This window comes from Petromyzon marinus, chromosome 4 (genome assembly GCF_048934315.1).
Source record: "Petromyzon marinus isolate PM22_M1 ecotype Great Lakes invasive population chromosome 4, UKy_Petmar_22M1.pri1.0, whole genome shotgun sequence".
Classification (NCBI taxonomy): Eukaryota; Metazoa; Chordata; class Hyperoartia; order Petromyzontiformes; family Petromyzontidae; genus Petromyzon; species Petromyzon marinus.
Genome location: NC_133670.1, coordinates 21,124,712 through 21,246,607, shown reverse-complemented (window position 1 = coordinate 21,246,607; position 121,896 = coordinate 21,124,712). Strand labels below are relative to the sequence as shown.

At 42.4% G+C, this 121,896-nt stretch overlaps 1 protein-coding gene across 2 annotated transcripts; it reads left to right on the top strand.

Annotated features, from left to right (window-relative positions):
* The first annotated feature begins 254 nt into the window (after nucleotides 1–254).
* Nucleotides 255–65,743, top strand: LOC116938471 (DNA-binding protein SATB2-like). 2 transcript variants are annotated; one of them, XM_032945589.2, is made up of 12 exons: nucleotides 255–1,958; nucleotides 3,934–4,129; nucleotides 15,695–15,871; nucleotides 17,753–17,879; nucleotides 25,713–25,836; nucleotides 30,273–30,375; nucleotides 32,732–33,327; nucleotides 33,838–34,050; nucleotides 36,311–36,469; nucleotides 50,899–51,174; nucleotides 55,350–55,388; nucleotides 58,708–65,743. In XM_032945589.2, the coding sequence occupies exons 2-12, from the start codon at nucleotides 3,937–3,939 to the stop codon at nucleotides 59,362–59,364; spliced, it is 2,664 nt and encodes an 887-aa protein (XP_032801480.2). In that variant the 5' UTR covers nucleotides 255–1,958; nucleotides 3,934–3,936; the 3' UTR covers nucleotides 59,365–65,743. The 2 variants fall into 2 exon arrangements, with proteins under 2 accessions (XP_032801480.2, XP_032801494.2); XM_032945603.2 differs by having other exon boundaries at nucleotides 256–1,958; nucleotides 3,934–4,117.
* Nucleotides 65,744–121,896: the final 56,153 nt, after the last annotated feature.

Genomic DNA, 121,896 nt, shown 5'->3' with positions numbered 1-121,896 from the left:
GGACTCCTGGGGGGGGGCCCGCGAGTTCGTTCGGCACTCACAAATTACGCATAAAGCGTCCCCCCCCCCGTTCACGCACGCGTCCGTCTCTAAATAAATACTGTAGCCCCCCCCCCCCCCCCTGTTCTACTCGGCGCATCCACTATTCGCATTTAGGGTGGCATTTCTTATTCAAAACGCCGTGTTTCATACCTCTGGAGGTTTCGCTAATGTTGCAGACAGCTGTAAAATGAAACGGGTGCTGCCTATGAAATATTCAGCACAGCTCACAGACAATTTTACCTAGGCTCATCAATAATTTAGAAGTCGCAACATGCGTCCATTAGGTGTGTTGTTTATTATTAACTAATTTTATGCAAATCACATGCAAGAAAAAGTGCGGCACCGTCATCCGAACGTGGCACGGCGAACGGGTGGTGTTGCCCGAGCCACCGCAGCCCTCTCGCAGCCGAAAGCCAGTTACGCAAAACACTTTTCCGCGTCAGTGAAATTAAACATTGTTCTCGCCCGCTAATCCTTATTAACCATAACCGGTCCGAAGCTTCACGCACAACAGCCGGGAGCGGCTTGCGAAGCGCTCACTCGCAGCGCTCGCTTCCATCCCCTGCCCCTCCTCCCGGAGGCTCACCCAGCCATATAATTATTTGATCATGTGGTATTATTATCTGTAATAAATGCGAGCCGCTTCACAGTAATCAAGCTGATTAAAAATTCGTGCGCGGTCGGGCCCCCCCCCCCTTCCTCTCCTCCTTCCTCCTCCTCCTCGATAAGCGCTGTTGCCGTCGCTCTGCGAGCTACGGCACCACCTCCTCCTCCTCCCTTCTCCGTCTTCCTTCCCCATCACGCGCAGCCCGAGGTTAGAGTAGAGAGAGAGAGACCTGGCGGACCGAGGCTCGAACCGGGACGCTAAACAAGAGGGCGACCGAGGGGATTGAAGGGTGTTCGTGTGGTGTGTGTGGGTGGGTGGTGTCCGGAGCGAGAGGAGCCAACGCACCCAAGGATCTCGTCAAACTACCTAGGCTGAGTGAAAGCGAGAAAAAAAAACAAAAATGTCGTGACGGCTCCGTGACTCGTGCGTGATGAGTCTCCGTAACTAATCATTTTGCGGCTTGGCCGTGTCGGTGTTAGCGTTCTCGTTCGTGTTGTTGTTGGTGTTGCTGGGTGGGTGGGGGAGAGAAGGAGCGAAGGTAACCGCCACAGTACCTGGGAGGAGGCGAGCACTCTTTTGACGTTTCCTAGTTTTGTTTTGCTCCCACCCCCCACCACCACCACCTCCACCATTTACGCTGCGTGCTTCTGTCACGGTCGCTGTTGCGAGCGGGTGGCCTCCGATCTTCGGTGACAGGCGGCGACTCGCAAAGTGACTGCCGTATTAACAACAACAACAGCAACAGCAGCAGCAACAACAGCAGCAGCAGCAGCAGCAACAGCACTACTTCTACTAGCAGCGCACTACTACTAGCAGCGCGGCCGCGACGGGGACACGCGCAGTCCCAGAGCCACCACTTTTATCGTGACCCCCACTCGGCAGGGGGCCTCGGTGCTGTGCCCACCACCGCGGGACTCTCTGCGCTGTCCCGCAGCCGGACCATCCGCAAGCAGCAAGCGCCAGCGGCGGCAGCAGCAGCAGCACCGGCTCCCCGCCGCCTCCTCCTCCTCCTCTTCCTCGCATCCCTGCTCATCCCTGCAGAGCGGCTCCTCTCCGGCCTTCAGCGTGGGAGAGAGGGAGCTGGTGGGGGGGGGGACAGGCCCAGAGGCGGCCCCGCGGAGTCGCGCGGTTCGCCGGGCGCCCGTGCCGGGGTGGGTGGAGACGAAGAGGAGAGGGGTGGTGGTGGTGCAGGAGTTCAGGACCGCGGCGCATGGCTCGGGAAGGCGCGCAGTGACCGAGTGGGGGAAGCCGCGCGCGTGTCCTCGGAGGGGAGAGATTAAAAGTGCGGGGAAGAGGAGCACACGAGGCGGTGAGTACGGGCAAGAGAGAGAGAGAGGGGTGGTGGTGGTGGGGGGGGGGGCGCTGCTCCCCCTTGTAGCGCGCCGCGCGTTCTCTGCTGCGCTCTTTGTTCGGGCGACGACGGGGATCGGGCAGCGGTGCACCTGGGACCCCCTGGGGCTCGGTTCCCCGTCTGGTCTCCGCGTCTCCCGAGTGTCCGTGGCTCCCACATGTCTGTACGTCTGTGTCTTGCGCGTGTGTGTGTGTGGTTGTCGTGTTGGCTGCTATTGTGTGGCCCGGAGTAACGTCGCACCATGTTTTGCGTTTGTGCGACGTTGTCTCTTAACTCGTAGTATTATTTCCCGTCATACCCCCATGACGCTTCTTTTGTCCCTACACCAATCACTCTGTGTGTTTGTCTCGTCTCAAGAACTCCTTTGTGTTGTTTTCCTGCCGCTTACCACCCTCTCTTGCCTGTTGCCTTTTTGCTCATGTCATGTCGCTTGTTTCGGAGTTTTTATTGTCTACGTGTCGCTCGCGCGTCTGTCACGAACTTGTCTGTGTGGTAGCAAGTGTCGGCAGCACAAGGCGTCGATCTTGTGTATGTGTGTTTCGCCAATGATGACGTCTTTTATGTCTCCTGCCCCAGTGTTTACGCTGTCTCTGCTACCCGCATGCCTCTCTGTTGTCTGTCTCCCTGTATATCTTGTCTCCCGGTACGCTGTCTACGTGTTCTGTGCTCAAGCCGTGTCTGTGCAGGGAACGCGTTATAGAGAGCAGAGTCGCATATTTGCAACTCACCGCTCCGCCTGGTTTACACTTGCGTGAGACCTGTCTCTATGTCGTGCCCGTGCCTGGTGTCCACGTGTTGTCTCTGTGTATGTGGTATGTTTTTCAGTACCGCTTAAAGTAACTTGACCATTACTTCCAACCACAAAACATAGCATTTGTTTGAGGACACTTGGTGAATTTGTTTCGTAGATTAAATATTTCTTTTGTTGGAATGCTGGAGCGTTACTTATTCACAGTTAAGGCAACTTTCAGCAATTCAAAGTTGTAATGTTTCAGGTTGTTAATTATCCCAAGCCGTTATTGATTTCAGGTAGACTCCGTAAACTGCAATCTCCTTAAGTTTCTCCGTGGGGTAGTGTGGCTTTCAATTCACGTGTCAGGTACTGCAACCAGTGCCTAGCCACCTGCACAGTGTTTCCCCGTCAGCACCTTGAGTTTCAATATTTCCTGCGTAACTTTGAAGACGTTTTCACAATACCGTAGTAACGGTAATAATACTCGTTGTGTCTTGGTCAATGCAGCGATATAGTGAGGTGTATAATTTTAATGACTTAAAGTTCAAATTGCAGTGTAAAGGTAAGCACGAGATAAATAGGGCCGGTAGTCTCGATAATAAGTTTCATGCTGGTTTTATTTTTTTTACTTGAAATGGGCTTCAAAGCGAAGGGGTCGCACACTTAGAGGGACACACTGTGGCTTCGACGAAGATATCCATCAAGCAAAGATGGTAAAAAAGAACTGTCACTTAAATTCAGTTCTCAAAATTAAGGTATTTTTTTTAAAAAATGTGTTACATTGAAAATGCCGTTTAAATAAAATGTGCATCGTAAATGGCATTCTACATTTTTTGTTGTTTAATCTGCAACGCGTGTTTTTTTATCACGATAAAAAAGTGACTAACGTAATGGTTCGTTTTTAACACGTTCAAATATTTTGACAATATCGCGTACGGGTGATGTGATGCCTTACAGTCCTGTTGTATAATATTAAGGCAGTGTGTACTGATATTTTGATATGCATGTAGACATTTAAAACAGCTGAAATCTTGTAAGCCGCAATTCTGATTTCCATCATTCCACATTATGTCTGCAAACCACCATTATAATCTCGCTGCGTTAATATTTGAGTGCTCCCACTTCCTGCCGAGCATCATTGTGCACTGGGCTAACCCAGCCCGCGGGTTTCGCGAGTGATCGCCGCGTGTGATCCAGCAGGGGATGAATAAAGGAGAGGAGTCGTGGGCCACTCAGGGGCTCCGTGAGTTCTGCGCCAGTCCCGGCGACGTGGCGAGGGACCACCCTCCCAGCAAGCTGGCCCGGCCGGAGCAGAACGGCGGCGCGGGCAACCAACTCGCCGAGTCCAGAGCCAGGCTGTCCACCTGGGCCATGGCCAAATGCAGTAAGCCCGTCTGTACGTGCACGCGCACGCACGTACGCACGCATCGCTCGCAGGCACACATACTACCGCAGACGCTAATTTGGTTCTGTCACAAGCTTGTGGCTTCACCAACAACGGACTAACGTTTTTTCTCTCTCTCGCGTATGGCTGGATGAATGGCAACTTATGAGACTGTGTGTCCAGACGAACGACGCCGGGTGTCGACGGCACAATAAAGTAAATTTCAAGTGGGCAATGCGTGTGCGCGTTGAGCGCGCGTTTAAGCGTGCGTTCGCCCTGCGCGTTGCGGACGGACAGAGTGGTCAGCGCGCTGCACTTCAATTCCTGCGACGTTGATTTAATTTTCTGGCCGCTCTCTCACATCGTCGACAATCGGGTGTCCACACGTGGCGAGGACATATTTCAGGTTGACTCAGCCAAAAAAAGGAGGATCGGCTGCAGAATTTTCACACGTGTCGCTAGCGCCGCATTCACTTACGGGAGTGTTTATTCTCTTTCTCTTCACTTAGTGTCATCCGTGCACAGGACGGCGATAAAATGTCTCCGGTGCCCACGTTGGGATTGGGTTAAATGTATTCGATCAGCTTCATGGGATTTAAAACAATTATAGTGGCCCAATAACAATACAATGCATGCATGTTGAACTTCTTTCGCACCATACGTAGCCAACCATGCTAATCATGCGTGCAATGTGAGCATTTATTTCCGCGGGCTATAAAGGAGAACCGTGAAACCCCTACTAAAAAAAAACTGAGAGACGTGCAATGGGACAATTGCGATCCGATCGAGTTTGCGAGGGTCACGAGCGGCAAATGTGGACCTCGGGGTTACTCGACGTCTACCGGCCGCCTTGCAGCAGCGTACTCACCGCTGCGCCACGAAAGGTGCTGGGTTTTATTTACGTTTCATGTAAACTGTCGTTAAATCGGCACCGGCCGTGAGGCCGGTGCCGACACCGATACGGCCGTGCATCTGTTGTGGATGCTACAATTAGAGCACGTTTCTCGTGAAGTGTGTTCGAGGAGTGAGAATCGCCCTCGCGGGCCAGTGCGTGACCGTCGCACATATTTAGAGAGAAAACTATCGTGATACAGCTAGTGCTCCAAAACGTGCCGATTGGGTGGCTAGTTTGTAAATATTTGAATGATGAATCGTCGCCGGATAACCTAGAGTGATATGTGCACAGTATGCAGAGCCAGTGCATCGCCAGGGCTCAGCGGTTTGATCGCACCTCCGCCCTTGGAAATTCTGGAAGGCACTGTGAAAGCACACACTTTACTGCAAAGTAACTGTCAAACTCTATGGCTTGGTTTGTACCAGTAGCCCATTGTGTGCCAATGACATGGATACAATTTGACATGTTTGTATGACCCATGACAGTTACATTATATTTGTAAGTGTACTAATGGTCCCTTGTGAGCTTGCCGGATTAAGTCGTTCGTGTCATGATGTACGGAAGTTTCACTCTAGTTTTCCCAACAGTCCGTGCAATTTTCCACATATGTCTGCTTTGCTTATAGCGTATATACACTGTGCCTGTACGTTATGCGTACGTATGTCGACACCTTTGCAAGTAAATGCATACGCATTTAATTACATGGCTCACCAGCATGGTGCCACCATGACTAACCACGTGATAATTTTTCACTAATTGTAACACTGTCAGGAGGGTAACTTAAATGTTTATGTACAGCCCTTATGGCAATCGACTGCTGAATGAGGGCCTAAACATTATGTGCAGTTAATGGGGGCTATTTGACGGTGCTTCTTTATACTGCTACATGAGCCTGAAGTAGCCCATACTATTAGGACTATATGTGTTATTATTATGGTCATCTGAAGGCCTTTCCTCATTAATAGTTAAAATCTCAATATTAAAACATTAGTACACTTTTAACTAACTGTAACACTGTCCTATGTATACCAACTGAAGTTTGGAGTATCACTTTCCTTTGTGACACAGAGTTTCAAACCTTTACTTAGTGCGATCCATGTATCGCCAGTGACGATACACATTCGCAGAAGCGGCCTCTGTGAAGGGACAATGACCTTAGAACTAACGCTGAAAACGTTTCGCTCGAAACGGATATTTTCTCACGGTTTTGTAGTATACGACCCAAGGCGCTGACAGTGGCAATGTCTTTCGGGTTGCTGTAGACGAGAGGCTCTATTATTATTTTTTTTATCGTAAGTGACCCGACTCAGAAAAATTCACGCGGCTACGAGAGGAACGTACAAACTACAGCCGTGACGGTCGATATGAAAGCCTCAATCTGCTGTATACCAGGCGAGGTAGTTAACATCTCGTCACCCCGGCACCCCTATTCATTAGGCATGCCCATTGTCAGCAATTGCCGATTAATTACCTGCATCACCTCCGTGCCCTGTACTGCAGTCCACCCGGCTCCCCACGTTATCCTAAAGCTTGGCATTCGATCTTCGTGTGGGTCATCCTCTACGACACGCTCTCCCGTCACTGCCATTTCTTCATATACTTGGAGGTCTCTTCAGCAGCTGAAATGTTTTCATGAAGTAAACCCAATATTATAGCTGAAAACCACCTGTCAGCCAATATATAGAGTTATATTCCTAGTTGAGCATTTATTTGTTACTTAATTCATACTTACATTTCCTGCATTTGCTAGAAGAAGAATGGTACTGTATTTCTGAATGCAAAGAACATGAACAGGCACATCTTTAAATCACAGTATTGGCTTTTTTAAGTTTAGTGGAAGTCTTTCTACTCGTTTTTGTTTAAACGTTACTTATTCTTGGTTGTGTACGACAACATTACTTTTGTAATTAAGACATTACATTGAAATCATGTTTTAAAACGGTGATGTAAGAATAATATGTTTTATATATATAAAAATAACAAAAATAAGTATGCAATATTGTTGTTCCAAACAATTGAGTTTTTAACAAGGAATAATAGCTATACATATTGAAGTGGCGAATTAGATACCGTATACTATATTTTCACCAAATTACATCAATTTGAGACTCAAAATACCTCTTCTATGGGAGGTTAGGGGAATTGTATCACTCAAGTATATAATTATGTATTCATAATGTACTTTCCACATACCAAATAGCCTTTGATGGGGTTTTCATACAATGTTGTTTTAAAAAAAAATGGTAACAGTGCTTATTTTAGTTTTGATATTTATGAAGATGTATTAAATTAATTGGTCCCATAAAAGATATCATTGTACACGTTTTCAATATCTACTTATGAATGATTTATGTTCAAAGTAGTGGAATAAATATGTTCGTTAATTGCTTATATTTTCTTTTAAAATTATCTCGGAAGTATTTGACGCAATTAAGAAAATGTAACGACCAGAGACAATAACACATTATACTGGGGTAACTTAGAGTGCGAATAGTTACACTTTCAATCATCTGTCCAAGCATGTGCATTAAATAAATGGTCATTTAAACTAATGGCTCATTTGTATTAATGTCTTGGTGGGAAGATTTTGTTTCATTTGTAAAAGCTAGCGTGAGCATATGGCCCTTAATATGAGTTTTCATTCAAGATCTAGGGGTTTTTTAGTTAATCGTTGGGGTAGGAAAGACTCAGAGGACACATTATGAATGCAGAAAATCTGGAAATAAGATGAGTCTATCCATGACCATACGCAATCGGTATAATCCTCTGGCAATGCTGATTGGTCCCTTGTGTGGGGAATTGAAGTAGCGATGGTTGAAATATTTCCGACTTGCTTATTAGTGCTCTCAATTGGCTGTGTTGGGAGCGAGGAAAGGGCACCAATTCGCTGACAGGTTATAATTTGAAGAGAGGCGAGAGATTAAAAATAATAATCTGAACAATGATCCAATTGCAAGTATGTACATATTTGTGCGCGCGGGAAGCAAGTTTATACACGAAGGCTTCCGCTGTGGACCAGACAAAGTGTGCCACCCCATAGCCTTCTGCACTAATTGGGGTGCGGGTGGGTGGAGACTATTATACCATTTGACAATCCCCACTGCTAATATTAATCCTACATCCATTGGGCAGCATTCACATTCTGTACACTATCAAAGAGGCAATATTCTTAACTTATGACAACTAATTAAAAACACACACTGTATATTTAAATTTGAAATTTACACAGTTTTGTAAATGCGGTTCAAAAATTGAGATGATTTTGAGAAATCATTGTGCAGTTGAAAAAAAGCGAGGCGTGAAATGTATAAATCTAAAATTAGTATAATGAATATATATTTATAAAGTCAAACGTAGTTGTTCTTTGGTTTGTGAGAGGATTACTTACAATACTGTGTTATTTTCAATTTGTTTCATAATTGGCAACACAATTCAATATTAGGGAATTATATTCCTTTTTCTATAATTTTTTTAACATTACAATTATACGTTCGAGTAATGGTAAATATTTTTGTTTGAAAGTATGTACAAATATTTTGAATATAGTAATGCATGGTGTACTAATTTCATTCGGACACAGAGATCAGATGTGCCCAATATTTTAGATTTTTTTGTATACAACTTTTTATGTTATCTTTGAAAAAGAATTTGGTTGTCCCCTGTAATGAACAGACGCACAAAAGCTCACTAAAATTGCCTTAGAATTGAGTCTGGGAATCTGGCAATGCACATTGATTCTTTTTAAAAACAAACTGATCATTTAATCAAATAGCATATTTAAACAACATTAGTTTACAATTTTCTAATGCATGAAAGCAATGTGATTTTGCTTTTTTTGCCTGTAAATCTTGTGTATTATTTGCACGCTCTCATAGTTGCAAAGCTCCAACAAAAAGTAATGTTTCTATTAGTACGGGCGAGTTGGCATCGTGTCCAATTTTAAGTGAAGAAAAAAACGTTAAACAATGTGACTAAGACATATTGGAATTCACACTTATTTCAGCTGGAACAAATTAATTTTGAGTCAAGTAAAATGCCCAATGCAGATAAGCTCTGTCAATTACAATTTTGTCGTTTAAAAATGTTTTATTTTGCACCGAGAATGTTGAAACGTCTGCTAATTGGTCGTGCAAAATGAGCATTTGGTGCAGATTGCATGCCCATGCATTAATGCCAGCTCGATGCAGTAAAATCCAGCAACGCCTCCTGGAGATGTAAACAGGCTTAGGCGCAGCACAACACTGCATCTCAACGCCGTGCGCGCGTACACACACAGAGACACCGAGAGAACACTCCGCATTGTAAGTGCATATTTGAAATGCGCTGCAGTGTCAAAACGCACCTGTGACATTTGCTTGGTAGTTTAAATTTTTTTCAAACGTTACGACCGTGCAAGCTCTCCGGTATTTGAAAACTTTGAAAACATCACAGACAATGTGGAATTTAAATTAATTTTAATGAAATCCTGCTATTATTTGTTTGCTTTAATTTTATCTTGGAGGTTTTTTTTTTTTAAACAGGATTTAAAAGGAAATCAGCTTCAAGGTTCATTTTAAAAGATCCATTGACAACATTTGTACTTAATTATTCTCATGATATCATACATACACATGCACTTACGCACGCTCTAATTTAAAAGATACTTTGTAATTTAACACAAAGTACAGATGATATTAAATGTGCACACTTTAAAACAGTGAAAAATAAAACCAGTAATTGTGAATTAAATTCACGTGGTTCATACTGGTATTCGGCTTGCAAAAAAAAAATAGAATGATTCCTCAGCAGTACAAGACATTGTTCACTTTTAAAAATGTTCACTTTTTTAAACTTCCAACCTGCTGACTAGAAACCATTGATATCAAATGGAAGATGAATGCAACACTGAGATATCACAAATGTATATGCTACCTTATAATAAATATGTATGATGAACTTCTTTCGCACCACACGTAGCCAACCGTGCTAATCGTGGGTGCTTTATATGTACTGTAGATGGGTATAATGTTTTTGGGTTATTTTATGAGGTATGTTAAATGTTTTAGAAAAAAGCAAACACAACGCAACCAATTTATGTCACGTGTGGCTAATATGCAGCATGAGCTATGACAACATAGCACTGTGGTGTTTATTTTAATCCCAAAGTAGAAGGTTTACGCTACGCTGCCTGGCCATCACTTCCCTAACAATGTATTTTCACGAGTGCGCACCATTCAAAGGACATTACGAATGGGGTATATTTTCTTCAATTTTAAACGTGTTTCAATATTTGTACTTTTTTAATAGTTATTTTTTTTATTGCACTTGCATTTCGCATCGTGGTGCTTTCTACTGCCCGGAAAGCATCACAAGCAAAGTGCTAAATATATAAATACGTTAAAGATGAATTGTATAATAATAATAATAATTTTTACATCCAGCCATTTGAGTATTGGGGAAGGTGTTTCAAACTTGAATTATTCAGACAATAACCATTACCTTCAGTGAAGACTATTATAATAAGCCTCCTTGTAAATCCACTGCTCGATAAAGTCCACCCCTATGCCGGGTCAGTCATGGGGGTTGTTTAAGTGTAATTTCACCACGCTGGTGAGTAAAGGCGGTGGGCCAGTTCAGATATCACTCGCCACTGGCCTTAGCTGTTTCTGGCAATCAAACTCAGAAAGTTTTGTTCATAGTCCAATGAGCCACATGCAACTTCATTTCCTCCGCGTTGCACCCTGTATGAAACAGAGCAGCACGGGACAAAAAAAAATTGTTGCACCATTTAATCTTGAATTCAAAGACGATTACTGCATCGCTCGCTTTTCAGATGCGCTTCTGTGGCCGTCTGGAATGCTGCTGGGTGAAGGTCTCCCTAAGCTATCGCCATCTCTCACGGTCCTGCCATTTCACAATCCACCGAGCACCTGTGTGGTGGACATCATCTCAGGCGCATTTCCTCCTTCGGCTGCCACTCCATCATTAATCTCGACCACCGGCTATCATCCCTTCTCAATCACGAATGCTGCAAAAGCCATTTAACTTCTCTTCACAGTCAAAATTAAGTCTCCAACCTCTGTAATTCTCTAATCCAAAGTCTTTTTTTTCTCTCATTGTAATTCCAAAATTGAATATGTCCACGCTTCTCTGTGCACTTTTGAGTTTTGGTAAAAAAAAATGTAATCAACCAGACTATGCGTCAATTGTGTTTTGACCGACCGTCTGCGTTGCTTTATATGGTTTCCAAATTTTGCTAAACCCTGTTTGTTTGGTATGCTTCTCTCTCTGTGTCCCCTGTTGTATCTGTGTTAGTTCCCCCCTACTTGGGTGTCTGTATATACATCTGGGGTTATGTGTTTCCTCTCTCTCGTAAATTTAGCTCTTCTGTACCTGATGATGGCTGCTTGTGTTGCAACGTCGTACGCTATTATGTTATTTTATGATTTCTTATTTATATGTGACTTTAGCGAAAAAAACAAAGAGTAAAGAGTAAAAAAATGTTGTCAATGTCAACGTTTCTGATCTATATGTCCTGGTAGATAGTACACACTGATTAAAGACATTAGATACATCAAAATTGTACTGCATTGTAACAGGAGCAATGCAGAACACATCAAGCACAGCTACTGCACTGTAGCTCGGCTCTGAGGCTCCACCTGTCTTGAAATTTATAATTTGGTTTGAAACAGCACCAGCTGGATATGTCTTTGTAAAGCATCCCAAGACGTGTGATCTCCACTGTTTAGTGTGGGCCTAAAAATCTTGACATCCAGAAAACAGATTGCGTCGGTAACTGATGTTACATTTAAGTTTCATGGTTCTATGTGGAGTTACTCTGCAGGTTAATGGAGCTGGTGTCTACACCACTGATGGGGGTCACCAACCTAATTTAGAATACCGTGTACACTGTGGATACTGTTCATGCTATATATTAAATGTTTAACCTCTATGACAATCCATTGATGGAAGCTGTGTTGGTTATTGGGGGTTCTTTGATCATATTGCTGGTCAGTATTGGTCTGGGAAGTGGAGGGGTGCCGGACTGGTACAGATAATATCCATGCACAGCTGCGATTAGCCACGAGTAGGAATCAAGAGAGAACCACCAGGTTCATAGCCTAGTGCGCTAATGACTGCACCACTACTCCATATAAACTCATTATACACTTTGTGTGCTTTTGAAAAATTACATTACATAATGAAAAGCAGCATATCAATTTGCCTAAAGAAGATATGTGTCAATGAGTGCATATTGATTGGCAATATGGACCTGACAATCTAAAAAGTTCTCAAAGACGTATGGAAAGGTGCATGCTGGGAATTGCACAGAGATAGAAATGGGAATAGTCGGATCAAGAACGAGTATTAGAGACACCGTATTGGCTGCTAAGTAAACAGGCGTTGGCAGGCCACACACATCACTCGCAGGGATTATGACCAATAGACAAGACTCTCTACAGAATGGCAGCTCAAGGAGGGAATTAGCTTGAGAGGATGCCCACCATGGAGATAGAGCGATAAGTTCAGCTCATGCGCACGAGAGAGAAACGGATTGTGGCATCACAGGACCACGAGAGATGCCAATGACGTGGGAAGACTTCAAGTCAGCAGTGGATAAATGACTAAAGATGCAGAATATAGTCGGTTTTCACGCAACGTGCGTTCCTCATCGAAACCAACTCCCATCATTATTGAAGTATTTATATACGTCAGGTCGACGTGATCACAGCTAGATAATTGAAGACCGAGCAGCTAATTACATTATTCAAATATTATATAACTACTGAATATCATGTTTTGGGCTAATTGTAGACCAGTAAACTCGTAAAAATGTTGCGTTTACATTTTGCTAGCAGCAGCAGCATCAGCATCATCATCAGTCCCTTAACCATGGCAGTCGTGGGCGCATGAGCGATTACTTTTTTTGGCAGCCAAGCTCTCTCTCTCTCTCCCACATCTCACGGCCTCTTGACACGCGCACGAAGCGTGTCCTCGATATTCCCTTGACACGACGCTCGTCATCCGGCGTGGTCCATTGCCAGCCTCCTCTCTTCCTCGTCGTTCTTTCCAACCGTGGTGGGGTAGTGGTGGTGGTGGGGGCTGCCGGATTAGAATTGTGAGCGATGCGCCGTCGGAAATGAGGAGGTTCCGTTTCTCTCGCTCCTCGTGGCTCCGAGATTCGCGTGGCCTCCGTGAGCTCAGTCAGTCCCCAATCTCCCCCCCCCCCCCCGCTTTACATTTGCCCAACCCATTCTCTCCCGTGGCAGGGGGGGTCGTTTATTTAATTGTACTTTGTGTTGTTGTTACAATGTTTACCATAAGGACCAGGTTATGTTACACTAAGTACTAAACACCATACCTGTCAACGCATACGGCCTACCCGTATTCTTGTGCAGGGAAATTTGAGTTTTCAGGTCCATACGGCGTACAGCCGTTTCAACACGGGCAAAACATCTTTTTGTCCAATTGCGTTTCTCCCTTGTGATGATGGGACTTTGTAGGATGAACTTTGAGATTTATAAGGGCACGGGGTGACCAATAAAGCCTGAATTAGTCTGTAATAAGGTCGGGCACTGATAAGGGGTTGACAGGTATGGAACAGTGATGATGATGATGGAGTTGACCGAAGCTGGGCACACCCGATGTTGGACCGCTCACGCCATTTCTGGTGTCTTGGGAGTCCATTCGCGGTGGTTTTGGGGGACACGGTTTGGATTCACGGCTTTCCTGGTGAGGCGTATCGGTGAAGATGTAAACATTTCCAGCCAAGGAAATGTCTCTTGCATAGGACAACCGCTCTCGCTCGTTAGTAACTCGGTTTACCGACCCTGGTGAGACGATAAAAGAGCCGAGGAGTCGACCACAGTGAACTCGCGAAGCGCTGTGTGCTTGTGAGGCAAGTGCTTTAACCACGGTGCCAAACGGCTGGGGTGTATTTGTGCTGTTGAGTTAATCGTATTCAATTTATAACTGTACCAAATTATGACACGAACCATTGTGTTCAAGTAATTTCAAGCATTTTCTTCAACATTTTAAACCGCATTATCCATTCTGCCATTATCTGCATATTGTGCCAACAGATGCATGGATTATGGCGCAATATTAAACAAGTACAGTGTCGCCCGAGATGTCGGCCACGTGAATTCCGTGATGCCGTTCACTTCTTTCAGACCGGTCCATTATGCATGACTTGAGAAACGTCTTTTACGCTTTAGAAATCAAGCATCGATGGCGCCAATTGCTCCGATTATTGTTGATAACTCTGTCTCACTTTTTGTTTAGTCCGTGATCTTTGGCCATGTTGTAGTGTTTGTGGCTGCTCGTGTTTACACAATTCGCTCGGCAGGGTGGCTGTGCTGCCGATACTGTGGGGGAGGAATACAATTGTACGTGACGTAATTGGCAAAAACTCAATCTCTGTTAAATCAGTACCAGTTGATCAAGTCTCCGAGAATAAATAAAATTTGTCAGCCTCCTGCATGCTGCCATTGCGTATGTGAATGCGGTATTTCCCCATGCCTTATTGTTTTAACAGTCTATTCCTCCTGGAACATACTGTCATCAATGCTAATTCATAATTAAAAGTTTTACTTTTCTGAGTGGGTTTTTATAGATACAGTCTCACTCTTTATTCCCTGCGAATAAAGAGTGTTCGACTTCATGATGTAAGAAAAATCGCCAAACGTAAGAAACTGCTATGATTATTGTCCTCAAAGTGTACATGTATTGAAGCAAGATTGTTGTGGAATATAATTGGGGTTGATGGATCGAATAAATATGGAACCTACATGAAACATCCATCTGACATAGCTATAAGAGGCAGTAGAGCAAATTGATGTCTGACCTATTCATACAGCGCATTGTGCCAGTAGTATTTTTTTTTACTTTTAATGAGTATTTTTCAGGAATACTTTTGATTATTACATTTGTTTGGTACTATATAGATGCCATTAGGTAACTATTCATATGCCCTTTTCAAAAGTTGTCATCAGAAAACGTTTTTAAAAATGTAATTCTCATGAGGTGCTACGGTGTTACGTGCTGTCCACAACACGTATTCATGCGATCTCTCTGTGACCTGTTTACATGCCCTGAAGAAGGGCCATTGGGAAAAAAAAACGCAGCCAATTAAATACCCTGATGCCACAGTGTTGTCGAGGAGTGTGCGTTTTCCGTCCATACACATGTCGATTATTGGTGACCCCATTCGTTCGCGTGGCTTTTCTCAGGCTGCCTGGGTTCCCTTTCGCATGCAAAGCAAATAAATAACCTAGCCAGGGGACTCGGAGGACATTTACGGAGCAGGACCCGTCCCAAAAAAAAAGAACCTCGATGCTCCATACTTTCCCGAGCGAAAAAGAAAACCACCACGAGGGCAACTGGGGGTGGTTTGACCTCACTTCACCGCTCTGGCCAGTTGCAGGATGCTGAACGGAATGCAAACCGAATTGTTGCACCGGCTGCGTCGGACGGTGGCGGTGGGTTCACGGCACATTTGCAGTCACGTGATCTTACCCAAAATAACCTTCATTGCGAAATCTACTTTGATGTTCGCTGGACGCGAGCGCGAAGATTAAAATTCACTTGCCATGGGCGCGCACCGCACCGTCCATCCTCGCCGACATCCCACACATTCCCTCGCTCTGCCTCCCCATCCCCCGTCTCTCTCTGTGTGTGCGTGCTCACGGCCCCTCGCCTAGGCCGCTCCATCCCCGTGTTCTGCGTCGTGGAGCAGGGCGAGAGTCCCATGGACCTGGACGGCAAGGAGGAGCACGCTGACTTCGTGCTTCTGCGACGCGACGTGCTCTTCAACCAGCTGGTGGAGACGGCGCTGCTCTCGCTGGGATACTCGCACAGCTCGGCCGCTCAGGCGAGAGGTAACTACGAGAGAGAGAGAGCTCTTCAGTTGCAACAACAGAGAGAGTTATTCAGCTGCCCTTGCGGAGTGAGAGGTAACCCAGTTGCCCTGACAGAGAGAGAGAGAGAGCTGTTCAGCTACCCTCGCAGAATGAGAGGTAACTCAGCTGCTCCAACAGAGAGAGAGAGCTGTTCAGCTACCCTCGCAGAGTGAGAGGTAACTCAGCTGCTCCGACAGAGAGAACCACTCAGCTACCCTCGCAGAGCCAGAGGTAACCCATGAACCTTCACAAGAGAGACGTAACCCAGCTACCCACGCAGAAGAGAAGTACCCAACTACCTACCACTGAATCCACTCCCTAGCCTGCTTGTCTGTGTGAAGCACAGACACTGATGAGCTTTTTCCCGAGGAAGGTCAGTTGGTTGAAACTTTATTTGTTATTTCAGCTCAGTGATGGTTAAAACAATCCCCCTGTTGTTTTATTCACACGGATCTATTGATGTGTTCACGAGGAGTTTAGTTCACGATAGTTAACACATTGTTCTCTACGGACGCCTCATTAAGAGTCATTGCTAATGACGCCGATTGACTTATTTTAGAACAGTTTTTTTCCTCCTTGTAGGTAAAAAAAAAATGTAAATTGTAATTTAGCAGCTGAAAGCTTCACTGTTCCACCACTCAGCCATCAGCACCGCACATTGTGGTGATGTTCCAGAGTTAAGCCTGCATGCCAAGCCTTCACAACAATTCAGCTGAAAGTTAAAGCTAATTTCTCCTGGTGTTCATGACTGCCAAAATTAAGCCTCAGCTCTTTGCAACGCTTATTGGAAGGTGATGTAGCCTTTGCCTTAAAATGTTTTTAGACGTCTGTCTTATGAGTTTGGAGTCACATAGCTTGACGCTATGTCTGACGGAGGCATTGGTAATTATACGTATTGAACTATTAGCTGTGATTAATCATTGCAGGCATACTCATTATGCGGAGTACTTGCCAAAGACTCAACACATATGCCAGAACTATGACAAAGGTCAGAATGTTTAGTTGCTTTAGTAATGTTACGGAGTGAGTTAAGTGTGCCATCCATAACAATTTCTGTTACCAGTTTTGCATGGTCATCGTTGAGTATATGTTTATTCACAGCCCTGCTGAATTCACTCGCACTGGGTATTGAAAAGCTGGACCGTGCATGTGACAAACCCCCCAGGATAATGCAGTTCTTTGGTCTGAGAATCAGGTTGTATGGCCACACCTGTCAACATATGGCATTGGTGATAAATAATGCATCGAGTTAAATTCTGCGGCAGCCTAATTGGTGCATAAGAAATTATAGGGAAAGCAGTGCGTGGATAAACATTATAAATTTTGTTTAGTCGCCTTTGCTCTGTTTTGCTGTATTGCTAAGCGTTTTCTCACCAAGTCAGTTGTGTCCGAAAAAATGTACGGTTGGGTCTGTGAGCATTTAATAATGCAACGTTAAGTTTGGTTGTGGATTTAAGTGCATTACAGTAGTTTGTATTCCAGCATTAAACAATTATATTTCCACACATCATTTACTGTGAATCAGCTTATATGTTATGAGGTATGATGATAATACAATCATTGTCACAGCAATGCTCTCACAAACCAAGGCCTAAATAAAATCAACATTTTAGAAACAATGAAAACCATTTACAAAGGAGCTGCGCTGCAATTAAATAAAGAAAGTACAAACTATATATTAAAATGGGAGTCAGAAAAGGGTAAGTGCTTTCCACAAAGTATACAAAGTATAATTACGTGTATATAGCGGAGCATATAAATATATCATGATTAAAAAAAGGCAAATAGCTACAGAAACGCCAAAAAAACAACTGACGCGATACGTCTCCTCACACGCCGTGGCCGCTATGCCGCCCGTAGGTCTCTTGAAGCTGGGAAACTGGAACCCGGTGCCACTGAAGAGTATCACCAACTCCCCCGAGGCCACCATCGGCGAGATGCTGCAGGACGTGTTCCACACAGCGACGCTCCGCATCTTCCTGCACAGGTTGGCACGCGACCACCCACTTTACACGTCAATGGGTACAAAAGTGGGCTGTGCCAGTCAGTACTCCTGTAAGCACTTTGTTACTCTGATAAATCAATGTGTTGAAAGTTATAGAAATCCAGGTCTGATATGTGAATGAATGGAAATGACTCTTTTATCTGAGGCAGGTGCCGATTCTTTACACTGATAGCACCGGAACATTAGCAGTTGGTGAAATCCACTTGATTTCTGGAGGCACTACCTCCTGACGTTCATAGCAGTTTTAGCAAAATGTCATCATACGTTGGTGTTAAAATTCAGTCAAGGAAATTCTAACGCCACCGGTGAGGAACTTTGTCTGTCGTAATTTAATCAACATATTGGAACGTTTAAATAATATCAGTGTAAATGTGACAATCTTGTCGGGTGGTGTAGGATTAACGGCAAGGATTTTTACATAAAGCTACCACGTGACCTTATACAAAAGCAAATATGTATCGTACATAGTTCTGCCTACGAAAACCTACCTTTTAAGTTAACACTTACTTTTTAGGTCATGCTGGCTCATAAGTCAGGACCTTTCTGCAATGTCAGAGTGGCCAATAATTGACCTGTTTAACCATGAAGCAGATATGGAGGGACAAAGTGTTGGGAATCCTGTGCACATGTTACTTATTACTATTCAAATTTCACTTCTTTCCACCCACCATAAAGATAATAGCGTAATCTCTACAAGAGGCTTGTTTACATGAGATATGGAAATTATTAAGTGCGAGGTCGCAGCTTGTCAAATCTACAGAACTGGAGCCGGCTTAATTTGGGTAGAGAGTTAAATTCGTTCTATAATCGTCATGAAAATGCCACTCAACAATAGCTCTGAACATCATTTCAAAAGTCAAACAGAAAATTTAAATGTAGGCAGCGATAATAAGTATACCACTGGATATATTTATTTGGCGAGGGAGAGACTGGATGTATTTTACTAAATGTGTGCTTTATGATGGCCAGTGGTGCTTACATGAAGATGGCAGACCTCAAGCTGCTGGGATGTGCTAACAGGTAATGAGGAGGATGGGTGCCAGGGCGGAGACCAATCTGTTGTCATCGGATTGCCTTCTCCATTAACTCCTTCATATGCACATTCTTTTTACTTCGCAAACTGCGTCGTGCATTTGAACATTCGTTTTTTTTCATATCAACCTAGTTACGGCACAATTGCCAGAGTAGATCAGCAGGTTGTGTGTGGTCGGGTAAATAAAATCCGCTGTTTACAGAAAAGATTTGTTCAACAGGGCCCGGCATTATTGTAGAATATGTACGTTGAAGAACGATTATGGTGTGGCGGCGTGGTGATTAGCGCACAATGCTGTGAACCCGGTGGCCCAAGTTCGATTCCTGGCCAGAGTAAAGGTGGTGAATGACATCTGAACTGGTGCTGAGGCCTCCCTTCACAACCCACACCGACCGACCGGCGTGGTGATATTTTGGCGTGATATGTGAGAAGGCCTGTTTTTCCAATTTTCAAGTTTATTTTGTTTAACCAGATGAGGATAACTCAAGAGGCCAGAATGAAGTTCTCAATTGCAAGAGCGACACGGGTCACCAAAATTACAAAATAAAAACATGAATTAAAATACAGCAATGATGCAAATAGAAATGAGGGCAAAAACAACGGTGTCACCTTGGTACATTTGAAAATAGTGCACAAACGAAAAAATACGTCAAATAATTGATCCCCTAAAGTGCAAAACCGGCTTGGCAGATTACTTGAAAACTCATCGTTGTACAATTGTGTTACAGAAACATGAAATGGATCTAGGCAAACTATTGTCTTAATATCTAAACAGACAAGGATATATGTCAAATGCAAAAAGAAAGTAGAGCAATTAATTATTATTTCTTTGAACACATGCTATTACATTGAAGAATGACCGCACAAATAAAACATGCGCAGGTTCATGGCCACAATTTAAAACCTTGCAAGGGCATCTGTCAGATTTGGAGCCACTATGACCATATCGGCAAATGTGGCTGATAGAAAGCGGTTGGGTTGATCCCTTTTGAAACTAGAAAATCATACAATACAACTCCTTCCTATATCTGTCCACGTAAAACAATAAAAGTATATTTTTTTACGCAACCATTGGCTCCTACAGCTGTCTGGGAGTGCATCATTTCATCAGCATTGTACGTATGTATGTTGAGCTTCTTTCACACCATACGTAGCCAACCATGTTAATCGGAGGTGCGGGGGAAGGACAACAAACTAAACACGAAAAGTAGTTCCAAAGAAATTCGTTTTCACTCTAGATGATTTAAAAGTGCATAGCTCCAGTGGCTTCCTAATATCGGAAAGAAGAGCGTTCCAGGTGACCGTAAAAGCGCATCTGAAAGAGTGTGGTGTAGTGACCGACTTTGTTCGATGGCTACCCAAAAGTTTCTGCGAGGATGACCGGAATTGGCTTGATGGTTTATGTTCCTTGGCGAGATCAGCAAGATATTGTGGTTCATTTGTGGCAAGAACTCTCTGTGTAAAGAGTGCGACTTTACAAGGCATTGGTTAATTACAGTATAGTACAAGCAAACTCTGTACCGGTATTTTACGTACAGGTTCTCATCAGCAAAGTCGTGCTTGCTTGCATCAATGCTGGGAAACTGCCAGATGTTATAGGCAGGGTGGCTCTGTCTAAAATATGTGTTCTAGTTCTACGAGAAATTAGAGTTTTCAGTTTCATTTATTAGGTATAACCCTGTGAGCCATGCGGCTCTTGACTCGGGTGCAACTGCAACAAAACAAAAACATGAACAAGAAACATCTTAAAGTGACTACACGCAACAGAAAAATCCTGTAAAAACAGCAAAGTCTTCCAGAAAAAACACCGTATTTCAACGCTGTGTGCAAAAAATCCCAGTGGGATGCAAGTCAAACAATAACAACCATAAGACAATGTAGATTAAAGTTATCAGGCTAACTATGTACTACAAAAAACAAACATGGCTAAACCAAAAAGTTTTCAAAATCACCAAAATAAAGCTATAAAACAATGTAACAGAGATCATAGGAACTGTGATTCAAATTTTACAATAAACGATACACATACAGTAACATGTACGACCAAACTTTTCAGCCATAGTTGGCTGCATGAGTCACTCCATAACAGCTGGAGTATCAGTAGCAGAATCTAAATTTTTCAATACACCTTTAATGATCAGCACACTGTAATCAAAACTCAAGACCATACTTTGCAGCGGTCATCCGGAATGATACATTTGATTTCAGGCCATTCTGAATAGCAGTGGCAGCTAGGGGTGTACAACTCCTCGAGAGCAGTTTTGAGTGAAGATCTCACAGGTAGTGATCCAAGTTGCAGTTTAGTGGTGATAGCATTCCAGACCCTGGGGGCATCATTAGAAAGGCCCTTCCTCCAGTATTTGTACGGCAAAAAGGAATGTGAAGCTGGTAAATGAGGGACGACCTTAGGTCACATTTGTTCTTTGAAACAGTGAGAAGACCCAGCAGGTAGTCTGCTGATTTTTTTTGTAAGTACATCGTGAATAAATAAGATCTGATGCACAAGCCGTCGATCATTAAGAGAAGTTAAGTTTGACCCAATGTAGAGATCGCAGTGGTGGGTCCTATATGGGCAGTTCAATGCAAATCTTAAGGCCGAGTGATAAATTGAGTCAAGCTTCTTCAGTAAAGTACTGGGGGCTGATTTATATACGATGTCACAGTAATCAAGTAGAGGCAGTACGGTAGCTTTTATCAATTCCAAGCGGAGCATAGGGGGGAAGCAGTGCTTGTCTCGATACAGAAAACCAATTTTTACTTTTGTCTTTTTACCAATATAATCAATGTGATCTTGAAAATTCAGTTTTGAATCTAAGATGACCCCAAGATACTTATGGATATTGACTTGCTCTATTTGATGATTATTTAAGGAATATAAGTTTAACACGTAGTTGACTTCCACGACCAATGTTATTCATAACTAGCTTCTTTGCCCATCATAGGAAGGAAGCTGTAATATTTACGAAAAAATTGAGCAGAGTATAATCATCTTGTGTAAATTTAATGGCAGTGAATCTTGCACGAAAGTATGTCATCAAACACTTCACTGCATTTCACTGTAGCACTGTATATAACTGACCTTCAATTTGTTCAAATTCACTGCTCTGATACTTTATTCTCTTCTGCTTTCGGTCGCTGGGGTTGAAATAAATTGGAAATCGATGCAATATCTGGAAAATCACGAGAAATGTCTATTTCACCATAATGTAGAAGCATAAATTAGACTTGCCTTTTGTCTCAAGCGCTGAAGAAATAAATAAAGACATCAAATCCACTTTGTTGCTGCATAGAATTATTTATTAGATTAACTTTCAATATAGAAACGTGAAACTTAAAGCGAATTGTGAAAAAAAATATTTCCGCTTGACCTTCTGCGCGAGTGTAAAAATCCTCCCACTCATGAATATTCATGACGGGGGGTGCGGCATGTGGAGTGACGTCACGCGCGTGACACACAAACAGACATTCTTGGCTCATTATAGTAGTAATAAAGGTGTTTGGGTTAGATCACGTAAATATAAATACGTCGTTAACCCACCACCACCGACAGAGCCAATTAGTAAGGTTTGTCATGTAAACAACACATTGTAAATGTTGTGGGTTTACTCTTCAACACACCAGTGTGCTGATGTAGTAACAAATTGGCACGTTTGTTTACGTGACAAACCTTACTAATTGACTGTGCCGGGTGGTGGTGGGCTCACGACACATTTATATCTACGTGATCTAACCCAAAAACCCTTATTGTGAGCAATTTTTGAGAATTACGCAAAATAATAATCCGTGTCATTGTGGCGAATATAAGTAACTAGCTGTACTGCCCGGCTTTGCCCGGGACTTGGATTCACCACGCCCGGCCGCCTTTGTCTCCCCAGTGGCGATGCTCACACACCACACCAGTTACTCGTTTGAGGCTGAGTCGACCTAGGGGACGCCCAGGCCGTGAGCGGGAATCGAACTCGGGTAGCCGGGTTCGTAGCGCAGCGCGCTAACCACTACACTACAATGCGTTACGCTTCCACGTGCGCGGGCCACGTGACAGATTTGACGTCACAGCTCACTTGCCGTGCAAACAATATATGTATTATTGAGCTACCCCCCCCCCCTAAAAAAAAAAGTATATTTTTAGAAATTTTCGCATGGTGTTCAGTCTGGAAAGTACCCACATGGCAAATTTCAAGTGTGTTGCATGTCGGGAAGTACGCTAAACATTTTGAACAGACACACACATTCACAACTTTCCCTTTTATATATATGGAGATAAAATAGATACACGTAGATTTTTATATTTAGTTGCTTTATATCTATAGACCGACGCTCACGATTACAACCTTTTGAAATTGTGCTAACATTGTGGTACGTCACACACTGCAGTGCTTTTTATGTGCTCTTGTTAAGATTAAGCATGCCGGGGAAAGCCTTGATCCAGGTCAGCACCTAAGCCAAGTGTTGAACCAATAACTGTTGAAGCAGAAAACCGCAACTTAATTGGAGCTGGGATGTAGTGATAATCATAGGCTACACCTTGGGGTGCTGTATTTGATTCCTTATTTCACCTGAAAACAGTTCTGATTGGTTTCTGACGCTGATACAAAGTAACTGTAATGTCTGCACAAGCACATAGCATAAATCATTCAAAGCAGACTAAATTATTCCTCTGCGTTCTTTTACGCGTCATTCATTGAGTATTTTACAGATCGGTGTTACAATGCTATGCGAATCAGCCTTTTTAAACGCATGCTGTTCGATGATCAGATGTTATTGGCGAGTGCATTTCGTGTAAGCTATGGAAAAAAAAGCATCTGGCAGCTGAGCAGCATGTGTTTAACAAGCCTGACTCTGCTGATGAAATGCAGAAGGTCAAAACGGGTCCGGTCTGCTTGCTATAACAAGTGCTGCTTGATAATATGGGATTCGTGTGCAAAGCCAATAGGCGGATGGACATTTTTTACGTGGAGATGCACAATAGAGTTGTGCTGACATATGCGATCGCCCGCGATGTCCCACGGCAATGCGAACTTGAGTTAATTCAACAGTGTGGAGGACCATTACGGACACCTCGCTTAAAGCACCGGCTCCCGTTGCTTTCCGTCTTTGGTGACACTGCATTGGCAACAAGGACTGTGGCCTTCAAAGGAGAAATCACATAACAGGCGACGTTTTGTGCAAGGGTGCTTCTTCATGGCACAAACAGTACACGTGTGTTACAATTAAGCGCCATCACCCAATAAACGTTGTCCAGTATATATCTGTTTCCACTTAAGGCAGCGCTATTGCCGAATACGTCAAGTGGACGCTGGTCATTGTTGTATGAGTGTGTATGTAGTATGAAATGTGCATCCAACGACGAATGTTATACATTACGTATGGCGAAAGTATTCTCAGAATATGGTGAGCCGTTCGTTTTGAAAAGCGGATGGAACAGAACCGTTTTTTCATTCATTATAGGGCATCACAGTGGTGAGATGTTAACATATCACTTGGTATGCAGGAGGTCATGAGTTCGATCCCAACCCTGACGCCTGTATAGTTGGAATTTGCGTGTCTCTCTTCCCGTGGTCGCGTGGATTTTTCTCTGGGTCCTCCAGTTTTCCCCTCCACATTTACAATCAACGCGCCTTTAGAGTATTTGCCTGCTATACATTTCCACACGATGATAAGCCACTTCGTTGAGCTGTCATTTTGTGACCAAGTCGCTTCTGAAAAACAGCTCAGTGTGCCTTACCTGGTAATATATAATTGAAATAGTTAGTTACAGTCACCTAGTTCGCCACTATAAAAGGGTAACAAGCCCCAACAGACTCATCGTCCATTTAAAGGACGTCAATTAATAATGACAGTACCGGGCCTGTTTATTTATATACCATGGGACGTACAAATTAAACATTCTGATCGTGTTTTCCGATGAAAAAAAGTACACCATTTCATTTTAAAGTCTTATTGCAAGGCACACCGTAGTTTTAATATGAGGGCACTTACCAAGGAAAATTATTCAAGTGAGAACATTGGTATACATTTAAAACGCATACATCCTCATTGTCTATACTTGGAAGATAAGTGCATAGATGGATACTTGCGTATCGCCTGCCAGGTTGAAATTAATTGTATAAAATAGTCTGATATTTCTGGTAACGTGCATATAATTGGCATGTGAGCTTCAAATAGTCATGCATTTAATTATTTTTGTAACTTTCAGAGCTTCATTACTAATCTGTTGGTGACTTTTTAGCGACATTATTGCGTGCGTCCATGTGTGTGCGTGTACGTGTCTGTGTGTATGTCTTTGTATTTGTATGTTAGGTCGACTCAGCCTCAAAATGAGTACATAGTGCGGTGTGTAAACATCGACATTAGGGAGCCAAAAGCGGCCGGGCGTTGTGCTGGCCACTCACCTCCCTCGTATAACATGCCGGCCTTTGTAGGTGCTCGCTAACAGCACTTGTTCCTGCAGTCTGTTAAGGCTATATGAGGGATCTTTGTCTTGTGTTTGTGTGGGGAGCGGTACTATTGTAGTTGGCACACTGCGCTACGCACCCCCCGGCAACTTGAGTCAAGTCCCTGGCCATGGCTAGCATCAGTGGTGAATATATGAACTAATCCCAGGCCTCCACTAGGTCTACTCATACTTAAAGAGTACCTGATGCGGTGGGGGATGGTGACAAAGGCAGCTGGGCTTGGTATTAAGTGACATAGCTGCTTGCTAGCAGCATTTGCCCCAACAATCCGTTACGGCTACATGGGGGGGGGTCTTTGTCTTTGCGTCGTGCTGGTTGCGCGTGCAGTTGCTCTCGACTGGAGGATCTTCCTTCGGAGCAGTGGACCCACACGACCGTCCGGAACGCACTTCGAGAACTCCTCCGGGAGATGAACCAGAGCGCCCTTGCCAAGGAGTGTCCCCTCTCCCAGGTACGTTGGATTGGTGCGCATTGAGACATTAGTGGAAGGCGCCTTACAAATCAATGTAAATTATTATTTAGTTTGTTGTCCTTCCCCCGCACCTCCGTACCTTGCGAAAGACGTTAAACATACGCACGTACATACGGTACTGTAAAAGTCTTCATCACAGGGGGGCTTGCAGGCAAGCATGTCACTAAAAGCCCTGTGCGTGTCTGGTACCTGTGTTATATTCCTAGCTTATTGTCCCATACCACAAGGTGCACTCGGGGGAAAATAAACAAAATAATATATTCTACATCACTACTCCGTAAGTTTTCACAGTTGTACCGTATAGCTCTCTCATCTGTTTCTGAGGTTACATCGCGTAGTTTTCAGCACGACGTCCGACGTTTTGCTCCGCATTCTGATTATTTCAGGAACTCCCAGCACGTTGAGAGATACGCCGCAAAGCACGCCGAACAACACTCGGCACAACCAGAAAACATATCGGAGAGCTATTTCTCTTTTTTGTACACGGGTTTTATAGCACCCCATTGCACACCGGAGCCAGGTTTCAGCTATCTCGCTTGTGGGACCCGCGCGTCCATTTGTGGGAGATACCTCGCACCCATTGGTGCAATAGCCGCCAATCAAATGTGGTCTAACTCGACAGCAAAACGAAACAATGTGGCAATCAGCGTGGTTGTTGAGCCAGGAAACCTTGCGGAGCTGGCACTGTTGTGTGCCCACATGTTCTGCAATCAGCTGACCTGGACAATGGGATTTAGCTCAGGGCACATTACTGGTTTAGTGCAGGATTTTCAAAAAGGTGAGTGAATTTTTTTCCGACTGACCAGCAAATGAGTTTTGTGTACCACGTGGAGACAAGGAGTTCTCTGGGAGGAATTAAGCTTTGTTCGCAGTTAATCCAGTATCAACCAAAAGATGACATTTGTGACTTCAGATTTAGTAAATCATTAAGATACAAAATAATGATATGTAAATATTAATAACTGTTCAACAAGGTAAATATTACAATATGCTTCCAAAAACATTCGTTGCATATACCTTTATTAAAATATTTTCTTGTTTTTTTTTTTACGGAGGTTTTAAATGTTGTTAAACTCAACTCCCAGAGATGGCACAGTATGTAGCATCTTAGTGTGGATTAACATGCAGATAGCACATTATCCATCTAGCCTCCTCACATTTAGTTTAAACAAATGGAGGTATATTTCTTGCTCAAGCAGATTGTTTCACACTCATTAGGTCTTAGGCAGGAAATTTTCCTGCCATTCTATCTAAACGTCCTTTCTGTGACATTTCACAACATTTGGTGGAAGTGGGGATATTGTGTGAAGATCATGTTGATGTGATGCATCCTGCCAGAAGGTTTTATGGCCAATTTAAACATTAGCCATGTGCCCCACTAATACTCACATTAGGTGATTAGTGGAGCTGCTAAACAGATGTGAAAAAATGCTCGGCAAACATTTGCTGGGAAGCTCACACCATTTTTAATCAGGCTTATTGTTATATGCCTCATACTGCCAGCTCCCACAACTCATTTCTTTCACGAACTGATTGCTGGCAAAGCCGGCAGAAATTTGGCATTTACCATAATTTCCATGATGGTGCTTTCAAATAAAAGAACAGTTTTACATTTCTTCACGTTGCATTTGAAATGTTATGTGAAATAATGCCTAAAATGTATTTATCCCTTGTTTTCTAATGCATTAAGAGTCATGTAAATGATGGCTACAATTCTGTTTATTATCAGCTACGTTTATTATTTGATCAATCTGGCTATATATTTAAACAAAAGAAATCAACGCAGTTTCTTGATTGACATTTCGCAGTATATGTATGTTATCGCGTTATTTAAAACAGAAACACATCCAATAAAGTCCATTAAAAAATAAATTGAATTTGATTTGAGTGCTCATGATCACATTTCACAATTATCCTTAATATTATTCATTTATGAATAAAATATTGGACCGTAATTTCTTCAGGCTTTTAAAAAGCAAGCGCTGAAACCTATTCCCAAGAAAGAAAATTGGTTTTTAATAATTCCATAAACAAGTTGACTTTAATTTGGACCTCCGTAAAATGTACAACACGTAAAAGCATTAACATTTAACGTATAAGTACATTTGCCGGTGCGAGTTTAGAATGATTTTGTGCGCACTGTCTCATTGTGCAGCCTGCGCATGGCCGTGTGCCATGGGGGCGCATAGCCGTCTCGCTGTCTCGAGTCAGGGCGACCTCAGATCATCGCGTGCTACAAAACCGCCGATAATTATTAGTCAATAGCACGTGATAAAGATTCACGTGCACTCTGCACACGACAGAGAAAACGATTTTGCTTAGTGCCAGGTAAACGTGGAATGTCGTTTTTGAGTGCATTTCACTGCCTTGTGTTACTTGTGCCTGCGTTTCTGTACGGTAATCGGTTACCTGCAGCTGTGAATCAGAGGGTCATGTGCCTGTGCATCACGTGAACGCACCTGTGGCTCATGTGAAAGTTATAATACTCAATCCGGCCTTTTCTTTCGTGGAAATGTGCAAGGTGTTTTATTTTGTTGTGTGATACAAATAATGGCATTGGGTGAAGGATTACAAAAGATTCAAGCTGTCAATACGCATCTAAAGTGTGATTAATCACTCAGTGTGTTATGAGCATCCATTCACATTTCCAAATATCATTGTCATCAGCAGTAAATGCGTGAGACTATTCTGAATTGCTTCTATACAATGCTTATTACTATAATCGTTAAGTCAAATATAATATTATATTCTTGGTTCTTTCGGTAAAGTCACGTAGAAGGGAAACAATAAAATAATAAAAAATATAAAACAATAAAATTCTCACGACGTTTCGACTGCAACACAAGCAATCATCAACACAAGCAATCATCACACCTGATGATGATTGCTTGTGTTGCAGTCGAAACGTCGTGAGAATTTTATTGTTTTATATTTTTTTATTATTTTATTGTTTCTCTTTCGTGACTTTACCGAAAGAACCAAGAATATGAATCCCTGCAAGTCACGAAAGCTTTAAATAAAATATATAATATTTTCTTTTCTATCTTCGCCAACTAAGCCAGAGTGTTTTTTTGCTCTGTGTTCTAATATGTTTAATATTGGTCTGGGAGTGCTGCCTGGTTAAACACACTTTTGTGTTGGGAGAGAAGAACTAAACACTTACGTTCCTGGATGACGACCATGGAGTGTGGAGCCGTTGAGCATGCATGTGTTGCGACCGCACTGCAGCTTGGAGGCCAGGATATGAAGTGGGGAGAAATTCCTTGCACCAAGGACCCATGCCATCGCACGTTACGCCACTGGCTAGTGTCAGATTATGGTGCACTGGGTACATTATAGTGTTTAGCGCTAGAAAGTGGGACAATTGGTCCCCAATTGTTTAAATGCCAGGGTGTGACAGGGAAGTTGGGAACAAACCGGCGTTGTGTCACACCCAAAGCGGACTATCAAAAATAATTGCTGTTCACCGCTTTATTAAACCGCATGCAATGAGTGCTTACGGATGTTTTCCTTACATTTCAAACTTTTAATGACATATAAAAAACGTGATATTGTATATTTGTATGTTTAGTTTTTTAGACATATTTTAAAATTATGTTTAATCATATCGATGTATATAATGGCACAAATGATTTAAATTGCCTTATAATTAAAGCAAAACGTTTACGTGTACAATACAGCACATGGACATATTTACTTTAATAATAATTTTCATAAGCAAGGGTGGAGTGGTAATTCATTGGTTCACGTACCCCACTTAGAAGCCTGCTGCCTGAGTTCAATTCCATGCCACAGCTAACAACAGCAGAGAGTGTATATCTGAGCCAGTCCTGGGCACCCTTCACCAACCCACAATGGCCAATGTGGTGAAGTATGGTCAAACAATTCATATGACCAACGTAGCATGGGGAGGCCTTCATCCAGAAGTGGATTTACAAAACGTTCATATTTTTTGTTTTGTTGCGGTTGCACCCGAGTCAAGAGCCGCATGGCTCACAGGGTTATACCGAATAAATGATATGAAACTGAAACATAACTTGTGATTTTTTTTAATTTGCCAAAAATTACAAGGCAATATTTCAGGTTTTCTGGAAAAAATACACACACTAATGAGGATGACATTTCAGTATGGGAATTTGACGCATCGCAGATAGATATGACCATTGTTAAAATGTTTTATATGCTGCTCTGAGACACATGCTCTGCAGAGGAGTTGCAACTGCTTAAGTTGCAGCCTTTCGTAATTGTGTACTAATGCAATAAAGTCCTGCGTGCTTGGATGATAAACTAATTGAGAAACAGCCCCAGTTGTGCCGGTGTTGACAAACTGGTGCTTATGGAATTGGCAGTCAGCAGGTGGGGAGATCAATTTATGTTTGTGCTTGTGTAAAATTACCACCATAATCTTCCCACAGAGTATGATCTCCTCCATCGTGAACAGCACTTACTACGCCAACGTCTCTATGGCAAAGTGCCACGAGTTTGGACGATGGTACAAGCACTACAAGAAGTACAGAGGTATGTTCTATTAGACCTTGGTGCTTGTGAGAATGTGTATAATGCACTTGGGGTAGTGTTGCGGTTTAGCGTGCTGTGCTACGAAACCAACGACACGAGTTCGATTCCTGCTCACAGCCAGCACCAGTGACGATTATCCCTGGGCCTGCCCTGGTCGACTCGGCCTCAAATGAGTACCTTGTGCGATGTGCAAACATTGCCACTGAGGCGGGGTGCTGGCCACCCAGTCCCTCGTGTGCCTTGTCGGCCTTCATAGGTGCTCGCTAACAGCACTGGCCCCTACAGCCTGTTAAGGCTACATGGGGGATCTTTGTATGCACTTGGAGTGGAACAAGGGTTGCCATCCATGATGTTCAAAAATAATAGGGTTTATCATGGCAAGAAGGCTATGCGTATTGTCTTGAGGGGTGTATCATTATGTAACTGACAAAAAGTGAGCTGTAATGTTCTGGTAAACAATGCAGACTTCCTAGGATAGCCACCTCAAAAAGAGAAAAACCCTGGCTTAAGTAAGGAGAGGTGGCAACCCGAGGTAGGAAGATTCTATATCCCCCCCCCCCACCCACCCACATTTTCCCACCACACCGCTGATTCAGCAAAGTGTTGTGCTCCTGGATCAGGATTTCATAAAATAATAACTTCTAATATATAATTTTTACATGCCGGTGAAGTTGCTTTAGGGATGAAGGGAACCCATGACATACAACATGAACATATATTTTTTATTCTGCATACAGATTTCCCTCGCTTTATGTGGTAGATGCATTCTGAAAAAGGGTGCACAAAGCGAACGAGCATGAGACAGCTGTCTGACGAGTAGTGCCTAAAGTACACGCACAATGTTGTCCCACGTCCGACTGCATAGCCGCATATGAGTGACTTGGAACCGCATAGAGAGAATTTTGGGCAAAAGTAAGTTAAACCACATGTACGCGAAATCACACAAACTGAACCTGTACATCGCCAGGATTTTGCTAACAGTCATGTTTATTTGTGATTGACACTAGTCAACGATTTTAATGTTTCGTCAGTATCCCATGATAATCTTTTGGCTTTCCTGACAATGCTTAATGTCAAAGTAAAAAAAAATGAAAAGGTCGTTATGAACATTATGCAACAAACATTTGAATCAGTTGGTTCACTTATAATCGTGAGATTCGTGGTTTGAGATTGATGTGTTATAGTCTTTGAACTTGATAAACTAACTGCTTTCTTATCAAACACATTGTATCCTCAGCCAATCAATGTTTCTGTCATATCATCTCCTATCGGGGGTTATTCTGGCTCCAACAATATCACATTAATCAGTTTACGTTTTGGGGGAGTGGAAAATAGTTTGTAGACGCACACTGTACGAACTTCTCGACGCACAGAATTACCACAAAGCTATGAGTGCATATCCAGGTGGTTGAGTGGCCTAGGCGTATCAATCTGCCCATTAAAGGCACTGGATACATTCCTTCTTTGACTTTCTTGTAAAAGTTTGCCTCAAAAAAAACATTGCCAGTTAAAATTTCAGGCACACATCTCCCAGTCTGAACCATTTTAAATGAAGCCTCGTCCCCATATCATTCAACTCAGAAAAAACATCTGACTTGCCTCTTTGAAATGTAAGGTCTTTTGCATTCCAGTGTCATTGGGAAAAAAAACGATCGAAATTACTGGCAATGTTCACATTGCCCACTAGGAGGGGAAATGGTGTCTGTTGTACTAATGCGACGTGCAATTCTGGATCATCCGGGGATCTGTAAAGCATCGGAACGAGACCGCAGAATGTGACTTAGGCTCCACGTACAAATTACTCTACATGTTAAAGCAAAATTGTAAATATATTTCCAGGTTCAAGTTACGTTTATGAGTGTCATACCATGAAAATGAGAAAAAACGCGGTATCACTTCAATCTCAATGTGCTTGCGATACAAAACACATTGTAATGATTACGGATAATCGATCATGGTAAACCAAATTCATGTTATTCACATAACACTGCCAATTGGGACATATAATACAAATACTGTGCTAATGCTTCGAACCATCAAATTACCACATTTAAGAGAGCTATCAGTTTAAATGTATGTCAGTCGGGGAAAGTTATGGTAAAAATCACAAAATGTTGTAGTGCATGCCCAGGTGTGGTCAATCTTTCAACACCTGCTTTTCACTTACAAGCTAACATATTTTTTGCGGTATTTCATATCACTTTCGACCAATGTAATATTCGCGAATTATAACTCGATCCACGGATTTGCGATCGAGCGAAGTTCGAATGTTTAATTAAAAACTTTGCGACCGTGCGTCAACTCAGTGCGAACTGCACGTGTCGGTAACAACACATGTTTGTTGCGACGCTTTTAGCCAGAGCAGATGGACAAGACACGATGTCATTGGCAAGGCTGTCGGGAAGGACAAATGCCAGCCCCAGCCCCAATCATCATCATCACTTGTCGGGCGGCAAGGACCCGGCCTCACCGCGGCAGCTCTCGCCCACGCAGCTCTCGCCGGGCCAGACACCGCACCTCGCGCAGACCTCCCCGGGTCCTCCCCAAGGCCTCCTCCCTCCGCCGTCTTCCCAGCTGCGCAGCCCGCTGTCTCCGCTGCAGCCGCTGGTTGGACCTGGCATGATGCCCCCGCAATTGGTGAGCCAGCAGATAGCCATGGCTCAGTTCCTAAACCAGCAGCTGGCGGTCAGCAGGCTCCTCGCCCACCAGCAGCAGCATCACCACCAGCAGTTCCTCAACCACCCGCCGCCACCGCCGGGCTCGCAGGGAGTGCCTCCGCCCGGCGCGTCCATGGGCTCCGCCGTGAGGGCCTTCAGCAAGGGCTGCTCCAGCGAGATGCCCAACTCGTCGTCGGACGTCGGCCTTGACATCTACCAGCGGGTGCGCGAGGAGCTCAAGCGTGCCAGCGTCTCGCAGGCCGTGTTTGCCCGTGTCGCGTTCAACCGCACGCAGGTGAGTGGCGTTGTGGTGAACGGGGTCCCCCACATGGCGTTTGCAGACAAAGAAAAAAAAACACAGCCAGTGAGTCGCAGTGAGATCAGTTTGCCTGAAGCTGCGGCGCAACCATTGCCAACCAACGGTTTGCGTAGCCTGTTGAGTGTGCAGGCGGTGCAACTTCACCAGGGCCCATGGGCCGGAGTGACTCAGATGCCGAGATAGAAAGAGGGGGACAAATTGGACAAGACACCCCCACCCCGTATATAATTCCTTGCACCAGGGCCCATGCCAACCACGCTACACCTGCTTGACCACCAGGCAGTGCAAAAAGGGGTAACATTGGATTTGCTTTAGACGTCACTTTGTTCATTCCTGGGCTAGCTTCTGGAAGTGTGTATCAAAAGAAGTAGATCATAAGTCGAAATATCAAACCGGAAGACTCTTAAATGATGGAAAAAAAAAACACATTTGGATCGCTTCATCTCTTCAGAAATCTCAACATCCGTATGCCTGCATCTGTCTCAGGGTCTGCTCTCTGAGATACTCCGGAAGGAGGAGGATCCAAAGCTGGCGTCCCAGTCTCTGCTGGTGAACCTTCGTGCCATGCAGAACTTCCTCAACCTGCCCGAGGTGGAGAGGGACCGCCTGTACCAGGAGGAGCGCGAGAGGAACATGAACCCAGCCGGGGTGATGGCGGCCAGCAGCATAATGCAACCTGGCAGGAACTTCTCACCACAGGTAGCGCTTCTGCTCCCACTCCTGTGAGCCCCGTAACCCACAGTTCATTGCTGTGCTAAAATTTCCATAGGGCATGGGGTCCCCTGAGGCTTACTTTCACTCAAGTCAAAGTATGTCCCCTTATCCAAACAAGCATGTGGCTGTGCTCACCTCCCAAGCAGGTGATGGAAATTCCACATTCCCATATTAGAGATCAGTCTCTTCATACAACAACCACCGTTGACTTTCTGCAAAGTGGCACAATTTTTGTTATGCTGGGCAGTGTGGACCCCTGACCAGGATTTAAACTTATGACCTTGCAAGTGGGAGTGTTCTGCCACAGTGGCACCTTTTCCAACCCGTATGATGCCGACCATTTATCTTCAACTGTGCTTTCCTCTCAAGAAGAAACTCCTTTATGCCTAGATGAAGCCCAAAGTACACAATGCTGCAAAGTATAAGGTCATTTTATTGCAAGGGTTTAGTGATCAGATGAATTCGTTGACATTTATTTTGGCAACCGCCGAAAGAGGCTTCTGCTGAAACTGAAATTCAACAGAGACAACTCGGTCCAGGACCCAGGAAAGGATGAGCTCAGGCCTGAAAAAGTCACCAGATGCCAGATAAACATTTGTCATGAAGAAATGAAGCAATTTCTGCACGTCGGCAATCTACACCGTAAAGTTTCACGTCACCCGTTTGCAATGGGCCTGCCAAAGATCCTTGTCGACAAAGGGTCATAATCCATTCCAAATTTGGTCAGGTATTGGGGATAAAAGATAATCACAGGCTGAGGAAGAGTCCTCGGTTCTTCTGGTGCAGGTGCGGTGGATGCTTCATTGGTATGCTGTGCAGGGCCGACTTGTCAGCGACAAACATACTGCAAGCAACAGCTGTCGCCTGCAAAGAAGCCTTAAAGAACAAATGTCCAAAGCTGCACGAATGTCTGTCCGCCTTAGCCGGAACAGTTCTGCACGAGGGGTACGTGCACGCACACACTCCTTGGGTACCCTGTCCGTTTTCTGAACGCAGACGATCGTTCGAGATGGTGTGGAACAGAGGTTGTTAAACCTTCGTTAGGTTGAAGACCCCTTAGGCGTTGGAATCTTCCCTTGAATTTGCAGAAAATCCCTGAAGTCCTCGTCATAGCAAATGGCGTTCACTTATCGTTTACGGGGACATTGCAGCCTGCGTCTACGACTATGCTACTGTTTGAGCCAGACGAGCAGGGGATAGGAAGGGCTTGCTAAACGTGCAGATCTGTATTTGCGCATCCATGACTCTCCAGCACCTTGCAGACCACCTGCAGACCCCTTTGGATGTTTTCAGAGCCTTGCCTGTGGGGGTTGGAGTGGTGGCACAGTGGTGAGGGCACTCCACTAGGAGCGTGAACGGCGAGTGATAGCTGAACTTGTCCTGGAGCCCCCCACCCCCCCCCCCCTTTTTTACCAACTCGTACTGACAAACGTGGTAAAGTATGATTACAAACCCCAATGATGTGATGATGGTGTGCGAAGGCCTTCATCCAGCAGTGGACTGACAAACGGCTGTAAATTACTATCATTATAATAACTTTTTGAGAATCCCTTCTGGAGAGCATCTTATTGATTGATGTAGGTTCTCACATATATTTAGCAATGTATTGCATGCTGTTTCCTCTCCACAGTATGTTTTTTTTTTCCACTGAACATTTATTGGAAAGCTAACACAGGTGTTGATAATCCATCTTGTTACAGTTACAGACCATTAAGAAAACAAATGGAGTATTACAGGAGAAGAATGGGGGCTGACACAAGAAAATTCCAGCCAACCAATTCCAATGTTTAAAATAGCCATAATTTCACTGACTGTTTTTGTTCATTAAATGTATAGATAATTATACATATATTGATACATTCTATTCAACCTGCATTGCCCCAAATACAGGCGAGGCAGTCGAATGGCATTGTCTCATTGGAATTCCTTTATTCGGTGTTGTAATGATAATAACCCTAAAACTTCATGTCTGATGAAAATAATAAACATTCTAAGATTTATGTTTCTTCATCAAGGAAAAGAACCAGTCGAAAAATGATGGTAAAAGAATGAATGGCAACACTATAACTGACAATATTGCCATCTTGAAGCACTGAGAAATCCTACACAAATCTCTCCCTCACTTGTTTTAAAAGTTGTGTGTGCTTTTGAATGGATCCCAATTGTGATGTGTGCGTGTCACGGTTCTTGCAAAGGTTAATGTAAACTCTACGTGTACCGTCATGATGTGTGTGTGTGTGCGCAGACGAAGCCGTTTGCCATGCCCTTAGAGCACTGCGTAAAGGTCGAAGATGGTGTGGGCCAGGGCATCACGGCCATCATCTACGATGAAATCCAGCAGGAGATGAAGCGCGCCAAGGTATCGCAGGCCCTCTTTGCAAAGGTGGCAGCAATGAAGAGCCAGGTGAGGGGCTTTTGAGAATTCCATAATGGAGACACAAAGTTGATTATCACGAGTAATGGGGAACCGGTGCAAATTTTTGTACGAAATAAAAATAAGCTACGGAATTGTTGTGTATGTATGCATGCTTACATGTCAACTATAATACAACGTTTTGTTGTTTCGCAATATGAAATAGGATATTAAAATATATATTAAATATAAGAAAAGCACTCTGTAGGTTTTGTACCGCGTGTTGTTTGGCGCGAGGAACTTGAATTAGTTTCCCATGAAGCTGCAGCACACTCAGAGAATCTTTTGATATCAGGCGACTGGTGCAGGTAGCTAAGCAGGAATGGTCATCTATGCAGAAATTCACCCACAGTAAATCCATTCTAACCTCCATTATCCTGCTATGTGCTATTAACCTGAAATTTTAAATTGACTAAGACAAGGGAGATGAATTAATTAAATTACCTGACTGTTCCTACATATGAAAGAGTTGACCTGGATTGGCAATTGCAGTCAACACGACAGGTTTTATTCCTTTAAATCACAGACGTGAAATGTGACTCATGTAGCAGCAGCAGCAGCAAAATTACATGGGTGATCCTGGGAATGTAGGTTGCTTGGTTAGTGTCGTCATTAGTTTAGCAGTTCATTCACTAATTTCAGCGTTTTTAATGCGCATGTAGAGATATGTGGGTGAATATTTCCCAGGAGCACAGTAGCAAATGATTTGATGTCTATGTTTTATGCCTGTTAACATATCCACGAGAAATAGATTAATCAATTAACATATGCTCAATTATTACCAAATGCGTAAAGTAATAAAGTTGGTTGAATGATGAAATAAATGTATCTTGAAATATAAAAAGCCAATATTATTTTAAGTCGTGGGCCAAACTTTACTCTTCCAAAATAAGGGATGAGTTGGTAAAACATCATTTTTCATAGGTTGAAGCTATTAATCCAAAATCTTAACCAAAGTCCTTCCTTTTAAAATTGTGTATTTTGAATGTATTTCTATTTTGTTTCTTCCTGTTTCATAATTGTAAGGCCATTGCGAGGTTAACATCTCTGGACATTATGTAAAAAATATAGAATAACTTCTGGTGCTGTGATTTTATATATATTGTTTATCTCACTCTCATAGAATTCACTCAATTGTTAATACAAGTACTGAGGTGTATCTGCTTTGCAGTCATCTAACATAAAAATGTCAGGCTTTCAAGCTGAAGTGGATATATTATTTGTAGATACAAGCTTCTGCAACATAAAAAAAAAATTACTGGGCTCTTGACCCATACTTAGTCTGCTTCTGGGCATGTACAATCTCTGGCGAGCTTCTTTATATTCACACACGATTTGCAGTGGAGTCAAATGTTGGTGCCGTCACTTGTTCTCAGCTTGCTACTAGCATAGCGTGCCTGGCATGGGCTCTGATGCTAGGAATGTAATGCCCCCCCCCTTCGCTCTGCGATATCCCCTTCTCTTTGTAACCTGGCACCTTGGCCCATTCGGCACGTAGTGCCGTAGTGCAGCTACACTGCCTGCATATTTGACAGCTGCACCACTGTGCCATTGTCGAGATGAGCATGCGGTACTGTGGGCGTTTTGTGAAACACGCTTGTCGCGGGGGAGATTCACAGTGGCGACAGCAAGACTTCTTCACACCACGTCGGGACAATATTGTATGTCAATGCCTTGAAATAGGCATTGTACAACTGTCGGTTTGAGACTATATTTCCAACATATTTACGTCAGTGATGTGGCCCCTAGCATAAAGATTTTTTTCATGGTTTGTTCCTTCTGATGCACTTGATAATTGCATGTTCGTAATTATAAAGCTTGTCTAATAGTCTTTCAAAGGTATTATTAACTTTCGAGACCCACTTTTTATCAGCCTATCTCATTCCTGGGCATTAACGTTTCACCATACCCGTCTTTATGTTGGCACGTATGCTCGCTGGTTTTTCTTTATATCACAGGAGATAAACTCTTATTGAACACGACACATACATGTTGTATCGCTAAACCATAAAAAAAAACATCAGCAGTGATGCGTGTAGCGTCACTGTATTGTAACTTGAATGCGACTTTAAAAAGCGGTGTTTATCCAATTTTGTGCTTTAATGCACCTGAATAAGCGGCGTCGTTTTAAAATTAATTGTAGAAACAAATTTAATAGTAATACCACAATCATAGGAAACATGCTAATTATGGTATATTACATTTATCTAAAAGGTGAGCTGTAATACGCATTTTCAGGTTACATTGGACAACTTTCATGTTGCAATTTTGCACTATTTTACTGTTTTTCTGTCAGACAGATGAGATAACACGTAGGTGTTTATTTTTTTGCGCCTATCATTATTAATTTGAGCTCTATAATTTTGGACAATAAATGCGTGCCATGTAAAGTGATCAATGTGACATTTTGCATTACTTTTTTTTAAGGTGAAAAAGGTGCGAATAAGCATGGGGAGGTTAAGGAGACACGTACTTGGAAGTGCACTGAGAGGCAGGAAGAGCAACTCATGGAACAGGGAACAAACGCAAATCCGATACGTCACATTGACGATTGGGGAACGTGAGCGGGCTGGGGCAGGACGCGTTTCGCTCGGAGAGACGTTGGCCGATGAACATGGCTGGTGACAGAATGGCAGCCAAAGGAGAGAAACGTGCCGCTAGGGTGACCGGCGTCGAGATGGAGCAATGAGATCAGCTCATGCTCAGGAGCGAGATGGACCGTGGCGTCGCACGACGCCGAGGGATGCCAACGGCATCGGCAGTGGATAGGAAATGGCCGATGGCGACGATCGATTTTGTTTTGCTGTAACTGAAGTAGCATGCTTATGAAGTATCCCCTCAATACAACAGTTGCTAAAACGCCACCATGTATCGCTCTGTGTTGGCGAGTTGTGGTGGCAGAGGTGAAACTTGGCACACCTTCAGTGTGTTGGCTTAGTTAAGCACGGTGTCTGTTGGAGTGGTTCATGCTTGTGTGTGTGTTTATATATATCGCATTCGCATGAACCATGTGGACATCGCAGTTTCAATTGTCATTTGACAATTAACATAGCACTATGGTATGTGCAGGAATGGCGTAGCCTCACGTAATGATGCATCGGGAAGGTGGTTATTATGACAGACTGATATACAATGAATTGTAATGTGAAAAATAGCAACAACAACAACAACAACCTCAGCATTGATATTCACACGCTTCTCAACTTGTTCGCATTTCTGAACATTTCTTCCACCACACGCAGCCGCGGTAGAATGCCTGCAAACCAGACGGGACTTATTTCTGTATTTGAAGTTATTGCGTTTTGGCTTTCCATGAAGCAGTTGTCGAGGGCTTCTCGCACGTACGGTTCGTATTTAACCAACACCGAAATCAAGAAGCAATACGCGTGCACTTGTAGACGTATACGTTGCGTCGATGGTAATGCCACTGCTTTGCATCGTTCGTGTGTGGCGCGGCACCGATTGTAGGCTGCGATTTCGCTGAAGGCTCACGTGCATTTGCCTCTAATTTCTAGAGGCGCACTTAGAACAGAACGGCATTCCATGCATGGCAGGAAGAGCGGCGTTTAAGTGCAGCGAGTTTCTGCACCTACTCCCCTCCCCCCGTCCGCGGCAGCTCGACGCCTTAGTGAGGTGGGCCGTACAAAGGAGCATTACTACTAATCGTCTCAGTCATCCCAATCTCCCGGCAATCCTGGGATTAATGAGGCAGCAATTAGCACGAGTCAATATCACCTTCGTTATTAGATGGGAGAAATAAATATTCTATTAAAGGCGTCCCCAGGGGAGCCCAGTTCACTGTGTCACTGCGACGCTGTAATTAACTTTAATTTACACGCACGGGCAACGAAGGTCAGTGCTCTCGCCACAAATTACTCGCCGATTCTGTTAGAGCGCGGGACAGGCACGGAAAATGACAACATTCAATATCCCATTATCATGCACGGTCTGCAGGACCGTGCAGCTCAGTTTGCAGTATGGCAGATTTCTTGCCCGGTAATTGAATTTTTATTTTCATGTTCATGTGCTGATGCTTTCTGTGTTTTATTTTATGCGATCGGACTTGCGCATAGTTTTTTTTTCTTTCCCCACCGTACTTATTCTTATCCGTAACTATGTGAGTTTGTATAGCTCCTAAACATTAGTTGACTGATTGCATGTAAGCATGATCTTGTAGAGCGTGGTTTTCAATGGAAGAAGCTAAACCTATTTAAGGAGTTTGTAAATAGATGAACTTTGCAAACATAAGAATGCTTATTATGGATGGTGTTTGAAACAAGCGACACATACAACACGGTTATGATCTACAAAAGCGTTTGTGTAACAGCATTTAACACACAGGTAAAAATCGCTGCAACGTCATTTTGTGTTGTGTGCCGATAAATATGGATAATTGGAATATTGTGGTAATTAATTTACACTTTAATTGGCACATATGAAGGACTTTGGTGTTGTCCTTTCTGGAGAAATGGCATGAAAAAGTTGCAGTTTCTTAATTCCTTGTGCAGGCAAGAGTCATGCTTTTTATTATTGTGGAATCATTCTGCGAGAGTCGGTAATGGGGAATTAACATATTCCAATTAAAACTGCAGTTCAGAAGCTAAGAAAGGAAGAACAAGTACATACATTTATACTTTAATGGCAGAGGTACACAGTGAGGAAGTATAACATGTGTGGTGGGGTCAAAGACGAGCGTTAATTCTGGAAGTTATATAGTAAGTGGGCTCATTTGCTCCTGAAACATTGCTTTGCACTTTTTTCAAATCTCCAACTTACTCAGCTGGTGAGTTACTTATTTACGTAAACATGTCTACTTGAGGAAAATAAAGTTCAATATATCCATGTAGTGGGGAGCGGCAGCGTAGCCAGTGACTTTTATCTGTACCGGTTCTGGGCCTCCCCTTGGTCGACTCAGCCCCAAATGAGTAGCTGGTTGCGGTGTGTACAATCTCTCCCGACTGGAGAGACAAAGGTGGCCGGGCGTGATGCTGACCACCCACACCCTCGTGTGCTCGCGAACAGCACTTGCCCCAATAGTCTGTGACAGGGTATACGGGGGATCGTTGCCTTTGTCTGCACATATAGCGGTACACTAATTCGTTCACTTGCATCATTTGCGATTGGGTAATTCCATCTTCCAGTTAAAAATAGTAATGTAATATCCTCTTTAAGGTGTATTGTATCATCTGTAATGACATATAAATGGCACGGTTGGTAATATTAAGGCCCTCGTGGAGTATTGTAACCGATACAGGCAGTGAGCCATCCCGTTTGTGCAGAAAGCAGTGCCACACAGCTGCGTATGGCGTAGCTCAGGAAAATTAGGCTGGCGTCCTTTCGCAAATTATCCATACAGTGCGCATTACACCACAGAGTGTCACTGATAGATTCCGGTCCCTGCAGCACGAATAACACACAGCACGTGAGTCACATCAAAACAAAAAATGCCAATATATTTGTGGATGCTCGGAGCGAGTGGCCTCGCACACGTTGTTCTCCTGCAGCTCAACGACAACAGTTGACTGGAGGAGCCGAGGAAGTGAGGCTTTGCTGCAGGATGTGGCCAGCTATAATGAAGCCCAAGCAGCTGTCCAAACCTGTGCCGGGAGAGGTGGGGTGATGCAGGAATGAGGGCTGATGAGGGGAATCCGGATGACGTTGTCGCTGCGGTGTTGGATGGGAGGGGGAGGAGAGGTTGGTAAGGGGGGGGGGGGGAATAGCGCGGATAAAAAATTGCAGTGAGGTGAGAAAGGTGTGGCGACGGTTCTGGGCGAGAGGTGCAGGAAGGGGTGGGTGGGGTCGCGTTGGGGAAGACACACGTGGGGTCACTCGTGAGGTCACTCGTGATGCAACTGACAGCGGTGACAGGCAAAACGCAGGTCGTGTGCCTGGCGACCACAAGCAGAGTTCTCCCTCCCGAGCTTGCGAACGCTTCTTCTCGGCTGCCTCTTCATTTCTGGGAGGGATCCGGGGACATCTCTGCCTTAGTCCAAGTATGGTCTTGTATAGGAATCTTAACAGCGGGTGACTAACATGGACATCGGTTTGTTTGTTTATTCTATCAAACTTTATTCAAGATATTTACATTTTCCTTCATATACACTTTTTTTTCCTTGAAAAAAAGTGTGTAATTCATATCGTCAGCCATGATCAATCCACTGCTGGATGAAGGCCTCTCCAAGCCGTCGCAACTTTTTATAACATCAGAAACACATTCTTTGACCTTACGACATTTCATTGCTTTAATCAAACTACTTGTCTTTAAAATAAAATGTCGAAATTGCCATTGTGTGCGCGCAAGCAGGCATTTCATCCGTCAGTGTGCCATACGCGTTAGTGCCTGTACAGCCGTGTGCGTGAAATTCTGTTTCCTCACACACGCAGAGTTGTTCATTTAATTATCCAGGAAAGCCTCAACTATTTTTTCGGGAGGGTCCTTGGGCGCTACGGTAGCGAGATGTGAACTGCCTCGCCTGGTATACAGGAGGCTGTGGGTTCGATCCCGACCCTGATGCCTGTATATTTGGAGTTTGCACGTTCTCCCCATGGTCGGATTAATTTTTCCCCGGGTCCTCCGGTTTTTTCATACAGACGTAAAATCAACATGCGTTTGGAGCATTCGGCTGCTATAAATTTCCACGTGATGAGCCATTTCGTTGAGAGATCATTTGTGGCCAGGTCACTTCTGAAAAAGAGCTATAAGATAACAAGAAATATTGTGTTTGGCTCAAGTGGGCGAGTTGTCACACAGCCATCGCATGGCCAGGCTCCACTCTGTTTTTCTGGATGGGTGACGACCTGATGAACCCTGGTGGTCACTCAACCAAACACCAATTAGCACCTACTAGCCTCCCACTCTTGTGAGCTTCTGAGATACGACAAGATTGGATACATATTCTTGGTTCTTTCGGTAAAGTCACGTAGAAGGGAAACAATAAAATAATAAAAATATAAGAAATATGTTTTTTATTATTAAAACATATTTTTATTATTTTATTGTTTCCCTTCTACGTGACTTTACCAAAAGAACCAAGAATATGAATCCCTGCAGTCACGAAAGCTTTAAATCAAAATTTAAGATTGGATACATTTCAGGTGAACTGGAAATGAACAAGTTCATTACTTTATAAATAGATTACTCCCTGCCTGCTTGTACTGACGATATACATCAACACGTGGGTAGCTGTGGAGAGTATAATAGTGTAAATGTGAATTGTAACTTGAATGAGTGTTGAAAAGAAGGTAATGCTTTGTGATTACACGTGGTAATATTGCATTTACTACTATTTTTGTTGAACCATTCGTAATCAAAATCAATTAAATGTAGAAAAAGTATCGGTAGAGTGCTGTTTTTTTTTACAACTGCCTTAAAACTGATTACTCGGACTATAAATTGCGTATTAGAGCGGTGTGTGCACGCGCGGGTGAGTGCGTATGTTTTAAATATCAAGTGATCGCCCTGTAAAGCTACACATCGTCCTCACTCCCCTTGTTGGTGTTTGACCAAAGCATATGGCGCCCACCACCATCAGCAGTCGCCTTTTCTTTTCATCACAATCCTTCGGAGGACGGTTTTTATGGTTTTGCCATTTTAATTTCAGTGCATTACCTAATACCGCAATAAAAATACATGAATGCTTTTCACAATAAAATACGACTGCAAAAAGCAATGTGCTAATTTAATTAAATAATAAAAAAGAGTTATGCTGAGCTAGTGAAGTAGACTTTTACCATAATTGAGCGAATATTTTTACTTAATCAATATAATCAAAAGTGATTGCACACTTTGCTCTGCACAGCTCTAAAATAAATGCATACGTATATACATTATTTATACAGTAATTTGGGATGCTGTTTGTGTTGTGTACACACACTGGGTCACCAAGTGTGTGATATATAATGGTTTATCAAAGGACAGGTCTGTTACTGATCAGTCAGTCTCCAGTCAGGCTCCCCGAATCTGTCTTGTGATTGTAAATGAGCGGTAATTGGTGTAGATTGCACAAAACCTGAGTCTTCCTATTCAAGACAGTAACATCGTAGCGCTTTGCAACAAAACGGATTTCATTAACTTTTTGGTAGGCCATATCCAGGCACTCAACACAAGGGGCGTGGTGGCACGGTAGTTCGCTCAGTGCCCTATGACCCCGGCGACCTGGTTAGATTCCCGGCCACGGCTAACATCAGTCACGAGTTTATATCTGAACAGGTCCTGGGCTCCCCCTTCACCAGCTCACACCAATCAGCGCGGTTGCAGTATGGTCAAATCGACCTCCCACAACTGACACTGGATTGAGGAAGGATTGTGAAGTATTCCAATGTGTATTTATTTACACGAGAAAAAAAACATTAATTAATAGACAAGTTTTCAACACAACGTTTACATGTAAATGTTCGAGATGTAAGCTGCAACGATTATATGAATTGGGTCAGAGCGTGGACGAGAGGCATCGTTTGTATATTTATGTTCAATGCCAGTAACATGCTCCTTGCGGTATAGTGGTTATTCGAAACGGCAAGTAATATTGCATATGTTCTCCGATTGTATTTCAAATGAAAGTTGGTACATATTCCGACTGATAAAAACGGCAAATAAGATTTTTATCATGTTAGCAATGGAGAAAAAATAGCCGCTGGCTTTAATAAACCATTTAGCGCAGTTGACATTACTGTAATTTGCGTTTTGTAGCCATGTGGTTGATGTGGGTGGAACGTAATAATACATTTTTACCCTGTAATATAATTGTTGTAGCCATTAGCTTGATTTGGCAATCTCTCTAAGACCCAGTAAGTAGAGGTATAGAAGCATTAAATCACAGAATGAAGCAAAGGACACGGTAGGAGTGAATTTAGTTGAAAGGACGTGAAGATTCGAAAGAAAAGTATTTTATAAAATGTGCAATGTGTGTGAAATTATGCACAATAAAACAAGAAACTGGAAATTAGTGAGACAGAATTTAAACTTAACAAGTTAGTCTGTGTCTACTCAGGTCCTTGGCAAACTGCTGAGGTTTTTATAACATATGCAGACTCCACTTTTGCAACACACATAGTACCATTATGACAGTCATCATTATTAGTGCTTCGACAATACATCCATTATATGTAAGCATTATAATAAAATATATACAACTGGCTATTCATGCTTTTGAAAGTGACTTCATTTAAATTTGTGTGTAAAACTAAGAAAATCACCATCCGCTTGTTATATTAACTTTGCGGCGGATGTTGCCTTCTTTCGAATAAACGTAGGAATCATTGGACGGTGTCTTTAGGAAACACTCGGCCTTGTGGGAGAAGTAGTTTACCGTGGAACATTCGACGGGGTTAATTGACTGGCAGACAGTGTTCTCATTTAGGGCACGGAGCCCAGGGCAGGCTCACGCCGTGACCGGCAAGGCCGATGGACGATTAAAACTCCAACGTTTAATAACCGTATTTATTGCACGCCATCAATTTTCACAACCGCCAGCGATGATCGCGTACATCTCAGAGCTATGCAGTCAGCAATGTCCCACACGCTTCTTTTTGCGGCGGTGTCTGTTACAGAGCGATATTTGGTTACGAGTATCTGTAGGAAGAGCACGTACTGTGCCTATGTCGCATGGCAAATTTCCGTCAAAACTTACAAATGACGAGATAACGTTACGTTGATTCATCATCGTTAAGACGGCTCAACAAAACTCCATTGTTACTTTACTGCTCTTGGTGAGAAGCAAACGATCAGAGTTTAGGCACCTTAAATAAATATACTTCAATAATTGTTTTTTGGTTTGCACCATCGTGATGCCAAATTGATGACAGTTCATCATACATAACACGAAATAATCATTAGCGTAATTGTGGAGAATATAAGTTAACAAAATAGATGAGCAGATAATTTCTCCTCCCTACGTCTGTCTCTCCACATGAACTAATAAAATAGCTTTGTCATAGCAATGTAGAAAATAAAACGAACACTCTACTCCTTAGACAATTGAAGATTGATTCGAATTTTATTTTCCTGTATAGTTTCAGCTCAACTGCCCTTTATTTAAACATTTTTTGATATTTAGATGAAGGTTGGCTATCATTTCAGTGTTTGGTGTGGTTTCCATAAATTATACTGCAAAGCCGAAATGTATATATAACAACGCCCATGTTTACAGCATGTGAACCTATTGATACAATATTACAGTGATAATGTTTTCTGTGTTATAACCGTGCTATGAGAACCACAAGTTTACACGTGTTCTTATTCTATTAGATGGTAAATTTAGGCTTAGACAGACAAAAATAAACCTTTTACTTACTCACCCAGCATAGCTCACTCAACATTGAGGCTGACAGACCACCCAGAAAGGTGTTATGAAGTCCACTGTGTGGTAGACAGACAGTGGCATAGCTATCGAGTGTGCAAACTGTGCAACTGCACCATAGCCCACAGGACCAGAAGTTAGAAGGGTCAAGGTTTCAAGGACGCCACGGTCGCGAGATGTTAATTACCTCGCCTGGTTTATAGGAGGTTGTGGGTTCAATCCCGGCCCTGACACCTCTATATTTAGAGCTTGCATCTTTTCTCCAGGCCCTCCGATTTGTCCATACACATTTCTAAACATGCGTTGAAAGTATTTGGCTGCGATGAATGTAGACATCAAAAGCAACTTTGTTCAGCTATCATTTGTGGCCAGGTCACGTGTGAAAAAGGGCTACATAGCTCAGTGGGCCTTACCTATTAAAATTTTAAAAAGTAAAATTTTTGTATATATATTTTTCGTGGCTACAAAGAGGGTGGAAATTGGACATGGGTGGCGGGGGGGGGCATTTCCGAAGACCAGGGCCCATGGTGACTACACCATGCCACTAGTGGAAGGAACACATGTGATAGATAAAAGTATTTTAGCATTCCCAGGGTTTGATAAAACCAGGTGATATCACCCTTGCTGAAAGAGCATCAACGTCGGGCCAGGTCAGAGCTTATTCTGAGTCATCCGATTTTGACAAAACAGGCCTCACTTTGTCAGTTCCACCCACTAACTCTGCTCATCAAAGCTTAATAATAATTCCAATCACTTAAAAAAGAATATAAAATTCTCTGTACCATCATTATCGTCGTTTTGAATGTGAAGATTGTTCCATGCATCTCCATAAAGCTATTTTCAAGAGAGGTCTCATGCCCTTTGTACTGGGATGTTTATAGTAATTACTAATTATAGTAATTTTGCCATATAAATTTGGCTACAACACTGGCAGACAATGGCCTACTGATATGAATATCATCAAAAACCCTTTTATGTCTGAGAGTTATTAGATTGAATGTCCTCCCCAGAGGACTAGTATGATTTTTTTGATAACAGTCTTTGCACATATTATTTTGGGGCTGACACCAGTGGCTCAGTTGGTGAACCTCAGATGCAGAAGTTTTAAAATTATATTTCTCATAAGCATGTCGTGATTCGTCCACCCATATTTGTTTCAATTATTAGTTTGTATTCAGGGTAACGGTTCCATTCGACAATTATACTCTTCTATAAAGTGGTGAATATAGTGGCCTCTAGTGGTAGTAGGGGTAAAGTGAACTTATTACATACAACATACACTGTGCAAATCGAAAAACCCAGATTCTTGCACTCATGATATGACGCACGTATCATGAGCTCGAGCCGGTATTGACCAATCGATGCATCATTACATCCATAATGTATAGGACACATGGAGTAGTCACTCCAGGAACTGTAGCGTTCATCATGAGAACGATGATTTTTTTTTACAATCTCCCATTATCTACTGTTAAGTAATTTTAAATAAAGTCTCCTAACAAATTACATTTTACAGCTCTTTGTTGATCAATCTTCTGAATGAAGACTTTAAATTGGTGAAGAGGACAGAGAGGGGCAGAACCGGTTCAGAGTACACTCGCCACTTATGCTCGCTATGGCCGGAAATCAAACTCAGGTCAGCGGGTTGATCGTGCTTTGCACAGATCACTGCTCCCACCCACACCGTTATATTAATTATGCATGAACAAGATTAATAAAGTCCTACAAACCACATTTTAGGCACTTGGAATAGGCGAGTCCACTTTAGATATTTTAACTACCTCTTACAACACAACAAAGTATCCTTCAAAATGACTAAATGGGCACAGATGTGCACTTTTTTACATGAATTTATGACAGATTATAGTGCAGCTAGCTCGGTTTACAATACTTGTTTTATAGTTACTCAGATCTTCTAATAAAAAAAAACACTTAAGTTATGGGGGACTATAGGTCACCTCGTTATAAAAATTATGGCTGTCAACAGGGTTGTAGCAAGAGCACATCACAGCCCTTTATAATCAAGTGAACTGTATGACAGGATTTCATTAGGGTTCTTTATTCTGTATTTAAGCAGGCATAGTCCAATATAGGTATTTTTTGTTTGTTTGTAAGACTTATCCGTGTAAACATATATATATATATTTAGTCGGTGTTTTTTCTGTAAGTTGTGGATATTGGCTACAGCACCAACGCAGTTTGGCTTACCTCTACAAATGTCATCGTTACCATCATCACATCTTGTGTATCTGGTGCTCTGGCTGTGTGAAAGGAGCATGTAAAAGCATTCGCTAAATAAAATCAATCATATCATCTTCCATTTATCCACAGCTGGATGAGGCCCTCCCTGTACGAAAGCCATTCCTCATGGTCCTGTGATCCTAAAATCCATCTCCCATGCATGAGCTAATCTCCGGTTACTAGCCTTGTCCATTGGTCATTATCTCTTTGAACAGATGTCTTGTACAAGCTCACTTGTATTACTCGTCAACAGTGCCTATGCATTGTGTTAGTTTCCGAATAAACACAAATGTAACAAAAACGCCTAAGTAATGTTTTTGTACTTAGCAAAACCTGTTTTTGCACCTGCATATTTGAATACAGTTATTGCACTGCGTGTTAAAAGAATCAAATGAAACGTCGTCAGCAGCAGTGACCATTTTTGATTCTATTTGTACCTTCATGGCTTTACAATGCGGTAATTTGAGGTGCGCGTATTTGTACCGCGGAACCCGATATGTCATCTGACCGGTTGGGAAGACACTAAATCAAGCATCTCGGTGGGAGGTGGTGGAGTGGTCTGACGCATATTTGTCATGAGATAAATAATAATCTGATTAAAGCCCGTGTATTGTATTTGTGGCACCATATTGCAAGACATAAGTAATGCGCCATTTGCAGGTGCATGTTCAGCAACTATGTTAAAGAGTTGTATATTACAAAAAAGTATAATACTCGATCATATTCACATCTTTGAACAAAATTACTGTTATTATAAAAATAAACTTTAGATGAGTAATTATACTGTACAGTATATAGATATTATGCAGAGACCAAGTAAGATATTAGTTATGGACCAGTTAATATTCAGTGTCCTACATGTCTGGTTTATTTGCATTGTGAGGTCAACCATGGGAGATAATTGTTCAAGTACCCCACATGTATTTATCGATAATTTATAGGGTAAGGATTTGAGGTTAGTTTGGTGCTATTCTGGTGAGTTTTTGGTGATAGATTGGTTAATTTGTAAACCATTCAACTGTCACCTTTCGCACTGGCTGAAGTGCATTTTTCCAACACGGCATACAGTATTTGCCACAAACAGGTTTTGTAAAGGAACTCTTCTTCTGTTTGTGATCTATTTACCGATTGCAAATCCACACAGACAGCCTTTGGCTTCACCCGTGCGCTGCGTGTCAATTTGGCAGCAGTCGATGTTATGTCGCCCGGCTGTAGGAATGGGAATTTCAGGACACTGCGTCGCCTCGGTGAATGTCAGGCGTGCAGTGGGGGTTACCACCTGTCCTGGTTTTCGTAAAATTGTCCTATTGTTGTGGTAGCTTAGATAATATTTTAATTCGCTTGTAAGCACTAACGTGTTTTGCTTGGAGTTGTGTGTTTTTTTTTTTATTCCAACGTGGTTCTTGTCGCAAATTAAAATTTGATGTCATTTTGTGGCTTTGGGGCCTCTTGCTTCATGCTGTTGTATGTATGTACATGCTGAACTTCTTTTGCACCGTACGTAGCCAACCGTGCTGATCGGAGGTGCGGGAAAACGCTGTTGAGCGTTTTGCCATGCCGTTTGCATCGCTTACGCTGGATAAAAGTAAACTGTTATCATTAGCTCTCCTGCAAAATCTACGTTAAAAACGCACCCTGTTTTTGTCAATTGCGTAACAATCCGGCACTCGGAGCAATTGATATTTACTCTCAAAATTGCAAGCTATTCTTCTCCTTCTTCTTCCCATGATACATGCCAGTAATTTTAGTTTTGTTTTTGTTGTTGCACCTCAACCTTGCAACTTGCAACCACCCTCGTCCCCCCAAGAGGTGCCCTCTTAATGCTTGTGCACGTCTTGGCCCACCACCACCACCACCACCACCCACCCACCCTCTCACCAGGGCTGGCTGTGCGAACTGCTGCGCTGGAAGGAGACGCCCTCGCCCGAGAACCGCACCCTGTGGGAGAACCTGGCCACCATCCGCCGCTTCCTGAGCCTGCCCCAGAACGAGCGCGATGCCATCTACGAGGAAGAGGCCGGAGCGCACCACCACCCGCCCACGCTGCTACAGCAGCAGCAGCAGCCACCGCCGGCAGCGGCATCGCACGCCGCTCACTTGACGCACGCCACCATCGGCACGCAGCCCTGCCTGCTGCCTCACCCCGACGTGCTGCCGGTGATTTACCTGTTGCCCCCCCCCCCCACCACCACCACCAGCCTCCACCCCCTCACCAGCCCCCCCCCCCCCAGCCCCCCCTCCACCAGCCCAGCCTCCCCCCCTACCTAACCTCCCCACCTGTCCCCCCCCTCTCACCAGCACCCCCGCTGCCCAAGCCTCCACCCCACACTCCACCTTCCCCCCTCTGTGTGTGTATGTGTGTGTTTGTGTCTTTGTGTGTGTGTCTGTGTGTGTTTGTGTCTTTGTGTGTGTGTCTGTGTGTGTTTGTGTGTGTCTGTGTGTTTGTGTCTTTGTGTGTGTGTCTGTGTGTGTTTGTGTCTTTGTGTGTGTGTCTGTGTGTGTTTGTGTGTGTCTGTATGTGTCTGTGTGTCTGTGTGTGTTTGTGTGTGTCTGTGTGTCTGTGTGTGTTTGTGTGTGTCTGTGTGTGTCTGTGTGTTTGTGTGTGTGTCTGTGTGTGTGTGTCTGTGTGTGTGTGCCTGTGTGTGTTTGTGTCTTTGTGTGTGTGGCTGTGTGTGTCTGTGTGTGTATGTGTGTGTGTGTCTGTGTGTGTGTGTCTGTGTGTGTCTGTGTGTGTCTGTGTGTCTGTGTGTGTTTGTGTCTGTGTCTGTGTGTGTGTGTCTGTGTGTCTGTGTGTGTCTGTGTGTGTCTGTGTGTGTATGTGTGTGTCTGTGTGTGTGTTTGTGTGTGTCTGTGTGTGTGTGTGTCTGTGTGTGTGTGTGTGTCTGTGTGTGTTTGTGTCTGTGTGTGTTTGTGTCTTTGTGTGTGTGTCTGTGTGTGTCTGTGTGTTTGTGTGTGTCTGTGTGTGTCTGTGTGTGTATGTGTGTGTCTGTGTGTGTGTTTGTGTGTGTCTGTGTGTGTGTGTGTCTGTGTGTGTGTGTGTGTCTGTGTGTGTTTGTGTCTGTGTGTGTTTGTGTCTTTGTGTGTGTGTCTGTGTGTGTCTGTGTGTTTGTGTGTGTCTGTGTGTGTCTGTGTGTGTCTGTGTGTTTGTGTGTTTGTGTCTTTGTGTGTGTCTGTCTGTGTGTCTGTGTGTGTCTGTGTGTGTGTTTGTGTGTGTGTGTCTGTGTGTGTGTGTGTCTGTGTGTGTGTGTCTGTGTGTGTGTGTGTCTGTGTGTGTCTGTGTGTGTCTGTCTGTGTGTGTCTGTGACTTCATTCTTATTCTCTCAGACTTCATTCATAATCCCCACTAAAGACTTCATTCTTATTCGATTACTTTATTCGTATTCTTCATAATTCCATGTGTACTATCACGACGACTTTATTCTTAATCTCTGCCTTCATTCCTCTAGCCTTGCGACGTCATTCTTATTGTCTACAACTTCATTCTTCTGCCCTTGTTGGTGACTTAGTTCTTGCTCTCTGTCATTTGCTCAAGCATCCCCCTCTCCCCCTTCCTTGGGAGCTTCACCCAGAGCCAGTGTGTTTATTCCTCGAGCTGTGCTTTCACCCCATCGGGTTTTTGTCAGCTGTAGCAGGGTGCATTCATTTGTCCTCGAGAAATAATGATAGTTTTATTGCCATTGTGTATGTGATTTAGACAACATTAATGTAATGCTGCAGTCATTTAAGATATAACATACAAATCGCGCCACCAACTCCATATATATATTTTTATTGGTGTATGCATCGACCTAACATGCATTTCTAATAGCATTTAATATTATTTGTGAAGCAAATTTATCACTTATTCACATCATTTGTATTTTCATATAATTCCCATCAAAAGATACTGTAAGCCAGCAGTGATTTGAATCTCGTGAAACAGTCCAACCAAATTCTTACCACTTGAAAATCTAACCTTTACCATTCCCAGTGCGAACATTGAGTCATCCCTATCTCCGCATGCTGTTGATTTGCACGTTTTAACTTTTAAGCAGTAAATCATCTCCTTTATAAATCACTGGCATCATCGTCATAATGAAACCGTGCAATTCTTTCCCCTAGCCCCTTGCAAGCTCAGGGACCATCTGCAGTCATCAACAAATCATTTGTTATTGCCGTGATAATGTTAGACTGCCAAGCTGCTGCCATCATCAGCATCAGCTTTTCCTCTCCCGGATCACGCCAATAAGCCACTGCACCAGGCAAAGCACGATCAGGTAGCCAACCGGTTTTCAGCACTATTAGCTCACTGGTCAGTGCGCAACACCGTCACCTCTGACCTTAGGATCTGCAACCAGATACTATTCAAGACACCCTGAATCCAAACACAAGAGGCTGAGTTTTGTTTGTACGTTGATCACACCACTGTTCTGCTGCAGCTCACTTTGCCTATTTTCTCCTAGTTCATAGAACCTTGGTCAAATCAAGAAATCCTATAAAACTCTTATCTCTTACGACTTTAAAAAGTGCTGTTTGGTGCTAGCCCACTTGGTGCTGTGGGCTTTTGGGTCTGTGGTCGGCAACCATGGTTTAAAAACAGATGTGTTTACAAAATTATTCGGTAGACAAAACATTCTCGTGCTAGTTTGTCATTATTTTATTTGTAGTTATGATAAGTGAAAATATTCTTTACATTATTGTGCACATTATGTATGAAAATCGCTTTTCAGGATGCACAACTGTGTGCAGTGCTTGTCATAGACAGTATAGATAAATTATAAAGCTTGGACAAGCCATATTTATTTTTTCTTAACCATTATATTTGTTAATATATTTCATGCAGTGTCACTTAAAAAACGAACGTGCACATTCAGTATGCCAATTGTGTCCCTCCAAAAATTTCCAGAATACTAAGTAACACATTTATTTAAATGAATAACTCCCATCAACTTATGGACACTACTTGGAAACACAAGAGCGTATGCTCACATTATATCTCTCGGGATCAAAATGGTTCGAACAACGTATTGCTTGTGCGAAATGTAATTTGTCCAATGGAAAGCAGACGTACCAATGAGCCTAAGGAGGAAAGTTTTCAATCGGTGCATATTACCCGCCATAACGTACGCAACAAAAAAAAACATGGGACACCGACAAAATTATCTGGAACGAAGCTTAAAAGCAAGCAATAAAAAGTATAGAGACGTTCTTGCTTGGAATTACATTGGGAGATAAACCACAGATCAGGTGGGGTGGGGTGGGGGAGCAAACTAGAGACACCATATTAATAATTGACTTGGACAGGACACCTGCCTGGAGCAATGATGGCTGGGTAATAAAGTGGCAGCCGAAGGAGAGAACGCACCCGAGGTGCTGAGATCGGCCCGTGTGCATGAGGAAAGCAAGACGCATTGTGGAAATCGCAAGATCGTGTTCAATAAATGGTGACGAGATGGGGAGCATATAGATAACGGCTGACGATGCTGACAATGACTTCGTGTAGGTGTTTCTAATTGAGAACATGAAAGCTAGTCCACAACGTTATGGGTTTTATTTTACACGCATGGTAACAGAAATGAGAGATAAAGATCAGATAAAAAGCATTTCACATTCTGGTTTTCGCATACATCGTGGTATTTTAATATTTTGTATGAACCTATCTTAAAATTAACAATGCAAAAGAGGTGTTTTACGATAAACGCTATAAATGGAAACTCACGGACATTAACACCTTAAACACTTTCCCAAATTTATTTTTCAATCTCCATTTGTTTTCCACAAAATAAGCACACGTGTTTACAAATACAGCATGACCTTCCAACTACTGTAGTTTTACAAAAGGTTTACAAATTTATATCTTTATCTGGAGATATTTTATTTTGTCTAAGCATAAAATTGAGAACCAAATTTATCTCCCGATTTGCAATTAGAAAAGTATTTAAAGGCTTTGAATTCATAAAAAAAATTGTGAAGTAGTTCCCCTACATTTGGATTACACTTCATTTTCTCCTTCGCAGTGTTTAGGAGACAAACCTATCAAATGTGTAGACCATGTTTCTATAACGTGCAATACTTGTACATATATATACGTATAAAAACGCGCAGGGCTGACGTAGTTCGTGGCATGAACCCGGCGAACCGAGTTCAATTCCCGGCCACGGTTATCGTCAGTGGCGTTAACAGAACCAGGTCCCACGACCAACAGGCTGGCAAAAACTAATGGACGGCGACGGGGAAGACCTCCATCAGCTGTGCATTGACAAGGGGATATATACGATTATAATAATTATTTAAATAAACGTGTGTTGTGTTCGAAGCGTTCCTGACATCCCCCTGTTTCTGACCTTGCGTAGAGGGAGGTCTCCCGATTTTGCATCTCTGGTGGTTGGAAGGTCTGTATGCTACCATATATCAACTACTAAATTCACATCTTCCCTCATACTTGAAAACTTAAATCATATGCTTATGGTCACGTTAAAACATTATCGAAAGCTGATCGCAGACAGACTGCGCAGGACTCGATTACATCCATTTAGATTTTCTCTGCACTCGGTAGAGTGTTTTTTTTTTGCGGCATGCATATGCAATCCTGTTTGTTTTGCAGCTGAGCGTGAAAGGGATATTCTAGTTTAATTTTACTGTGTCCATATGCTCCAATTGCTACAAATAAGCGTTTTTTAAATGAATGCAGAGACAAGAGTGAGCTAACCAACTGTGGTCACCTGCCTTTAAGCATCTTAGCTTTACTTTTTTTCGGAGAGAGAGGCAACCACCATATCAGCTGATTTGAAATTCATTAACATCGTCAAACACATCTTTTTTTAATGTGTAACACTTTGCATGAAATTCCCGTGATAAGATGAGCGTACTGTTGTTTGTTGGTTTCTGCTCGCCTGCTTATAATAACTGAGATATAGTGCAGCTGAGAGAAGCCATGCGTTCAAGTCGCATCAACTGTGCCCATCATCTTTCTGGGGGTGGGTAATAAGGGCACCGATTGGCAGAGCACAGTTGGATGTACAGTGAGGGAAAAAAGTATTTGATCCCCTGCTGATTTTGTACGTTTGCCCACTGACAAAGAAATGGTCAGTCTATAATTTTAATGGTAGGTTTATTTGAACAGTGAGAGACAGAATAACAACAAGAAAATCCAGAAAAACGCATGTCAAAAATGTTATAAATTGATTTGCATTTTAATGAGGGCAATAAGTATTTGACCCGCTTTCAATCAGAAAGATTTCTGGCTCCCAGGTGTCTTTTATACATGTAACAAGCTGAGATTAGGAGCACACTCTTAGAGGGAGTGCTCCTAATCTCAGCTCGTTACCTGTATAAAAGACACCTGTCCACAGAAGCAATCAATCAGATTCCAAACTCTCCACCATGGCCAAGACCAAAGAACTCTCCAAAGATGTCAGGGACAAGAGTGTAGACCTACACAAGGCTGGAATGGGCTACAAGACCATTGCCAAGCAGCTTGGTGAGAAGGTGACAACAGTTGGTGCGATTATTCGCAAATGGAAAAAATTCAAAAGAACTGTCAATCTCCCTCGGCCTAGGAACTGCATGCAAGATCTCACCTCGTGGAGTTGCAATGATCATGAGAACGGTGAGGAATCAGCCCAGAACTACACGGGAGGATCTTATCAATGATCTCAAGGCAGCTGGGACCATAGTCACCAAGAAAACAATTGGTAACACACTATGCCGTGAAGGACTGAAATCCTGCAGCGCCCGCAAGCTCCCCCTGCTCAAGAAAGCACATATACATGCCCGTCTGAAGTTTGCCAATGAACATTTGAATGATTCAGAGGACAACTGGGTGAAAGTGTTGTGGTCAGATGAGACCAAAATGGAGCTCTTTGGCATCAACTCAACTCGCCGTGTTTGGAGGAGGAGGAATGCTGCCTATGACCCCAAGAACACCATCCCCACCGTCAAACATGGAGGTGGAAACATGCTTTGGGGGTGTTTTTCTGCTAAGGGGACAGGGCAACTTCACCGCATCAAAGGGACGATGGACGGGGCTATGTACCGTCAAATCTTGGGTGAGAACCTCCTTCCCTCAGCCAGGGCATTGAAAATGGGTCGTGGATGGGTATTCCAGCATGACAATGACCCAATACACACGGCCAAGGCAACACACGGCCAAGGCAACACAGGAGTGGCTCAAGAAGAAGCACATTAAGGTCCTGGAGTGGCCTAGCCAGTCTCCAGACCTTAATCCCATCGAAAATCTGTGGAGGGAGCTGAAGGTTCAAGTTGCCAAACGTCAGCCTCGAAACCTTAATGACTTGGAGAAGATCTGCAAAGAGGAGTGGGACAAAATCCCTCCTGAGATGTGTGCAAACCTGGTGGCCAACTACAAGAAACGTCTGACCTCTGTGATTGCCAACAAGGGTTTTGCCACCAAGTACTAAGTCATGTTTTGCAGAGGGGTCAAATACTTATTTCCCTCATTAAAATGCAAATCAATTTATAACATTTTTGACATGCGTTTTTCTGGATTTTTTTTATTGTTATTCTGTCTCTCACTGTTCAAATAAACCTACCATTAAATTTCGATTTAAAGCTTTCATGACTGCAGGAATTCATCTTCTTGGTTCTTTCCGTAAAGTCACGTAGAATGGAAATAAAATAATAAAAATACAACATAATAAAAATAAAATTCTCACGACGTTTCGGCCACAACACAAGTAGCCTTTTTCAGGTGAAGGAACAGAACTGTCGGGACGACAGCGCTTCATTGAACTCTGCTGTTACTTTATGTTAATTTATGTTAATAGCTCAACTTATTGAAGAATATATTGAGTGCATTTATTATATTGATGTAGTTTATACTTAGTTCTTTCACATTGGCTTATTGTATGATAGTTGGGTAGTTGCAGTTCTTTAGCGTCAATATACTAAGTGCCTCTGTTGATATGTAAACTTTGACTTTAACATAGCTACTTCCGTGACCAGTTACATGCTAATCCCTCACATTAACATCATGCTAATCTCTCAGTTACATACTAATTTCTGACTTTAACACCCTGCTAATCCAATACTTTAACACAGCTATTTCAATGCTAAATTATTCCGTTGATATGTTAACGCCTTTGTCAAGGCGCTCTGCTCCTCCCACCCAGCTTAAAAGACGCTGCCAAGCTCAGCAGTGTTCAATGAAGCGCTGTCGTCCCGACAGTTCTGTTCCTTCACCTGAAGAAGGCTACTTGTGTTGTGGCCAAAACGTCGTGAGAATTTTATTTTATTATGTTTAATTTTTATTATTTTACTACCATTAAAATTATAGACTGATCATTTCTTTGTCAGTGGGCAAACGTACAAATTCAGCAGGGGATCAAATACTTTTTTCCCTCACTGTAGAAGGCAACAGTGGTCGCCCACCATGAGTGTATGGGATTCACACAGAGTTCAGACAGTACTCACTTTATACTTTTTACAAGTAAAAATATTTTAATTTAAAATATGATGGTGATAATTACATTTCTGGAAAATACGGATTTGGCATGGAACGCAATACTGGTAAAAAAATATACATATGATGCCTAGTTAGTGACACACTCATTAGTAGCCTAAACCGAACCACTGCGAAAGCTGAAAAACAGCAGCTCCAGCAGAATAACTGTGTAATTGGTAGTATGGTATGGTAATGTCGGCGTCCGGGCTGTGGTTTCAGTGGTGTCGTGCGCTCTCCCGTGTCCTCAGCCTCCCACAAGCCAGCCGCTGGTGCTGATCCAGGGCGATCGTCTGGCCGTGGCGACCAGACCAGCGGCCTCTCCTCCCCCGCTGCCTCCGGCTCGCGACGAGGACGCGAGCAACGGGGGAGGCGCGGGCCCGCCGTCCCTCCCCAAGGCGCGCGTCCGCACACGCATCTCCGTGGAGGCCCTGGGCATCCTGCAGAGCTTCATCCAGGACGTGGGGCTCTACCCGGACCAGGAGGCAGTGCAAACGCTGTCGGCGCAGCTGGACCTTCCGCGGCACACCATCCTGAAATTTTTCCAGAATCAACGCTACCAGGCGAAGCACCATCAGCGAACGATGCGGGAAGCGTTGCAGGAGGGACAGGCGGCGCACGAAGCAGGTCGGCAGCAGCAGGAGCAGCACTGCGGCGAGGCGAGCGGTGCCGGCGGATGCAGGGATGAGTCCGACGGTGGGATGAGCCCAAATGCCACCGGCGAGATGATGATGGACGACTCCATGGAAGATAGCGACGAAGGAAGTGACGCTTACCATGAGGTGGACACGCACAACAATGATGACAATGAGGATGATGAGGATGAGGAGGACGAGGTAGAAGATCACCATGCCGCAAGCCCCGAAGTGGAGGCGCACAGAGAAGTAGAGCAGAGCAACTCGGAGTAGTCACGCAGTGGCTTTTAAGGCAACACTAGGAATTTATGTTTGTACATGATGGTAGACTCGTTCAAGTTAGAGTGAACAAAATACTCTGCTGATAAGTCTGCAATCCCGACATGAAGATGCATCTTCAGCTCATTTACATTTTACGAACAGCAATTGTGAATGAACTTGTATAATTGTTCACTTTAGAAGGCAGCTTGAAACATGAAGGACGGGAGGTAAGGGAGAGATGAATAGATTTAAAAGTAATATAATGTTGAAATTGATGTTGTCTGTGTTGGGTAGTTGATATATATTTAAGATTAGATTTTGCAGGCATTCATAGTAAATCTGTTTCATTATTAAAATAGCAGTGCCGACAATTTAAGTTAATAAAATGGCTATTTTGAATTTTCAAAATCACAACTGGCAACAGTGAGTTTAAAAATCCATTAACAATAATTCCAGTTGAAGCTAAACTTTCATTAAAGCTGGTACAATTGCAGCTTAACATTATATATACGATGGTAAGAGATGTAACAAAATCAAACTGGCTTTTTCTTATTTGCTTTACTGTATTTTCTATTAAAATTCCAAAAGAGCCATGCTCACATGATTAGCAATTCGATATCGACTGCAATCTCTAAAATGCAGATGTCATTAACAGCCGCCACACAGATCCCCTCCCGTCTGCGCAGACGAGGTTTAAAATAGCAAGACAACAAGGAGACGGGAGTAGCATCATCTCCTTTAATAAACGCACCATCGTTGTGAAGCTTAAGTTGCAGGTGACAACAATGCGTGCGAGCATAGAGCACATTGAGAGTCGGAGACAATAATTCGAACAGGGGTCACTTGAGCATTAGAAAGGAGGAACTATTTGTACTTGGCAAAAACAATTATCGGAGTGATCTGAATTGGCTCGCTGCGTTAGACTGAAGGCCCGAGAGCTTCAAAGTGCTCAAGAGAAAGCTGGACGTGCTCTGGCGCACTCGCCGACTGACAAGAGATGTATCTCGTCCCTGCAGAATTATAAACAGATTTTACAACAGAAGTTTTGAACGGGGATAATGAATAATCATAAGGAATGAATCCGAAGCGAAAAAGCACCTTAAACATAATGTCAAATTGTGTTCGTTGGCATTTGGTGCTGGGTGTTATTGATGTATCTAATTAACTGAACATTCTTTTTTTTAACCATCAAATTCAGGTGCATTACTTACTGTGCAGTATTACAGTGCGTAGGTGTTAGGGGTACCCCTGGATGCACATCTTGAAATTCAAATGATATTTGTTTGTAAAACGGTGGGTGAAGCCAGCGGAAAACAGTTGGTTGATGAGGACAAATAATTAGTGCTGATGTGATGGATTGATTCCCTGATAGTGGCAAACCTACGGCTGGGCCCTGCAAGCGCTCTCGAGGCGGTGATTAACAGCCGCGCGTCTAAACGGCACTTAATAAAGACTGATTCGGCTTGCCGGCCTAATCGCTGGGCATCCGTCACTCCAGCCACCATCGTTAAGTGCTCTAGCACCGCAGATGTTTGCCAATGGACCGAAAGGAAGGGGGGGGGAAGAACGCGCGCGTAGTCAGAACGCGCACCTTAATGGTACTCGTGAACAGTTGACTTCCTTGAGTTCCAGTTTAAAGGGCAGCGATCAGCTGCTCCATTGTATACGTTATGAAGGTGTGTAATTTTGTTTAATTTGTCTTACTTAGGCTGGCTCACGTCCGAGATTTTTCACGTGGAGTAGTAACCCTTGCACACAATTCACACGTACACGTCCTATATCACCGGCATCATTATTATTTTACGAAGCGAATGCGTTGATTTACGTAGGGCTGTTAATTGTGTTTCGGAGAGAATAAGGAAGGTTGACTGTGCTAATGCGTTATTGCGTCGAACGGAGCGCTTCAACGTAACCTGCCTTACTGCGATGTGTGGCTTCAGAAGGCGGCGCGTTGCGGACCTCCTCTGTACATATAACAAGGTGACCATCGGTGGAGATGCACACCATTAAATAACTATTAAAGCTCGTGTAATTTTGCGCGATTAGAAGCTCTTAACGGGAACACTTTGAGGATATTTATAGGTGAATAAAACTTGACTGGGTAATTTGCCTTTACATTTTCAAATCGACACTGATAAATGTGCGTGTTTGCAGCCTGCCGAAGTGTTTGTCTTTTTTTTCTTGCTGGCCCACATGCCCAAAAATGATGATGAATCATGCCTAGGGAGGACAGAGATGGCTCCCAGTAACTAGTTATTATTATTATTTTTGTCGTCTTGCAATTTTTTTGCACCAAAATATGTTTGGTACAATAATCACAATGAAAGCTTGCATGTATTCAGGCAATAATTCCAGAAAGAAAGAAGAAAAAAACAATATTCCGTAATTGTACGTTCCAGTAATGAGCGGGGTTTTTTTGTATGATAGAAATGTCATCAGCTTTAGATAGTTTGGTGCGAGATATTCTGTTTGGCAACAAGACGTAAAGCTTCATGATGATTCCTCTAATTAATTCCCAGATGACACGTGCCAACATGATTAAAGCCCATGATTGAATCATATAGGTCTTATTCCAGCTGTTTCCTTTGTTTGCGAAAATGTTTTTTTTCGTTTAAAAAATAGCGATGCAAATAAACAAAATAAACTCTGTACCAAGCTAATTCTTACATATATATTAATTCATTATTTTGATCACAAAAAAACTGTGTAGTGAAATAAATTATTTATCAAAACACTTTTGTTATATTTGTATTGTGTGCTGTATATAGTTATATAAAGGCAATCGTGTATATTTAATATATACATGGTAGCAAGGCTTAATTTCTCTCTATTTTACGGAACGCTGCTAGGCTGTGGATTATTGGCATAAGGCACTACCACTAGACTGCGAGGTATGGCTATCCATAAGAATCTTATATTATTATTATACATTATCTTCCTATAATCTTAGTAACAGGTTTTTTTTAAAAAAAAAATATGATGCATATTAAGGTACGATGAATGAGGATGGGTGTCAAAATAATTGTCGGAACGGCGTTTCGGCTGAAATTAAACGCTGCACAGAAGAATGCACACACGCACACATGCACCGATTCACGTGTGCTGTGAAATATTTCCACGGTGGTTTTGGCACAATGCACTGCATCCTAGTACATGGTCTCTACAGCAATGACTTTTCCGAGGAAACCGCTATTTGTAGCCGATGTTGCCCTCCTTTAGGTTAGCTCCAGCTAAAATGAACACTGACTGCAATGTGTCAACAGATGTTCCTTAAAACAAATGCTCACCCCCATTATCTTTGTGTATCTACGTGCGGGGCATCTGTTTTTGTTGTTGTTGTTTGATGGGCATTAATAAATGCTGACTCGGTCATGGTACTTGCAGGTAGTTTAACCAAGGTAACATGAGGATCGCGTTTACCTATGAGAGAATTTGTGTCCATGTCGATGCATCATTCGCGTAGCTTACCCTTCTAAAAGGGTCCTTGTTCTTAGGATTGTGACAGAAGCTTAATGGTCAACTCTTGAGAAAGTAATCATGGGGATCTCAAAGTTCAAATGAGAGCACAACTGTGACGACCATGTCCTATCGTGTTGAGTTTAAAAATCGAACAACTTTAAATTTTGGCTTAAAACTTTCGTGACTGCGGGAATTCATATTCTTTGGTTATTTCGGTAAAGTCACGTAGATAGAAAAATAATGAATAAAAATAATTAAAATAAGCAAAAAATAATTTTAAAAAACCACTAATGTAGACTGTGGCCTGTAGCCTGCAGTCTACATTAGTGTTTTCTTTTCTTTTAATTATTTTTATTCACTTTATTGTTTATAATCCTTTTTCTCTCTCCGTGACTTTACCGAAAGAACCAAAGAATATCGATCAACTTTAATTTACTTAATGGCAAATGTGCCAACCGCCAAAGTGACTTGTGTGTTCCCCAATTTGGATTAAATTGGGTGGTTGGTAGGTGCAAGTATGAATCACTCCAGTCTGAAAATACACAGCACCTCTGTCTACTCCATCACAGAACCTTCTCCACCCTTGGAGTTCCTCATAACTCTCAGGTTGTACCACAGATGACTTGACAATTTTGTCAATAATGGTGAACAGCAGTTGTGTGTATTCTGTATGTGAAAGACAGCCAAAACATTTCGGGAATGTTAATGATTTGCTTGGCTGTTTCTTTCAGGCAAATTTTTGAAGACCCCATCTTTATGTTTTACTCATAAAATACAAACTGATCATATAGATAACTTTGATACAATAATACAGGTTAGTCTGTCAATGCTTTTATTATTTTACAATTTCATTGTTGAAACGTGTTTACTGTACTGTCCCGTGTGTGCGTGACTTAACGAGGAAAACAAAAAAAATACGTGATGTCAAACAGGCCTGGCTGATAAATGTATGCAGTGTATGTATATAGTGTGTGTGTGTATACACACTGCATGTGAAGTTTGTTTGGTGGAGCGGTGGGACAGTGGTTATCGTAATGCGCGATTAATCTGTCGACCGGAGTTTGATTGCCAGCCAAGGCAAACATCAGAGGTGAATGGATATCTGAACCGGTCCTGGCCCAATCTCCCCTTGACCAATCCACACCGGCCAGCGTAATTAAATATGGTTCAAACAATTCCGAAGACTGACACAGCATGAGAAAGGCCTTCACCAGCAGTGGATTGACACAGGGCTCTTACATACTCTTTGGTTCTATTCGGTAAAGTCACGTAGGTAAAAAATGAAAACAACAAAAATCACGACGTTTCGGCCACAACACAAGCGGCCTTCATCAGGTGACGGGACCAACTTGTCCAGCGGACAGCGTTGGAGTGAAGAAAGCCAAGCGCTGGTCGCCTCCCTTTAAGCTGTGAGGGGGCAAACAGCAAACGCCCATTGAAATTTAGATCTAAACGCCCATTGAAATTAAAATCGCTGTCCGCTGGACAGGTTGGTCCCTTCACCTGATGAAGGCCGCTTGTGTTGTGGCCGAAACGTCGTGATTTTTGTTGTTTTCATTTTTTACCTACGTGACTTTACCGAATAGAACCAAAGAGCATGGATCCTTGCAGTCACGAAAGCTTCAAATCTAGAAGGGCTCTTACAGTTTTTAAAATATTTACTATTACAGAATATGTTGTTTGCATTGCTGTCAGATGTAATTGCACACAAGAAAAAAACGTAATGCTTTCGTAATGCCTGCGGTCAGTTAAACTGGAATCGCCTAGCTCTGGGAAAGGATGAAATATGTTTAAAAAAAAACACATGTTTTGGTAGTTCAGATAAGGATCAGCACCTTTCATTAACGCTTGTATACACAGACCTTGTCAGTATGTCTCTACACCTTTTGCATGGACACACGTTGAAACACTTTGCAATTTGTTTACCCTAGGAAAGTTTGGAATGAGATTTATTTTACGTTTTGATTAAACATGTTTAACACATGCTGTATTTCAATTCCTAATGGCAATTTTTTTTATTCATGGCAAACTCCGCCAGGGTGACAGTTATTGAATAAATACGGTTAATTTTGACGTCCATAGCATTTGAAAATGCAGCACCGATCTGTTGTCTGGGCAAGGGCCATGAATGAATTGATTTATCAATAGGCTTCATAAGTCAGACTTGACTTAGAGAGATATGAGGCTTGACATGAAGGAATACATCATTGCCCATGCTGCCACTTAAATAAGGCCACCTTTATTAGCCAGCAGCAATAAGTGTCAGTAATTCTGCGTTATTCCTCGATTATTTGTCTCTGAGGGCCATGTGCTCCACAGGATACAATGCGGAACATGGTGTAGCACGGGGGGGGAAGGGGCATTTTTTGTACGGAGGGGGAGTGAGCCAGCTGGGAAAGAGGACCTTGGTTTAGCCACACTGCTTGTGCCGAATCTTGTCTGCCACTTCCCTACTGATACGCTGCTGCTGCTGGCGCTTGCACACCCACGCACACTTCACTCGACACCGCGGCTCCGTTGAGCTGCCCCGTTAGCGCAGTGCAACAAAAAAAAACCCGCTTCGAAAAATAATTTATTGCCTTCAATGTGTTTTTTTAATCCCTGTAAATCGTTGCAGAGAAACGTGAAGCTGTGCCTTCGTTTGCTACCTTTAATCGTGTAATGCGTCGTATGTTTTTTTTCCGTCAACCAAAATACTGTATAGTTTGTTTTCTGTCTGGATGTACATTAACGTAGTTTTCACATTGCAGTTGCTGTTCAGAATAAATGATAATTGCAGACAACTGCGAACTTTGCTTGCAATGACATGAAACGCTAATGCTTGGTGTTCTTTTTTTAATCACAAGCCTTTTAACATTTGTAATGTTTTTTTTATTCACAAAAGTTAAATTCAAAGTTTATATATGACGAATAAAGTATGATAATTGGACAATTGTATGGGTTTTCATATAATGTCCCGCTCCTCCGATTAACACGGTTGGCTACGCACGGTGCGAAAGAAGTTCAATATACATACATTTTGTTGAGATGAAATGCACCCTACCTGGTGTGTATAGCAAAAGGTGGCTGGTATGCCATGTAACCTCAAATGAATATCAGGAAACATCTGTGCAATAATTTGCACCTATTGTGAAGTCATGCAAGCATCAATACAGCCTGACGAAGATTCAGACTTTGAAGTTTGCGATTGGCTTTTACAGCAGCATATTTTACCCAGATGCACTTACTTAGAGTTATTCAGGTTTTAATAAGACATATTGGAAGCACTATATATCTAAAGCAAAGCAAGGTCACGCCTCCTTATGCCACCTGGGCTCTGCTTTTTTTTATTGTGCTTTGTTATCCGTCACCAGAACGTGTTCTATTGTATTGTTTCAGCGATTGCTCATTGGCCGCCGTTTAATCGTTGAACATGTTACGTGCTGGCTGTAGGGTGTGTTCATCTCTGGAGATCGCATGCCACTGGGATATCTTTGTCTGCCTCTCCTGGCCTTAATGTAAGCACAGGCAAACTCAGCCTCACTCGCTCTGGCATACACAGTCAATGGGTGCCAGAACAGAAATTGCTACCACCTAACGTGACGACACATTTTGCAGTGCTGGTTTATTTGTCCGGCGAATTAGAGCGAACTGTTTGATAACCCACCGATTTAAAACGGTTATCACAAAGTTCGCTTTTGTTTGACACTTTGAGGAATTGGAACCACCAAAAGCTCTGCCACCTCAGCCGGTACCGACAAGTGCGATATATGGTCTAGGTTCATGGACTAAAATACGTTGACACAGGCACGCACGCTGGTTTGAGCCATCCATTATTCTATAAAAGTCAAAGTGATTTCCCGCTTAAGTCAGCATTTAGTGACAACTATGTGGGGAAGAGAACTATGTGTTGTCCTATGGGTAGACGCCCCCACCATAGGAATATGGAATGTTCACAACTGACTCAGGGCTCTTAAACTGGAGATTAGCACCACCCCGAGTATGCGATCACACAATAATGATGATATCGAAAAATGCATTGTGAAGCAAACATCATTGCAATTCCCCTTGTATTAAGCGTCACTGAGCCTCAAGACTCCATTGCACATTTGGCCCTTTCCATTTTGCGTTTGGCATGTGGAGGACCAAAAAAACGGAGATATCCAAAGAAAACACTCAGATTCGGAGGTTACACACTCAAAGTTCCACACAGATATATTTTACTTTTTATGCATTGCCGTTCTGCCATTTCCTGATCACCTTGCAACCCCAGCCTACTTAAAAAAGAAATTTAGTGAAGACAAAAAAATATTTAATGAGCAGAGGCTGACTTTAACTTGGCTATGTTGTTGAGAATGGTCCATTGTCGATGAGTAAGAACCTGCCATGGGCTACATGGCGCAACCGTGGCGGAAGCATAATATCCGATCACCTTTGTTTCTGCCCCAGAACATACCTTAGCACACACCTTATCAAAGCACACGGGGTACTCAAAGTTGACCCACGGAATGCCCTTATCGCGTAGAACATCAATTGCCTTTGATGTTCATTGGTGAAAATCAGACTCATTTTAGTAAAACATTCTGTAAAAGTTACAGATATTGGGGCGCTGATATGAGACAGCAGTATCGCATTCATTGCAGAGGTTCACGGTTCGAATGTAATAACTGTAAAAGTGTGTTCCGTCTGCTTCACAGTACACGTTAAAGATCGCGTGACATCGTTTAACAAGAGTAATAACGTTGTGTAGCAGTGTCGTGGTCCAAACTTTCCAATTCGAAGAAAATACTCACAAATTGCTCAAGTGGGATGATGCACAGCAATTATGGCCCACTCACTGCTGGGGAAAATGTTCCAAGGCCCTCCTGAAGAAACGTCATGAGACTCGGTGAGGCTTTTACACGTAAACAAAAATAATATTAACAAGTGATAATCAAGCTACTTTCAAAAGTAAAAGGGTTGTCGATGTACCCTATGGAATATGTAAGTCGAACAGTACGAGTATACGAGCCTGACATTTACATAAAAATACAAATACATCCCACATGGGAAAAAAATTATTTTTAAATAATGAAGCAATATTTGTATTATTTTAAGTGGAGCCTTGCAATAGTGGGATTACTGAACACTGAAGACATGAATTAAGGCCTGCCACTTGGAGCCCCTGTGGGCACACCCTGATCATTTCCTCGGCTGTCTTGTCATTAAGACAACGCTGTTATCTCTATAGCGACAGATCATTCACTGTAAAATAAAAGTCTGTAGAGCTATACTTTAGATACTTCAATAAGGGGCTGTTCAAAGGCTACTGTAGCAGGGCATTTTATCAGCCTAGACAAAATAGCGTGGTAAACACAAAAAGAATACTTGTTTAAAATCAGGTTCATATGACAAGCATGATCAACTTATGGATTATCGCTGACACAATATGCTGTTCCTTATGCGGGTAGGCATGACCTTAAAGGCTATAGGACCACTACAATGTCTGATCTGATTTATTTTGTCGGCGCCTTTTATCCCCAAATTTCAAAGGCACTCTGCAGTGGCGTAAGACTCTGGTACTCTATGCCGTGGCATGTTTTGGATTTTCCCCTATGGCAGTTGAAACAAATACTCTCCTTTAATGTAATCATTGCATTAAAAGCGCCCAAAATGTGGGCATGCGGCCAGGAAGGACATGGGAATTAATTGTCCTGGCATCCTTATTTTCTTGCCGCATTACCGTGTGATTTCTCACGGCCAATTCTGCGCGTTCCGTGAACAGGGAATAGGATGCCAGCCCTTCAGTTTACTGCGACGGTGGGCATTGAAACAGCAGCGTGGCACAATGATCCTGCGGTGAACTCTTGTGAGCAGACAGATTCACTGGCCCAATGCCAAGCCTCGTATTCTACCCGATCCCGAGAGGCGATAAAGCACATACCTCATTTGAGTCGGTTCACTGCAACTGATGGTGATGCGGTGCATTGGCATTACGGCGGCATTAGAAAGTGGGCGAGCGCCAAAGCAGGCAGCACAACTCAAATTCCCCACATAAACCAGCTTTGTCAGTTTCGCCCAGCTGCCCTTGGGATTGGTTTAATCGTTTACAATTCTAATGATCTGCACACAATGTCTTTGACGCAGGTCACAAGAAGGTGGGATAAACATCGGCCCGGTTTCCAGATGTACAAGCAAGAAAACGCGCAGATCTCGTGGTTGATATTTCACATTACATCCTACACAATAAATACGTAACTCATATTATCGCTTATATAATCATCCACCTGCGATAAGCCGTGCGAAGATGCTTCATTTTGCATTTGAACCAGGCTTGAAATGTCCCTAAATGCACAACTGATATACTATATTTTATTGAAAGCAAAATAATTTCATTCTTGAACGGAACATTTCTTTCGAAAATTTAAATGCATCGCGTGACATATGCATGTTGATGTAATGAAGATGTTTAATAATGATCTCGCGCAGCAAGGAGAAATCCCCTCTTATAGAACTTGCGCCATATTTATGCCGCCACTAAAGCCAACAATGTGTAAAGTATTTACGATAGCGAGATGAAACGCAAAACTAGCTCCAAGAATTTCTTGTGACTGCGTTTATGACACAAAACGTAGCTACGAATTTTATTTGAGATGCCAATTGTTGTATCTGCAACTCGTCACCATTTGATGTGCGGTGATAAATCCACACGCTGTTGCTCTTGCACAGTTTTTAAAATGTGATGGTTCAAGGACTCCTCGAGACGGAACCTTCAAACTTTGATGTCACATCGAGCAACTTGAGCACACGTGAAAAATATTAACGTGGGTAGAGGTCACTGCCAATCACTTATGTAACATCGAAACACGTGACTCAATCGTAAATGTAGCGACGCAGAGCATTCAATGCTGCACTTTACAACTTCCTAGATATTGTGTTGCTTTATATATTAAATTACAGAACTGCAATTGCACTGGCAGATGCAGTTTAAACAACATCATATTAAGTAAGTTCACTTGTCCAAAAGTATATTCAGTAAAACAGTACAAATGTTTTGGAGGGTATCTCAATTTCCTCTCTAACCCTGAATGACGGCACTGTCGGTAACTTATGCTATGTTCGCAGCTCACATAGTACGTTTTCTATTTCTTTCAAACGTAATGTTCTCACGCCATGCATGAACGCACAAAAAGCAAGTTGAATGTATCACCTAATATTAAAAAAATATATATCATCGATATATAGCTCTGCTCCGAAGAACGTTCACTGCTTGAAATGTCAGCACGGGACTTTTTTGTTTATGCTATCAATGTTGTGAACGGACGCTGTGGCGAGGTTACGAAAATCAACTGCATAAAGTACCGCAACTTCACCCCCATTAGCTCAAGGTGTCAATGTATTTGCCTGTAGGGCGGCGGAGCGGTGGCGTAGCGGTTGGCACGCTGCGCAACGAACCCGGCCACGCGAGGACTCGGCCAACACCAGTGACGATGATCTGAACCGGCCCTGGGCCTCCCCTGGGTCGACTCAGCCTCAAATGAGTACCTGGTGCAGTGCTTAAAACATCGTCACTCGGGAGACAAAGGCGGTCGGGCGTGATGCTGGCCACCCATCCCCTTCATAGGGTGCTCGCTAACGGCACTTGCCCCAACAGCCTGTTAAGGTGTAGAGGGTGGACGCGAAAGGATGTGGTGGTTGGTGATATGGAGATTTACTACGTAACAGATTTGATTTTTCGATTTAAAGCTTTCGTGACTGCAATGATTCATCTTCTTTGGTTCTTTCGGTAAAGTCACGTAGAATGAGAATAAAATAATAAATTGAATAATAAATTGAACCAAAGAAGAGTAACAGATTTGATTAAATAGACACAGAGGAGAAGTAACAATAAACTCACTGCGGCCTTAAAAGGAAAAAAAGTATGCCGACGTTTCAGTCCGTGGCCCTTCTTCGTAGCACATGCACATGAATTAGAAGCACGTGGAGAAAACAAATCCGATCGGCAGATTCCATGCGGTAGTGGGACTTTTAGATTATAGATAAGAGTAAACGCATCGCAACACAAAATGTCAGGTCATGTACACTTCACGTTGTTGCATTCTTTAACTCCGTAGAACCGCGCGTGATTTGTACCGCGGTAACAATTCAAACTTAGCGTGCATCGGAAGCTGCTGTCACATGGGGGGTGGGGGGGCGTTCTCGCGTGGCTTCAAGGAGAGCCGGCGCTGACACACGCACAGCCCCACGAACTTCACCGTCCTCAACGCCACTTGCTCGGGACACGGAGCAACCCGAGGTGCGTACCCGGCGAGCCCGAGCTCCAACACGCGAGCGACACGCGCCGAATTCACACACACAAAAACAACAACAACAACAATAACGCGCACCGAGTGAAAACATTTACATTTTATGTATTGTCCAATTACCCCTTTTTTTACGCTTTTGTATTTCGCGGATATGAAAGGACCCGGCGGTTTATCATTCAATGCTGAAACGAGGAACAAAAGACATTCACTTTTGGAGCGAGGCGCGCGCGCGCGCGCTCGTGTGTGCGCGCGCGCGCGTGCGTCGTTCGAGCCTTGCCCATGTGTGCCAGCTTGATAGCCTGGCAGCACTGCCAGCACCGACACCACCACCACCAGCAGCAGCTCCGTAGCCGTGGCGGCGGCGGCGGCCGCGGCCGCTAGCGCTACACCAAGGAAACGTGCGTTGGCTACGCACATGGCACCGCTTCAAGGCTGGAGGAGCAGGTGGGAAGGGCGGGCAGTGTGTAGAGTGGTGTGTGTGCGTGTGTGTGTGCGCGTGTGTGGCCATGCAGAGTGGAGCGGCGGTGTAGCGGTCAGCGCGCTGCGCTACCAACCAGACCGACCGAGGTTTCGAGTCCCGCTCACGGCCAACACCGGTGACGATTGTCTGAACCGGTCCTGGGCCTCCCCTAGGTCGACTCAGCCTCTGATGAGCAATTGGTGCGGTGTGTAAACATTGCCACTAAGGGAGACAAAGGCGGCCCGGCGTGGTGTTGGCCATCCACACACCATTGTGTTTCGTTCCGGTCTAACTCACTAACAGCACTTGCCCCAATAGCTTGTTGAGGCTATACGGGGGATCTTTGTATTTGAGTGCCATCCATGCGGGGTAGGGGGGGAGCAACCAGCACCACGCTCCCAAGCCCAGAGGAAGCAATGCGCGCTCCGAGTGCTACTGCCCCCCCCCCCCCCTTAACTCGGGCACACTCAACCCGGGCAACACGAGGCGAGTTTACCTCTTTTCTCAGCCACTGCGGGCAGCCCTTACCTGGCTGTCAGAGTGGTGAATTACCACCATCCATCGCGAAGCCCTAACGCGCTGCGCGCGCACGCTGCCCAAATCAGCCGGGCCAGACCGCGGCGCAGCGGCTGCTGCGGGCGCTGATAAGGCGGGCGGTGGTGGTGGTGGCGGTGGTGGTGGTGGTGGTGGCGGTGGTGGTGGTGGTGGCGGCGGCGGAGGCGCTCTCAAACGCCAGCGGCGGGCACAGCCCGGAGGGGGCTCAACTCGCCTACCCCACTATTCTCCACACCCCTCCTCCCCCTACTCAAACCATCCCCCCCCCCCAGCGCGATAAGCCCCGGCACTTTTTTTTCCGCCAGCGCAGCACTAATGCCCGTCCTCACAACAAACCCCAAGCCTGGCTGCTCTCTGAAATATTAATAATCGTAAATTAAGGTTCTTTTTTGTTGTTGTTAGGGTGGGTTTGGTGGTGGCTGGGGTGGGTTTGCGCGTTCGGTGCCAGCCAGCTGGCTTTGTTTGGGTCAGGGACACTGCCGAAGCGTGATACAGGTGCGCGCACACCTGAGTATCACATGTCTAATCATCAGCACATCGCAAGCGGCCAAGCAAATAATTTATCATTTGCAACAACAAAAAAATGTCACACTTGAGTGAAAAAAAGTGGTTGGCACGGTTTCCAAGCCTCTTGGGCTACCCAGTCACAAAGCAGCACAGTTGAATAGAAACACTGGCACTACACAGTATTTTCGCTCCGTGAAAGGTAACTAACTGAAAAAAAATATGTCTGTAGCTTCAGCGGCACTGTGTGTTCATGGCTTAAAGAATTCTGACAAAAGACTGGGGGTTAATCTTAAGGCATTAGATGGGGGCAAAACGGATTTTCAAGAACCCCGGGTAAGAGAGGAAAGGGGAGTAGCTGGGTGATGAGGGCAAGCCATTGCTCTCGAGTGCAAACCTCTGAGTGCCGCACTTAATGAATCCGTGAACAATTAATCGTGCAACAAAGAATAAATATAACCCCCCCCCACCGAGGCTTCATTGAATAGGAACGCCGGGGAGGTACTCATTTACAGAACCGATATGTGGGTACACTCTGGTGTGATGATGGTGGTGACGATTCACAAAACAGTGAATCCTGGATGAGGACATCACTCTATAACTTCCCCCCCCCCAACCCCGTCAGCCTAGGATGCTGTCGTGACTAATAAGCGCGCTTTTTAGAGCCGTTTGATTTACTGTATTGCTAATAACTGGTTGGGTAAATTACAGTGCAAGGCAGGTGTTTGTGCCGGCCGCATGCTGGAATAATGCAATGAGTGATAGGAGTCGTTGGCGGTAATGGCAGCTCGTTCGGCCGCCCTGTCACGTGGGATTAATTGCAGCGCGAGAGATAAGATGATGCATGCTGCCAAGGCAGGCAGGCCGGCCGCCCGACTGGGCCAGCGCGCTCACTAAAAAAAATATTTAAAGAAATGCCTTCCACAGCAGGTGCAAGCATGTTGGAGGGAGGGAAGAAGTGATTTCTATGACATAAAACTGTAAAATTGAAGGATGAGACACTGCTGCTTATTAAATTAATCATCTGTCACTCACTGCCTTTCCTGGCTGACAGTCGTAAAGAACACTGTGGTGTAATTGCCGACAGAGCTTGATTTTGTGGTGGTTGTCCCCAGCATCCGTTGCCAGTGGAAGTGGCTCGAGTTCAAAAACTGGATCCAAAATAGGTACACGGAGCATCCACGTCTCAGGTTGGCGAAGCTGCCACTGCCGCATCTCTTGGTGCGCAACCGTGTGCCTTTCTTGCTTACGTGCTCCTCCAAAACTTTTCTTGAAAACAATAAATAACGTGCGCTTTTGCTTAATAAGGCCTTTTTTTTATTCATTATCAGAGGGCTAAATATCACATTATTGCTGGAATCAAAATATTGTTTAGCAATGCCAGATATTCAATTAAACATTAATATGACAATAGAGTAATATTATTCCAAAAAACTATCTGGGGAGGTAGAGCGCCCCCAGTATCTGTGTAAAGTGTATCGCTTTTGTCCTTGACAATGCTAGCCATGGGGGCAGCCACAATTAGTTGACGGCAGCTGCGAATGAAGCAAAACTGAAGTAAAGTCTGCCATATTCAAAGCCAATGTCATAATTGCTAGGCTTCGGAGGCACCATCAATGCCCAAACTTATCACAAACAATTAGTGTGTACTTGCTTATTACTTGGTATAACAGACAACATGGGGTAATATTAAACCATAAAACCGCAAATTAAAATCACAGATTGTGAAGAAGCAAAAGAAATTAGAGTGACGATTATATACCCACTCCAAGAAATGCACCACCGCAATCCACGTGACCTCCACGTTGGCCAACTCAGAGCAGCACTGCTCTTGAAGCGGAATAATACCCCCCCCCCCCCCTCTACTCTTTTATTATGTTCAACGCAATGTACAGAACATGGGAAAAGTATATCCACTAAAACACACGAGTGCCTGCCATCACCATTTCTATCCAATCACTTTTATTTCCACTTTTTTAATCACAGGAATAACAGTGCAATTGACTGCTTTACAAGTAATCACGTTGTGGCAGGTTTCTCCAAAACACTCCGGGCATGTTTCAATGCATTTGTAGAAAATACTTTCCCAATATGTTTCAATAGAAAAAATGTTAAAGTTGGAAATTGAATAGTCCCATTGTGTCCTTTGATCCATACTTGTTTTTTGGTTAGGCCACATAGTAGTTTTATTTAAAATGTATTGGCATAATCCTCCAACACCCGTTAACATTATGATATTATTCATATGTTCCAAAGCATAGATCAAATTGTGGCCAATAACGCTCACCGGTGGCTTAAGACCCTTTCGCTCAAACTGTTTGATCTTCATCGTGTAGTCTACTTGGAAATCGAGTAAACTTGACAATCATGTTGGGTGGTGGAGGGTTAATGACAGGAATTTTGGGATGAAACTGCTATGCGGATTCACCCTAAAAACAAATACGAATCAGTGTATTGGTTACAGAAACCTACCTTGTAAATTATGGTCCTTTTTGCACAAAATATTTGAAGAGACTGCCTTTACACCAGCATATAACGCAGGCCCTCGATGTAACTGTTCACTTCAATAAAGCAAATGTGTGATACAATAGAACGCTGACATTAACGCGATTATTGAGTGATTTAACACACGGGTTGTACATGAGATCGGTACAACTGCGTGGGATTTTCACAGTTGTGCTGTATAATTGCATAATGCGTTTTCAGGTTGTACTTTGTGTTTTGCAGCATGATGCCTGATGCGTCACTCAGCATGCTGGGAAGCTTCTGAATCTGAACTGAATCCAGAGTAAAAAAAACGTCAGGCATCATGACGAACAGCACACGGGGGCGCAGCCTGAAAACGCAACAACATCATGGGAAGAGTAATTGTAATAGCTCATGGGCATCCACTCTTAGCTTCTGTCAGTGTAACTTAAAGTTTCATCCCAGGTGAAGTTTTTGGGACAACTTAACACGCTACGCACATCGTGTAACACTGGGAAATATAGAGTGCCACTTGTGAATAATGTAGGAGAGAGCCCGTGGCTGGCTCACTCTTTGTACGTCAAGGAATCGGTCTTGAGTTCACAGACTGCAGTGCTGGATCACCGTGCTACTGATGGGAAAAGGTGACATTGGGAGGTCATAAGATCATCAGGGGGCTCTCAGTTCGGGTCTAATGGGACACGAGCCCATGAGTTTAATTAGAACACTAATCCACTTCAGAACCTATCCAATTTGATAAAAAAATGTTTAAGGATATACAGTAATTAATCAATCCTGAATAATCAATCAGGCAATCCTCGTCCTCACAATGTAGTAACGCAATATCGTAAGGCTTAATTAGCTACCTTTTTTGTTATTGTTCTTACGTGCGACCAAAGTGGATTTATCGGTACCCAGACCAGTACGACCATCGTATCTTCACGTAACTGGATTTTAACATTTCTCCTGGTTTTGTCAATCTATTCTTGACCAGTTGCCACTAGGTTACATGAACATACTATTTGCGATCTATTAAAGCCTTTATGCATTTTGTCTCATTCAATAGAACAAAGTTCAGCAGGCATCATGTATTTTTCCTCTCTCTTTGCTGCTAGGCTATGGACTTGAGCCAGATACTTTTAGGGATGTACAGTGACATACTTTTTTTAAAATAATAATACAATTTCTAAAAGCAAGTTAACATTTTCTAAAGCTCTCAATCCTGTTTACCTATAATTCTAATGGGTGACACAGAATACTGATCGAACAGTTCAGAGAGGTGGGTTTGAGAAGAAGATTTTAAACTATATAAATAGATGTGAGTGGCAACCCTACAATGATAAATGGTAGAACTCCAAAATGTCTCCAAAATGTCTCCATATCATCAGCTATGGTCAATTTACTGTAGATGATGGCCTTCCGAAGGCCATCAACATCTCCCACAATCCACCAAACACCTGCACACGAGCTGATTGCATCACTCCATCGCCTTTGGTGGACATCTTCTGGGATGGGCTCCATTCCTTGGTTGCCACTACCATTGTGCTTGACCATTAGCCACCAGCCCTAATAATTCACTATGTAACACGATTTTTGTCCCTGGGTAGTAAGTGTTATGTTTTTTTTATTTCTTATGCCTTAAAAGTATAGAACATGGCTATTATTCCCCACAAACGTTGCTTTTGTGACCAGGACTTTACGTGAAGGAATGACACAAATGCACACGTTTTCTAATTGACGATAGGTACATTTCAAAATATCAATGTCCTGGTCACAAAAGCAAAGTTTGTGGGGAATAATAGCCATTGTCTGCACTTTTGAGGCATAAGCAATTAGGGAAAAACACTTACTACCCAGGAACAAAAAAATATTGTGTTACACAATGTAATGACATGTCCTGCCCAGGCCCACATCTGCAAACATAATTTTGAGTTGAAATGCATTTTTTTCCGTATTTATGTCTCCCAACGGACTTGTGTTGCAATGAGCTCTCCAATGTGAAAGTTATTGATTCACCTTAGTAGACAATGAGAGAGTTACTCAGTGGTGTCTGTGTGTGTTCTGTCTGTCCAAACATCTCTCATTTCAATCTTGATTACGTTTTACAGTTGCCTCATAACCCACCAAGGAGACCCATAGTAAGGTTTACAAAATAACTAAGCAGACAAAGATGCTTCGGTCACATATTTGTCCCTCCATATATAAATAAAAGCACTTTTTCTACATCCCATCAGTCACATAATTTCAGCAGCATCGGTTCAATGCAAGCAAACGCTGACGTGCATTGTCTCATCAGAGGAGTCAGGATTGCTTGAATGCTGGTGAACTGCCAGATGCTTTTTAGACAAGGACCCTCTCTGCAAAATAGATGTGGAAGAAGCTACATTCCACCAAATGCATATCAGTTTCAATGTAAATCTATTGTTCATGCCCTTTTTACATCAGCGCAATAATTATAATAATTTCTTTAAATGCGATTAAACTTTTACAAAAATGTGTGTTTTAATTAAAGTTAATACAGCAGCAATTGCGACTCTCAAATACAATTTAGGAAGGAAGTTATCGCATTTTAATTCCAAGTCAAATATGGCCTTTAAATGAAGTAACTTTTCACCGTCACATGTGGCTGCTGATTGCGACTCCGTCTGTAACGGTTCCCTCCTCCATCGATTCCATTAATTTCCACACTTAAGGATTTGAATTTAATTAAATAATCAATATTTTCTTTTGGTCTCGTTCATACCAACCGCTCTTAATTTTCCCTCTTTTTTTGGGACTAATTTGTACAGTTCTGTTCACTTCATTAGCCTGAGCGCAAAATTACCTAAATATTTCACATCATTATCATAAATTATCCAAACTCATCGATTCTCACACGCATCACTCCATGCGTATGAATCTATTTCAATTGATGAGTTGTGGTCCCATCAACAAACTTTGTTGGGAAACGATGTCATCCAAATCCTGGTATCAAAATAAACAAGCACGCTTCATCTTCCCACAGTTGCTTCTCCTAAAAAAAAGAAGCACGTGTTTACATATCACATTTGCCATGCAGCCTTTTGAGAATCATTATTTTCTCGCAGCATTGGTTCAATTCAAGCAAACTCTGATCGCTTCAGCATTAGGGGTCTCATCAGCAGTCAGGCTTGCTTGAATGCTGGTGAACTGCCAGATGTTTTTGGGCAAGGACCTCCTCTGTTAGATTTGGGTCTCTTGTTCTACGCAAAACTATATAATACATAACACAACATAGTCTGCATAATTTTAGAGACTATTAGTTACAAATTACATAAGCAGACAATGCACCTCCTTCCCGTATTTGCTTCTCCACATACAAAATGCAAGTAATTTTTTCTTTTACAAATCCCTTTGGCCACAAGGCCTTCCACGGGTGATTTCTTTTTCAACCTTACTGGGTTAATACAAGCAAAGTCTGGGTGATTTTCGACACACCGTGTCTCAATCAGCAGAGTCAGCCTTGCTGAATCCATTCCTCGTCTGCTCATGACCCATACTTGGAGTGGCCAGCCCAGTGAATATCACTTTGACAATCCACGCACTTTACATTATTTTCAAATCGTGTCCATCTGAAAACAGCAGGAATCTTGCACCCATAAAATGCGTCTCGAAGCGACTAGGAGCACAGCCATCGTGCCAGTGATGTTGCCAAAGGGGGCACACGCTCAGCGAAGGGGGTTATGCAATAAGCTCTTTTGAATCAGAGCACTCTGCAGTCTACTCCCCATAGGAGCGTGGATTCATTACGCCTGTTGCGAAGTACATTAGGCACACACACACTATGACGAGAGTGCTTTATATTTACAGCACATGTTATTCACCAAGCGATCGCCTTCTGGATACATAGCTTTAGATTGTGCCTGCGAAAGTACGTTACCAAATTGTGCGGTGAAGTGTAATACAATAATCACGTACAATTTGAATGTATATAGCATCTAAATGGAACCACGTCTCAAGACACTCTAAGGAACAGTAGGACATGTGCATCCCGAGGAAGTGAGGTATACGTACATTTGCATATTTATTTATTATAGGAGAAAGAGACAATCAGTTTTAACTATTGTAAAAAGAGGATAGTCACGAGTCTGGACTTGAGCAGGGGCAAGGAGCCGGCAGGACAGCTGATACAGGAGGTAAAGGAATTGCCGAGGGGAAGACAACGACTGAGCAAAAGTTCACCGAGGGCATCGACGCAAGGCCTTGCTTTGCTGTAGTGGACCGTGCAAGGAGGGGATTACAGTGAAGCAAGAGGGGGAGAGGTGGGCAGATCCATGGAGGATGTTGAAGGCAGCAAATGCCGCCTTGAGGTTGACCTGGAACAGAATTGCTTACCAGTGGAGGGAGTATTAGGGTGATGGTGGGGGGATATGACTCAATGTTCATCGAATTACTAAAAAGGTCAGGATTTTATTCTGAATGCCATCGGTATTATATTTCTTTGGATACACATTCAGTTGTATAATATTCTGTACGCAGGATCGTTTTGTGAGGTTTCAGAGTTGTCATACAATGTATCCGCTTCGCTGATACTGACGTCCTGACACTAGCTGATGGTGTGAATGCTCTACATGGCAGATCTGTGGATGGCATCTATAGTGGTGAGATTTTTTATTTTGGACCCGGACACAAATTCATGCTCAGTGTGGACTTCACATCACTGAAACATACACCTGACCATGAATCTTGCCAATGATGTTTGCCTAATTTTTACATAAAAAAGGACATTGCACATAAAATATATGAGAAGCAATTGGGTCTTCACTGTACAATTTTATAAACTATAAGTTAATCGTAAATGAAGAACTGTACAGTACATCCATACAAATGTATGAATACATGCAGATATGAGGCTCTATACGTATTGGGGAAAGACTGTAAAGTGCCTGTGTCTCCAGCACAATTAACTCTGCTAACTAAATGCATATAACTTGTAACAACTGACTGTTGATCCTTTAATCAAAGGACTGTGTGTGAGATGGATGACAACATTATGTTAATTATCTAAAAGTGCCTTGACTTCACGTGTCCTATTCATGGCAAAACGTTTATTTATTTAATTGCAGGACCTTTTATTATGATATCTCAACTTTAGACTTTGTTCAGCAATTCTGCCGTAGCTTTCATCTCTAGCGCCAATAAATAAACCTTATCTTTATTGTTCAGAGCTGTTATAACAACCGCTTTGAATGATCTTTTATGTCGATATATGTTTTACGTTTCATGTTGATAAAATATTGTTTGTGGAGCAGACGTTTCCTCAGCGTGCTGGTATAATCTGATGGCTTCAAAAGTATGCTGACATAAAAAGCTAAACGCGTGTTACAGGATTACAAGTTAGACAATGACAATATTCCCACGTTTCCGAATGAGAAAGTTTTTCTCTCGTTAGTTTTTACTTGAAAAAAAATATAGCATCAACAAAATATGAGTATAGATGATAGTACACCAGATACACCGGTATTCATTTGTAAAGCCACGTTTGAATCGACTCCTGGATTAAGGCCTACACTTGCGATGTAGGTTGTTTGGTGGTTGTTTCTCACACAGTGGTCAGTGTGAGTTGGTGAAGGTTGGGGGGAGGACTGATATCTGAATCCAGGACCGATTCAGATATCAATTGAAACTCATGTTAGCTTGGTCACAAATGTTAATAGAACGGTGTGCTGACCACTGCACCACCGTTCCCCCATACCAATATACAGGAGAGTATGTAGATGTTATACTCATTGTATCGATCCAGGAGGAATGGTGGGCTGCGTTTTGAACTCGCAGCCTTTTGATTGCGAGCCGTGTGACCGGTAACCAGTATCACGTTCTGTATATACAATACTGCGCTCATCCGGTTAATTAAAATATTTGATCTAGCCAGGTTAAGCAGAAATCACGAGCGGTCTTCTTCTTGACTGGCACATTTTTTTGCGAAACGTAATTTTGAATCGAACATCTAAATTACGGCGTAAAAATCACTATACTCAACATTATGCCAACATTGACCATTTCCACAAACAACAAGACATTTCATATTGATGTTTGCAGCAAGAGCCACGCTCCTTGGGCCTCGTTGGTAGCATCCCCATAGCTCAAGGCTTGCCAAACAGACATATGGCTATAAAACCCCTATTACACATCAGAAAGACAAGATTTAAACTATTGTAACCTGATTTATAGCCAGATATCTTCAAAGAGACAAGATTGATAACATTGCCATGTGGACTGGGCAGAACAGCCCAGTCAAAGGAGCTGCTCATGGCTTATGCTAGCCAGGTTAGCAGATTGCACAATTAGAATATATGAGGCTTTCACCCGCTTTTAAAAACCACCTGCGGCATATTGTTGTTGCGGTAATGGGCACGTGCTCGCGTGCCAAAAAAAAAAAATTCAAGCAAGAGATGGATTGGTATAACACAAGAAATAAGAATCCTTTTGTATAATTAGTGCCATTAAAATGTTTAATACAGTACTCCAGCATTATACTGATTATTGGTCTGAAATTAAATTCAACTGACAAACCATTATCTTTTTATGCATTGTAAGATGCCGATTTTATAGATTTTTTTTATGTTAGTGATATAAATATATTATTAATGTGGCCGCTGAAATTTGCAATGTGGGTCCAATGCCAAACACAAACAGCATTAGCATGCAAATGTTACGTAAATTGTAATGTGCATGTTTATTTATTTCTTTATTTGAAATGGTATAGGATTTTGTTTAGAAAATGGAATGTGGAAGACAACATAATCAAGGCAAAGAGACGCACCACTCCACTACAGTTCTCGTAAGCTTAGGTACGTGTGTTCTATGCATCAGTCTTGACGTGTACAGTTCAGATATCCTGATCAGGTATTTAAAGACTTGCATTCCGTTGCGAAACTGGCAAACCGGGTTCAATTCCTGGCCACGTTGAACACCAGCAGAAAGTGATTAAACAAATCCCGGCCACTTACCATTTTGAGCAACCAGCATTGTGAATTATGGTCAAGCAACCCCCATAACTGGAAGTGCATGGGGAGGTTTTCATACAGCAGTGGATTAAAAACTGGCCCTAAATTATAATTAGTATTATTTCATTACTTAAAAAAATGCAGCAGATGTAAACATAATTAAACGTATTTCAAATGTTCCCATTTATGGCACGGAAGTTACAGGATTATAGCACAAAACACATCCAATAACATATAGCAAATCATTAAATATTACATTTAATGCGATCCTTGGTTATTTAAAGTACCACTGACCTTTGAACTTATCTTTAAACACAATGCTATTGAGATATACCATCCATCACAATTGACAAGTGCTCATGCACAGAGACGCTTATGGTAAACATTGCCCAACGGCACAGCGCTGTGATCATTCTCCATCATTTAGTGGGATAATTCAGCAACACTATTTAAGGAAAGCATTTTTGGAAAAATTTGCACATTTAAATGAAGGCTAGGTTATTTAAAACGGTCAGTATCGTAATCTTTAAAAAAATTTGATATTGCTGGGGGAACATCAAGTAGGCACTTAAGAAATAATGGACGTGGAAATTCTGAAAATTCGGCCGCAGATGTTTTACAACAGCTCTGGGCACTGCCTTACAACCTCCCGGCCATATTGTCTCCCTCTCACTTAATTACACTTAGCCTCTGAATGGGAGAGTAAATGGACAACACAATCTCATCTTTACGCCTGTCTTTGCACACATCCGCACCTAGGCACCAATGAGGGTGTTCCTTCGGGTGTGCCGCTAAAAGTACTGCACCTATGAACACATTGGGGGTTACATTTCCGGCTTCTAAAGAAACGGCTCACAGTTATCGATTAACTGTCATCTTTATATCTTTATACGTGCATTTAGACCTACTTGAATGCAACGCAAATGTGTTATTATTATTATTTTTTAAGTTGGACATTTCCATGGTATGCAGTCATGCCATTTAATAGATATATGAAAGGGGCATGACTCTGCAACCATACAGCTGTATAAGCATGTTAGGAAACACTCTACCCTTAACTATTGCATACCCTGATTATGGTGTGTATGTGTGTCACATTGGCCTGTCATCTCTTTATTTCTAAAATTGCTCGGGTTGCAACACGAGGTATAATCGCGGTATTAATTGGCTGAATTGTGTCCTTTCGCTATTAATGCACGTCTAAATTTATCACAAGGCTGCACCGAAGGTACGGCAGCTCGTGACAGAGAGACTCATTGTGCTGAAAGGTCGACACCCAATCCGGTATGAAGACCCATCATCCTCGGCAGTCACCGATATCCTTAGACGCGGACTTGGCCGCCAGCACTCTCCATCTGCACCTCAATCACTCCCCGACACTGCAGCGTCGTGTTGGTTCACAGCCACTTGTTCACTTGATTAATCTCAGAGCTTTTATGTGCGTGCCACACGTGTTGCGCGGGAGAACATTTTATCTACGTCAGCCCCGGTTAATGGCAAGGGCTGCATTACCGCTGTAAGTGTACCAATCGCCTTCACCACGGAATCCTGTTTGAAACTCTGCATAACACCACTCATTTGTATTTTTGGAAACTCTCCAAAAACATTTTAGCACGTGTACGTGTGCGTTTGCGCAGCCGATACTTTATACACTTGGGCTGTTCACCTTTTACCTTATGTGTGCCCATGCACAGCACTTGTCATAAGATAACACAACTGTGTTTATAATTTAAACGTGATGTTGTTTAAAACCGTCACGGTTGAGGCCATGTGCTTGATTTTGTGGCCAGTGCTTTTTATATTGAGTAGTTATCCAAGTCGTTATCCAGCTGCCTTAACTAACTGGATGTAGATACCATATCGGATAAAATGTGACCATGCATCCACAACACAATTTGACAAGTTATTGGGATAGTCACATCCCCCATTATTTGATCGGGTTAATAAGAAACTAATAACTGAATACATATGCCTTGGGTCTTTTGGTAAAGTCACGTAGAACAAAAAAACATGTTTTACGTAAATTTACCGAAAGACCCAAAGAATATAAATTCCTGCAGTCACGAAAGCTTTAAGTCAAGATTTAATAACTGAATAATCTGCATCCCAAAACGTTGAAACTAGAAATCCCATCTCTGATAGTCAAGCCAGTGTGGTGAAAGTATCAATCCTGCTGTTCCTGAGTTCAATAATTTCAAACCCAAATGTAATATTTCAAACGTTATGTAAAGAATTGTGAATTCGAAAAAAAAATGTAGCTGCCCAGTTTCTGCTGATGTATTTTTTTGGCTTGCCTGCTCTCATATACTTTGAAGACAGACTCCTCCTTAAAACAGTTTATCTACCAGTCAATGTAATGGGCAGGAAAAGCATTTATTCATGACAATGGATATTCCCACGTGCGCATAAAATCGACAGATCACTCACGGGCAATCCACTCGGGGCAGGATGACTGATAAGAGCAATCACATAGAATTCATCTTTTCAGACAGACAACACACAAAACACCCACAATGCCACTGTTACAAATTAGCTCTTTTTCACCTCAAGCATATTACAATATCAGCAGTTGATCCACAAAATCAAGCAACCTCTCATGATAATTAACTAAACCAAAAATGCAAGTAGATGTTACCAAACATGTGTTTTACTGACTTTTTAAAACCTTATTTTTTCGTTAAATATAGCTTCCAGCTTAGTTGTTGAAAGTGTTTGGCCATGACCAAAGAAAAATCATGAAAATAATCTTAACGCAGTTTCACAGATGTAGGTGAATTATTGAACATGTCGGCTTTCGCGACCAATATTATCTATAATCGAGGTTTTTTGGGTTTAATCGCATAAATATAAACGTGTCATTAAACCCACCACAAACTAACAGACAATCAGTAAGGTTTGTCGTGTAAACTAAACATGCCAATTCGTTACAAGTACTGCACACTGGTGTGTTGGAGAGTAAAGCCACTACAACATTTAAAATTCAAGTACAACGTTTCGCCAGTAATTACAACTAGCATCATCAGTTGTGGAGAATTTCTCCACAACTCTGGTTATCGCCTGATGATGCTAGTTGTAATTACTGGTGCAACGTTGTACTCGAATTGTAAATGTTCTGGGTTTACTCTCCAACACACCGGTTAGTGCTGTACTCGTCACAAATTGGCACCTGTTTTGTGTATGTAACAACCCTTACTATTTGGCTGTGTCGGGTGGTGGCGGGTTTAACGACACCTTTATATTTAAGTTATCTAACCCAACGAAACCTCTATTATGTATAAGTGAATTATTTTTATAATTTATTTTACACCCACAGGCATGCCGTGAACATTATTAATCTTTCTATTAAATTGTATCTACTCATCTACAATAAAATGTTCTAGATTATAATTTAAGATACAACATTTTCACGTCAGTGATATGTCCAGAATGAGACTTAGATCAAGCTACGATTAGAGTGACAAGGCTGCCGCAAAAACACACACTTTTACAATTACCATTATAGAAATGTGTTTAAAAGTATAGCAGTGTTTCTTCCAATAAGCTTTCACTTTAAGTGTTATTAGCTATTCCTGATTATTGTCTACGTATTCAAAAAATATATTATATAACAAAAATAATGTACTTCTCGTTGTCAGTCCACTGCTGGATGAAAGCCTCCCCATGCCGGTCATAGGGATTGTATGACCATACTTCACCATGCTGGTCCATACAGGTTGGTTAAGGGAATAAAAGGACCAGTCCAGATGTTACTCGCCACTGCTTTTATCAGTGGCTGAGAATCAAACTCGCATCATCCTGTTCATATTCCAGTGCGCTAACCATGGTGCCACCACTCCCCCCACCAATGAGTAAAAAAAAACACATTTAAATCATCTGTTGATTATTCCTTGTATTTTTTGTCTCCAATTAATGTTTTTTTGATGGAAAAAAAGCAAATACATTAAAATGGTTTCCTTTCCCGAGCTGGCTTGCAACTCTGTCAAAGTTGACAGCCAAAAAGTAAATTGCGTGTAAATCATCAGCTGCTGCATCTATTGCCCTTGACCTAGATGGCTGTCACATGTGCCAAACAGATGATCTTAATGAGATGACGACATGTAGGATCTATACAGTACTCGGGTAGGAGTTACATTAGCGGAGTGATGTATAAAGATTTTCCAAATGCCTGTTCCAAAATGTCAGTCAAACGCATCTTAGAGTGTTGGCATGTGCTAATAGAGCAAATGTGAACCATTGCAAAACAAACTGTGAACAGAGCATCCGAAGATAGATGTTAATTAAGGTACATATAGAACCCAAATAGATGCAAGCTGCCAAATTGAGAAAAACCAAATAGAATTTATGTAATTTTTCAGGTTCTCGTACCTTTTTGTATGTACACACGTATGTTTTACACCTATTTACTGCACTTTAAATCCCACTCTTTCCATAAAAAAATGGAAATATTCTCGATATAAGCCTAATGTTCTATCTCTGAGTACCACTTTAGGTGAGGAAAGTCAACAGCAATTGTTCGGTTTCATAGACTCGCTCCTGCCATAGTAAGGTGGAATTTCCTGCACTGGCTCATGGCTATAAACAGGAAATGAGCACCGCCTCGATACTTAGCTGAGCAAAAGCTAACTATAATTTGTGAGGGTGCATTGCCGTTTTCATATATGTATGAACAGTAGATGTCACATCAGAGAGTCTCAATTCTGGCCAAATGTGCACTCACACACATGGAAAATAAACTAAAACGCGCATGTGTGTGTGGGTGAGCTTGTGCCAAAAAGTTGGACGATATTAATTAAAATATCCAATTGGGGTAGCTGAGAATGTAATTAATAAAAATACATACCTTTTTCTCTCATCACCATTTCACACTTCTCAGCCACACAATCGGGGCTCATGGCGCCGCTGATAGTTTGAGCAACTCACAAGTGGACATGTGCGAGTTCAAATGCCAGTCAAGTCTATCATCCCATACTGCAACAAGTCACGTGACGAACATCTCACGTGGTAGCAGCAGATGTAGTTCTGTGATATCCGCTTCTGCCAGCCACATTTTTACCACGTGAGCACTCCGAATGTATACGTCATCTCATAACACAATGCCAATGGCACAATTGGAATACAGGTTGTGCATGAATAAATTGATAAATAACCCGTGCATCTAATTGGTAAATCAAAAAGCATCATCACACGGAGAGACTGGCTCCTGTCGTTAATATATAAATATATAAATGCCACTATTGGTTCATGGACACCACTCCATTCGTCAGTATAATGTTCAAGGCCAGATATTTGCTCATGCCCATTAATTTTGCATAGGTGATGCAATGTCTTTGCAGTATTGAACTGGATCTGAGAAACTTGTTACCTTGCATTGATAGATGTATAGAGAAAACAAATAATGTCACGCTAAGCATTAGGCAACATTGAACAGGTGGTGAGACGCATAAAAACGACAGTGAAAGACACGTTATAATTTTCACTCTTTTAATGATTCGAGCAAAGAAGAATGGAAAATGGTACTCAATCATTTCAGGTGTCTGGCAGATCACCTAATGTACTACAATAGATCATCAGAATTTATATCCATCACCTTCCAATTTCATTATTTACACTACTCTTTTCTAAGTAAGGATTTCGTCGCAATTAACTCTCAACTGAATGATCAACAAAGTAATAATACTTACAGGAGGTTGTGCAAGGAATTTCAGCATTGTCAGTATAAATATACTTGTCATTGTCTTTATTATATCTAAATATATATTTTTATTTGACCTTCATTTGTGTGCGCTCGGATGACTGCATCAATTTCTAGTGAGTTGAATGCTTTTTTTCATAGCCCACGAAGGCCATGCACATTGGTAATTGAAATTCATTTGCCGCTCCTAAATCTGATTAATGGTATGTCCGTGGCGGCTGGTAGAGAAGCCTTTCCTAAAAACGCGCAGGTTTGCTTCCGCGGTTGCTTGTCTTCGACATTTTGTCATCATCCTGTTCTTTGTGATACAATGTACAGGGTGTCCCAAAAGTCAATTATCGTAAGGTTATTATATTTATTGAACAAATCACATCGGGTTATTTAATTTATTTTAGCAAATGTTCAAACGGACTTCCATTAACATTAATGCACGAATTCTCTTTTTGGATGAATTTAGGACTTTTTTTTTAAATGACAGGTGTAATCTTGGACATTAATCAATTATGTTTCGTCTCCATTCAGGGTTCTTGGTCGTGTTTTTAAAAAAGACTGATTTGAGGTGACCCAACAAGAAAAAATATATGAATAATGATAATTGATCAAATATTAACTCAAAGAATAAACAATTAAAACATTTTCATGTCAGTGTTAAAATAACTGAAAAAACCAAATGTGTCTTGACTTTTGGGCCACCCTGTACATGCATGCTATTAGACAAATAAAATTAAGTGGAGTCGAGCAGTACATGTCACCCAAGGGAGATAATGTTCGATGGACAAGACAGGTGATGGAATGGCAGCCGATGAAGGGAACACATCCAAGAAGATGACCAGCGATGAGATCGGCTCATAGTGCAAGAGCAAAATGGATTCTTACGTCGGAATACCGTGAGAGATGTTGAAGGTATAGGGGAGGCCTTCATCCAGCAGTGGTTAGATCTTGGCTAATGAAGATGTTTTTTTGTTAAATGTCAAAGTATAATAATTTAAATGAATTTAATTACCTCCAATTTCAAGCATAATTCTCACTCTGTCTAATTTGTAGAGGAAAACAAACTATAATGGGATAAGTGGAATCATGACAATGACTTCACAATTTAATTCCGTGCCACATGTGCTTCAGGAGATGGAACACAACAAAGGCACCTCATCCTACTTGTGCTACATTGAGTCACTTAAGCGCTCGATCATGGACTCTGGTTATTTGGACGTTGGGTATGAAAAGATCTGCTGAAAGAACACATTCATTTATGCCGGGCATATGCATCACAATGGAAATGTTATTATATATAACTTATTCAAGTATAATATCATGAAGTGTTTCAAAGTATTGACTATGAAGAATCCCTGTATCTGATATTTATTGATACATTTAATAAAAAATATATATACCTTAATACTTATATGGTGATACTTTTGAATGATTAAAAAAGGCTTTAACCATTCTGGCATAAATGCCGATGTGAAGACATTCAAACACCACATAGACACCTATTGCATCAAGGTGCAATTAATTGTCTTCATACTGGTAAATGGGTCCCATAGATATGTGTAGATATTGTGCTACTCTTATTGACTTAACAAATATTGGCTTTCATTTTCAAGATAGCATTGTAATATTTAAATAATTAAGCATATATATATATATGCTCGCCTATGTATGTATTATTCCAGACGATGTAGAAAAACATAGCCATGCTTTTATTTAATTTATAAAAAAAACAAATGTTAAGCGAATAATCATAAAATGGAGACATTTTCGACAGCTTTACATTCTGGGATATGTCCAAAATAAGAATGGTCTGTCAGAATGTGAACGCATTCCGTTTGAGTCGAAGTACCTTTTATTGAGCAGACAAAATATTTTCTAAAAGGGTTAATACATCGATCAATTCAGAAAATATCTCCAATCACCTCTACACTATTTCTTTGCCTCACTGTTTATTTTTTTACCTTTTCCTACGCCTCATACGTCCTCAAGATATAGATGTCATCATGGTCAAAGCCTATTATATCACGTACACGTATCATATTCTATCTCAATGAAGGCAAAGTGGCTTACACATCGGGTTTATCATGTATGCTATAAAATAAATAACATTTCAGAAATATGTTTTTACTTGTGCATACATTAATCGTATGCACATAGTCATATCTGCCATATCTATGGCTTTGCGTTGCAAATCATCACCATCAGCCATGATGAATCCACTGCTGGATGATCCACCTAGCAACGTGCATACATGCCGAGTTAAACATTGTTTAAACCCGATTAGAGTATACGTTGGACACTATGTATGTTAAACTTCTTTCGCACCGCACGAAGCCAACCATGCTAATGAGAGGTGCGGGGAAAGGACAGCAAACTAAACACAACGAGCGACATTATTCTGCCCCTGTAAACAACCTCTGGCCCTGGGTTTAAGTCCTGCCTGTGTGCTTTGTAAGACCGTACGGACGTTATCGTCGCAACACATTTTTACAATTCTCGCCGAGTGTTTTTTTTCCTTTCTTCCAGAATTCTGCTGCTGCTGCTGCTACACTCGCTGGCCCTCCCTGCTAGCAGCCAATCCACACACGACCGTGGCACAGCGCGCACGCTGGATTGTTACATCACGGGATTGTGAGAGGAGGAGGTGGTGGTGGTGGCAGCTTGGGAATTCCTACATCCAACAGTGGATTGACCGTGGCTAATGATGATTATGATAACACAATGTGAACGAACAGAAGCTATTCGTTTCACTTTTGTATAATTAACACGTTTAGCTCATTGCACTGCAATGCATTGTTGGAATTGACTTGAATTGCAGGCGATGTCAATGTTTAGGGCTTTGCATCATGTTACGATAATGCGGTACAGGTGGCTAGAGATGTGAATTCATGAAGTTACGTGAAGGCCTCACTCGAGACTCCGGATTTGGCATCAGCAACACCCGTCGCTTCTTGTGGACCAGACAAAGCCCTGCAGGAGATGACTGCTCCTTGAAGGCACTTTGGTAAGGAAGGTGTTGGCTACCCCGCAAGGATCCGTCTTCTTACTCTGCAATGCAAACTCAAAAACACGATACAAATTGAATGTATGTAGCATATACGTCTACCTGTGAACGAAGGGAAAACGTGCACATCTCAAGGATGTGAAAAAGCAGGTGATGTTAGTAAGGAAAGAGGGATCCATTGTGAAGAGAGATGAGACGACGTTATGTTAGATGCGCAAATGAAGACACATTCCAGGGAGAGACAGTCACCGGCAGAAGAGGAAAGGAATGGCTCGAGTCTGGACTTGAACTGGGGAAAGTTTTCAGCGTTGTTTAAAGACCGAATAAGGGAGTTCCAGATGATGGGGAGCAGCAGCAGAGAAGAGACATCCTCTCATTGGGCATCGTGAAAGAAACCTGCACAATCACTGAAGTCCCGTGAATTGCTTTGGAATACAGTTCCACAAAATACGAGAGTCGCGTATTTTGTGGAACTGCATTGTCCAAGCAGCACTTCAAAACTTCCTGCAGCTGATGAAACAAAACATAAGAATAGGCATTATCCTTTCTGGCAATAAAGCAGGAGGTGTTAAGATGTTCACACACGTTTTAATAGGCATCAGGTCTCCATTAACTACACGCACTTGTGACAAAACTTGCAAACAAGCATGCTCTGATAATATATGCATTGTCAGAGCATGTCTATATTAACGTGTAGTTAATGCAGACTTGATGCCTTGCAAAACGTATCTGTTTGGTGTTTGAACATCTTAACACCTGTTTTATTGCCATAAAGTGTAAAGCCTATTCTTATATTTGTTATAATTTTGATACTGGCTGTAGATAGATACTATAGCTGAGGACCACGTATTTTCAAAAAATAGATTTAAAACATTTAAGCCAGTGTTGTTGCTACCGCATAGCGACAGGTTCATCACTTGTTTGAAGCCACCTGTAGAGGTATTTTTGTGAATAGTTTAACATTTTGTGAACGGCCATTTGAAATGCTGACGAAGTGGTTATGAGACCGAGTTGGAATCTCAGCAACAGGTCCTGCCCAAGCCCACTTACCTGTCCTAATAGTTTGGATGATATCATTCACCTGCGCATATTCTCGAATCCTTGTGTTCCTCTTTCTGTCCCTCATTGTCATTCCAAGCACGCATCTCTCGATGCTTCGTTGCGCTCTTTTCAGTTTCCATTCTACACTTATCATTAATGACCGAATTTTAAAACCGTATGTCACCGGCAGGTACTTGCACACCGATTGCAAAGAATACATTTTTAAAATAAATAATTGGCGATATATCATCGACTTAAATACTGCTTGTTTCATTTCTTAAAGGTATGGATACTGCCAAACATGTCAGAGACCAGCTGATGACAAGGCAACCAGATTACACTGTCACATTAAGGTATCTTAATTTAAAATGGCAACAAAAATTACACTCTGTGTCCCAGTGTGCGAAGCAATTTTGCTTACACAGGACATGCTAAAGAGCAGTTGCTACACAAAAAAAAATTCAATAAACATCCTCATTAGAGAGTGGTGGTGGTGTTCCGCACAATCCTTCGTACACCCAGAAAAGAAAAAAAATATATACATAGGCAAAGCTATCATAATGTGTGATGATACTGAGAGACACACACCAGATGTGCCGTGGATCGGTGAAATTAATACCAATCACTTCTCTGTTTCACTTCCATAATAGCTTATTTTCAGTTGACGGATAATATTGCTAATTAAGTTGCAAAACAAAAACTTTGGCAGGTAATCTGCAAAAACACCTCGTGCATTTCCAAGCACATGACACTTAAAGCTTTAATCAGGACTATTGTTGGATAGACAGGCGTAAAATGCATTAGAATTAAACCATTCACAAATCTTATTTAACATTTGCATAAAATAACAGTGAGCTGTGATTATTTCCATTTTATTTTATTGATTTATGGCAATCTACAGGATAAACTCTGAATATACAAGTATCGTAGCTTGGTTAATTGTAATGTTATAAACATACTTATTTTTTAAACACAACACGTCTTAGAAACGCATGTTGTATATACAGCAGTCAGTGCTGTGCTGTAAATGGTGTGCTGCGGAATGCATTTGCAATTTGCAACCGTTTATAAATCACAACAAGATTTGTTGAAGATGTTGTTAATAATATTTATTTATTTATTTGGTCTTAAAAATAAGACAGCATTTGGCAAAGAAGGGATTTCATGAGGGAGAATGGGGTATCTTCAGCCATGTTCCATCCACTTCTGTGTCAAAGCCTCCCCACATCTCACTGCCAGCCCCTGTAGACCTTCGTTGCCAAAATGTATCTCAATCCTGCACATGAGCTGATCTCATTCTCAATCTCCATACACTCAGGGATATTCCCTCGTTTGGCTGTAATTCCATCACCAGTCTCGTCTATCGGCCACCATCCCTTCAAGCGGTGCGTTCTACCCAAAGCACATTCACGTTCCTTAACAGTGCACATGTCTGCACTTTGTGTTTAATTCTCCGATCCATGTATCTCTCTTTATGCCGTTCAGTGCATTTATTTCCAGTTTGTGTTTCATGTTCTTTGCACAGAAGTCCACACATTCTGTTCCACATGTCCTACACGGTGATATGCAATGATTGAAAACTGGCATTCTTCACAAGTGGCCTGCACTCAGCTTCACACACAGGGAGTGTACTCTGGAGTGGAAATGCACGTGACTGATGCTGAGGTATAATGCAACCTGCTGATCATGATAAACAATGCATCTAAAGCTTGTGGCCAGTGAAGTAGATGAGACGATACGTCTTTTTCCCTCAGCGCACACAACACTGCTTACCGCTCCATTGCATGTGTCCCTGTCTGAAAATTAGTACTCTCTGTACGTTTTTTTTTGGCACGGACTAAGTTTAAAAGCAGTGACATTGTTACGCAAGACATCACCTTCCCGAAAGTCAGTTTTAATATGATGACATCATAATTTCACATTCACTCAAAAGTGTTAATGGTGGGCTTATCGCTAAATATATACATGCTGATATAATTCAGGCCAATTGCTCCCATTGGCTGCTGCCCTAGGGCAAAGTATCCCTGCAAAGTTCAAGTACATGTCACAGTTTTTTACACTGCAGTCTTTACTAATGATTTAATTGCCTTTAATATCCATTGCATTACCTGCATGCTGTGACAAATGCGTGCGTCCGCTGAACTGAAAACTGCACCACGACTATGAGGGTGAGTCAAATAAGCTGGGTGATGCTGGCTTATTTACAATTGTAAACCAGCATTGTGGAGGTGAGGGTTGGTGGACCACACTAACGTTGTGAAACCCCCTTTCTGTGGGCATTGAGGTTCCATACCCTGGCTCGCCAGGAGAAGGCAGTACAGCAAGTGGACTAATTTCCGTCTGTTTCCATCTGCACGGGGCTGAAGCGTTGCCTCCTCGATCCACATGGGTTCTCTGCAGGAGCTCCAGTTTCCTTCCTAGCATGCATAAACACTCATCATTAACTGGCCGACAACATCTTAAAATAAAAATCTGATGCAGGACCCTCATAAAAAAGAGTCATAATGCTGAATGTGGCTTTCCTGGATGAATAAATATATGTTGTTGTTATTATGTTAGTCGACGTTCCTCGTGTGTCCTGTCTGTGATTAAATATTTCCACAATGCTTTCATTGGCCATATGTGTGGTTCATAACTCGTTTTTAATTGTTTTGAACTCCCCTTTCATAACATTCTAACAATTTTACACCAATTTTGATATGTGTGATTCACCATCGTTATATTTATTTTTTATGTAAAAAGTGATGTAAAAAATATATTATTAGTTTTTTGTGAGGATTTTTTTGTTTGTTATAGAAGCCTAAATTTAGCATTTCATCTATTCGGTTTGGTCATGAATATTACTTCAACTAACCCATACAAGCCTACTGGCTATCAGCAAAGATTCGTTCATGAAGCCATTCATATATACAGACAAAGACACCATTTCAACCGAGAGGTTGGTTATAAACTCAGCAATCATTGGAAAGATGTCATCAACCACTTTAGGTCATGACTTGATTTGTGTTTTCTTGTCAACCTCCACCGTCAGCAGTGTGGGTATGTGGAGCGAGGTGCAATGTTTGCCTGTCGGCCCTTTGATTGGTGTAGACCCACTGCATTGGCGTTGCTTCCTCCTACATTAACATTAGTTGCCCCGCCCATGCTGCTGACACACTTGGGCTACGCCCATCTCTAAACCTTTATAAACAGTTTGCCTTTAGAGGCTAACCCCCCTTTTCCTGTGAAGGAGGCTGTCAGGGAAGCAATGACTGCCTCGCCAATGCGCACCGCATTTACATAGGTTCAGTTCAATGTGCATTGTGCTGATATACATAAGTAATCCATGCAGAAACACTCCGCTGCAAGATCATGCTGTTATGACTTAACCATCAACATCATCAGCCATGTGTCCATCCACTGCTGGATGAAGCCCCTATCCCGCTCCTGCCCGTGGGATAAGTTTTACCGCTCCATCTCCACGGTGGTTGGCGTCTCTCCCTCCCCAGACGGCTGCTGTCACCGTCTCGTCCATCGGCCGTCAACCTCTGCCCAGGCTCCCTCACTTTTCTTAATCATTAAAGCCAATATGATGTCCCTAATTTGTTTCTCCCAATCCATGTTTTTTTCTCTTTCTGCATTTCAACATATTATAATTAACAGAATGCATATTTCCATTATTATTTGTGAATCTTGTTCCATTCTTTGTATAAGTGTCCACGTTTTGATTCTATTTCGTAGCTTCCAAGATGCACTAATTCAAAAGGTTTACTTATTTATGCACACTGATACGTTGCTTTTCATTACCAAATAAAATTTTCCAAACTCACCCCAAATCTGCTCTTGCTCGCATCTTTATCTCGTCATTTTGACCCAGCCTGCCTTAAACGATTGCCTGAGAAATGCATTGTTGTTTTTGTTGTTTCCAGTTGTGTCCTTGGAATTATTTTCCTTTGTTCAGAAAACGTGTTGTACGAGACCGCGCGGTGCTACATTCTCCAGCCTTTCTGTTCTTAATCACTAATATTTTTGCAACAATTTGCATGTCTGTTTCTCATCAGTTTGAAGGGCTAATTTTTACGGTCAATTGATAGTGTTATATCAAGCAAGTTGGCATCTTGCCTGATGTGTTGCCAATTGCAATGCAACACTATACTTGACAACAGTCACATATGAAGTCGGTAAATGCAGACTTGCCAGCCAAGATTACAAGACAGGAAAAGTCGCTTTTGACCATTTGGCTGAAGTAATGCAGTTTAGCAAATTATACTCGCTCGATGTCAAGAAACTTCTTTCCCCTACCAATGTTTCCTTCGAAAGAGTATGTGGTCAGATTCACTCACTGGCGGCTAATTGCCTTGTTAGGCAACACAATTAAGTAAACTGTTGGGTAAAATTAAAGGTAACCCATGTTGTGTTTACACATTTGCTTACATTTATTTATTTATATTTGTCGATTCCTTTTACTCTCAAAACTATTTTTATATATAAAGGATTATTTATTCATAATAAAGGTTTTTGGGTTAGATCCCGTTATTTATAAATGTGTCGTAACCCTCCACCACCCGACACGGCCAATCAACAAAAAAAGTGTCACGTTGACAAAAGACAATTAGTTCACTACTTTCGCCCACCGGTGTGTTGAAGAGCGAATCCACAACATTTACAGTTTGAATACGATGTTTCGCTGGTAATTACATCCAGCATCGTATTCAAACTGTAAATGTTGTGGATTCACTCAACACACCAGTGGGCTAAAGTAGTGAATTGTCTTTTGTCAACGTGACACTTTTTTGCTGATTGGCCGTATCGGGTGGTGGAGGGTTACGACACATTTATAAATAACGCGATCTAACCCAAAAACCTTTATTATGAATAATATTGGTCGCGAAAGCCTACGTGTTAAAAGGATTATGTTTTTTTTTTATGGAGGCATCTTTGTCACAAAATCTGACTTTTTGCATCATCCTCACAATCCCCTAAACTAATCACGGCAGTTTTTTTACTGCACGGTCACATGATTGAAACAACCAATAACAAGGGTGCCATTGTTACTGGGCTGATGTAAGCCCCATAACTCAATTTTCAACTTTTTTCTGGGCTGCATGTCAATTATGATTTTGCAATCCCACTTCTACCCAATCAGAATAAGTGAGCGTTGTTGCTTCTATGCCAGATTGGAGTGATATACACAGTGCTTTACTCACGCACGCGGCTCAAGTCCAAAGAAATACGGTATGTATATATAGTTTCCGATGCTGACCTTACGACCTGTTCGATGGGGTGGCAACCTATATAATATATATTTCAAGAGCCCTCTGAGTAAGCAAAGTATATTTATTACACACTAGCTGTACTACCCGGCTTCGCCCGGGACTTGGATCCACCACGCCCGGCCGCCTTTGTCTCCCCAGTGGCGATGTTCACACACCACAGCAGTTAGTCTTTTGAGGCTGAGTCTACCTAGGGGAGATCCAGGACCGGTTAAAATTATCATCACCGGTGGTGGCCGTGAGCGGGAATCGAACTCGGGTTGCCGGGTTCGTAGCGCAGCGCGCTAACCAATACACTACAATGCGTTACGTTTCCACATGCGCGGGTCACATGACAGATTTGACGTCACAGCTCACTTGCCGTGCAAAAAAAATATGCATTATTGATCCCTCCCCCCAAAAAATGTGTATTTTTATAATTTTTGCATGGAGTACAGTCTAGAAAGTCGCCACATGGCAAATTTCAAGTTTGTTGCACGTCGGGAAGTACGTGAAACATTTTGAACAGACACACATAATCACAACTTTTGCTTTTATATATGGAGATAAAAGTCCCAACTCATAATCTCTTCGTCCAAGGTGGGTTAAAGCCATTTTAACACGCGGTAGGCTTTCGCGACCAATATCATCCACAATACAGGTTTTTTTTTTGGGTTAGATCGCATAAATGTGTTGTTAAACCCGCCACCACCCAACACAGCCAATTAGTAATGTTTTTTCACGTAAACAGAACGTAGCCAATTCGTTACTAGTACAGCACACCGGTGTGTTAGAGAGCCAAGCCACAACATTTACAATCTGAGTACGACGTTTCGCCAGTAATCACAACTAGCTTCATCAGGCGACAGCCGGATTTGTGAAGTTATAAACACGGTGTTGTTGCCAGGTAGAATATAGACCCCCTCGAGTACCCGATTAGGGCGGCTAAGATGCTAGGTAGTGACGGATAAAGATTGTTCGCGGGTCGTGTCGAAGTGGTAGGGGTCATGCAGCCGCAGCGCTTTGGTTCCACACCGCTGTTGTCGGGTGATTAAGCGTATACAGTTAAAACATTCGTTCATTGTAAATCCACGACTGATTAACATACACTTAAACCGTGTTGCAGAACGCGCATCGTCATTGTGAATGAATGTTCAAAAACAACGTTTTTTGAAAAAATAAAAAAGCAGATTTCAGTTGTTTGCATTCGTGGTAAACTCCGGTCAACTCAAGGACTCTGAAGCCAGTAATTCAGTCTGAGTAAGCATTAAACACGGTGGTTGAAGTGCATTCTGGGATGACGAAGGCGTGGAAGAATGTGATGCCTCTGTAGCAAGTCTGACCATTATCCTTTGCGCTCATTATTACAGGTGAAGGCATGCGGTCTCTTTAGCTCCAAACATTTCTTTTTCCACTTCCAATCCCTTCCTCTCATTCCACTCTGACCCGGTGCCAAATGTTTTAATTTAACTATTTATTTTCTGCAATCAAGAAAACCACACGCTCCGTTAATTATTTAAAGAGCATTACTGTATATACGCAAATAAAAAAAAACAGCGAGGATTCTTCGCGATTATTTAAGTTGCAGTGCATGCGTGTTAGTGTCCAAGCTTTGCTTTGTTTAACGCAATTGCCCGGACTGAATATCGTGAAGGCATTTGGCTGGCAAATGTAATGTGATGAAGTGCCGTGTCAGATGCAGGACACATTTGCCCGTTCGCTACCGGGTATCCGGGCCATCCAAAGTTACACGTAACACCTCTACAAAGTAAACCCACATCCATCGTGCAGCGAGCCTTCAAATGCCGAGCCTCAGGCTCACCCCCATAAACATGCAATGCGTCATCTGAGGCATGTCAGAACGCTGACAAATGACTGTCATCAACAAACAATTGTCACCGGCTGCAGATGTTTTCGGGAAGCAACACAATTTTTAAGGAGATAACAGCAATAACTAATGTTGCTTTAGCTTATCGTACCACACCATATTTTTTTTCCTACCCTTTAAATTCACGCAGACTTTGCACGTGTTTAATTTTCTGCGGCAGGGCTTTGGCATCGTAGGCACCGCATTTATAACAGACGAACGGTGCCAGTCAGTTGTGTGCATTTCTCGCGTCGCTGGGGTAAATAACTAAATAAAAACCCCTCACTTTAGCTATTTAACCCGCTGCAAAATGTCAGCCGGAACAAATAATATCTCCATATAAAATATATATAAATAATACCGTTGATTTGGTTTCATAGTCGTATTAGAATTCCTGAGGTGTTTTAACATGCGTCCATATTTTGCTTTTTGCAAATTCTGAGACTCCTTAACTGCTTCTCGTCATGTTACCATGATTTGTTACTGTAGGCTGGTGACAACAATCAACGTGATTTACCACCCTCACCGAGTGTGTTATGCAAAATTACGGAATTCACAACCTGGATTCAACCAACTTCTTGTTTTTGAATGATATATTCTATCGTGAATTTGACACAAACCCAATCAAAATTCTCATAAGGTATTTGAACATTCGTATTTAATATATTAATATATTGCATATCACATTTTTTAACACTGTGTTCAATTGTCGTTTGTATTAAGTCATTAATGATTTGATTGCAATAATAGGGTTTTTCCCCCTTTTTTCTGGCAACAAAACTGAAACCTTTTTTCACAAGGATTCATGTCTGCATTAACCACAATACCTGCAGTCAAAATGCAAACAAAAACATACTATGATAATATATGCATTGTACTTGAAACTGATTGGTCCACACCAAGGGACGGCTTTCTTTTGAGCCTCGACCCAATTGGTGCTCGACCAGATGACGCCAAAAGGCGTACAGCTCAAAGACAATGCACTATCAAAGTAATGAGGGCTCGGGGTGAGCATCTACATCATTAGACCTCCTTTGCCAGTACCAAAAACCCTATTACATTTTGGTACTGGCAAAGGAGGTCTCATGATGATTTGATTGCAATTAAAGCATTAACATACAGGCCATCATCCTCATCATTATCCATCGTATTTCCACTGAATCAAGGCCTGGCCACACCGTCGTTACTCTCAATGATCTACAATGCCACAATTCGTTTCTCGCTGGTTCACGAGATCATCTCATCGCTCCATCTCCGCGATGGATTTTTCCTCTCGGGCTGCCATTCACTCACCAGTGCCATCCACTAGCCATCATCCCTACTCGCGATGTGTCCCGTGGAAGCCAACATTTATTAAAAGCCAATGTTGATGTATCTGAATATGTGTCTGTTCCCTGATGCGTGTGTTCCTCTGTCCGTCTATTAAGTCTAATTTTCAGTGTGCTCGACCTCTCTTGCAGAACATTCAAAATCATTCAACAACGTTTTAACTGTAGACTGGATTTGGTGTCTGAATAGCCATAACTTTGCAGTCTACAAATAATGTTCAACCATGTACTTTAACAGTTCTGGGGTGATTTTGTAGGTAAATAAATGGAAATGGTAACATTTGCAGACGTGTGGCGCTCCAGAGACAGCGAAAATGGGCAGATTTGTATGTAAACGAGTTCACGGGTAGAGTTAACCAATCCGCACCTCTGGATTTTGACAGCTGGCCAATGAACGTGCAGGGAAGCTTGACATACAGCCAATGAGAATGGAGTATTTAATGACCATCCACATTTGAGCCAACTTAGTACTATTGCAGATAAACATATAAGCATTAGATAGTGATAGTTCATACCTGTCAACACCTCATCATTGTCTACCTTATTACAGACCAATTCCGACCTTATTGGTCACCTCGTGCCCTTTATAAATCTCAACATTTATCCTACAGAGTCCCATCACAAGGGAGAAACAGACAAAAATGTGTATTTCCCCTATTGAAACGGCTGTACGCCGTATGGACCTGAAAACTCAATTTCCCTGTACAAGAATACGGGGTAGACCGTATGGGTCGACAGGTGATTAGTCTTCCCTTTGCCGAACAGCACACTGGGAAGGCAACTCAGCCTCCCTCCAACTTCTGATCTACTGCCAGCCGAGCCGCTTTAAATCATATGGTGTTTCATTAAGTATTAGGCCCTCTTATTAGGTGAAATAAATGCGTGAGAGTGGCTCAGAACAGACGGGATGTACCCAGAAAGCGTCTCGGACAGTTGCACGGCGTGCGCAGACATGCGTGACCTGCGTGTGGGTTTTTGCCGCTCGTACTTAACAATTACCTTCGTGTTCATACGCTTTGCTATTGGGCTGTTTGATTACGCTTGGCTTTGAATGTATGGGTGAGTTTCAGTTCAGCGGAAGGATGTGTGTGTGTGTATAAGGCAGCGTTGAAGTGTGTAAAGTTGGGGAGTGTATTTTGTTTATTAATACATTTTACCTGGAAACAGTTTTGAGATGTAACATCTCATTTGCAAGGTTGTCCAGGGTGTGAAGTGACATTGCATGATTATGAAACTAGCTTTTATTGCTGCTGCTGCTGCCAATGTAAGAGTTGGAGAGTTGCTTATGAACAATATGCGAGACAAATACAACGAGTAGCCAGAAGCATCCCAGTCTTCTGCGTGTTCATATATATGTATATATTTTTAAACAAGTTGCAAGGACCACGGCAAAATTCTATACAAATAACGGTGATAGATGCCCGAGTACCTTGAAAGATTTCCACCCTCGTCAAGGACGCCTGTACGACAGACAATGTGTGATGAGTATGGTCTACTTAATATATATACATATTACTTTGTGCGCACTTTGAGTGGCCTATTCTCAGAACATTTAGCTGCATAACGCGTGTGCATTGCAATTCCCTACCCTTTGGACTTCTATTAAACATATATCCTTAAATGTAAGGGGAATATTTGACCACGTTTTAAAATATATTAAATAAGTACGCACCTCTAATACATTGCTTTGACAAACTGAAAACCTGTCTTTTGTAAAGTACTGTAGGAATTGTAAAGTGCATATATTTGCATATCTGCATATACTTTGGAAAATATATCAGAATTTGCATATTTTCAGTATGCAAATTGTGCAGTACGGTATGTACAATACTGATCGGTATGTTTGCATACTGCAGCGTATGTGAAAATACTGGTGCGGCTTTTGTTTTTCCCTTACTTAACTTTGCATGTAGCTGCCTGCAATGTGAGCAGCTGTGTTACCTGCAACGTGATTCCACGTGCTTAATGCCTGTACTATTAGAACATCAGACTGCGTTACCTCGGAGTGAGAGGTGGCAGCTGCTGAACATTAATTTTGGTGACCACATGCGGTCAATCTTTAAGCGTCCGTGCTTCTGTGTGCTCATTTGTGAACGCCTGGGGATTTATTTGGTTTTGAGAATCCCACTCGTTTTATCCTGATTTAAAAAAAAAATGCTTACACGCACGATCGAATTCTTTACAAATTCCACGAACAAAATACGACACCAAGTAAAGGGGAAGGAGCAGCGAAGTACACACATCGGGTGGACGCAGAGTTGGAGTTACTTGAGAGGCCGTGTGAGCTGCGCTCGTCTGCTGGGGCTGGATTTAAACAGATCACTGCGAAGGATTTTCTCTGGACAGAAAAAAACCATTACACGATGCATGCAGCTCATGGGCTTATGGGAGAGGCTCCTCCCACTGTTGCAGGAGTGGGTTTGACTGAACCAGAACAACGTGCACGACTCCGAACTAATTACAGGCTGATATCACTATTAAATTCTGATTTTTTTTTTTATCTGAAGTCCTGGCCAGGAGATTAGCAGCCATGCTTCCTCAAATTACACAGCAAGACTGGACTGGCTTTATTAAAGGCAGCTTTTTTCCTCCTCACAAGAGTTGGTAATTATATTTAATTTGGCTAATATACCATGTTGTAGGAGATGCTGCATTTTCTATGTTAAATCTCCATGTAAGTATCACAGTACAGTGTGCATATATAAGAATATCTCATCCTCTTGCCAAAGACCTTAATTTGTAGCCTCTTAAAGGCCTATAAAAGCTAACAACATGAAAGTAAGATAGTAAAGACACCGGATGAGCAGCTGATTTAAAATGGCCATAATAATGTCATTAAAATGGCTCCAATGCCCCTGGTTGCCTATCCATTGGCTGGCCGGTGCATTGTGTAGTGCTGCACCACTGACTCCTGGTTGCAGGCCATGTTGAATTAAGATGAAGATGAGCCCCTGAGCAGGTGGTCAGCCCCGTGTCACAGGACTGCACCAGCCTGCCCCCCCTTGGCGTGCCGAACAGCAAGCGGAGAGGCCAGTGGAACCTGATTATTTTTATTGCCCGAGTTTAGCGCGGGCACGTATTTTTCATGCCAGTTACATTTAAAACTCGGCACAAGTCTGCCACCGCTAGGCTTCACCACGTGGCAGGAAACGGTTCTTTACATGTTCTTGTTAATACTGGCACATGCGAGAGATTGTACTTTAGCCTTTTTTGTTGTTGTTGTTGTTGCTGCTGCTACGTTTGTATTCATGAAAATAGTTTTCTCTGCGAATATAACGTTGTCAAAGTCAAATTAGCTTTCTGCTCACAGTTCTTTTGTGGTGCCCATCTTCAATAACAGCCTTGCGCTAGTGATGGCAATTCCACATTCACAAGACAGGGGTTAATTCCGTAAGTCGCCTTCCCACAAAGTGATGCTAATTTTATCAACCTTGGTGAGTTGATGGAATGGGTAAAAGCCCTGCTTGAGATATGAATGCGCAACGTTCTATTTGTGAGCAAAGCACTCTATCAACAGTGCCACCTGGCTGAAAATGTTATGTTTTTTTTTGTATTATACATACCATACTGTACAATACAGAGTAAAAATATAAAACAAAAATTTAAGAGTTAGAAATTATTTAACGTAAGTTGTTCTATACTGACAAAAACATAATTGTACTAACCACTTGTGATTTCGTGAGTTGGTCTCCAGGAGAAAGGTCAGTCTTTCACAGATAACCTGACCAGAGGCAGTGACATGCACCTTTGCTAGTCACCTGTTCTGGTTTCCAAGGATTACTATATTTGAGGAAGCTGCTGCATATCTTCCCAGGACATTGAAAGTCCCAATATGTTATTTGCTTAATAATATTTTTCTCATGCCATGTGTTGGTTATCTGAACCTCAGTGGTGGTAACCATTCAAACGCAATTTTACATTTAAAAATATATATACAGTGAGGGAAAAAAGTATTTGATCCGCTGCTGATTTTGTACGTTTGCCCACTGACAAAGAAATGATCAGTCTATAATTTTAATAGGTTTATTTGAACAGTGAGAGACAGAATAACAACAACAAAATCCAGAAAAACGCATGTCACAAATGTTATTGATTTGCATTTTAATGAGGGAAATAAGTATTTGACCCCCTCTCAATCAGAAAGATTTCTGGCTCCCAGGTGTCTTTTATACAGGTAACGAGCTGAGATTAGGAGCATACTCTTAAAGGGAATGCTCCTAATCTCAGCTTGTTACATGTATAAAAGACACCTGTCCACAGAAGCAATCAATCAATCAGATTCCAAACTCTCCACCATGGCCAAGACCAAAGAGCTCTCCAAGGATGTCAGGGATAAGATTGTAGACCTACACAAGGCTGGAATGGGCTACAAGACCATTGCCAAGCAGCTTGGTGAGAAGGTGACAACAGTTGGTGCGATTATTCGCAAATGGAAGAAACACAAAAGAACTGCCAATCTCTGTCAGCCTGGGGCTCCATGCAAGATCTCACCTCGTGGAGTTGCAATTATCATGAGAACGGTGAGGAATCAGCCCAGAACTACACGGGAGGATCTTGTCAATGATCTCAAGGCAGCTGGGACCATAGTCACCAAGAAAACAATTGGTAACACACTACGCCGTGAAGGACTGAAATCCTGCAGCGCCCGCAAGGTCCCCCTGCTCAAGAAAGCAATACACATGCCCGTCTGAAGTTTGCCAATGAACATCTGAATGATTCAGAGGACAACTGGGTGAAAGTGTTGTGGTCAGATGAGACCAAAATGGAGCTCTTTGGCATCAACTCAACTCGCCGTGTTTGGAGGAGGAGGAATGCTGCCTATGACCCCAAGAACACCATCCCCACCGTCAAACATGGAGGTGGAAATATTATGCTTTGGAGGTGTTTTTCTGCTAAGGGGACAGGACAACTTCACCGCATCAAAGGGACGATGGACAGCCCATGTACCGTCAAATCTTGTGTGAGAACCTCCTTCCCTCAGCCAGGGCATTTAAAATGGGTCGTGGATGGCTATTCCAGCATGACAATGACCCAAAACACACGGCCAAGGCAACAAAGGAGTGGCTCAAGAAGAAGCACATTAAGGTCCTGGAGTGGCCTAGCAAGTCTCCAGACCTTAATCCCATCGAAAATCTGTGGAGGGAGCTGAAGGTTCGAGTTGCCAAACGTCAGCCTCGAAACCTTAATGACTTGGAGAAGATCTGTAAAGAGGAGTGGGACAAAATCCCTCCTGAGATGTGTGCAAACCTGGTGGCCAACTACAAGAAGCGTCTGACCTCTGTGATTGGCAACAAGGGTTTTGCCACCAAGTACTAAGTCATGTTTTGCAGAGGGGTCAAATACTTACTTCCCTCATTAAAATGCTAATCAATTTATAATATTTTTGACATGCGTTTTTCTGGAATTTTTGTTGTTATTCTCTCACTGTTCAAATAAACCTACCATTAAAATTATAGACTGATAATTTCTTTGTCAGTGGGCAAACGTACAAAATCAGCAGGGGATCAAATACTTTTTTCCCTCACTGTACATAAACTGGCTCTAAGCATGAATAATAAATCCAGGAAGCTAAAAATGTAAAAAATGCCACGGTAACCGATACTAAAAAATGATTTAAATGTAAGCCAGCTCATAATACACTTTCAAATAGATTTCGAGTACTTAGCTTACACGTAAATATTTATGTATATATATCAATTGGCCCCCGCACATGTCCTCCAAGCAGTGTAAATGGATCACCAGTCAAATTGGCAGTTCGCATGTGGTGGGAGAAAGAGTAGGCCAAATACACTCTAGAGGGGGTCTCTCTCGAACTCCTTGGAGGCCCTTCAGCCATCAAGGGCGTGAGCAAGAAATTGCAGGACTGCACTGTTACCTTTCGCCTTCATATTAAGATTAATATCCTGGTGTTTAGGCTATGCTGCAAAAAAGGCATTGCTGGGGCTGTCGAATTCTACTTCAATTCCCTTTAAAGCTCACTTAAGTGACCCCGGCAGAAGCACGATTCAGCACGGCGTGTTTATGGCTTTACCCTTCACCTTTGTTCCATTGTAAATAGCACAACAAAGAAAACACACACACACACCTCTGTGACAGATTCACAGTCAGCAACCGAAGCAAAAGGTTAATATGTAGGGCCAGCTTAAAGGCAGGCAGGTGTCCGAAATTTAACAGACTGCAGTGAGGGAAAAAAAAAGTGCGCGTATCCTGGTGGGGAGGGAATCCCTCTTGCAAACCCATAAATCAGCGGTGAAATACGCAGCTCCAGCGCACACGAAGACGCGGGTTTTGCGGACGCTGTGCTCTTACCTTTGCTACTGCCACAACTCGCACTTTCAAACTCCAATTCCCTTGATGCGCAGGGGGTGAGAAGGGGGTGGGGAGGGGGTGTGGAGGCGGGGGGAGGGGCAGCTGAATCCGTCGTGTCTGCTGCCGCTCTTAATGTGTTAAAAGAGTGCGCGGAGCTCCATCTCCTCCCCATCAGCCTGGCGGCGTGCAGATGTGGCGAGACATTCTTCCGTATGGCACCCTCCGACTTACAGCACCACTTTCCACGACGCTGTCGTCTCACGAGTGTCACCCATGTGCAACGTGGCTTGATGTTTTGTTTAGTGCGTGTACTTTAAAGAGCTTGTTAATGAGTTCAATTCAAGTTGCGTCCCGTCAGACCGAACATTCCAAAATGCTGCGGTGTCAATGTTGGGTCATTGTACTTAACCTTGTCAATCACATCAAGCAGGGGAATGCCACAGTGTGATTTTGCACATATATTCTATTTTCAAGTGATAGTGTTTGAATGTCCGATCATTTATCATAAATATGGGCTAAATCGTTTGGATATGTACTGTGATTTTTCATACATTGTTAAGCAGCAATATGTTTCATAGAAACATCTACAATATTTTCCTGTTTTTCGCACGAGAGTATACATAGCAAGAAACGGAATGTCCACGTGATCAGTTAATTCATTTAAATAAATGGACTCCAAAAACGATAGAATCTACAGTGTAAGTGCACATACATGACTGCTCTCAATTATTGTTACTTAAGATGATCGATCATCATGAACAGCTATGATCTATCCACCGCTGGACGAAGTCTCCTCCAAGTCGTCGCCATGCCTCGTGATCACGCGATCTATCTCCTGCACATGAGCTGATCTCATCACGTCATCTTAAGAGGTGGACGTCCATTCACTCGAGTCGGATTTCCCCTTTTTGTTTGCCTCTCCGTCAATAATTCTCGATCACCGGCCATCATCCATTTTCGCGACAATTGTCCTGCCTAAACACTCTTAATGTTCTAAAATAGTGATTGTTGTGTATGTAACATGCACATTCTGTACTCCGTGCATATATGTATGCTGAACTCGTTTCGCGCCGTACGTAGCCAACCGTGCTAATCGGAGGTGCAGGGGGAAGAACAAACTGAACACAAAAAGCAGTTCTAAAGAAATTAGTGTTTCAATGTAGATTTAAACGTGCCATCGCTCCAGTGGCTTGCTAATATCGGAAGAGCGTTCCAGACGGCCGCAGAAGCGCATCTGAAATTGCGCGATGCAGTGACCGTCTTTGTCCGATGGTTAGCCAAAAGCCGCTGCGAGGATGTCTCTCGGTGTCCAGGGTTAATGATCCGTATCTTATAGAAAGTAACATACTGTACGCCACATTTTTACGTTTTTCTTTAAGCACATCGGTACGTTGCTTTTCCATTAAGTTTCGTTTTCCAAAAAAGCGCTCGAACCTGCTCTCGTCCGTTATTTTTAATTTCATCATCGTGTTCACGGTCCGCTTTCAATAACTTCCCAGGGTAAACTTTACCCTCGTGTATTTTCCCCAACTCTGCCCCTCCAAACACATATCTTCAATTGTTTGCTGTGCAGTACCTTTGTCTTTGTACGAACAAAAGAGAAGACATGTAAGTCATGATCGTGAGCCGTGCCGAGCAGCCGCATTATGCAGTTCATCAATCGTTGCCTTCCCCTTCACTTCTGTACACAAGAACGGTAAATGTATAACATCTGTTATAATGTATACAATTGAATTATAGGTGTGTGTGTGTGTACAATTGAGGAACGGTAGGTTTAAAAAAAAAAAATCCACGTGGTCACGTACAAGACTACGACCGAGGATTCCAATGAGCACATTTTCAGAACGCTTTCCAAACATCGTCTCTATGATGCACCGAGTGAAACAACCCCCACAATAACCTGTTTGGGACGCACACGTGGGCGTGGGAAGACAGGGTGCAGAAGGGGCACGTTGCTCCCCACACGTTTCGGTGGGGACGGGTGTGGGAATGGTGCAGTGCCACGTGCTGTGCTCCTCCAATGAGTAGTCCACGACGCTGCTGTCCACCAAACCACAAAATCGTCCCCACGTGTCGACGGTAATGGGACTCGTGTTCAACAGCCGTTCACTAACGAAACGCAATGCGTTATCAACGAAGAACTCAACAACAACAAAATGTGTTTTACCAAGGCGAAGGCTCGTTGAGCTATATAAAGCACTTTTTCAGAAGCGACCTTGACAGCAAACGATAGCTCAACGAGGTGGCTTATCACGTGCACATTTATAGCAGCCGAATACTCTTGAGCGCGTGATTCTAAATGTGGAGGGGGAAACCGGAGGACCTGGAGAAAAATCCACGCGACCACAGGGAGAACATGCAAACTCCAAATATGCCTCCGATTAGCACAGTTGACTACGTAGGGTACGAAAGAAGGTCAGGATCGAACCCACGACCTCCTGCATACCAGGCGAGGCATCTCGTCCACCGCGGCGCCCAGTTATAAACTGGGGATGGAGATACCGGTAAAACAAAACCCAAAATCGATGTGGCGGGGGGGGGGGCACAATGACTGCTGGAATACCGCTCCGTGTGTTCACACGACGGCAGCGTGTGGCAACCGTGTGAATCCATTTAGGCTTGAGAGCGATGCAAAGTGTTTTATCTCGTACGAGGGAAAGGCGACGCTCGAGCCAAACGGTTTCCCGAGCTCGTTTAGCACTCGGTGCGCTGGCGGAGAAATCCAGCGACGGGCCAAAATGTGCGGCGGCAGTCGAGTTGGCCAATCAGAGAGCCGCCAGCTCGAGCTCCACGCAAATTTTCGTGGCCCGACGGGTGGTGGCGGTTCACAACAATGTGCCGTGACAAATGGAAGATTTGGCCCGGCGCTTTTGTCATGGCAGAGGCGTTGCGACGCGATAATAAGTTGCAGTCTTTGTTTTTAAAACGACAAAGGCTAGCGGTGAAGTCTTCGGTCGAAAATATATTCAGGCAGGAAATGTCCAAGCATCTGAAGCAGGACCCTGCTGATGAAGAGTCACGAGAATCGGTAAAGCGTTTCTGTGTGAAATAATGGTCTGCGTACATTTATTGTTATAATGCATTTGTACAGTAAATGCAGGTTGAATGACGCTGCATAATGTGGTTGTATCAATGTTTTTGGTTTGTAATGATATCACATGAAGGTATTATAGAAACGTTCTGGTTTTATCAGACAATATATTACATTTCTACTATACGCCTCTCCCACACATTGGGTTCAGTAAGTTCATTGGATTGAGGTCAAAGCCAATTTACATCCCTTTATTGAGACTCAAGTTTAGTTCCAACATGAACACGGACTCGCTAAAAATGACCAGATATTAACAATGCACGTGCATTTAATGTTGTCAAAATGTGAATACAAATGTTTGAAGGTCTGGAGTATTTCAATATCCCAGAAGACAACGCTTCGAATCGATGGCACGCTTACGAGACAAGATGGTCTCATTGTGGCTCCTCCGTGTGATTCCACCAAACGGATACAACTCAGTCTTGGTGCATTTGAAGCAAACTGGAACACGCCTGTCCGTCCATACAATAGCTTCACATTGTTGCAAAGCAACAGACACAAACACGAACCAAGAAATATTGACATCTAGTCACCCGGCGTCTAAATGTGACCGCATCTCAGGATGCTGGACAGAAAGAGTGGCAACTCACCACCTCAGCCTCGGAATTGTATAGTGCTGAGAAGTTTATATACGTAATGGAAAAGCTAACAGATCCTAATCTATTTTACCACTGAGAGTAAGCCATTGCAAGCTTAAACAACGTCAAAATAAGGAAAATGTATAATTTGTTGTTACATAGTTAGATAAATTGAATTTAATTCCCATACTGTCAAGACTTGTTCAATCAAATTTGAAGAGAAAAAACCGGGTGTTTTTTTATTTTAACTTGCTTTGCTTTTTTTAACGCACGAGACAATTAAAATGTGTATTTTGTAAGAAAAAGCTGTTTCTCCAGCCATCTAATCTGGCACAGAACCTCAGCCAATGTGGATTTTTTTTCCAATCAAGATGTCCATCAAACTGCAGCTGTCATTAGAAAATAAATGTCGAGTGTGGCACCTTCAAGATTGAATCACACAGGGTTCACTCCCAGGGGGCTCTATAACAATCTCTCCCTCAAGTACATTTTTTTGCTTTCCAAACCTGTTTTTTTTTCTTCCAACTTTAATTATTTGCATTTTTCTGCGAATAACACAGTAAATTAGCAGTGTGTAGATTATATCAAATTAAGTATATATAATTAGCATAATCCTTAAAGGACTATCAGAAGTAAGCCGTGGGTTGACGATATTGTAAAATCAAGGGAACAAGAGAGATATTTTTTCTTTCACATCGTATAAATATATGCAGGTTGTGTGTGGTGGTGTAAAGATGTCTGGCTAACGCAGTGCCAAAAACAATTCGAAATAGTTTTCGTGCATCCGCCGCGTGCACGCTTTGCTCACAAACGCACAATTCAGAGAGGTTGATTCTCGCTGGTGACACGGGAGAGGGAAGGAGAAGTTAAAGGCCCCATAAATCCTTCGTCTTCATCTCGATGTTCAACTATAATTATCTGCGATGCAGGCTGTTACTACTAAACAGAGTTTATCAAAGTTAAGTAAACTCCTGACCGTCAGCACGGTGCAATTCCCTCAACAATCAATCAGAAGGCTAGACTGAGGCACGCCGGAGGGAAAATTCTGCACGTATGTTTACTCCCCACTAATTGAGGCTGGGAAAGGCTGTTTTTCTCTCGCATTAATATTTCATAAGCAAAAAAAATCAGCCCTGTCCCCTCAGAGCCCACAGTTCAGCGTTAATTTGTCACGATATTCAGGGCTGTCGCAGGAAATTAGGTGGGTCAAGGGTCAGGCGCTTGTGCGAGAAGCAACAAAGACGAGTGGCGGCGTGAAGCTTTGACGTGGCAGGCAGATTAGAACAAGCCTCTCTCTCTCTCTCATCCGTGGATACAATTTAATTATCATCGCAGCTCTCGGGCTGAGGGGGCTTGCAATGCGAACCCGCGGGGAGTGCCGCTTGCCCTCCTTTCTCTCTCTCTCTCTCACTTTTAAGCCTTTTAAAATGATCTGTGGCTAAGGGATGTCCGGAAACGCAGACTTCTAAGGCATTGTTTAACATTCCTACTTCTGTGGCTTTTTGCACTTTTACACCTCCATTAACTGGCACCGCGTCCCAACATTGCACGTTCACTTTGACCTGCCCTTTACATAATTGTCATTGAATTTCTGTGTGTGTTCATTTTCTTCCTGTGCCTACTCAAATGACGAGCACGCACTTACAGTTGATGATAACGATGACGAACGATGATGATGATGATGATGACGAGAAATAATGACAACGACGCAAACATGATGGCAATATCATGCAAAAAAGCAAATGTGTACAAACAAAATAATCCGATACATTTGAACGGACTAAATTTCGATTTAAAGCTTTCGTGACTGCAAGGATTCATCTTATTTGGTTCTTTCGGTAAAGTCACGTAGAATGAGAATAAAATAATAAAATAAAATAACAGCGCTGTCCTCGAGACAGTCTCGTCCCTTCACCTGATGAAGGCCGCTTGTGTTGTGGCCGAAACGTCGTGAGAATTTTATTGTGTCATTTTATTAATTTATTATTTTATTCTCATTCTACGTGACTTTACCGAAAGAACCAAAGAAGTTGAACGAACTAGATCATTAATATTTGCCTAAATATAATAATAGATTTTCCCATTTTTTTCTGGCAACAAAACAGGTGTTAAGATGTATCTTCGCCACAAGTTTTGTGGTTAATGCAGACATGATTCCTTGAAAAAGGTGTCAGTTTGGTGTTTTAACATGTCAACACCTGCTTTGTTGCGAAAAAAAAGGGGAAAACCTCTTCTTATATTTTGATACTGGCAAAGGAGGTCCCATTATGTAGCTGATATTTGCCTGGTAACTCATATTTGTAACCAATGTAATGTGGACTACTTTCTGACTGTGAATCTCACTTAAACAGACATGGCCTACACGATCGTTGTGCTCGTCAGCAAAGGTTGGTTTTGGTGCTTGCATTAGTTAATAATCTCCAACATCCGCAAATGGCAATAAATGCTAAGTTGCTGTTTGGAATACAGCAGATGGACGTAAAACTCCCTTGCATCAACCACTGACACCAGCATTGCCTTTATAACAATTACAGGCATTTTTTCCCCTTTACAATTTGTTTTCCTGCACAGATAATTTCGAAACAATGTTTTTGTTTAGCACCGTGAACATGAAACATGTTAAATGTGCCGTGCGGCGTGGAGCGATATAGCACAGTGGTCAGGGCAATGCGTCCTCAACCCAGCTCGCCCACCACTTTTATTGCTAGGCTTCGGATATCACCATTGGCCAAAGACATCTGATCAACCCCCCCCGCCCCCCGAGGCCACGCCCCGCCACCGCCCAGCATGGTGAAGTATGGTCAAATAACCCCATTGACCGACACGCCATAGATTAACATGCCATCAACCGTACACAGTCTTGACTTTCGTGACTGCAGGAATTCATATTCTATGGGTCTTTCGGTAAAGTCACGTAGATAGGTTCCAAGAACGTAGTTATTTGTTATTTTTTGCTATTTTCTTTGAACCTATCTACGTGATTTTACCGAAAGACCCATAGAATATCAACCGTACAGTGTTCCATTTATTAGATATTTTGTTTGTCAATCATTTAAAATGAGCATTAAATGAACTCCAGAGTTGTGTATAGACGTTTCTTGGTTGAAGGTCAGACCGTAATTAAGTAATCCTACGCACACACTTAAGAACACCCCTTACAATACTATGATGTACATTTTAAAGCAGTGGCGTCACTAGGGTTGGTGTCACCCAGTTGCGGTAACTCGTGGTGTCACCCCCCATGGACCTCCTCCCGTACCAGACCATACAGAATCCTTAGTAATGTTTTGTGTACTAATGTTACTCGTAAATCGTAATTCCCGTATATCACTGAATGTGATGGCAATAGTAGTGACATAAACAACAAGCTAAATTAAAATGACACCTTTAAATTACAATAGCATACGTACAGCCTAAATATACTTTTACATCGTTTCACGTGGTTAAAGTGAAAATTCGGTAAGAAAACAATAGAATTCGAAGTGAAAAAAAAGTCAAAACATTTAAGAACTACATTAAATCAGATATATTTAAAAGACAGTGATGTTTTTAAATTAAATTTTCAAAAGACTAAAATGAAAAAATGAATTTAAGATGTAAGTTATATTTCTAAACATGTATATTAATCATAGACTAATATGTGATACAGTTGTAAATTGCTTAAATGTAATATTTCTTATATTATATGAAGGGTGGGAAAAACCCGATTTTTTTTTTGCCCGACAAATCGGGTTATTGGTTTTAATGGAATTAAACCCGATTTTGCCGATTAAAACCTGGTTTTATTATCGGCGTCTCGTGCACACTTCAATCCTGCTCGTCGTCGTCGTCGTCCGCCGCCGCGTCGTCTTCGTCGTCGCTCTCGCCGCTGGACTCGGTGTTGTCGTCGTCGGGCGTGGGCTAGTCGTAGAACGCGTTGAGGTTCGACTCGATGAAGACGAGCTTCTCGACTCGTGTTGGGCGCCAGGCTGTTCCTCAACTTGGAATGGATAGATCCCATCGTCGAGAAGTTTCGCTCAGACGCAGCAGCAGCGGTCGACGTGGCCATGCTGAACAGTTTGATGGCTCATCTTCTGGAGCGCGGGATAGTCGCTGCCGTCGGGTCAGCCACCGCTCTGGCGGGGTCTTCCTCCGCTTGGCCACGAGCTGAAAGCTAAATGGGTGCGTGCGACTGAAATCCCGACTTAACTTTAATAAAAACCGAATAAAACCGGATTTGGGCAGGATCCAGGTGCTCCGGTTTGAAATAAAAACCGATTAAAACCCGAATGAATAAAACCGGGCCGTGCCAGCCTTGTTAATTATATTAATACTAACACCAACATTTTTTTGTAAAATCTCTCTACATTGAATTACAACATTATTAGTTACAACATAATTAGTAACTGAGCGGAAATCTTTTTATATTTTATTTTTCTCCTTTTCCTTTAATTACTACTTCATTCTCAAAAAAGTTACTGATATAGGTTCACAAATACTAATTACCACAATATTGCAGCTAAAACACCAGAAAATTGGACAAAATCAGCGACTATAAAAACACGAGCAGCAACGGAAACAACAGCACGTGCTTACAGCAGCGCGTGCAGACGAAACCATGTGACTTTGAAGCTTCATTGTCCTTGGGTAACAATGACGGCTCTGACCGAAGCGCATTCGAAGGTTCAAAAAGTAAATTAGCATAGAGTTTTTTTTACCTTATAGGTATATTGATACAGTACATGTAAGCTGGGCTTACGATAATTGTTTTTTTTAATTAATATTTTTTTTAAAAAAAATTCTGCTGAAACACTGCACACAAAAATTGTATAGACAGCCATTTAGGTGTCACCCCCTCTGATGGTGTCACCCGGTGCGGTCCGCACCCCCCCCCCCGCACCCCCTAGTGACGCCACTGTTTTAAAGTATTAGTTTTGTTTCACAATGTTAAAACTCTTATGCCATGATAAGTGGCCAAGAGTAACCGTGCGCTTGAAAGTAGAGTCTGCACGCTCTTTAGCGTTACAAAAAGTGCATAGGTCAGGCTGGTTTAGAGCCTAAACCTGTTGATAGAAAACGTACCCCCCCCCCCCCCCCCCCCGATAATATTGCAACAGTGTCAGACCTAGCGATGAAACTAACTGCTACTTGTGGTGGCTAGGAGACGTTAACTACCTCGCCTGGTATACAGGAGGTCGTGGGTGCGATCCCGACCCTGACGCTTGTATGTTTGGAGTTTGCGTGTCCTCGCTGCCCGTGATCGCGTGTATTTTTTCTACGGGTCCTCCGGTGTTTTCCTTCCACATTTAGAATCAACGTGGGTTTAGATTCTTTGGTTGCTATACATTTCCACATGATAAGCCACCAAGTTGAGCTATCATATGTAGCCAGGTCGTTTCTGGAAAGAAGCTATATAACTCCGTTGACCTTATCTGGTAAAACAAAATATCTACAGTAAACGCCGAGAAACACCCGTGGCTCTTGATTCCACTCAGGACGCATCTCTCCAGCAGTGCTTGCCCCTGGTCCAGTTGGTGCCTGCAGGAAGCGTGAAGAGTCTATGTGGCGTCTCTTGCATTACCTGAACTTCCAGCTCCCTAAAGCGACGTCACAGCAGCAGACTTCTCCCCTCCCCCATCCTTTATACTGTGCAAAAGCTACCAAAGCCATTTCCAGTTTTATCATGAAGCGAGATCATGATATTCTAAATAATAATCCAAATTTATATGGGTGGAGTGGCACTGAGTTTTGAGGCCAGCAAGTGACATATATATAGACCCGTCCTAGGCAATTCCTCTCATCAACCTTGGGCTATTATTACCAAGCACTGACCAGTGTCGTCAAGTTTGGTAAACGTCACCTCTGCCGTCTGTACGGTGGTTTTGGGAAACCCTCATCCAGTAGTGGATTGAAAACATGGGATGTTCATATACATGTCTAATCATAAAATACGTATCATGTTAAACTCGATTTTTTTCATTAGAAGAATCAAGAGCGGATATTGCGCAATTGCAACATTTTCATTTTTGTTCCCTATACATTTGCTTTGATGTCTTATTATTCCAAGAACGTTTTAAAAAAAGTTAGATTTTATAATCCATCTAAATCATTGTCTCATCATTATTAAATCTCGCATACAATCCCAGAGCTTCGGCGTTTTCTTGTCTTGCACCAGCCTCCCATCAGAATAAAATACTTGGTGTCAGCTGCTGCTGCTACTTGCCGTTAAGGGACTGAACACTTGTTTGTGCGCCGAGGCTGTCGGAATGTTTAAGAGGGATCCGTGTTGCACTTAGACAGCGGAACATTTTAAAGGGGGTAATGGTATAAACACATGGCAGATAAATTTTCACTCAACTTATTTTCTTATTTTATGGTAATCTTTAGTTAAAGTAATTACATTACGATTGAAATAGAACATTTTGCATTTTAATTAAGTGGTGAAATGTTTCAAATTTAGATTTTTTTATGGTCTTTTTATATCAATATCATCAGCAGGTGCAGCTACGGTCAATGTATTGCTGAATGAAGGCCTTCCTGACACATTGCCATCTCTCACGATTCTGGAACGTGATAATCTACCTAACTCCTGCACATAAAGCGATGTCATTGCTCCATCTCCTAGGTAGACGACCTTCTGAACGCGTGACAATCTTTACTTGTCGCTCCTTGGCTGCTTCCCTCGACGATATATTACTTATTCCAAAGAAATAGTGATGGAACTTTAGACGAAAAAAATCAGATATTCCAAACTTCAATTTTTTAAAAAAAGTAAACACAGCTTTGTTGACATCAGTTTTTCCAAAAGATTGCAAATCTATTCAATTCCACGACTAACATCAATCAGTAGTAAAGCGTCTGGAGTCAATGTAAGCACATGAACAGGAAATACCTGCTTCAAAAAAAAACCACGCCGTGCGTTACACGACGATTTACCCACCTTCGAGGATTGTTCTGGAATTTTAAAAAAACCAATGGGAATGTAAATGTGATATGCTTAGAGAGAGCATCAAGAAGAGTTCACTGTGGAAGCCTGGCAGATATGTGGCAGAGCTGTCAGAGCGCACGCTAATTGCGCATGTAACTTTTCTGTTGCGCTCAGGGAGAAAATAAATGTCCAACCGCAAATGTCCCAAATGATTCTGCGTTTAACACATCTATGCGCTCCGTGTGAATGGGTTAGGGGCATTAACATTTCTGCGAGGGGAAAATGAAGTGTGTACATCTTGACTTAAATCTTTCGTGACTGCAGGAATTAATATCCTTTGGGTCTTTCGGTAAAGTCACGTAGATAGTTTCGAAGAAAATAGCAAACAAACAAAAACGTTTTTTCTTCGAACTTATCTACGTGACTTTACCGAGAGACCCAAAGAATATGAAGCTTGTACGTCAAGGTTTCTCAAACTGCAGTCGTCGCCACACACACGTCACGTCTTTCCGCTTTTACCCCATATTCAAATACAAATTAACTTTTTGCATGCCGCACGCGCCCGATGATTGTTAAACACGTCCCACGCGCCGTGCAAAGCAATTTACGCTGCCTGCGTAACGTGAAACACGTGTACATGCACACTGTGATTGCAATCCTCGTTTGAATCAGCTCTCTGTTAATGCAGACAGCGTTAATTGCTTGGCGCGTCATGTGAGACATGTTGAATAATCATCAGGCGCGTGCAGCATGGCACGGATTCATTTGTTTTTGAATGGGGAGTACGTTGATAAACGAGGAAAGACGTAGCGTGGAGGTCAAAGGACTAGAATTTTGGAATCCTGGAGTATGCTGTAATAAACGCAATAAGAACAACAATCAGAAAACGAATGAATGATTTTGTCTGGTTTGAAAGTACATGGTCATACAACAATGCAATGCATTCAAAGCCTGCTCCTTTGATAACATTACAAAATATATCTCCGTGAATACAGGTGTTGATGCCGTGCGATTATATGATCTAAACACGCTTCTCGTAACAAGTAATTGAGGTTTGTTGCAATTCCCATGAATTTTAAAGTGTAAACACGAACGCATACAGTGTATTGCTCTCCGATGTATTTGAGGAAATGAAGAATCTCCATGCACGTGGAACGAAACGTCAGACATCGTGCCAAATAGCACGCGGCACGACTCGAGAGCGCATCGGAGAGCTCTGCAGCATAACGGCGGCACTCTATGTTAGTACATAGAGTTATTAATGTTTAGTATTTTAAACAAAATTATCGTCAGCTATAATCAATTCACTGCTCCACTGCTGGATGAAGGCCTCCTCAAGCCGTCGCTGTCTCTCTAGCGATCTTGTAATGCAATGATCCACCTCACACCAGCTGATTTCATTGCTCCATCTGATGGTGGATATCAATTTAAACAGAAATGCCAAATGTTATTGCATTGTAGACACTACATTCTCCGAACAAATACAACACGGACTTTTGTAATTTTTAACTTATTAAATGTTCAAAGTTGGAAATAGTAATTTCAATTGTCAGCTGAATATCTAATCAAATATAATAGCTAATTAGGTTTACTAATTTTATAGCATTCACATTTTTTCTTCTGATTATTTTCAGCTTAAAAAAATAGCCTATAAAGCATTCAAGATTAAATTACATTTGTAAATGTAATTAAGTGATATTAAAACATCCTAGCAAATCATTTTCAAATGCAGTAGATATTGCACACAAAAAAACATTAAAATTAACAAGCGTAGAATATATAATTGCGTGAACATTTCTTAAACTTACAAAGACGTGTTCCACAAAGTGCAGATAGGCACTTGATTAATCGTTTATATAACCAAAACAATGACAACTGAAATCACGTTGGACGTCTTTGCTTATTCACTGAAACTGGCTTTGTTTTGTCAATCCCTACCAAAATACCGTAATACAATTATTCAAGTTACAAAAGTTTATGTGCCTGTATCGTAGTACAATTGTTATACAGGGTATCAAAACTTCACTCTAATCATGATAAATAGCACAAGTCTTTTTGAAGTTTTGGAAAAATGCTCTTGTCCGTTTCTTTGTTACGTCATTTTCATCCAGTTTCACCTACAATGACTGTCCCAGGTACACACACTACATCCCAGGTACACACACTTTGTCCTAGGTACACACACTCCATCCCAGGTACACACACTACATCCCAGGACAAATACTCCATCATAGGTACACACACTCCAGCCTAGGTACACACACTCCATCATAGGTACACACACTCCATCATAGGTACACACACTCCATCATAGGTACACACACTCCATCAGAGGTACACACACTCCATCATAGGTACACACACTCCAGCCTATGTACACACACTCCAGCCTAGGTACACACACCACATCATAGGTACACACACTCCAGCCTAGGTACACACACTCCATCATAGGTACACATACTCCATCATAGGTACACACACTACATCATAGGTACACACACTCCAGCCTAGGTACACACACTCCAGCCTAGGTACACACACCACATCATAGGTACACACACTCCATCATAGGTACACACACTCCATCATAGGTACACACACTCCATCAGAGGTACACACACCACATCATAGGTACACACGCTCCATCCCAGGTACACACACTCCATCATAGGTACACACACTCCATCCCAGGTACACACACTCCATCCTATATACACACACTCCATCCCAGGTACACACCCTACATCCCAGGTACACACACTCCATCCCAGGTACACACACTGTTTTTCCCAGGTACACACACTAAATCCCAGGTACACGTACCCATCCCTAGGTACACACGTGTGGTGTGTATTCCAGTTGTGTCCGTGCGACAGATATCTCCATTGTCTGGCGAACTTATGAAGTGACTTTTGTTTTGCTCATGCTTATCTTGAGCGCCAATTTGCAGTCCTCTTTATTAGTTATATTTATGTTTTAGTCCATTGTTTATTATAATGACTATGGTATCAGCAAATCTGAGAATACTCAAAGTATGAACAACAAATATGTACATAAATATTACATTGTTATTACATATTAAATGTATTATTGCTTAATATTATGATGAGGCAGTCAAGAGCAGGTTGGAGTGCTTTTGGAAAAACTGAACTTAATAACCAGGTCAAAATAGCAATGTGCCTAAAGATAAACGTATGTATTTACCTGGATCAGAAACGTCGACATTGAGGATGAAAATGAAACAGCTGAAAAGTGTGCAAACAAGCATTGTGAGGTGTACACTTGAAATGACGACGTCGAATACAAAAGTAGCAATATTTAACGCCATGATATTAAGTTTTCATAGCCACTCCAAAGTCTTATAGAGATGCGGAGTGGATTTCAGCGATGCTACGAACTACACTGAGAGACGGGGAAAAAAAGAACACGTGGATTAGAAATCAGATCCATCATATTGACTGATTAGAAAAGTAAGTGGGCTTGGGCAGAACACATCGCGAGAAAGGGATGATAGTAGTGATTGAGACCAATGACGAATGGCGGTCGAGGCTAACTACGGAATGGAACCCAAAGGAGGGAACACGGCTCCTCGAGGGGCAGTGCGCCACAGAGATGGAGCCATGGCATCAGCTCGTTTGCAGAAGCTAGATGGATTGTTGCATTGCAAGGCCATGAGAGATGGCGCCAGGTTGGGAAAGTCTTTATCCATCAGTGGATAGACCATGGCTGATAATGGTATTTCCGTTGCCCATGAGACGCTTTTAGCCACTCCACGTCTCATTGCTCATTTCAGGACCACAACTTCTTACCTGTCTCTGAACCTCGACAATGAATTATTTTACCCTCTCTATTTTGTTTTTATAACAGAGCAAACCATCAATTTTATTAGGTTAAGTTTGCTATGACGGGGATGTTTGCTTACCTGGGAAAAAATTTTTGCAACAAGAGCGTGTATGTGAAAAAGTCAGCATATTGACATTTCACTTTTTTTCTTCCTATAAATCTAAACCACTGGCAAATCAAACAGAACACTCAAAGAGACAGAAAATACCATAGGCACGAGTAATGCAATATGTGCGCGTGTGCGCGTGTGTTTGTTGTACGTTCATGTCGCATTTTTAGTATACATCATCGGTTTCATTTAAAGCTCACGCTTTAAATTGAGCTTTCAAATCGCATTTACAAATTGTGGTCGTAACAGACTCCAGACCGTTGTTGCTAATAAATAATTTATACGAAGGCGATGTGATTTCCAAAAAAACGGGGTCCTGACTTTGCGGTGCGACTTTATTCCGTTACAGACGACCACAATCAAATGTGGGGAGCACAGGAGTGTGACACTTGCCACGAGCTAATAATGCATGAGGAAATACGCACCTTTTTTTTCCCTTGCTGCGCTTGGCGCGCGGAAATTTATGTGATTTGATTTACGTCATTTCTGCCATGCAATATTTATGCTGGAGCGTGCAATATGGCTGGTACTGTTTTTATTAAGGGCTTATGACACTTATGAATGCGGGCTGTCATTCAGCACATAATTTGTTTCAATCTGCTCACTTTAATTACCGAGTGGAATATTTTGACTCAAACGTTGCATTAGCTGTAATGAGAAAGGTTTGCCAAGTTTTATTAGTCGCCAGTAATGTGACCTTGGGACAGCTGCACAAATAAGGTCGTAGAGCCATTACAGATCTGTTTAGAAAATGTATTTAAAAAAAAAAATATCGTGTTAAAATTGCTACATAATTATAGGCAGAAATGTTAATATCTGAAGTGTATCACTTTCTAAAACTTGTTTTAGACGAATTTACCACCACCAAACATGAGTC

Bases quoted from the DNA above. Each gene is read 5' to 3' on its own strand.
- LOC116938471 (XM_032945589.2), top strand. From the start codon at position 3,937: ATGAATAAAGGAGAGGAGTCGTGGGCCACTCAGGGGCTCCGTGAGTTC. The intron at 33,328-33,837 runs GTGAGTGGCGTT...CATCTGTCTCAG, and splicing joins TCGCGTTCAACCGCACGCAG to GGTCTGCTCTCTGAGATACT. The intron at 36,470-50,898 runs GTGAGGGGCTTT...CCCTCTCACCAG, and splicing joins TGGCAGCAATGAAGAGCCAG to GGCTGGCTGTGCGAACTGCT.